The 131,407-nt window shown below is 38.6% G+C and overlaps 1 protein-coding gene across 3 annotated transcripts; it reads right to left on the bottom strand.

Moving 5' to 3' along the window:
- Positions 1 to 57,254: 57,254 nt before the first annotated feature.
- C9H10orf71 (chromosome 9 C10orf71 homolog) lies at positions 57,255 to 126,430 on the bottom strand. Of its 3 annotated transcripts, XM_053692189.1 has the most exons (4): positions 126,004 to 126,430; positions 85,390 to 85,513; positions 82,961 to 83,045; positions 57,255 to 63,370 (listed from the first exon to the last, which is right to left on the bottom strand). In XM_053692189.1, the coding sequence occupies exon 4, from the start codon at positions 63,287 to 63,289 to the stop codon at positions 58,751 to 58,753; it is 4,539 nt and encodes a 1,512-aa protein (XP_053548164.1). In that variant the 5' UTR covers positions 63,290 to 63,370; positions 82,961 to 83,045; positions 85,390 to 85,513; positions 126,004 to 126,430; the 3' UTR covers positions 57,255 to 58,750. The 3 variants fall into 3 exon arrangements, with proteins under 3 accessions (XP_053548164.1, XP_053548163.1, XP_053548165.1); XM_053692188.1 differs by lacking the exon at positions 82,961 to 83,045; XM_053692190.1 differs by lacking the exon at positions 82,961 to 83,045 and having other exon boundaries at positions 85,390 to 85,510.
- Positions 126,431 to 131,407: the final 4,977 nt, after the last annotated feature.

Here is a 131,407-nt window from a genome sequence, read left to right as displayed (position 1 = left end):
GCCTGGTATTTCGTGGCTGGATTGACTGTAATAGGCGGGATCAGACTGATATACTACAGGAAAGTTCTTCTCTGTGAAAAGCATTACTGGGCTAAAAGAAGCTGCACCCAGGTGGTAAATCGCCATAGAAAAGGCTAACAATGGTATTGAGCCAGTTGTTCGTTCCCGTGAGTGCACTTCCCTCTCTGTATATATATTAAAGCAGCAATTTGGTATCAGAAACATGTTTCTTTACAAGACAACATGCATTATGCAGAGGGGCATAAACACATTTTTATAGTTCTCTTACTTTTGCTATGACTGAAAAAACAGCTCTTTTTGAAACCAATGATTAAGTTATTTATTGATTAATGTTTGTTCGGAATATTGTCATGGCTCACTGAAATAAGTCTTCAATTCTTAAACACATTAAGGCAAGATTTATTGGTTATCAATGGAGCAAGCTTAATAAAATGGCATTTTTAACACCTTGGCTAGCATTGCATTGCAGGTGTCTATGGCAGCCAAAGTGTTATAGGTGTCTTAAAATGTCATACATGTGTTATTACCCAGAATCCTTCTCAGTGCTGGAAAAATATAATCTATGGGATTTGTAAAAGATGAAATGTGTTTATTTGCCTGATTATGAACTCACTTTTTCATTCCATTCTTTATATATACATCTTTGTTTCTGAATAATTCATGTTTTCTAGGTAATAAATATGTTTTTGCAGTTTTTCCATATTATTATAAATAATACTAACAATAAAAACTATTAACTCACCTTTGCTTAAATGAACCTACAGCTAGCTTAATGCTTAATAATCTTATAAACCAAAGAATTTTAATAACGGAATTAGATTTTGCTAGGGAGGGGTGTTTTACACAAGAATACAGTTTTTTTTTTTTAACTACTTTGCTGCCGAGTGTAGTCAAATTGTTCATTTTTCCGGCCCTCTGCATCGAACTTTGAGTATATTCTCTGCCTTGCCATAGTTTGATTAAACTCATATTTCCTGAGAAAGCAGCATAAATAAGTGAACTGCTCAGCAAATTAAGAATACTTAACGTCTGCGCATCTGAGCAGCCGTTACGCTGATTAAATTTTCTGTCCTTGAGGACTTTCAGGAAATTACTTTTGATCGTCAATAACACAATTAAGTAAACTACACACACATTAGCATGAATAATTGATAAGAAATTATGTATTACCACGAAATACTGATTTAATAATTCATGGCACCCGTGTAGTGGCTGTGCAGTGCGGGAGATAGCCGTGCTCAGTGTGGGGCAGGCTGGGGGGCTTGGGGTGGGGGGCTCTCAAAGGATACGCATGTTCTGTCTCTGTGTAAATAAAGATGAAAATACTCAATGTGTCTTGTGTTGTGATTACAACCCCAAAGCACAACATGTAAGCTGGGCCCTGGCAAGGCCAGAAAGGCAATGAATTTAACCCCTTGACTACTAGAAACAGCTGCAATGTATTTTGTATCTAGCATTGCAAACCTCTGTGGAAGCCAAGGGATTAAACTAGCAGTGTTACTGGTGCGTTGTAGCATTATTATGCCATAGTCTTTAAAAAGAATAAATTACATTTTTAAGTAAAATTCAACTTTAAAGGGACAGTCAACACCAGAATTGTTGTTGTTTTAAAAGATAGATAATTCCTTAATTACCAATTCCCCAGTTTTGCATAACCAACACAGTTAGAATAACACATTATACCTCTGTAATTACCTTGTATCTAAGCCTCAGCAGACTGCCCCCTTATTTCAGTTCTTTTGACAGACTTGCATTTTAGCCAATCAGAGCTGTCTCCATGGTAAATTCACTTGCATGAGCTCAATGTTATCTATATGAAACACGTGAACTAATGCCCTCTAGTGGTGAAAAACTATCAAAATGCTTTTAGATTAGAGAAGCGGCCATCAAGGTCTAAGAAATTAGCATATGAACCTCCTAGGTTTAGCTTTCAACTAAGAATACCAAGAGAACAAAGCAAAATTGGTGATAAAAATAAATTGGAAAGTTGTTTAAAATTACATGCCCTATTTGAAACATGAAAGTTTTTTTTGGACTTGACTGTCCCTTAAAATTGAAAAATTTAAAATTAGAAAAAAATATGGTTTTCATAGGCATCTGCAGATTTTTTTTTCTAGGAAGTTTAAAAAATGTGTAAAATAAATAAATGAATAAATAAAATGATTTAAATAGGTGCTTATCCTTGGAGGGCTCCATTTATGAAACAGCGGATGCTGTACGGAGTCCCATTGTTTCAGGCTCGCCTGAAACGGAAGTTAAGAAACAGCGGTCATGAGACCACTGCTCCTTAACCTGATCGCCACCTTTTAGGTCACGGATTGAAATCATCCCAATCCGATAAGGATGATTGACAACCCCTGCTAGCCCCATATGCTGTCGGCATTTAGCGATGTAGAGCGGACATGATTCGCTCAACATTATTTAATAAATTTACCCCAAAGAGCAAAATTCTGTGGGGGGAGATGGAGTAAAACGTCATGAAGCCCAATGTTTTTTTTTCTTTCATGATTCAGACAGAGCATCCAATTTTAAACAACTTTCCAATTTACTTCTATTATCAAATTTGCTTCACTTTCTTGGTATCCTATGTTGAAGAAGCAGCAGCAATGCACTACTGGGAGCTAGCTCAAAGCCAATGGTAAGAGGCATATATGTGCAGCCACCAATTAGCAACTTCTGAGTCTACCTAGGTTTCAACAAAGAATACAAAGAGAACAAAACAAATTAGATAATAGAAATAAACTTGAAAGTTGTTTACAATTGCATGCTCTATCTGAATCATGAAATAAATAAATGTGTGTTTAGCCCTTATTTCTAGCGCATCCAGGAGGTTTTGTTACATAGCAGTCTAGATTTAAAAAGTTCAGCTTTACAGTATCTTGCTTATATTTTAGGAGCCACCACTTTTTGAAATGTATTTCTGACTCCTAAATGTATAGATTGTTCTGCATATATCAATACGCACACAGTCCACACCTTTGTCTTGCTCCTCATTATTTTTTTTATCATCAGTCAATCAGTACTTGTTACCCAAACCTGTTGATGATACCTAGGTATCCAACTGTAGGGGGCGCTATTCACATATATTAGTTAGTTAACAACAAAACAATAATAAATCTCAAACCATACACTTAGTGGAAACAACTTAGCTGGAGTCTTTGCCTCAGCTATGTAACATGTACTGATACTCAATATAGTCCTGAAATCTTTAAGAAATTCTTTTGGTAAAGTCCAGGTATGGTTGGTAGTATGATATTCACACTTGATAGAAGGCTTGATGGGCAGCTCCTCTTTTATAACAAACAAAGCAACCGAACATCTGTGGAAATTAACCACAAAGAAAAGAGGGCGCCTCCTAGTGCAATATTGCAAGATAATAAACAAAAATAGAATTTGTGCAAGAAAAATACTCACAAAATAAGCAGCACCTATGTGCTGATTGGGGCAGGCTGGGGAATCACAGTGATCCAGCTACATTGATCCAGCGATTGGATGATGGAGCTTGAATGGAAACAAATGTAGAATCTGAACAAGAAATCAAAAAAGAGATGGGGGGGAGCACCTCCTAGTGCAATAATGTAATATAAATGGCAGAAATGGACAAACTTGAAGATTGTATACTCACAAAGGGAGCAGCACCTATGTGCTGATTGAGGCAGGCTGGGGAATCACAGTGACCCAGCTACACTGATCCTGGAGCAGGATGATGGTTACCAATATCTCCAAACAAGCAATCAGGCTTAGACTTCCATAAAAATAACAATTTATTTAAAAATTCAAGGGATGTGAATTGACAACACCCCAATATAAAAACAATTGTTTAAAAACAGTTGCAACTAGTTTCTCAGCTACAAAGGCTGTTTCCTCAGGCTACAATCAGTACTTGTTACAGACAAAACTAGCCACTGCCATTATGTTTTCAAAAACTGCTTTGTTTTGTAGTTAGTTTTCTGATAAGCTCTGCTGTGGCAAAGCAGGGACATATATGTAGCAGGGTTTGCTTTGAAAAGTCTGCAGTGTGCATTTATAGTTTTGAAATTTAGAAAAAAAAACGTATTTTCAGAATGTAATTACATAAAAAGGAGCAAAATAAAAAATAATAAAGTTGTTTTACTACACGTACTTAAACATTTTATATTACAATCTTAAGGGACAGTCTACTTAATTTTGTTATTGCTTAAAAACATAGATACCACATTTACTACCCATTCCCCAGCTTTGCATAACCAACATTGTTATATTAATATACTTTATAACCTCTAAATCTCTGTCTGTTTCTAAGTCCTTGCAGGCCAGCTCTTTTTGTTAGAGCTTTTTATTATTTTTTTACAACCAGACAGTGCTAGTTCATGTGTTCCATATAGATAACATTGTGCTCACCCCCTCAGCTATTTTAGGCTGATCCAAATGAAGTAAGATGGCGGCCAAAAGCAGCATTCAGAAATTTACAGAGCTGGATTTATTCTTGTGAAAGTGCAACACACTAAGATCTGTGCAAATCCAGACTTTATGTTGATATGACAGGGTTCTGAAGATTCTTTGAGAACCTGGATCTCCTTATTGAATCATCTAGTCTGACCTATTAGCTTTAAACTTATGATGTGTATTGGATTATGGAATTAAGCACCCCGATGTATGTTATATCTAAGTGTATATCAAAGTGAGTGCATCTGGAATGGATTGCTTATATACAGGGGCTTTTGATAATGGAGAATGGCTTTTTTTTAGATGGGTACTATACTAGTATGTAAATAGAACAAGGTTGATTGCCAGGCTCTTTTCAATGTATTTCAGGCTGTGTGAAACAATTGAATGAATGCTGAACTCAATGGGGTAGATTTACCAAACAATCTACCCCCGATGTTTCTGGCTCGACGGAAACCTAAGTTAAGAAGTAGTGGTCATAAGACCGCTGCTCCTTAACTCATCCGCCACCTCTGAGGTGGCGAACTGCAATAATCCTGATCAGATACGATTGAGATGATTGACACCCCCTGCTAGTGGCCAATTGGCCGCTAATGTGCAGGGGGCGGTATTGCACAAGTATTTCACCAGAAATGCTTGTGCAAAGTTAAATGCCAACAACGTATGCTGTCTGCAGTTAGCGATGCCGGGCGGACATGATTTGCTGCAGCAAATCATTCCCACCCGGCATTTAATAAATGGGCCCCTTTGACTCTTTTAAGATTATAAATTACACTTGGCATGGATGTCCTCTCCCACCACTATTATCTGTACTTGTGATAAATATGTTACATATTAGAAATATCTAGATCTGGGAAGTTCAGATTGGAGAAGTGTAAACTATTACTTTATGCAGATAATGTTTTTTAACTATTTTATCTCCAGTGAATATGAAGCCAGAGATTATGGAGGAATTTAACATGTATGGTAAAAATTTAAAGGAAACAGAACCCCCCCCCCCAATATAATTAAAATGAACATCTAATTACTTAGTGATGACCACTAGGTATACAAATAAATGATAATCATATCAATAATAATAATTATTATTATTAAAATAACAATTTTGACCACTTGGTTTAAAAAAAGAAAAAGAGTGTTTAATGTGAAAATCTACCTAAAAAGAAAAAAAAGAAGAAAATAAGAGAATGAAACTAGTAGTAAATTATTTCTGATTCTTGCACAAAATAAGTAGTTCAGTTGGGCTGGATAACATTTGCAGTGTGTTTTTAATATATTCAGTTGGTCTGCTATATACTGTACATGCTTGTAGCTATATCAATCAATAACAAAATTTATAACAAATATGATATGATTAAAAAATATGATTGATTAAAATTGCCTACTTTTTGGTTAGTGATTATTAACATAACTAATAAATCATCCTTTTCTGCTCAAATACAAGAAATAAACATGAAACTCTTAATGGGGTCATATCTTACATCTTCTGGAATTAAGAAATTATATTCCAAGATAAGTAAAACAAACAATAAAGGAATAGCAGTAACTAAGGAGTTAGGCAAATTAACAGGAAACCGGTGGTTTCAGATACCCATGTCTCTAAATCAACAGTAGTGTTTGCAACAATGATATACATATAGCACATATAACATATATGCACGCGTCTACACCTGCCTCAGGATACTGTCTTGTAGACTTGTGCATTTTGTGACAAAGATCAGATATCCAAATTAATGCACAAAGAAAAATAAAGAAAACTAAAAAATACTGATGAAAATCGTAAGTAGTAATTAGTTTCCTTTATTTTTTTTAAAGGGATTAATACTTACCTTAACGCACTCTGGAGAGCGCACTAACACGATCCTCTTCTTGCCAAAGACCCAGCTGCGGTAACATGAGACTTAGGGGCCTATCTATCAAGCTCCGAATGGAGCTTGATGTCCCGTGTTTCTGAACTTACCTGATAAATTCATTTCTTTCATATTAGCAAGAGTCCATGAGCTAGTGACGTATGGGATATACATTCCTACCAGGAGGGGCAAAGTTTCCCAAACCTCAAAATGCCTATAAATACACCTCTCACCACACCCACAAATCACCCACAAATCAGTTTAACGCATAGCCAAGAAGTGGGGTGATAAGACAAAAGTGCGAAAGCATAAAAAATAAGGAATTGGAATAATTGTGCTTTATACAAAAAAAATCATAACCACCAAAAATCATAACCACCACAAAAAAGGGTGGGCCTCATGGACTCTTGCTAATATGAAAGAAATGAATTTATCAGGTAAGTTCTTACATAAATTATGTTTTCTTTCATGTAATTAGCAAGAGTCCATGAGCTAGTGACGTATGGGATAATGAATACCCAAGATGTGGATCTTCCACGCAAGAGTCACTAGAGAGGGAGGGATAAAATAAAGACAGCCAATTCCGCTGAAAATAATCCACACCCAAAATAAAGTTTAAATCTTATAATGAAAAAAACTGAAATTATAAGCAGAAGAATCAAACTGAAACAGCTGCCTGAAGTACTTTTCTACCAAAAACCGCTTCAGAAGAAGAAAATACATCAAAATGGTAGAATTTAGTAAAAGTATGCAAAGAAGACCAAGTTGCTGCTTTGCAAATCTGATCAACCGAAGCTTCATTCCTAAACGCCCAGGAAGTAGAAACTGACCTAGTAGAATGAGCTGTAATCCTTTGAGGCAGAGTTTTACCCGACTCGACATAAGCATGATGAATCAAAGATGTAAGAATGGAAATATATAAAGCATAAACACTAATGGATCCTGCATGTAAAAGTATATCATAAGAACTTAGCTTTGGTAGAACTGAAACTCAGTTAAGCGTTTTTCCAGAAGTGGCTTCTGATTCAGGGTGAGACATCTTGCAATATGTAATAGAAAAAACAACATATAAAGCAAAAAAGATCAAATTCCTTAAATGACAGTTTCAGGAATGGGAAAAAAATGCCAATGAACAAGATTCTAGCAACCAGAAGCAATAAATAATGAGACTTAAATATTGTGGAGACAACAATGACGCTCAAATTTTTTAGCGCCAAAAAAGCCGCCCACATTATTTGGCGCCTAAATGCTTTTCATCCGGAACGCCGACATTTTTTGGCGCAAAAACGTAAAAAAAATGACGCAACTTCCGGCGACACGTATGACGCCGGAAATGACAAGAAAATTTTTGCGCCAAGAAAGTCCGCGCCAAGAATGACGCAATAAAATGAAGCATTTTCAGCCCCCGCGAGCCTAACAGCCCACAGGAAAAAAAGTCAAATTTTAAGGTAAGAAAAAATTGATTTATTCATATGCATTATCCCAAATATGAAACTGACTGTCTGAAAAAAGGAACGTTGAACATCCTGAATCAAGGCAAATAAATGTTTAAACACAAATATTTAGAACTTTATATAAAAGTGCCCAACCATAGCTTAGAGTGTCACAAAAATAAGACTTACTTACCCCAGGACACTCATCTACATGTTTGTAGAAAGCCAAACTAGTACTGAAACGAGAATCAGTAGAGGTAATGGTATATATAAGAGTATATCGTCGATCTGAAAAGGGAGGTAAGAGATGAATCTCTACGACCGATAACAGAGAACCTATGAAATAGACCCCGTAGAAGGAGATCATTGAATTCAAATAGGCAATACTCTCCTCACATCCCTCTGACATTCACTGCACGCTGAGAGGAAAACCGGGCTCCAACCTGTTGCAGAGCGCATATCAACGTAGAATCTAGCACAAACTTACTTCACCACCTCCACAGGAGGCAAAGTTTGTAAAACTGATTTGTGGGTGTGGTGAGAGGTGTATTTATAGGCATTTTGAGGTTTGGGAAACTTTGCCCCTCCTGGTAGGTATGTATATCCCATACGTCACTAGCTCATGGACTCTTGCTAATTACATGAAAGAAACAAACTTTAACTATCAATATGTTATGAGATATTCTCTTGTTTGTAACCTTAAAGGGACATGAAACCCAACATTTTTCTTTCATGATTTAGGTAGAACATACAATTTTAAACAATTTTCCAGTTTACTTCTATTATCAAATTTGTTTCATTCTCTTGGTATGATTTGTTGAAGGAGCAGCAATGCACTACAGGTTGCTAATTGAACACATAGGTGAGCCAATTGGAAATCAACATATAAATGCAGCTACCAATCAGCAGCTAGAACCTAGATTCTTTGCTGCTCCTGAGCTTACTTAGATAAACCTTTAAGCAAAAGATAACAAGAGAAGGAAGCAAATTAAATAATAGAAGTAAATTGGAAAGTTCTTACAATTGTATGTTCTGTCTAAGTCAGAGCTTTCCAAACTTTTCATGTTGGTGACTTTTTAGACCTACATCATTTTGCGACACAGTAACTCAGTTGTACTAGCAAACAGGAGGTTAAACTAACTTGTTTTAAGAGATACGGACACATACAATGATATATTAATTAAATGTATTTACAAGTAACAGTATGTATGTGCAAGAATTAAAAAAAGTTTAATACCAATAGCTACTAACTATTTTAATGGGATGTATGAGGTTGATGGGATGAACACAGTTTCTGAATATTTAGTAGAATATTAGATAAAGACACTCGCATTTCATCATCAAGCATTTTTAAGCTTTTACTTCCTATCCATATATCAAGAGCAGGAGCAGCAATGCACTACTGGGAGCTAGCTGCAAAAAATCCACTTTGACTTCTGCTCAGCGTTTAAGCTGCCGCCCTCAGAGCTCTGCGAGTCGGACTGACTACTGCCTGCGCTACAAACACACTGCAATCCCTTTCACTGACTACACGTGCAGTCACGATTGAGGAGACTACACGTGCAGTCAGGAGCAGTGACGTGCAGTGACGTCAGAGGCTGGTGAGGCAGTGGCTAGGATACGCCTTCATTCTTTAGATATCCTTTGTTGAAGAAATAGCAATACACATGGGTGAGCCAATCACATGAGGTATCTATGTGCAGCCACCAATCAGCAGCTACTGAGCATATTTAGATATGATTTTCAACAAAGGACATCAAAAGAATGAAGAAAATTAGATATTAGATGTAAATTGGAAAGTTATTTAAATTTGCATATGGGTTTCATATGGGTTTCATGTCCCTTTAAATGGTGTCTTGGAAAACTGGTCAAATTAGTAAACATCTGATTTTAGTCTAAAAGGATTGTAACAGAAACTCTTGCCAGATAACACAATGCTTGCTCTGATTATGAGATCTAGAAATCCATGCCCATTAAAATATGTTTAAAACATACTTTTTACTTTAATGCTGCAAATTATGCTTATAGATTCTTTCATTACATAAGGGATGAGAGTCAGAGGGGGAGGAAGAGAGACAGAGAGAGAAAGAGACCATGGGGGAGAACAACACATAAGGAGAGAGATGGATAGATAGAGAGAGAGACACACACACACACAAGGGGGGGGGGGGACCACTGCATTTTAAAGTAATAAAACAGCAGAGCTACAGAGAGTTCAGAAAATGAGTCTATAATTTAGTGTGAAGTACAGAGGCAAGCTGCTAAGTTAGTGGGTGTAAAGTTTGAGTAAACAAAATACAAAAACGACCCTGCTGTAAAAGAGTAAAAAAACACTAAACCACATTCATTAAATTAAAATTTTCACTAACAGAATCCCTTTCAGTAAAATCTTACTTTAATAAGATGTGGCTGAAACACTGCTCTCTGTGCCTCTTTTCCTGCTCTGTAAGGATTCAGGAAGTGACAGTGGCACATTCCACTGCACTTAGAGTGGAAGAACAGAACTCTCTTTTTCACTTTAGCAAAGCTAGCAGGTTCACAGGACAGCAACAAAATATATGAAAGTTGTTTTTTTCCGTTTTTGTTTTGTTTTATATGATTTAACATCCAGCCAAAACCCTATGTTCCACTTACTAATGCCTCTCGCTGGATTGGTTCAGCCCAAATAGGACTGCCTCAAATAAGCAGTTAATGGGCCATGCAATGATCTTAACCACTCTCATCCAGTAGATGGTGCAGCATGTTGTGTAATGGTGGGCAGACCTGCTTGTGCCTCTCCATTGCACAACAGCTGTGAGAAAAAAAATGCTGGGGAAAAAATTTACAATTTTGTTTTTTTAAAGCCAATAAAAAAAATATATATATTTTTGCCCATATCAGAGGTGAAGCACTGCCTCACCTGCCTCTAGTGACTGCACATCACTGGTCAGGAGCCAATGTGCTACCAAAGTCACCAATGGGAATAATTTAAATTCCCACCGAGCTGCACCAATAGGTTAAGATGATCTGTGACCCACTAGGTATCAATCACATGTCAATCATGTGATATGCGTAGCAGGCAGACGGAAAGTTGGAAACCAAAATAAAATGTAAAAAAAAATTAAATTAAAAAAAATTTGTGCTGAAGCAGGGACACACCTACTCACTGCTGCCAACACACTAATGTGTCACAACACAGTGCTGAAGCAGGGACACACCTACATACTGCTGCCAACACACTAATGTGTCACAACACACAGTTTGTGCTGAAGCAGGGACACACCTACATACTGCTGCCAACACACTAATGTGTCACAACACACAGTTTGTGTTGAAGCAGGGACACACCTACATACTGCTGCCAACACACTAATGTGTCACAACACACAGTTTGTGCTGAAGCAGGGACACACCTACATACTGCTGCCAACACACTAATGTGTCACAACACACAGTTTGTGCTGAAGCAGGGACACACCTACATACTGCTGCCAACACACTAATGTGTCACAACACACAGTTTGTGCTGAAGCAGGGACACACCTACTCACTGCTGCCAACACACTAATGTGTCACAACACACAGTTTGTGCTGAAGCAGGGACACACCTACATACTGCTGCCAACACACTAATGTGTCACAACACACAGTTTGTGCTGAAGCAGGGACACACCTACATACTGCTGCCAACACACTAATGTGTCACAACACACAGTTTGTGCTGAAGCAGGGACACACCTACATACTGCTGCCAACACACTAATGTGTCACAACACACAGTTTGTGCTGAAGCAGGGACACACCTACTCACTGCTGCCGACACACTAATGTGTCACAACACACAGTTTGTGCTGAAGCAGGGACACACCTACATACTGCTGCCGACACACTAATGTGTCACAACACACAGTTTGTGCTGAAGCAGGGACACACCTACATACTGCTGCCGACACACTAATGTGTCACAACACACAGTTTGTGCTGAAGCAGGGACACACCTACATACTGCTGCCGACACACTAATGTGTCACAACACACAGTTTGTGCTGAAGCAGGGACACACCTACATACTGCTGCCGACACACTAATGTGTCACAACACACAGTTTGTGCTGAAGCAGGGACACACCTACATACTGCTGCCAACACACTAATGTGTCACAACACACAGTTTGTGCTGAAGCAGGGACAAACCTACATACTGCTGCCAACACACTAATGTGTCACAACACACAGTTTGTGCTGAAGCAGGGACAAACCTACATTCTGCTGCCAACACACTAATGTGTCACAACACACAGTTTGTGCTGAAGCAGGGACACACCTACATACTGCTGCCAACACACTAATGTGTCACAACACACAGTTTGTGCTGAAGCAGGGACACACCTACATACTGCTGCCAACACACTAATGTGTCACAACACACAGTTTGTGCTGAAGCAGGGACACACCTACATACTGCTGCCGACACACTAATGTGTCACAACACACAGTTTGTGCTGAAGCAGGGACACACCTACATACTGCTGCCGACACACTAATGTGTCACAACACACAGTTTGTGCTGAAGCAGGGACACCCCTACATACTGCTGCCGACACACTAATGTGTCACAACACACAGTTTGTGCTGAAGCAGGGACACCCCTACATACTGCTGCCGACACACTAATGTGTCACAACACACAGTTTGTGCTGAAGCAGGGACACCCCTACATACTGCTGCCAACACACTAATGTGTCACAACACACAGTTTGTGCTGAAGCAGGGACAAACCTACATACTGCTGCCAACACACTAATGTGTCACAACACACAGTTTGTGCTGAAGCAGGGACAAACCTACATACTGCTGCCGACACACTAATGTGTCACAACACACAGTTTGTGCTGAAGCAGGGACACACCTACATACTGCTGCCGACACACTAATGTGTCACAACACACAGTTTGTGCTGAAGCAGGGACACACCTACATACTGCTGCCGACACACTAATGTGTCACAACACACAGTTTGTGCTGAAGCAGGGACACACCTACATACTGCCGCCGACACACTAATGTGTCACAACACACAGTTTGTGCTGAAGCAGGGACACACCTACATACTGCCGCCGACACACTAATGTGTCACAACACACAGTTTGTGCTGAAGCAGGGACACACCTACATACTGCCGCCGACACACTAATGTGTCACAACACACAGTTTGTGCTGAAGCAGGGACACACCTACATACTGCCGCCGACACACTAATGTGTCACAACACACAGTTTGTGCTGAAGCAGGGACACCCCTACATACTTCCGCCGACACACTAATGTGTCACAACACACAGTTTGTGCTGAAGCAGGGACACCCCTACATACTGCTGCCGACACACTAATGTGTCACAACACACAGTTTGTGCTGAAGCAGGGACACCCCTACATACTGCTGCCGACACACTAATGTGTCACAACACACAGTTTGTGCTGAAGCAGGGACACCCCTACATACTGCTGCCGACACACTAATGTGTCACAACACACAGTTTGTGCTGAAGCAGGGACACCCCTACATACTGCTGCCGACACACTAATGTGTCACAACACACAGTTTGTGCTGAAGCAGGGACACAGTCACCTACATACTGCTGCCAACACACTAATGTGTCACAACACACAGTTTGTGCTGAAGCAGGGACAAACCTACATACTGCTGCCAACACACTAATTTGTCACAACACACAGTTTGTGCTGAAGCAGGGACAAACCTACATACTGCTGCCAACACACTAATGTGTCACAACACACAGTTTGTGCTGAAGCAGGGACACACCTACATACTGCTGCCGACACACTAATGTGTCACAACACACAGTTTGTGCTGAAGCAGGGACACCCCTACATACTGCTGCCGACACACTAATGTGTCACAACACACAGTTTGTGCTGAAGCAGGGACACACCTACATACTGCTGCCGACACACTAATGTGTCACAACACACAGTTTGTGCTGAAGCAGGGACACACCTACATACTGCTGCCGACACACTAATGTGTCACAACACACAGTTTGTGCTGAAGCAGGGACACACCTACATACTGCTGCCGACACACTAATGTGTCACAACACACAGTTTGTGCTGAAGCAGGGACACACCTACATACTGCTGCCGACACACTAATGTGTCACAACACACAGTTTGTGCTGAAGCAGGGACACACCTACATACTGCTGCCGACACACTAATGTGTCACAACACACAGTTTGTGCTGAAGCAGGGACACACCTACATACTGCTGCCAACACACTAATGTGTCACAACACACAGTTTGTGCTGAAGCAGGGACACCCCTACATACTGCTGCCGACACACTAATGTGTCACAACACACAGTTTGTGCTGAAGCAGGGACACACCTACATACTGCTGCCGACACACTAATGTGTCACAACACACAGTTTGTGCTGAAGCAGGGACACACCTACATACTGCTGCCGACACACTAATGTGTCACAACACACAGTTTGTGCTGAAGCAGGGACACACCTACATACTGCTGCCGACACACTAATGTGTCACAACACACAGTTTGTGCTGAAGCAGGGACACACCTACATACTGCTGCCGACACACTAATGTGTCACAACACACAGTTTGTGCTGAAGCAGGGACACCCCTACATACTGCTGCCGACACACTAATGTGTCACAACACACAGTTTGTGCTGAAGCAGGGACACCCCTACATACTGCTACCGACACACTAATGTGTCACAACACACAGTTTGTGCTGAAGCAGGGACACCCCTACATACTGCTGCCGACACACTAATGTGTCACAACACACAGTTTGTGCTGAAGCAGGGACACCCCTACATACTGCTGCCGACACACTAATGTGTCACAACACACAGTTTGTGCTGAAGCAGGGACACCCCTACATACTGCTGCCGACACACTAATGTGTCACAACACACAGTTTGTGCTGAAGCAGGGACACCCCTACATACTGCTGCCGACACACTAATGTGTCACAACACACAGTTTGTGCTGAAGCAGGGACACAGTCACCTACATACTGCTGCCAACACACTAATGTGTCACAACACACAGTTTGTGCTGAAGCAGGGACAAACCTACATACTGCTGCCAACACACTAATTTGTCACAACACACAGTTTGTGCTGAAGCAGGGACAAACCTACATACTGCTGCCAACACACTAATGTGTCACAACACACAGTTTGTGCTGAAGCAGGGACACACCTACATACTGCTGCCGACACACTAATGTGTCACAACACACAGTTTGTGCTGAAGCAGGGACAAACCTACATACTGCTGCCGACACACTAATGTGTCACAACACACAGTTTGTGCTGAAGCAGGGACACACCTACATACTGCTGCCGACACACTAATGTGTCACAACACACAGTTTGTGCTGAAGCAGGGACACACCTACATACTGCTGCCGACACACTAATGTGTCACAACACACAGTTTGTGCTGAAGCAGGGACACACCTACATACTGCTGCCGACACACTAATGTGTCACAACACACAGTTTGTGCTGAAGCAGGGACACACCTACATACTGCTGCCGACACACTAATGTGTCACAACACACAGTTTGTGCTGAAGCAGGGACACACCTACATACTGCTGCCGACACACTAATGTGTCACAACACACAGTTTGTGCTGAAGCAGGGACACACCTACATACTGCTGCCGACACACTAATGTGTCACAACACACAGTTTGTGCTGAAGCAGGGACACACCTACATACTGCTGCCGACACACTAATGTGTCACAACACACAGTTTGTGCTGAAGCAGGGACACACCTACATACTGCTGCCGACACACTAATGTGTCACAACACACAGTTTGTGCTGAAGCAGGGACACACCTACATACTGCTGCGGACACACTAATGTGTCACAACACACAGTTTGTGCTGAAGCAGGGACACCCCTACATACTGCTGCCGACACACTAATGTGTCACAACACACAGTTTGTGCTGAAGCAGGGACACCCCTACATACTGCTGCCGACACACTAATGTGTCACAACACACAGTTTGTGCTGAAGCAGGGACACACCTACATACTGCTGCCGACACACTAATGTGTCACAACACACAGTTTGTGCTGAAGCAGGGACACACCTACATACTGCTGCCAACACACTAATGTGTCACAACACACAGTTTGTGCTGAAGCAGGGACAAACCTACATACTGCTGCCAACACACTAATGTGTCACAACACACAGTTTGTGCTGAAGCAGGGACACACCTACATACTGCTGCCAACACACTAATGTGTCACAACACACAGTTTGTGCTGAAGCAGGGACACACCTACATACTGCTGCCGACACACTAATGTGTCACAACACACAGTTTGTGCTGAAGCAGGGACACACCTACATACTGCCTGCCGACACACTAATGTGTCGCAACACACAGTTTGTGCTGAAGCAGGGACACACCTACATACTGCCGCCGACACACTAATGTGTCGCAACACACAGTTTGTGCTGAAGCAGGGACACACCTACATACTGCCGCTGACACACTAATGTGTCACAACACACAGTTTGTGCTGAAGCAGGGACACCCCTACATACTGCCGCCGACACACTAATGTGTCACAACACACAGTTTGTGCTGAAGCAGGGACACCCCTACATACTGCCGCCGACACACTAATGTGTCACAACACACAGTTTGTGCTGAAGCAGGGACACACCTACATGCTGCCGCCGACACACTAATGTGTCACAACACACAGTTTGTGCTGAAGCAGGGACACACCTACATGCTGCTGCCGACACACTAATGTGTCACAACACACAGTTTGTGCTGAAGCAGGGACACACCTACATGCTGCTGCCAACACACTAAAGTGTCACAACACACAGTTTGTGCTGAAGCAGGGACACACCTACATACTGCTGCCAACACACTAATGTGTCACAACACACAGTTTGTGCTGAAGCAGGGACAAACCTACATACTGCTGCCAACACACTAATGTGTCACAACACACAGTTTGTGCTGAAGCAGGGACAAACCTACATACTGCTGCCAACACACTAATGTGTCACAACACACAGTTTGTGCTGAAGCAGGGACACACCTACATACTGCTGCCAACACACTAATGTGTCACAACACACAGTTTGTGCTGAAGCAGGGACACACCTACATACTGCTGCCGACACACTAATGTGTCACAACACACAGTTTGTGCTGAAGCAGGGACACCCCTACATACTGCTGCCGACACACTAATGTGTCACAACACACAGTTTGTGCTGAAGCAGGGACACACCTACATACTGCTGCCGACACACTAATGTGTCACAACACACAGTTTGTGCTGAAGCAGGGACACACCTACATACTGCTGCCGACACACTAATGTGTCACAACACACAGTTTGTGCTGAAGCAGGGACACCCCTACATACTGCTGCCGACACACTAATGTGTCACAACACACAGTTTGTGCTGAAGCAGGGACACCCCTACATACTGCTGCCGACACACTAATGTGTCACAACACACAGTTTGTGCTGAAGCAGGGACACACCTACATACTGCTGCCGACACACTAATGTGTCACAACACACAGTTTGTGCTGAAGCAGGGACACACCTACATACTGCTGCCAACACACTAAAGTGTCACAACACACAGTTTGTGCTGAAGCAGGGACACACCTACATACTGCTGCCAACACACTAATGTGTCACAACACACAGTTTGTGCTGAAGCAGGGACACACCTACTCACTGCTGCCAACACACTAATGTGTCACAACACACAGTTTGTGCTGAAGCAGGGACACACCTACATACTGCTGCCAACACACTAATGTGTCACAACACACAGTTTTTGCTGAAGCAGGGACACACCTACATACTGCTGCCAACACACTAATGTGTCACAACACACAGTTTGTGCTGAAGCAGGGACACACCTACATACTGCTGCCAACACACTAATGTGTCACAACACACAGTTTGTGCTGAAGCAGGGACACACCTACATACTGCTGCCAACACACTAATGTGTCACAACACACAGTTTGTGCTGAAGCAGGGACAAACCTACATACTGCTGCCAACACACTAATGTGTCACAACACACAGTTTGTGCTGAAGCAGGGACAAACCTACATACTGCTGCCAACACACTAATGTGTCACAACACACAGTTTGTGCTGAAGCAGGGACACACCTACATACTGCTGCCAACACACTAATGTGTCACAACACACAGTTTGTGCTGAAGCAGGGACACACCTACATACTGCTGCCGACACACTAATGTGTCACAACACACAGTTTGTGCTGAAGCAGGGACACACCTACATACTGCTGCCGACACACTAATGTGTCACAACACACAGTTTGTGCTGAAGCAGGGACACACCTACATACTGCTGCCGACACACTAATGTGTCACAACACACAGTTTGTGCTGAAGCAGGGACACCCCTACATACTGCTGCCGACACACTAATGTGTCACAACACACAGTTTGTGCTGAAGCAGGGACACCCCTACATACTGCTGCCGACACACTAATGTGTCACAACACACAGTTTGTGCTGAAGCAGGGACACCCCTACATACTGCTGCCGACACACTAATGTGTCACAACACACAGTTTGTGCTGAAGCAGGGACACCCCTACATACTGCTGCCAACACACTAATGTGTCACAACACACAGTTTGTGCTGAAGCAGGGACAAACCTACATACTGCTGCCAACACACTAATGTGTCACAACACACAGTTTGTGCTGAAGCAGGGACAAACCTACATACTGCTGCCGACACACTAATGTGTCACAACACACAGTTTGTGCTGAAGCAGGGACACACCTACATACTGCTGCCGACACACTAATGTGTCACAACACACAGTTTGTGCTGAAGCAGGGACACACCTACATACTGCTGCCGACACACTAATGTGTCACAACACACAGTTTGTGCTGAAGCAGGGACACACCTACATACTGCCGCCGACACACTAATGTGTCACAACACACAGTTTGTGCTGAAGCAGGGACACACCTACATACTGCCGCCGACACACTAATGTGTCACAACACACAGTTTGTGCTGAAGCAGGGACACACCTACATACTGCCGCCGACACACTAATGTGTCACAACACACAGTTTGTGCTGAAGCAGGGACACACCTACATACTGCCGCCGACACACTAATGTGTCACAACACACAGTTTGTGCTGAAGCAGGGACACCCCTACATACTGCCGCCGACACACTAATGTGTCACAACACACAGTTTGTGCTGAAGCAGGGACACCCCTACATACTGCTGCCGACACACTAATGTGTCACAACACACAGTTTGTGCTGAAGCAGGGACACCCCTACATACTGCTGCCGACACACTAATGTGTCACAACACACAGTTTGTGCTGAAGCAGGGACACCCCTACATACTGCTGCCGACACACTAATGTGTCACAACACACAGTTTGTGCTGAAGCAGGGACACCCCTACATACTGCTGCCGACACACTAATGTGTCACAACACACAGTTTGTGCTGAAGCAGGGACACAGTCACCTACATACTGCTGCCAACACACTAATGTGTCACAACACACAGTTTGTGCTGAAGCAGGGACAAACCTACATACTGCTGCCAACACACTAATTTGTCACAACACACAGTTTGTGCTGAAGCAGGGACAAACCTACATACTGCTGCCAACACACTAATGTGTCACAACACACAGTTTGTGCTGAAGCAGGGACACACCTACATACTGCTGCCGACACACTAATGTGTCACAACACACAGTTTGTGCTGAAGCAGGGACACACCTACATACTGCTGCCGACACACTAATGTGTCACAACACACAGTTTGTGCTGAAGCAGGGACACACCTACATACTGCTGCCGACACACTAATGTGTCACAACACACAGTTTGTGCTGAAGCAGGGACACACCTACATACTGCTGCCGACACACTAATGTGTCACAACACACAGTTTGTGCTGAAGCAGGGACACACCTACATACTGCTGCCGACACACTAATGTGTCACAACACACAGTTTGTGCTGAAGCAGGGACACACCTACATACTGCTGCCGACACACTAATGTGTCACAACACACAGTTTGTGCTGAAGCAGGGACACACCTACATACTGCTGCCGACACACTAATGTGTCACAACACACAGTTTGTGCTGAAGCAGGGACACACCTACATACTGCTGCCGACACACTAATGTGTCACAACACACAGTTTGTGCTGAAGCAGGGACACCCCTACATACTGCTGCCGACACACTAATGTGTCACAACACACAGTTTGTGCTGAAGCAGGGACACACCTACATACTGCTGCCGACACACTAATGTGTCACAACACACAGTGTGTGCTGAAGCAGGGACACACCTACATACTGCTGCCGACACACTAATGTGTCACAACACACAGTTTGTGCTGAAGCAGGGACACACCTACATACTGCTGCCGACACACTAATGTGTCACAACACACAGTTTGTGCTGAAGCAGGGACACCCCTACATACTGCTACCGACACACTAATGTGTCACAACACACAGTTTGTGCTGAAGCAGGGACACCCCTACATACTGCTGCCGACACACTAATGTGTCACAACACACAGTTTGTGCTGAAGCAGGGACACCCCTACATACTGCTGCCGACACACTAATGTGTCACAACACACAGTTTGTGCTGAAGCAGGGACACCCCTACATACTGCTGCCGACACACTAATGTGTCACAACACACAGTTTGTGCTGAAGCAGGGACACCCCTACATACTGCTGCCGACACACTAATGTGTCACAACACACAGTTTGTGCTGAAGCAGGGACACAGTCACCTACATACTGCTGCCAACACACTAATGTGTCACAACACACAGTTTGTGCTGAAGCAGGGACAAACCTACATACTGCTGCCAACACACTAATTTGTCACAACACACAGTTTGTGCTGAAGCAGGGACAAACCTACATACTGCTGCCAACACACTAATGTGTCACAACACACAGTTTGTGCTGAAGCAGGGACACACCTACATACTGCTGCCGACACACTAATGTGTCACAACACACAGTTTGTGCTGAAGCAGGGACACACCTACATACTGCTGCCGACACACTAATGTGTCACAACACACAGTTTGTGCTGAAGCAGGGACACACCTACATACTGCTGCCGACACACTAATGTGTCACAACACACAGTTTGTGCTGAAGCAGGGACACACCTACATACTGCTGCCGACACACTAATGTGTCACAACACACAGTTTGTGCTGAAGCAGGGACACACCTACATACTGCTGCCGACACACTAATGTGTCACAACACACAGTTTGTGCTGAAGCAGGGACACACCTACATACTGCTGCCGACACACTAATGTGTCACAACACACAGTTTGTGCTGAAGCAGGGACACACCTACATACTGCTGCCGACACACTAATGTGTCACAACACACAGTTTGTGCTGAAGCAGGGACACACCTACATACTGCTGCCGACACACTAATGTGTCACAACACACAGTTTGTGCTGAAGCAGGGACACCCCTACATACTGCTGCCGACACACTAATGTGTCACAACACACAGTTTGTGCTGAAGCAGGGACACCCCTACATACTGCTACCGACACACTAATGTGTCACAACACACAGTTTGTGCTGAAGCAGGGACACACCTACATACTGCTGCCGACACACTAATGTGTCACAACACACAGTTTGTGCTGAAGCAGGGACACACCTACATACTGCTGCCAACACACTAATGTGTCACAACACACAGTTTGTGCTGAAGCAGGGACAAACCTACATACTGCTGCCAACACACTAATGTGTCACAACACACAGTTTGTGCTGAAGCAGGGACACACCTACATACTGCTGCCAACACACTAATGTGTCACAACACACAGTTTGTGCTGAAGCAGGGACACACCTACATACTGCTGCCGACACACTAATGTGTCACAACACACAGTTTGTGCTGAAGCAGGGACACACCTACATACTGCCGCCGACACACTAATGTGTCGCAACACACAGTTTGTGCTGAAGCAGGGACACACCTACATACTGCCGCCGACACACTAATGTGTCGCAACACACAGTTTGTGCTGAAGCAGGGACACACCTACATACTGCCGCCGACACACTAATGTGTCACAACACACAGTTTGTGCTGAAGCAGGGACACCCCTACATACTGCCGCCGACACACTAATGTGTCACAACACACAGTTTGTGCTGAAGCAGGGACACCCCTACATACTGCCGCCGACACACTAATGTGTCACAACACACAGTTTGTGCTGAAGCAGGGACACACCTACATGCTGCCGCCGACACACTAATGTGTCACAACACACAGTTTGTGCTGAAGCAGGGACACACCTACATGCTGCTGCCGACACACTAATGTGTCACAACACACAGTTTGTGCTGAAGCAGGGACACACCTACATACTGCTGCCGACACACTAATGTGTCACAACACACAGTTTGTGCTGAAGCAGGGACAAACCTACATACTGCTGCCAACACACTAATGTGTCACAACACACAGTTTGTGCTGAAGCAGGGACAAACCTACATACTGCTGCCAACACACTAATGTGTCACAACACACAGTTTGTGCTGAAGCAGGGACACACCTACATACTGCTGCCAACACACTAATGTGTCACAACACACAGTTTGTGCTGAAGCAGGGACACACCTACATACTGCTGCCGACACACTAATGTGTCACAACACACAGTTTGTGCTGAAGCAGGGACACACCTACATACTGCTGCCGACACACTAATGTGTCACAACACACAGTTTGTGCTGAAGCAGGGACACCCCTACATACTGCTGCCGACACACTAATGTGTCACAACACACAGTTTGTGCTGAAGCAGGGACACCCCTACATACTGCTGCCGACACACTAATGTGTCACAACACACAGTTTGTGCTGAAGCAGGGACACACCTACATACTGCTGCCGACACACTAATGTGTCACAACACACAGTTTGTGCTGAAGCAGGGACACACCTACATACTGCTGCCAACACACTAATGTGTCACAACACACAGTTTGTGCTGAAGCAGGGACACACCTACATACTGCTGCCAACACACTAATGTGTCACAACACACAGTTTGTGCTGAAGCAGGGACACACCTACTCACTGCTGCCAACACACTAATGTGTCACAACACACAGTTTGTGCTGAAGCAGGGACACACCTACATACTGCTGCCAACACACTAATGTGTCACAACACACAGTTTTTGCTGAAGCAGGGACACACCTACATACTGCTGCCAACACACTAATGTGTCACAACACACAGTTTGTGCTGAAGCAGGGACACACCTACATACTGCTGCCAACACACTAATGTGTCACAACACACAGTTTGTGCTGAAGCAGGGACACACCTACATACTGCTGCCAACACACTAATGTGTCACAACACACAGTTTGTGCTGAAGCAGGGACAAACCTACATACTGCTGCCAACACACTAATGTGTCACAACACACAGTTTGTGCTGAAGCAGGGACAAACCTACATACTGCTGCCAACACACTAATGTGTCACAACACACAGTTTGTGCTGAAGCAGGGACACACCTACATACTGCTGCCAACACACTAATGTGTCACAACACACAGTTTGTGCTGAAGCAGGGACACACCTACATACTGCTGCCGACACAATAATGTGTCACAACACACAGTTTGTGCTGAAGCAGGGACACACCTACATACTGCTGCCGACACACTAATGTGTCACAACACACAGTTTGTGCTGAAGCAGGGACACACCTACATACTGCTGCCGACACACTAATGTGTCACAACACACAGTTTGTGCTGAAGCAGGGACACCCCTACATACTGCTGCCGACACACTAATGTGTCACAACACACAGTTTGTGCTGAAGCAGGGACACCCCTACATACTGCTGCCGACACACTAATGTGTCACAACACACAGTTTGTGCTGAAGCAGGGACACACCTACATACTGCTGCCGACACACTAATGTGTCACAACACACAGTTTGTGCTGAAGCAGGGACACACCTACATACTGCTGCCAACACACTAAAGTGTCACAACACACAGTTTGTGCTGAAGCAGGGACACACCTACATACTGCTGCCAACACACTAATGTGTCACAACACACAGTTTGTGCTGAAGCAGGGACACACCTACTCACTGCTGCCAACACACTAATGTGTCACAACACACAGTTTGTGCTGAAGCAGGGACACACCTACATACTGCTGCCAACACACTAATGTGTCACAACACACAGTTTTTGCTGAAGCAGGGACACACCTACATACTGCTGCCGACACACTAATGTGTCACAACACACAGTTTGTGCTGAAGCAGGGACACACCTACTCACTGCTGCCAACACACTAATGTGTCACAACACACAGTTTGTGCTGAAGCAGGGACACACCTACATACTGCTGCCAACACACTAATGTGTCACAACACACAGTTTGTGCTGAAGCAGGGACACACCTACATACTGCTGCCGACACACTAATGTGTCACAACACACAGTTTGGAAAGTACTGGTCTAAGTCATGAATGTCTAATTATGACTTTACTGTCCCTTTTGCAACTGAATTGTACTGAATCTTCCCTCAATAAAAATAATTTTAAAAAAAAGATACCAAGAAAAAAAGGCAAATTTAGTTATTAAAATTGATTATTTTTTTTAAATTTATTTTAATTAAATTATTTTATGCTGTATCTAAAACACAAAACTTTAATTTTGACTTGCATGTTCCTTCTTAAAAGTAAATATATTTGCTTTCAAAATAATGGCTCAGATAATATAATTGCGATTTGAGGAGATACAGTACTTGAAAAACATGAACCAACCTCACTTTGATCTACACTTTGATAAAAGAATGGTTTAGGTTTTGTTGTAATCAGGTTGTGAACAGCAGACAGCTAAGAATTTGGGAGAGCATCTGTTCCCGCATACAACATCTGACTTTGTCAAGCACATTTTTCAAAATACAGGTTACATGTACATGAAGCCACAAATTTCACTTTCATGATTCAGATAGAGGATACAGTTTAAAAATAAAATCTTTCCAAAATACTTTTACTATAAGATTTACTTAGTTCTCATGGAATTCTTGGTTGAAGATAATACATACGGCTAGATTACGAGTTTTGCGTTAGCCTTAAAAAGCAGCGTTAAGAGGTCCTAATACTGCTTTTTAACGCCTGTTGGTATTACGAGTCTTGAAGTTACAGGTGTACCGCTCATTTTTTTGGCCAGACTAGGAAATACCGCAAATCCACTTACGTCAATTGCGTATCCTATATTTTCAATGGGAGTTGCATTGCGCCGGTATTACGAGTCTGACCAAAAGTGAGCGGTACACCCTCTCCTATCAAGCCTGGTACCGCATTTTAAAGTCAGTAGTTAAGAGTTTTACACTACAACGTTGTAGCATAAAACTCTTAACTAAAGTGCTAAAAAGTACACTAACACCCATAAACTACGTATTAACCCCTAAACCGAGGCCCCCCCACATCGCAAACACTGAAATAATTTTTTTAACCCCTAATCTGTCGAACCGGACATCACCGCCACTATAATATATATATTAACCCCTAAACCACTGCACTCCTGCATCGCAAACACTAGTTAAATATTATTAACCCCTAATCAGCCACCCCCAACGTCGCCGCCACTATAATAAAGTTATTAACCCCTAAACATAAGTCTAACCCTAACCCTAACACCCCTAACTTAAATATAATTTAAATAAAACTAAATAAAATTATTACAATTAACTAAATTATTCCTATTTAAAACTAAATACTTACCTAAAAAATAAACCCTAAGATAGCTACAATATAACTAATAGTTAATCAGCTCTTTTACCTGTAAAAATAATTACAATTCCTCTCCCAACATAAAAACCCACCACCCATACAACCAACCCTACTCTAAACCCCACCCAATCCCCCCTTAAAATCCTAACACTAACCCCCTGAAGATCACCCTACTGGGAGACGTCTTCACCTAACCGGGCAGAAGTGGTCCTCCAGACGGGCAGAAGTCTTCATCCAACCGGGCAGAAGTGGTCCTCCAGACGGGCAGAAGTCTTCATCCAGACGGCATCTTCTATCTTCATCCATCCGGCGCAGAGAAGAGGTCCATCTTCAAGACATCCGACGCGGAGCATCCTCTTCTGACGACGGCTGACAACTGAATGAAGTTCCTTTAAGTGACGTCATCTAAGATGGCGTCCCTTCAATTCCGATTGGCTGATAGAATTCTATCAGCCAATCTGAATTAAGGTAGAAAAAATCCTATTGGCTGATGCAATCAGCCAATAGGATTGAAATTCAATCCTATTGGCTGATCCAATCAGCTAATAGGATTGAGCTGGCATTCTATTGGCTGTTCCAATCAGCCAATAGAATGCCAGTTCAATCCTATTGGCTGATTGCAGGGATTTGGTGATCTTCAGGGGGTTAGTGTTAGTTTTTTTTTAAGGGGGGATTGGGTGGCTTTTAGAGTAGGGTTGGTTGTGTGGGTGGTGGGTTTTAATATTGGGGGGGGGGGAATTGTAATTTTTGTTACAGGTTAAAGAGCTGATTACTTTGGGGCAATGCCCCGCAAAAGGCCCTTTTAAGGGCTATTTGTAATTTAGTGTAGGGTAGGGCTTTTTTTATTTTGGGGGGGCTTTTTTATTTTATTAGGGGGATTAGATTAGGTGTAATTAGTTTAAAAATCTTGTAATTTCTTTATTATTTTCTGTAATTTAGTGGGGGGTTTGTACTTTAGATCATTTTTTTTTAATTGTAATTAATTGTATTTAATTTAGGTAATTAATTTAATTGTAGTGTAGTGTTAGGTATAATTGTAACGTAGGTTAGGTTTTATTTTACAGGTAAATTTGTCTTTATTTTAACTAGGTAGCTATTAAATAGTTAATAACTATTTAATAACTATTCTACCTAGTTAAAATAAATAAAAAGTTGCCTGTAAAATAAAAATAAACCCTAAGCTAGATACAATGTAACTATTAGTTATATTGTAGCTATCTTAGGGTTTATTTTATAGGTAAGTATTTAGTTTTAAATCGGAATAATTTAGTTATTTGTAGTAATTTTATTTAGATTTATTTAAATTATATTTAAGTTAGGGGGTGTTAGGGTTAGGGTTAGACTTAGGTTTAGGGGTTAATAACTTTATTATAGTGGCGGAGACGTTGGGGGTGGCAGATTAGGGGTTAATAAATGTAGGTAGGTTGCAGCGACATTGGGAGCGGCAGAGTAGGGGTTAATAAATAAAATGTAGGTGTTGGCGATGTTGGGGGCGGCAGATTAGGGGTTCATAAATATAATGTAGGTGGCGGCAGTGTCTGGAGCGGCAGATTAAGGGTTAATAATATAATGCAGGTGTCGGCGATGTTGGGGGCAGCAGATTAGGGGTTAATAAGTGTAAGATTAGGGGTGTTTAGACTTGGGGTTCATGTTAGGGTGTTAGGTGTAGACATAAAAAGTATTTCCCTATAGGAATCAATGGGGCTCCATTAGGAGCTTTACGCTGCTTTTTTGCAGGTGTTAGTTTTTTTCTCAGCTGGCTCTCCCCCATTGATTCCTATGGGGAAATTGTGCACAAGCATGTTTTACCAGCTCACCGCTAACGTAAGCAGCGCTGGTATTGAGGTAAGCTGTGGAGCAAAATTTACGCTCGCTTTTGTGCGGCTAACGCCGGGTTTGTAAAAACCCGTAATACCAGCGCTGTCTGTAAGTGAGCAGTGAGCATAAACTGCTTGTTAGCACCGCACAGCTTCTAACGCAAAACTCGTAATCTAGGTGATAGTTAACTTGCTCGTGTCTGAAAAACTATAATTTTTGCAAAAATGCTTTAGACCAGTAGATGGCAGCAATGTTTGAAAAATACCTATCGGCTAGATTACGAGTTTTGCAGTAGCAGGGGTGCGGTGATAACTTGCAGTTTTTTCTCACTGCTCACTTCCCTGCAGCGCTGGTATTACGGGTTTTTACAAACCCGGCGTTAACAGGCAAGAAGTGAGCGTAGAGCAAAATTGTGCTCCACACTTCAATCCAATACTAGCGCTGCTTAAGTCAGCGGTGAGCTGGTGTAACGTGCTTGTGCACGATTTCCCCATAGACATCAATGGGGAGAGCCGGCTGAGAAAAAGTCTAACACCTACAAAAAAGCAGTGTAAAGCTTAGTAACGCAGCCCCATTGATTCCTTTGGGGAAACAAAATTTATGTTTACACCTAACACCCTAACATGAACCCCGAGTCTAAACACCCCTAATCTTACACTTATTAACCCCTAATCTGCTTCCCCGGACATCACCGACACCTACATTATACTTATTAACCCCTAATCTGCCGCTCCGAACATCGCCGACACCTACATTATACTTAGTAACCCCTAATCTGCCTCCCCAATGTCGACGCAACCTACCTACATTTATTAACCCTTAATCTGCCGCCCCCAATGTCGCCGCCACTATATTAAATGTATTAACCCCTAAATCTTAATCTACCCTAACACCCCCTAACTTAAATATAATTTAAATAAATCTACATAAAAATAACTATTAATAACTAAATTATTCCTATTTAAAACCAAATACTTACCTATAAAATAAACCCTAAGCTAGCTACAATATAACTAATAGTTACATTGTATCTATTTTAGGGTTTATTTTTATTTTACAGGCAAGTTTGTATTTATTTTAACTAGGTAGAATAGTTACTAAATAGTTATTAACTATTTAATAACTACCTAGCTAAAATAAATACAAATTGACCTGTAAAATAAAACCTAACCCATGTTACAATAACACATAACACAACACTACAATTAAATAAAATCCCTACATTAAATACAAATTAAATTAAATTAGCTAAATCACAAAAAAAAACAGAAAATAAAAAACAAATTACAGATCTTTAAACTAATTACACCTAATCTAAGAGCCCTATAAAAATAAAAAAATCCCTCCCAAAATAAAAAAAAAACCCTAGCCTAAACTAAACTACCAATAGCCCTTAAAAGGGCCATTGCCCCAAAGAAATCAGCTCTTTTACTTTTAAAAAAAAATACAAACAACCCCCCCAACAGTAAAACCCACCACCCACACAACCAAACCCCCCAAATAAAACCCTAACTAAAAAAACCTAAGCTCCCCATTGCCCTAAAAAGGGCATTTGTATTAGCATTACCCTTAAAAGGGCATTTAGCTCTATTGCTGCTCAAAGCCCTAACCTAAAACATAAACCCACCCAATACACTCTTAAAATTTCCTAACACTAACCCCCAAAGATTCACTTTCCGGGAGAAGTCTTCATCCAAGTGGCAAGATGTCCTCAACGAAGCTGACAGACTTGAAAACGAGAGAAATCTCAATGTATCCTTCCTGGTAAAATATTTTATAAATAAATAAATAAATAAGTGGTCCTCCAGACTGGCAGAAGTGGTCCTCCAAACGGGCAGAAGTCTTCATCCAGACGGCATCTTCTATCTTCATCCTTCCGACGAGGAGCGGCTCCATCTTCAAGACATCCGGCGCGGAACATCCTCTTCAAACGACGTCTTCTTCAGAATGAATATCACTTTAAGTGACGTCATCCAAGATGGCGTCCCTTAGATTCCGATTGGCTGATTCTATCAGCCAATTGGAATTAAGGTAGAAAAAAATCCCATTGGCTGATGCAATCAGCCAATAGGATTGAGCTGGCATTCTTGTCCCTTTAAAGGGTGGTGAGATTTTAAACACTTTTTGTTATATAGTTAATATATAGTTTTATATAGTTTGGACAGTCAAGTCTAAAATAAACTTTCATGATTCAAACAGGGCATGTAATTTTAAACAACTTTCCAATTTACTTTTATCACCAATTTTGCTTTGTTCTTTTGGTATTCTTAGTTGAAAGCTTAGTTAGGCTCATATGCTAATATCTTATACCTTGAAGGCCGCCTCTTATGTGAATGCATTTTGACAGTTTTTCACCACCAGAGGTCGTTAGCTCATGTGTGTCATATAGATAACACTGTGCTCACGCACGTGAAGTTAACTAGGAGTAAGCACTGATTGGCTAAAATGCAAGTCTTTCAAAAGAACTGAAAAAAGGCGGCAGTCTGCAGATGCTTAGATACAAGATAATTACAGAGGTAAAACATATTATTATAACTGTGTTGGTTATGCAAAACTGGGGAATAGGTAATAAAGGAACAATTCTGGTGTTGACTGTCCCTTTAAGGAGGAGGATCTTTTTTGAGCACCAGCTAGTAAATAATTGGTTTAGTAGTTGACTGACTCAAATATCATTAAGCATATTTTTACAATTACATCTGCTACACAGTTAAACACCTTGTGTAATGTAGTGGGTCTGAAACCTGTCCTCAGCAACCCTAAAAAATAGAACTTAAGGATAAAGTTACCTGGGTACATGTGTTTCGCTGAGGAAGCTACAATGTCAGGGCTGTATACGAATTGTGGCCTGGCTGGGCTACTGAAGGGTAGAATTGGAAACATCTGGTCTCATTCATAATATATTCATTATTGCATTAATATATCTGAAAAACTATGATAAAGTAATAGGAAGCAGATTCATTTTTTATGGAGGATCGGATTACTAATAACAAGTATCAATAGGACGCTGACTATTTTCAGAGTGGAAGGAATTAGGATTAGTCAGAGTTTAAGCATACTGATGGTATAATCCAGTTGGATGCAGACATGTGGAAATAGGGTGGAAGCTGTAACCCTACTATCTGCTATGTTCCAGCAACCACAAAGAAATATCCAGTAGCTTAGTCTCAATGCTACATTTGTTGACTCCATAAAAAATGTCCGGTATTGCTATGAAACTGAGCAAGGGCAATCACAAGACTCATTGGACACTAGAGATTCTGATTGCTTAACTAACCATTAAGGCTCTTTCAATTAAACAAACAGGAGATTGACAGAGGAGGTTTAAGTGTAGGGGGGGCGCGGGGTAAAGTGAGTGACAAACACATATGGAGAGTGTGAAAAACAGGAGTTGGATGAGAAATGGGGAGTGGGAAATAAATATAGAGCAGGAAACAAAGAGAGGTGGGAAAGAGAGGGATATAACAAAAATGGTCTGTAGTTTTAGAATGAAGATATTTCTGTGTTCTATAAAAATCCCACCAATTAACACGGTATCTTTTGGCAGTGATGTGAATCAGTCATAATGACATCAAAAGTAGCTGGAGACAAGTTGTATTAGATCAGTTGGCAACAGCTGCATAAGCAGTTTATAGCTGGTAAATCACCCCGGTCTGTTAAGACTGATGTCATTTATTTCAGTGATCTCTGATACTCTGCTCTGTCCACATATAACAGGGATATACAAGTCAGTATTTTTCTTTGTTGCACCCAAAGGAGGGCAGTTTCAAATGTATTGCATTTTGATTGAAAAGCAGATGTTCCTGGGCTTAGCAACATTTTATTTTGATCATGTAGATCCGTATTTCTTAACCACAGTCCTCAAGTCCCCCAACAGGTCAGGTTTTCATTATAGTTGAACCAGTACACAGGTGAAATAATCAGCTTATTGGTGAGAGCAGGTTAGTAACCATGGTTACTGCTCAGCTGATTACTTCACCTGTGCACTTGTTCACCTATAATGAAAACCTGGCCTGTTGGGGGTACTTGAGGACAGCAGCTGAGAAAAACTGATGTAGATGATTGTGGACCTTCAATATATATGTAGAAAATGTTCTCATAAGCCAGTGACCAATCGATCCTTAGGTAAAACATTAAATTCCTCCAAGTTTTAAAATCACCATTTTAAAGGATTTAAAGGGTTAAATATATTATCTCTATAACCTTATCTTATCTCTATACCCCTTATCTTATCTCTATAACCCTTATTTTAACTTTATTTTAACTTTATATACCATATCTTGTCTCTATACACCTTATCTTATCTTTATATACTGTATCTTATCTCTATACACCTTATCTTATCTTTATATACTGTATCTTATCTCTATACACCTTATCTTATCTCTATACCCCTTATCTTATCTCTATACACCTTATCTTATCTCTATACCCCGTATCTTATCTCTATACCCCGTATGTTATCTCTATACACCTTATCTTATCTCTATACCCCGTATCTTATCTCTATACCCCGTATCTTATCTCTATACACCTTATCTTTTCTCTATACCCCGTATCTTATCTCTAAACACCTTATCTTATCTCTATACCCCATATCTTATCTCTATACACCTTATCTTATCTCTATACCCCTTATCTTATCTCTATACCCCATATCTTATCTCTATACCCCTTATCTTATCTCTATACACCTTATCTTATCTCTATACCCCATATCTTATCTCTATACACCTTATCTTATCTCTATACCCCATATCTTATCTCTATACACCTTATCTTATCTCTATACCCCATATCTTATCTCTATACCCCTTATCTTATCTCTATACCCCGTATCTTATCTCTATACCCCATATCTTATCTCTATACACCTTATCTTATCTCTATACACCTTATCTTATCTCTATACCCCTTATCTTATCTCTATACACCTTATCTTATCTTTATACACCTTATCTTATCTCTATACACCTTATCTTATCTCTATACCCCTTATCTTATCTCTATACCCCTTATCTTATCTTTATACCCCGTATCTTATCTCTATACACCTTATCTTATCTCTATACCCCGTATCTTATCTCTATACCCCGTATCTTATCTCTATACTCCTTATCTTATCTTTATACCCCGTATCTTATCTCTATACCCCGTATCTTATCTCTATACCCTGTATCTTATCTCTATACACCTTATCTTATCTCTATACACCTTATCTTATCTTTATATACTGTATCTTATCTCTATACCCCTTATCTTATCTCTAAACACCTTATCTTATCTCTATACACCTTATCTTATCTTTATACACCTTATCTTATCTTTATACCCCATATCTTATCTCGTTACACCTTATCTTATCTCTATACCCCTTATCTTATCTCTATACCCCTTATCTTATCTCTATAACCCTTATCTTATCTTTATACACCTTATCTTATCTCTATACACCTTATCTTATCTCTACACCCCTTATCTTATCTCTATACCCCTTATCTTATCTTATCTTTATACCCCTTATCTTATCTCTATACACCTTATCTTATCTCTATACACCTTATCTTATCTCTATACCCCTTATCTTATCTTTATACACCTTATCTTATCTTTCTACCCCTTATCTTATCTCTATACACCTTATCTTATCTTGATACACCTTATCTTATCTCTATACACCTTATCTTATCTTTATACACCTTATCTTATCTCTATACACCTTATCTTATCTCTATACACCTTATCTTATCTTTATACACCTTATCTTATCTTTCTACCCCTTATCTTATCTCTATACACCTTATCTTATCTCTATACACCTTATCTTATCTCTATACACCTTATCTTATCTTTATACACCTTATCTTATCTTGATACACCTTATCTTATCTCTATACACCTTATCTTATCTCTATACCCCTTATCTTATCTCTATACACCTTATCTTATCTTTATACCCCATATATTATCTCGTTACACCTTATCTTATCTCTATACCCTTTATCTTATCTTTATATACTGTATCTTATCTCTATACACCTTATCTTATCTTTATACCCCTTATCTTATCTCTATACCCCATATCTTATCTCTATACACCTTATCTTATCTCTATACCCCTTACCTTATCTCTATACACCTTATCTTATCTCTATACCCCGTATCTTATCTCTATACCCCGTATCTTATCTCTATACACCTTATCTTATCTCTATACACCTTATCTTATCTCTATACCCCGTATCTTATCTCTATACACCTTATCTTATCTCTATACACCTTATCTTATCTCTATACACCTTATCTTATCTTTATACCCCATATCTTATCTCGTTACACCTTATCTTATCTCTATACCCTTTATCTTATCTTTATATACTGTATCTTATCTCTATACACCTTATCTTATCTTTATACACCTTATCTTATCTTTATACACCTTATCTTATCTCTATACCCCTTATCTTATCTCTATACCCCTTATCTTATCTCTATACCCCTTATCTTATCTTTATACACCTTATCTTATCTTTATACACCTTGTCTTATCTTTATACCCCTTATCTTATCTCTATACACCTTATCTTATCTCTATACCCCTTATCTTATCTCTATACCCCTTATCTTATCGCTATACCCCTTATCTTATCGCTATACCCCTTATCTTATCTCTATAACCCTTATCTTATCTTTATACACCTTATCTTATCTCTATACACCTTATCTTATCTTTATACACCTTATCTTATCTCTATACACCTTATCTTATCTCTATACACCTTATCTTATCTTTATACACCTTATCTTATCTTTCTACCCCTTATCTTATCTCTTTACACCTTATCTTATCTCTATACACCTTATCTTATCTCTATACACCTTATCTTATCTTTATACACCTTATCTTATCTTGATACACCTTATCTTATCTCTATACACCTTATCTTATCTCTATACCCCTTATCTTATCTCTATACACCTTATCTTATCTTTATACCCCATATATTATCTCGTTACACCTTATCTTATCTCTATACCCTTTATCTTATCTTTATATACTGTATCTTATCTCTATACACCTTATCTTATCTTTATACCCCTTATCTTATCTCTATACCCCATATCTTATCTCTATACACCTTATCTTATCTCTATACCCCTTATCTTATCTCTATACACCTTATCTTATCTCTATACCCCTTATCTTATCTCTATACACCTTATCTTATCTCTATACACCTTATCTTATCTCTATAACCTTATCTTATCTCTACACCCCTTATCTTATCTCTATACCCCATATCTTATCTCTATACACCTTATCTTATCTCTATACACCTTATCTTATCTCTATACCCCTTACCTTATCTCTATACACCTTATCTTATCTCTATACCCGTATCTTATCTCTATACCCCGTATCTTATCTCTATACACCTTATCTTATCTCTATACACCTTATCTTATCTCTATACCCCGTATCTTATCTCTATACCCCGTATCTTATCTCTATACACCTTATCTTATCTCTATACACCTTATCTTATCTTTATACCCCATATCTTATCTCGTTACACCTTATCTTATCTCTATACCCTTTATCTTATCTTTATATACTGTATCTTATCTCTATACACCTTATCTTATCTTTATACACCTTATCTTATCTTTATACACCTTATCTTATCTCTATACCCCTTATCTTATCTCTATACCCCTTATCTTATCTCTATACCCCTTATCTTATCTTTATACACCTTATCTTATCTTTATACACCTTGTCTTATCTTTATACCCCTTATCTTATCTCTATTCCCCTTATCTTATCTCTATACCCCTTATCTTATCGCTATACCCCTTATCTTATCTCTATACCCCTTATCTTATCTCTATAACCCTTATCTTATCTTTATACACCTTATCTTATCTCTATACACCTTATCTTATCTCTATACCCCTTATCTTATCTCTATACCCCATATCTTATCTCTATACCCCTTATCTTATCTTTATACACCTTATCTTATCTCTATACCCCTTATCTTATCTCTATACCCCTTATCTTATCTTTATACACCTTATCTTATCTCTATAACCCTTATTTTAACTTTATTTTAACTTTATATACCATATCTTGTCTCTATACACCTTATCTTATCTTTCTACCCCTTATCTTATCTCTATACCCTTATCTTATCTCTATACCCCTTATCTTATCTCTATACCCTTATCTTATCTTTCTACCCCTTATCTTATCTCTATACCCCTTATCTTATCTTTATACCCCTTATCTTATCGCTATACCCCTTATCTTATCTCTATACCCTTATCTTATCTTTATACCCCCTTATCTTATCTCTATACCCTTATCTTATCTTTATACCCCCTTATCTTATCTCTATACCCTTTATCTTATCTTTATACCCCTTATCTTATCTCTATACCCCTTATCTTTATCTCTATACCCCTTATCTTTATCTCTATACACCTTATCTTATCTCTATACCCCTTATCTTATCTTTATACCCCTTATCTTATCTCTATACACCTTATCTTATCTTTATACCCCTTATCTTATCTTTATACTCCTTATCTTATCTCTATACCCCTTATCTTAGCTTTATACCCCTTATCTTATCTTTATACACCTTATCTTATCTCTATACACCTTATCTTATCTCTATACACCTTATCTTATCTTTATACCCCTTATCTTATCTCTATACACCTTATCTTATCTCTATACACCTTATCTTACCTCTATACCCCTTATCTTATCTTTATACCCTTATCTTATCTTTATACCCCTTATCTTATCTTTATACCCCTTATCTTATCTCTATACTCCTTATCTTATCTTTATACACCTTATCTTATCTTTATACACCTTATCTTATCTCTATACACCTTATCTTATCTCTATACACCTTATCTTATCTCTATACCCTTATCTTATCTCTATACTCCTTATCTTATCTTTATACACCTTATCTTTATCTCTATACCCCTTATCTTATCTTTATACACCTTATCTTATCTCTATACACCTTATCTTATCTCTATACACCTTATCTTATCTTTCTACCCCTTATCTTATCTCTATACACCTTATCTTATCTCTATACACCTTATCTTATCTCTATACCCCATATCTTATCTCTATACCCCTTATCTTATCTTTATACACCTTATCTTATCTCTATACACCATATCTTATCTCTATACCCCTTATCTTAGCTTATCTTTATATACTGTATCTTATTTTTATACTCGTTGGGGGGTAGTTATCAAGCCGTCAACCTCAAATACGCTGGAATTCTGCAGCGTATTTGTGGCGAGGCTGATTCGCCTTAGTTATCAAAGGCTCGAGACCGGCAAAAGTAGAATTTTGTGACGTAAACTTCGATCCGCCGGACTCAGTCTGACACAGATCGATTCTTACGTCACTCCAGATGTTCCGCACACAAGTACGGCACAATTTCACTACTTTTGCTTGTTATCAAAAAACTAGCAGGTACGCTCGTCACTTTTACGGCCCAGCGTACCTGGTTTTCAAACCGCCAGCCTGGAGGCGGCGGATCCCATAGGAATCAATGGGAGTCTGACCATATCGAAAGTACAAGTTCGCTGCTGACAGACATCCCATTCATTCCTATGGGAGATGTCTGCACCTAACACCCTAACATGTACCCCGAGTCTAAACACCACTAATCTGTCCCCCCTACACCGCCGCAACTAAATAAAGTTATTACCCCCTAAACCGCCCATCCCGGAGCCCACCGACACTATAATAAATATGTTAACCCCTAAACCGCCGCTCCCGGAGCCCACCGCAAGCTACTCTATACATATTAACCCCTAAACCGCCGCTCCCGGAGCCCACCGCCAACTACATTATACCTAGTAACCCCTATCCTGCCCCCCCATACCGCCGCCCTCTATAATAAATTTATTAACCCCTATCCTGCCAATCCCGCACCTCGCCGCAACTAAATAAATAGTTTAACCCCTAAACCGCCGCTCCCGGACCCCACGCAACCTATATTAAATTTATTAACCCCTATCCTGCCCCCCTACACCGTCGCTACCTATAATAAATTTATTAACCCCTAATCTGCCCCCCCTACACCGTCGCCACCTATAATAAATTTATTAACCCCTATCCTGCCCCCCACTACACCGCCGCCACTGTAATAAATTATTAACCCCTAAACCTAAGTCTAACACTAACCCTAACACCCCCCTAACTTAAATATTAATTAAATAAATCTAAATCATATTTCTATTATGAACTAAATGAATCCTATTTAAAACTAAATACTTACCTTTAAAATAAACCCTAATATAGCTACAATATAAATAATAATTATATTGTAGCTCTCTTAGGATTTATTTTTATTTTACAGGTACCTTTCAATTTATTTTAACCATGTACAATAACTATTAAATAGTTATTAACTATTTAATAGCTTACCTAGCTAAAATAAAGAGAAATGTACCTGTAAACTAAAAACTAACCTAAGTTACAATTACACCTAACACTACACTATACTTTAATAAATTATTCCAATTTAAAACTAAATACTTACCTGTAAAATAAACCCTAATATAGCTACAATATAATTAATAATTACATTGTAGCTATCTTAGGATTTATATTTATTTTACAGGTAACTTTGTATTTATTTTAGCTAGTTAGAATAGTTATTAAATAGTTATTAACTATTTAATAACTACCTAGCTAAAAGAAATACAAAATTACCTGTAAAATAAATCCTAACCTAAGTTACAATTAAACCTAACACTACACTATCATTAAATAAATTAAATAAACTACCTACAAATAACTACAATTAAATACAATTACAAAAACTAAAGTACAAAAAATAAAAAAGCTAAGTTACAAAAAATAAAAAAAATAAGTTACAAACATTTAAAAACATATTACAACAATTTTAAGCTACTTACACATAATCTAAGCCCCCTAATAAAATAACAAACCCCCCAAAATAAAAAAATGCCCTACCCTATTCTACATTAAAAAAGTTCAAAGCTCTTTTACCTTACCAGCCCTTAAAAGGGCCTTTTGTGGGGGCATGCCCCAAAGAGTTCAGCTCTTTTGCCTGTAAAAGAAAAATACAAACCCCCCCCAACATTAAAACCCACCACCCACATACCCCTAATCTAACCCAAACCCCCCTTAAAATAACCTAACACTAATCCCCTGAAGATCATCCTACCTTTAGTTGTCTTCACTCAGCCGAGCCACCATTGCAACTGAAGAGGACATCCGGACCAGCAGAAGTTATCCTCCAAGGGGCGCTGAAGAAATCTTCTATCCGATGAAGTGATCCTCCAAGCGACGCTGAAGAAATCTTCCATCTGGGCGAGGTCATCTTCCAAGAGGCGCTGAAGAAGTCTTCTATCCGGGCGAGGTCATCTTCGAAGCCGGGTCTTGAATCTTCATCCCGCCGACGCGGAACATCCTTCTTTCCCGACGAACTACCGACGAATGAAGGCTCCTTTAAGGGACATAATCCAAGATGGCGTCCCTTCAATTCCGATTGGCTGATAGGATTCTATCAGCCAATCGGAATTAAGGTAGGAAAAATCTGATTGGCTGATGGAATCAGCCAATCAGATTCAAGTTCAATCCGATTGGCTGATCCAATCAGCCAATCAGATTGAGCTCGCATTCTATTGGCTGTTCCGATCAGCCAATAGAATGCGAGCTCAATCTGATTGGCTGATTGGATCAGCCAATCGGATTGAACTTGAATCTGATGACCTCGCCCGGATGGAAGATTTCTTCAGCGCCGCTTGGAGGATCACTTCATCGGATGGAAGATTTCTTCCGCGCCCCTTGGAGGATAACTTCTGCCGGTCTGGATGTCCTCTTCAGTTCCATCGGTGGCTCGGCTGAGTGAAGACGACTAAAGGTAGGATGATCTTCAGGGGATTAGTGTTAGGTTATTTTAAGGGGGGTTTGGGTTAGATTAGGGGTATGTGGGTGGTGGGTTTTAATGTTGGGGGGGTTGTATTTTTCTTTTACAGGCAAAAGAGCTGAACTCTTTGGGGCATGCCCCCACAAAAGGCCCTTTTAAGGGCTGGTAAGGTAAAAGAGCTTTGAACTTTTTTAATGTAGAATAGGGTAGGGCATTTTTTTTATTTTGGGGGGGTTTGTTATTTTATTAGGGGGCTTAGATTAGGTGTAAGTATCTTAAAATTGTTGTAATATGTTTTTAAATGTTTGTAACTTATTTTTTTTATTTTTTGTAACTTAGCTTTTTTTATTTTTTGTACTTTAGTTAGTTTATGTAATTGTATTTAATTGTAGTTATTTGTAGGTAGTTTATTTAATTTATTTAATGATAGTGTAGTGTTAGGTTTAATTGTAACTTAGGTTAGTTTTTATTTTACAGGTAAATTTCTCTTTATTTTAGCTAGGTAAGCTATTAAATAGTTAATAACTAGTTAATAGCTATTGTACCTAGTTAAAATAAATTGAAAGGTACCTGTAAAATAAAAATAAATCCTAAGATAGCTACAATATAATTATTATTTATATTGTAGCTATATTAGGGTTTATTTTATAGGTAAGTATTTAGTTTTAAATAGGATTAACTTAGTTAATAATAGAAATATTATTTAGATTTATTTAATTAATATTTAAGTTAGGGGGGTGTTAGGGTTAGTGTTAGACTTAGGTTTCGGGGTTAATAATTTTATTACAGTGGCGGCGGTTTAGTGGGGGGCAGGATAGGGGTTAATAACTTTATTATAGAGGTCAACGGTATAGGGGGGGCAGGATAGGGGTTAATAAGTTTATTATAGGTGGCGACGGTGTAGGGGGGGCAGGATAGGGGTTAATAAATTTATTATAGGTGGCGACGGTGTAGGGGGGGCAGGATAGGGGTTAATAAATTTATTATAGGTGGCGACGGTGTAGGGGGGGGCAGGATAGGGGTTAATAAATTTAATATAGGTTGCGGCGGGTTCAGGGAGCGGTGGTTTAGGGGTTAAATTATTTTTTTATTTGCGGCGAGGTGCGGGATCAGCAGGATAGGGGTTAATAACTTTATTATAGAGGGCGACGGTATGGGGGGGCAGGATAGGGGTTACTAGGTATAATGTAGGTGGCAGCGGTGTCCGGGAGCGGCGGTTTAGGGGTTAATACATTTATCAGAGTTGGGGCAGGGTCTAGGAGCGGCGGTTTAGGGGTTAATACATTTATCAGAGTTGGGGCAGGGTCTAGGAGCGGCGGTTTAGGGGTTAGTAACTTTATTTAGTTGCGGGGGGCTCCGGGGGCGCCGGTATAGGGGGTAGAACAGTGTAGCTTAGTGACAGGCTAGCAAGAAAGCTGTCAAACAGCCGAAGAGATGCGAGATCGGATGAGTGATAACTCTCACAGTCCGCTGCTCATCGTCCCGCAGCTTTTTGACAGCTTTTTTTGATAACTTAGGCGTTTTTTTTCAGGTCCGCGGCGGCGAAGGTAGGCGAGCTTAGGCGGGCGTATTGGGCCGGCGAAGGCAGGAAAGTTGACACGTTGATAACTACCCCCCCAAATCTTATCTTTATACCCCTTATCTTATCTCTATACCCCATATCTTATCGCTATATACCTTAGCTTATCTCTATACCCCTTATCTTATCTTGATACACCTTATCTTATCTTTATACCCCCTATCTTATCTTTATACACCGCATCTTATCTCTATACACCTTATCTTATCTTTATACCCCTTATCTTATCTCTATTATTTTTTATTATTATCATTTATTTGTATAGCACCGCCAAATTCAGTAGCGCTGGGTACAAAGATAGGGGTATACAATGACAAAGATTTGTGATAAAATACAAAACATAACAAAACTAAACAGATCTAGCACAGGAGGAAGAGGGACCTGCTCCGAAGAGTTCACAGTCTATCGGTTTAGGGTGCGGAGACATGAGGTTGGGGTAGCTTGCTACATCGGTTGTATTTGCAGCATTGAGTCAGGCAGTTCATGTATATGTATACACCTTATCTTATCTTTACAACCCTTATCTTATCTCTATACCCTTTATCTTATCTCTATACCCCTTATCTTATCTTTATACCCCTTATCTTATCTTTATACCCCTTATCTTATCTTTATACACCTTATCTTATCTTTATACACCTTATCTTATCTTTATACCCCTTATCTTATCTTTATACACCTTATCTTATCTTTATACCCCTTATCTTATCTCTATACCCCTTATCTTATCTTTATACACCTTATCTTATCTTTATACCCCTTATCTTATCTCTATACCCCTTATCTTATCTCTATACCCCTTATCTTATCTTTATAACCCTTATCTTATCTCTATACCCCTTATCTTATCTTTATACCCCTTATCTTATCTCTATACACCTTATCTTATCTTTATACTCCTTATCTTATCTTTATACACCTTATCTTATCTTTATACCCCTTATATTATCTTGCTATACCCTATCTTATCTCTATACCCCTTATCTTATCTTTATACCCCTTATCTTATCTCTATACCCCTTATCTTATCTCTATACCCCTTATCTTATCTTTATACACCTTATCTTATCTCCATAACCTTATCTTATCTCTATACCCCTTATCTTATCTCTATACCCCTTATCTTATCTCTATACACCTTATCTTATCTCTATACACCATATCTTATCTCTATACCCCTTATCTTATCTTTATACACCTTATCTCATCTCTATTCCCCTTATCTTATCTCTATACCCTTATCTTATCTTTATACCCCTTATCTTATCTCTATACACCTTATCTCATCTTTATATACCGTATCTTATTTCTATACTCCTTATCTTATCTTTATAACCCTTATCTTATGTTTATACCCCTTATCTTATCGCTATATACCTTATCTTATCTCTATACCCCTTATCTTATCTTTCTACCCCTTATCTTATCTCTATACCCCTAACCTTATCTTTATACCCCTTATCTTATCTCGATATACCTTATCTTATCTCTATAACCCTTATCTTATCTTTATATACCGTATCTTATTTCTATACTCCTTATGTTATCTTTATACCCCTTATCTTATCGCTATACCCCTTATCTTATCTTTATACCCCTTATCTTATCTCTATACCGCTTACCTTATCTTTATACCCCTTATCTTATATGCAGAGGCGTAACTAGAAACTCCAGGGCCCCCGTGCAAGAATCAATAAAGGGCCCCCCACCTGACTTCTGCGATATTAATATTTCACAAGATATACTGCTGGAGAGTGTACTTACTGGCACAGTATGTGTGATTATATATATATATATATATATATACACACACACACACACACACATATACACACACATATACACACACACACAGGGGTTGAAAAAGTTGCCCAAGAACTAGTGGTTCCATGAAATTTCATAGTGGTCCCATTTTTTAACTTCATATTTTTGCGTCGCAAAATGTGTAAATTTGATATTTCCTGTAGCAATGGGGGGGGGGGGCGGAGTAATTTGATATTTCATACATGCTTGTAATACACAGTTGAATTAACAAAAATACACTTTCTATACACTCAAAAATAAGATGAAGCACTAAAAGTGCTTGAGAAATACTGCTCCAGGTTTTGTACAACTCTGCTTAAGCTTTTTTTTTTTTTTTTAACAGTTTCCCTCAAATTAATACAATAACCCTAGAGAGAGTGAGAGTCATACACAGAGGGGAAAGCAAGACACACACGCACATAGGGGAGAGAGAGAGACAGAGACACAGAGGGGGAGAGACAGAGACACAGACACAACACATATACACAATCTCATACAACACACACCACACAGACTCACCATACAAACCACACATATCACACACCATACAAACCACACACACACACACCATACAAACCACACATCACACAAACCCACAAACCACACAAACCACACATCACACAAACCACACATCACACAAACCACACACCACACAAACCACACATCACACACACACTCTCATACAGTGAACACATCAAACATACTCACACACAGATAAAAGGAGAAAGTAAAAAAAGAAGGGGCAAAGAGAAAACAGTGTGTGTGCTAGTTAGCCCATCAAAAATATTAAGAAACTATATTCTGGCAAATACACAAAATACAAGCCTAAACACTTCATTACAAAATTGTGACTATTCATATCACATAACCTGCATTAACCCACTCGCAGGATTCTATCTCTTAATCACCATTGCTGTAAAGGTGGATCCACTATTATCCCTGAGTATCATTGATAAGAATCTATTACTGACTATAGGCTTGCTATTAAGCTTAAGATGCAGTCTTAAAGAGACAGTATATACTGCATTGAACAATAATAGTCTCAATTCTTATTAAACAATATGAGTGACTCCTACATGATAAGATTTCAATTGGACTCTGGCTTAGTAAATAAGATGCAGTCTTAAAGGGACTGTAAACATTGGTTAAATAAAAACTTTGATTACTTAATTATAATATAATATTACATTTATTATTGTTATGCAGAGAAAAAGCGCAGTGGAAGCGTTAAAAAAAGTTATAATATTTATTGCCAAACTACCCTTTTCTGGCCGCCTATCTAAAAAACCTTTTTTTTATATTGATCGTCATAGCCCCTGCATCCAACAGCCGTTCGAACGTCCGTCTTCTCCTTTCTTCACAGCGCGCGTTCCCTCTTGACGTGCGCATGCGCAATCCCGACTTCTTCCTTATACAGAATCGCAATGCTTTGTCGTGCATTGCGATTCTGTGTGTCTGATAGAGCGGTGAGTCACTCCTACAGACGAACGAGCAACAGTACTAAATTTTTAATGCCCCTTTGGATGCAGCAAAGAAACAATTGTGACTTTAACTTTCCTCTAATGTTATTGAAGCCCCTTTAAGCAACCGAGGTGCCTGCGTTAATGACAGATACAACATAATAGATGTTTGGAGCAGAAGAGATTATAATATCTATAGCTTCCTTCTTTGAAATGTAATTTAAAATATGATCTAGAGATTGTACAATAATCATTTAAATATATTTTAGTCTTTGCATTGTTTCGGTCCTTAGTTGTTTTAGAAGTGAGGGGATTGGTCAGTCAAACTGGAAAAATATTAGGAAATAATTTTACCCTTTTTGCAGTCTCTGCACATTTTTTGACCTGGCTTTGTAGCGTTCATAATATGATGAAATATATTGCACCGTTAAACATATTTGCCATAATTTTAAAAAAATATATACACATAGATCATAATTTATAATGCATCAATTTTCAATAGATTTGTCCATGGGATATATAGTTATTTACTGATATTGTGCATTATTTATTGTGCATTACATGATTGAACTTACAAAAAAAAAAAAAAGTTTGTTTAAATTGCTCGTTATAGTTTAGGGTCGGTAAATGATTCTCTTCGCAATCGATGAGGGACAGGAATATAACATAAGCAGTCAATTGCAATGCGCTTTGCATCGCGATCCACTGCTTACATTGTGAAGTAGACTGGCGGAATTGCGCATGCGCAGAGTAACACAGAATGCGCGCTCCAGGTATAGAGATGGGAGGAGAAAGTGTGTAGTGTGACGTAACTGCCCTGCAGCACTAACTTTGATAGATTTTACTCAGGCTGCATGGGCGGACAGAGAAGGAAAAAAACGGCAAAGAGAAAAATTGTGTTTTATTCGCTTCCGTAGCGCTTACACTCTGCACACTATAATGTTTCTATTCAAGTTATAGTTAAAAATGTAAATAGTGGTTAATAAGTACGAATGTTTACAGTCCCTTTAAAGAGACAGTATATACTGCATTGAACAATAATAGTCTCAATTCTTATTAAACAATATGAGTGACTCCTACATGATAAGATCTCAATTGGACTCTGACTTAGTAAATTATAAAAAATTATAAATGTTGACCCATAGTATGAACAATAACTAGGGCATCAATATATTCAAATAAAAAAAATCTGTCTGCTATGTGTGCTGGCTTAAGAGACCACTCAGTCCCAAGTAGTTCACAGTAAGCAACAAAACATGAACAGATAAACATGAAACAACAAGAAAATGTAAGGCAAATGGGAAAATGATAGTGACACAGGGAGATGTTATTCTAACTTCCCTGAAGCATGGATCTGTCACTAACCGTCAGTCCACACAGGCAAGTTGCACTCAGCTTGCTGTTTTTAAGTTTCTGCTATAGCTGCAGTGCTACCTGCTCTTTTCAGCCCTTGACACTCTGCAGATACCGATCTCTAAGACTCCTGCAATCTATAGTTGACCCCATTCTGGGGTGAGCAACTTCAGCCCTGTTAAGTGGAACTGCTTCATCCGATGGAACAGACACCTCCCCCACTACTGAAGGCAGCTCTCACATGGTAACAGGGACACTCACTTCCTTATTGTGTTTTTTTTTGTTTTAAATACTTTGCATAACGGTTCTTCATTTTTACAAAACTTAATAACCTGCTTTTACTTTTTTCATGCGCTTCTTAAATATACTATGATAATAAGGCTCATGTGTGCTCCCTAAAAAAAGTTTAGAGGGAATGGTACTTGCAGAAAAAAAGTAAAAGCAGGTTATTAAAGTTTTGTAAAAATGAGAAACCATTATGCAAAGTATTTTGTCTCAGTAGGGTCACTATAACCTGTCTGGTGTGCAGTGCGCACTATAGGCTGAGTGCGGTAAAGCTATTGTGGTGGGCATTGGGCAATCTTCATAGCTTTCAATTACAATCATTGCCTAATCCTACAAATTCAGAAAAAAACACCTACCTAATATAGGCTCTGATTCCCCTGCTTTCCCACTGTCCCAGAAACATGAGGCACTGCTTCCCTCGCTGGCTGCCGCGCGGGAGGAACTTCCTTCAAGTTACACAAACAGTTCCACTTCCCAGATAACCCCGCCCCCTCAGCAACCAGCTCCACCGCTGCACTACTGGCATGGGTATTAGGGCCGGCCAGGCAATCAGGCATGATGATGCTGTCAAATGTCGCCAGGAGCAGTTACTGGGGCCCCTTGCGCAATTGGCCATTTGTTAAAGAAGACAGCCTGTCAGTCATGCAGGCATAAAAGTTAAAAAAAAAAAAAAATTTCTGAAGCTGGCCCCGGGCCCCCCTTAAGTGGTACCTCCAGGGGCCCGGTCGCGACCGCGACTGTTGCACCACCGGTAGTTCCGCCCCTGCTTATATGCAAAACAGAATGAGAAGCAGTCTGCCAGGAACGAACAGCAGCATCAATAGCTTGTTCTATGGCCCGGTTGCCACCTGGTAGTAGCTTCTTTCTGCCCAATTGTGCTTTTCACAGAGGAAAACTTTCCTGTAGTATATCAGTCTGATCCCGCCGACATGGTCAGTCCAGCCCCGAAATACCAGGCAATTCTCCTCTGAACAAGGAACATGACAACCCCAGACGATCGTTTCGGCCTCCTTTGGGCCTCGTCAGTGAGGTGCAGCCATATCCCTCTAAGCACATTGGGCAAGGAGTCCACGTCTGGTTTCCCCCATCACCCTTAGGGAGACTATCCCCAGGGTCATATTTACATATGCAAAACAGAATGAGAAGCAGTCTGCCAGGAACGAACAGCAGCATCAATAGCTTGTTCTATGGCCCGGTTGCCACCTGGTAGTAGCTTCTTTCTGCCCAATTGTGCTTTTCACAGAGGAAAACTTTCCTGTAGTATATCAGTCTGATCCTGCCGACATGGTCAGTCCAGCCCCGAAATACCAGGCAATTCTCCTCTGAACAAGGAACATGACAACCCCAGACGATCGTTTCGGCCTCCTTTGGGCCTCGTCAGTGAGGTGCAGCCATATCCCTGTAAGCACATTGGGCAAGGAGTCCACGTCTGGTTTCCCCCATCACCCTTAGGGAGACTATCCCCAGGGTCATATTTACATATGCAAAACAGAATGAGAAGCAGTCTGCCAGGAACGAACAGCAGCATCAATAGCTTGTTCTATGGCCCGGTTCCCACCTGGTAGTAGCTTCTTTCTGCCCAATTGTGCTTTTCACAGAGGAAAACTTTCCTGTAGTATATCAGTCTGATCCCGCCGACATGGTCAGTCCAGCCCCAAAATACCAGGCAATTCTCCTCTGAACAAGGAACATGACAACCCCAGACGATCGTTTCGGCCTCCTTTGGGCATCGTCAGTGAGGTGCAGCCATATCCCTCTAAGCACATTGGGCAAGGAGTCCACGTCTGGTTTCCCCCATCACCCTTAGGGAGACTATCCCCAGGGTCATATTTACATATGCAAAACAGAATGAGAAGCAGTCTGCCAGGAACGAACAGCAGCATCAATAGCTTGTTCTATGGCCCGGTTGCCACCTGGTAGTAGCTTGTTTCTGCCCAATTGTGCTTTTCACAGAGGAAAACTTTCCTGTAGTATATCAGTCTGATCCCGCCGACATGGTCAGTCCAGCCCTTATCTTATCTCAATATACCTTATCTTATCTATATAACCCTTATCTTATCTGTATACACCTTATCTTATCGCTATACCCCTTATCTTTATCTTTATACCCCTTATCTTATCTCGATACACCTAATCCTATCTCTATACCCCTTATCTTATCTTTATATACCTTATCTTTATCTATATACCCCTTATCTTATCCCGATACACCTTATCTTATCTATATACACCTTATCCTATCTCTATAATCCTTATCTTTTCTCTATAACCTTATCTTATCTCTATAACCGTATCTTATCTCCATACCCCTTATCTTATCTCGATACACCTTATCTTATCTCTATACCCCTTATCTTATCTTGATACACCTTATCTTATCTCTATACCCCTTATCTTATCGCGATATACCATATCTTATCTCTATACCCCTTATCTTATCTTTATACCCCGTATCTTATCTCAATACACCTTATCTATCTCTATATCCCTTAACTTATCTCAATACACCTTATCTTATCGCTATACACCTTATCTTATCTTTATACCCCTTATCTTATAGCGATACACCTTATCTTATCTTTATACCCCTTATCTTATCTTTATACTCCTTATCTTATCTCGATACACCTTATCTTATCTGTATACACCTTATCTTATCTGTATACACCTTATCTTATCTCTATACACCTTATCTTATCCCTGCACACCTTATCTTATCTTGATACACCTTATCTTATCTCTATACCCCTTATCTTATCTTGATACGCCTTATCTTATCTCTATACACCTTATCTTATCTCTATACTCCTTATCTTATCTTTATACACCTTATCTTATCTTGATACACCTTATCTTATCTCTATACACCTTATCTTATCTTTATACCCCTTATCTTATCTCTATACACCTTATCTCTATACACCTTATCTTAGCTTTATACACCTTATCTTATCTTTATACCCCTTATCTTATCTCTATACACCTTATCTTATCTTTATACACCTTATCTTATCTCTATACCCTTATCTTATCTCTATACACCTTATCTTATCTTTATACACCTTATCTTATCTCTATACCCTTATCTTATCTCTATACACCTTATCTTATCTTTATACCCCGTATCTTATCTCTATACCCCTTATCTTATCTTTATACACCTTATCTTATCTTTATACCCCTTATCTTATCTCTATACACCTTATCTTATCTTTATACACCTTATCTTATCTCTATACACCTTATCTTATCTTTATACCCCTTATCTTATCTCTATATACCTTATCTTATCTTTATACACCTTATCTTATCTTTATACCCCTTATCTTTATCTCTATACCCCTTATCTTATCTTTATACACCTTATCTTATCTCTATACACCTTATCTTATCTTTATACCCCCTATCTTATCGCTATACACCTTATCTTATCTTTATACCCCTTATCTTATCTCTATACACCTTATCTTATCTCTATACACCTTATCTTATCTTTATACACCTTATCTTATCTCTATACCCCTTATATTATCTTTATACACCTTATCTTATCTCTATACACCTTATCTTATCTCTATACCCCTTATCTTATCTCTATACACCTTATCTTATCTCTATACACCTTATCTTATCTCTATACCCCTTATATTATCTCGATATACCTTACCTTATCTCTATACCCCTTATCTTATCTCTATACACCTTATCTTATCTTTATACCCCTTATCTTACCTTTATACACCTTATCTTATCTCTATACACCTTATCTTATCTCTAAACACCTTATCTTATCTCTATACACCTTATCTTATCTCTAAACACCTTATCTTATCTCTATACCCCTTATCTTATCTCTATATCCCTTATCTTATCTCTATACACCTTATCTTATCTCTAAACACCTTATCTTATCTCTATACCCTTATCTTATCTTTATACCCCTTATCTTATCTCTATACACCTTATCTTATCTCTATACCCCTTATCTTATCTTTATACCCCTTATCTTATCTCTATACCCTTATCTTATCTTTATACCCCTTATCTTATCTCTATATCCTTATCTTATCTTTATACACCTTATCTTATCTCTATACCCATTATCTTATCTCTATACCCCTTATCTTATCTCTATAACCTTATCTTATCTCTATACACCTTATCTTATCTCTATACCCCTTATCTTATCTCACTACACCTTATCTTATCTCTATACACCTTATCTTATCTCTATACCCCATATCTTATCTCGATACACCTTATCTTATCGGTATGCCCCTTATCTTATCTCTATACTGCTTATCTCTATACCCATTATCTTATCTCTATAACCTTAACTTATCTCTATACACCTTATCTTATCTTTATACCCCTTATCTTATCTCTATACACCTTATCTTATCTCTATACACCTTATCTTATCTCTATACCCCTTATCTTATCTCTATACACCTTATCTTATCTCTACACCCCTTATCTTATCTCTATACCCCTTATCTTATCTCTATACACCTTATCTTATCTCTATACACCTTATCTTATCTTTATACCCCTTATCTTATCTCTATACACCTTATCTTATCTCTATACCCCTTATCTTATCTCTACACCCCTTATCTTATCTCTATACCCCTTATCTTATCTCTATACACCTTATCTTATCTCTATACACCTTATCTTATCTTTATATACTGTATCTTATCTCTATACACCTTATCTTATCTTTATACCCCTTATCTTATCTCTATACACCTTACCTTATCTCTATACCCCATATCTTATCTCTATACACCTTATCTTATCTCTATACACCTTATCTTATCTCTATACCCCATATCTTATCTTGATACACCTTATCTCATAGGTATGCCCCTTATCTTATCTCTATACCCCTTATCTTATCTCTATACCCCTTATCTTATCTCTATACCCCTTATCTTATCTCTGTACTGCTTATCTCTATACCCATTATCTTATCTCTATATCCACTCTTAACATCTCAAATCTTTTTTTCATTATAAACTGCACTTGACTTCAAAAGTGGAAAAAAAGTGGAAAAAAACACCCTTACTCGCCCGCACACCCGACATGAAATATTAATATAGCAGAATATGTTTTATTTATTCACCAATTCATTATATATATATATATATATATATATATATATATATATATATATATATATATATATATATATATATATATATATATATATATATATATATATATATATATATATATATATATAGGTAATAAAGGTGTTTTGTACATACCGGGAGTGCCTACTTTTTGAGGACTACTACAGGGACGATAGCCGAACCCTGGTTCTCATACCTGCTTGACTATATATATATCTCACACTTTTACGATTTTCTGTTGGGATATATATATATATATATATATATATATATATATATATATATATATACACACATATCCATCTTTAGACTTGTGTATGTCTGTATCTCTATGTTAAAGCCCTTTGCAGACTTTTTTTTCTAACATCTGAGATCTCATATCTTTGGGTCCTTATAACTTTTTTATGCAATATTTTTTAACAATAATTTGATTAGATGGTGTTATTTAAAGTGTAACTTTACTTTTTAATGTATTTTTGATGTGTTTTGTGCAACTTTTAATTTGAGAGTAAAAGTTAATCAGAGTTCTGAGGTTGCACTATCCCAAAGCTCATTAAATTCAATTGCGTTTAAGTGAACACATTTACTTTCAACTTGTAACTGTTAGTGCGCCACTTGTAAGCCGGCCCTTAAAGGGACACTAAACCCAAACATTTTATTTCATGATTCAGAAAGAGAATACAAATTAAAACAACAATCCAATTTACTTCTATTATTTATTTTGCTTCATTTTTTAGATATCCTTAGTTGAAGAAAAAGCAATGCTCATGGGTGAGCCAATCACATGAGGCTTCTAAGTGCAGCAACCAATCAGCAGCCACTGAGCCTATCTAGATATGCTTTTCAGCAAAGAATAGCAAGAGAATAAAACAAATTAGATAATAGAAGTAAATTAGAAAGTTGTTTAAAATTGCATGCACTTTCTATATAGTGAAAGAAAAAAAAATGGGTTTCATGTCCCTTTAATTAGTATTGCTTGACTTGTAATCTGGCCCAAAGTAAGAGAATTAATTTGTTTAAAAATAAAAATGCTGCATTGAAATAGCACATTTTATGTTTACAGTAAAATCTCTCTTGAACATAACCTTTTGTTATGGAAAAACAATATTTTAAAATGTATAAATTCATCTGATTTATGTCACAGATTTTTTTTTCAGTTGTGTGCTTTACCTGGTTGCGTCATTCCTGTTATAAGATCCAATATCTTTCCAAATATTTCATTTTTATCCTGTAGTTTTCAACTGTTGCCAATGTATATAAAGGTTCTGCACATGTAATAAGATACTATGGCTACTGTGTAACATATGACTGTACATGAATGGAATATCCGATGAAAACATATGTAAGTATGCATGCACATTTTTAGCTATTGGTGTGATAGCTCACAGAAGAATGAAACTTACATTTGGATTTCCTTTTTTTTTAATTTAAACAAATGTTCTGTATATTTGTATATACAATTGTTTGTTTTCTTAAAGGGACACTGTACCCAAAAGTTTTCTTTCGTGATTCAGATAGAGCATGACATTTTAAGCAATTTTCTAATTTACTCCTATTATCAAATTTTCTTCATTCTCTTGGTATCTTTATTTGAAATGCAAGAATGTAAGTTTAGATGCCGGCCCATTTTTTGTGAACAACCTGGGTTGTGCTTGCTGATTGGTGGATAAATTCATCCACCAATAAAAAAGTGCTGTCCAGAGTACTGAAACCAAAAAAAAGCTTAGATACCTTCTTTTTCAAATAATGATTGCAAGAGAACGAAGAAAAATTGATAATAGGAGTAAATTAGAAAGTTGCTTAAAATTGCATGCTCTTTCTGAATTACAAAAGAAAAAATTTGGGTTCAGTGTCCCTTTAACCTACAATTTTTGGAGTGGGGTTTTCTTATTTTTATAGCTGGAAAAACTGGTAACAGTTCCCGTTCAGCTAAAGGACCTCTGATGTCAGAGGTAGCTGCTTCCCAACTTTCTATGATTTGTTAGCACCAGTCTTGTGCCTATTCTGGCATCACAGGTGACTTAGGTGGATGGGAACTAGCTGCTACCCGCAATATGGTGGCTTTATGTTGTAAGTTTAAGCACATTATTATTCGTAATAAATAATATAATGTACAAATAATTTATGTTCTATTAGGGTCTGCACCATATTATTGATGCTATTATATGTTTAAGAATGTACTATGAGTTTTTGTAGCCCCCACAAATCGAAGCCTGTAACTATAAACACAGCTGTGTTGGTAGTTGGTAATGTTTATGTACAATGTAATTTATCTGTATTCTTCATATACTAAATACAGGATTAACATGCAACTTGTCATACCCTTACCCTTGATGAAAGTATGCGGCCTGGGGAGGTGCTGTTATTTCACTGTCATCGGCCATCTTAGTTAAGGTCACCAGAGTTTAGTGCCTACAGGCACTTGGGCTGTAAATCTGGCCCTATATATGGGGTGAGGTGGCAGGAGAGAGACATGGATTTTTATATCTGAAATAGCTGGGTTCAATCACAATCATTTTAGAAAAAGTATCTAATGGTTTCCAACAAAAAATCACCAGTATACTCTATTGGGATTGTTGTTGATAAATAATTTTTTACGTTTTTCTACAGGATTGTGAATGTGATCGACTTCTATGTTTAGACATAGAGAGCATTCGATGGTCTTCTTTATCTGCAGGGTCAGCACATTTTTATAGGCATTTCCATAGGAACAACAGGTGATGGTTTTAATGCGCAACACTATCTGTTTCAAACACAAAAATAAACATGAAGGAACAATTACAGATACATTTGAAGGACCATTAAATACAATAAAATGGCATAATCAACACGTGCATAATAAAAAGACAATGCAATAGCAAATCTGAATTGTATATGAGCAGTAGATTTTTTTCTGGTAAATTTCAAAATGTATTTCAATTTGCCGGCCCCTGAATCATGCGACAGCAATGAGCCATTCACAGACTAGCATACGTATACAATGTGAAGTCTTGCACATGCTCAGAAGAAGCTGGAGCCACAGAAAGCGTGCATATAAAATGACTGCACAATTTGGTAATGGAAGAAATCAGGAAGTCTCTTAAAATGCATTTTCTAACTGAATCATGAAAGTTTAATTTGACTTGACCCTTTAATACTCAGCAGTAGGTATAACAAGTCATTTGGAACACATTAAGGGGAAATACATTTTATATTACAGTGTCTCAGCGTTTCCTCCAATTATGGAACACGATTCTTCAGAAACATTCATGCCATATCCTTTTCTTGTATTCAGGGTAGTTACCAGCTGCATTCTAAAGTGCACTTTAACCAGCAATGGCATAGATTCAATAAAACTTATTCTAAAAACGAATATGTTGCTGAAGAAATGTTGCACAACTTTCAAGGATAGCGGCATCAACAAATGTTTTAAAACAATTACAAAGCGGAAAATTAGATATGGAGAAAAAAAGAACCTAGCAACCCACTCTTGCACATGATCAAATGAAAACTAGAAAATGTTCAAAAAAATTAAATACAATAGAATTGCATAATTAACAACAAACAATGCAATAGCACTTTGACTTTTAAAGGGACATTAAATCCAAAAAATTTCTTTCATGATTCAGATAGAAAATATAATTTTAAACAACATTAATTATCTAATTTGCTTCATTCTTTTGATATACTTTCCTGAAAAGCATATCTAGATATGCTCAGTGGCTACTGATTGGTGGCTGCACAAAGCTGCCTTGTGTGATTGGCTCACCCATGTGCATTGCTATTTCTTTAGTAAAGTATATCTAAAGAATGAAGCAAATTAGATAATAGAAGTAAATTGGAATGTTGTTTTAAACTGTATTCTCTATCTGGATTATGAAAGAAAATTTTTGGGTTTAATGTCCCTTTAAGTGAGCAGTATATTTTTCCTGACAAATTTCAAAATGTATTTTAATTTGCCCGCCCCTTTGTATCATGTGACAGCCAACAGCCAATCACAGACTCATATACATATACGCTGTGGACTCTTGCACCTGCTCAGTAGTAGCTGGTGTTTCAGAAAGTGAGCAAATAAAAATACAACATTTTGCACAATGTGATAATGGAAGTAAATTGTAAAGTTGTTTAAAATTGCACGCTCTGGGACCGATTTATGAAAGTGCGAGCGGACAAGATGCAATGTAGCGTATCGTGTCCTCCGCACATCGATAAATGCCGACAGCATACGCTGTCTGCATTTATCATTACACAAGCAGTTCTTGTGAACTGCTTGTGCAATGTCGCCCCCTGCAGATTTGCGGCCAATCGGCCACTAGCAGGGGGTGTCAACCAGCCCGATCGTATTGGATCAGGAGGATTGATGTCCGCAGCTTTAGAACAGGCGGACAAGTTATGAAGCATCATAACTGCTGTTGCGCAGAAACAGGGGCATCAAGCTTTATTTGGAGCTTGAAAATTCGACCCCTCTATCTGAATCAAGAAAGTTTAATTTTCACTTTAGTGTCCCATTAAAATAAAAACAAACGATACAAATGTGTCAGCTTTGAGATGGTGAGACACTTTGCAGGACCAATTGCATCTTTCTAAATCCCATATGCATAACCGGAGTTTAGGTAAAAAATCCTGACTACACGTCAGGAAGGCCCTTGAACGCCAACAGTGACCCCCGTCTAAAGATCGCTGCTCCATAACTTGTCCGCCTGCTCTGAGGCGGCAGACAGAAATCAACCCGATCTAATAAGATCGGGTTGATTGACACCCCCTGCTAGCGGCTGATTGGCCACGAATCGGCAGGGGGCGGCATTGCACCAGCAGTTCACCAGAACTGCTGGTGCAATGATAAATACTGACAGTGTATGCTGTCGGCATTTATCGATGTGCAGCGGACAATGTTAATTATGCCCCTATATGCCATATCCTCTAGAACAGTGTTTCTCAACAGCCGGGCCGCGGCCCACCAGCAGGGCCGCGGCCCACCAGCAGGACACTCGCTCTGACAGGCCCGCCTTTACACATCTGCTAAATTTTGGACGGGCCTGTCAGAGTGCCACTGTGCATGTCAGTTTGCGCACTGTGAGCATGTGACCGGGTAGAAGCGGCTGGCGGCGTGCAGAGTGTGAAGCATCGGCTCACAGGTAAGTAAGCCCACTGGCACCAATTAAATAATTACGGACACTGACACCAATGTATATATTTAGGGCGGCCACTGGACACCAATGTGTATTTGTAAACTGTGTGTGTATGTATATGTATGTATATGTATGTATATGTGTGTGTATGTGTGTGTGTGTATGTGTGTGTGTGTGTGTATGTGTGTGTATGTATATGTATATATATGTATGTATATTATATATATATATATCCCACTGACACCAATGAATTATCATATAATTAACCCACTGTTATATATATATATATATATATATATATATATAACAGTGGGTTAATTATATGATAATTCATTGGTGTCAGTGGGATATATATATATATATATATATATATATATATATATATATATATATATATATATATATATATAGTTTACAGTGGGTTAATATTTTATAATTCATTGGTGTCAGTGGGATCTATATATATATATATATATATATATATATATATATAATAATTCAGTGGTGTGGGATCCATATATAATATATATAAATGGTTTATAGTGGGTTAATTTTATAATTAATTGGTGTCAGTGGGTGAGGGAGGAGAGAGAAAGAAAGAAAGAAAGAAAGAAAGAAAGAGAGGGGGAGAGAGAGAGGGAGGCGATAGATAGCGACAGAGAGAGAGAGAGAAAGAGAGGGGGGAGGAGAGAGAGAAAGAGAGAGGGGAGGAGAGAGAAAAAAAGAGAGAGAGGGGAGGAGAGAGAGAGAGAGGGGGGAGGAGAGAAAGAGACTGTGTGTGTGTGTATATCTATATCTATATCTTCCAAACCTACTGCAACCCACTCCCGATGCTTACCGGGCCCTGGACCGGTCCGGCTAAAACTTACCGGGCCTTGAGGTCACTTAGGTTGAGAACCACTGCTCTAGAAAACTAGAGTAAGGAAAATCCATTGCTGCCTCAAATATTTGTTTTTAACAAACGATATGCTAAGAGGGTTTTGAGGCCCACACACATTTTTGGTCCTATTCAAAGTAAAAATATTTACACAGAACAGTATTTTTTCCAATTTGAATGTAATTTGTAGTGGATCAACAGGTAACTGAGTTGCTAATGCTGGTATTTACAAAGGTGCTTTATTTTTTATTATCAAGAAGAACAATTAGATCATAATCACAGTCGTTTTCAGAACAAGATTTAAAAGTTAATCGGACAAGCTGCTGCATACAGGTGGCAGTTCTACAGAAGGACAATTGTACCTTTCAGAGTTTGCAGTAAGAATTTAAAGAGTAGCCTAGATTTCTTAACAATTGAAATGACTCCAGTAAGAAATGTAATTTCTTATGTTACCCTTTGGAGCCAATTTGCTAAGATAAAGATAGCTGCTTTCACTTGTAACAGCTCCACATTATAGCCTTTTTACTGGAGACTTCTTTCAATGTTTTATGTTTTCTTTTTACAGAAATCTGGGCACCATAACCAATAATAGAAATGTACATAACATATTTATCATTTAAATTCTAATGAAAATGAGAAACTGCCCATACATTGTCTAAACTGTTATCTTGTGCACATTTATAAGCTAATATCCTAACCATTCACCTCCACAACAAAATTGCTATCACTTTCTATCACAAATTAAGTTTTTACTAAATTGCTGACTACAAAGGCAGCAAAATAATTTACACCCTCTTTCTTCCATCGGAACTTGCGCTTTCTCCCCGTCTTTATATCCGAGCTTCATAACTTCCCATATTAGCCTTTTATTGCTGTATTTTCTTGCAGCTAAGGAGTTACAATTTCTTCTAGATAATATATACATGTTGGATTATAAAGCACATTTGTCTACTGAAAAAGGAGTTATTTTTTCTGTTACTACAGTGCCTATAAAACATTGGATCACCACGACTGATACTTCAAATACACTGCACAGCAGTAGAAAAGTTATAGGGAAATCTTAAAATATGTAATTAGGTTTGTTACTTAGGAACTGGTGTCATACAACGTCATAATTCAAATTTACCCATAAATCTCTTATAGACCAGTGCAGCAAATACATTCTTTCATCAACCACTACACATACTAATGAAACAAACTAGCCCTATCTCATTACACATGAACATACAAAAAAAGAAAAAAAATAGTTTGGAGTTGTGCCAAGCAAGCAGGCAAGTAAATGTAATTTTCTAGTTTGTATGTGCTCTATTTTCCAAAACATTTTGGGTGAACACTAATTCTTCCTTAGCTGTTATTTGCTAGAATTGTATGGGGAATTAGTATGATATATATATATATATATATATATATATATATATATATATATATATATATATATATATATATATATATATATCCTTCATAATCTTTCATTATCTGCAATTCTCCTTACTTCTGCTGTTTTTGCATTCTGTTTGCAGCTATGTTATCACATTCCATAAATTGAAAAGACAAGGTGTTCAAAACATTGTTTGGTTTTTTTATACTCTTGTTTACACGGACCTTAGACTATAAATAGATTATAAAAGTGCTTTAGGCCCTGCCCCCACTGTGTAAGTTCATGGGCATTGGTCTACATTAAGCTGTTTTTGTTGTTTTTTGGCCATTTCTTAACACTCAAGAAATCGCTTCCATAGCAAAATCATCCAGATCTTTCATTGAAATAATGTCCGAACTCCTGGACCGCATCATGGTTCTGTCCATGCTTTGTGGTGTCCCTGTCATGCTCTGGTCACGGGAATCACAAGCAGACTCAATGTAGTGATGTCCTTTTGAGAAGTCGATATCTTTACTTTCTTCCCAGAATTCATTCTCCTGACTTAAAGGAACTGAGTGCTCTGAGCTGCCTTTTGGTGAAGGTATTGATGCGATTGATAGTGTAGGAAGGGCTGGGTACACTCTGAATTGGCTGTTCAGTGTCTCCAGTGTTGGAGTTTCCCTCTCAGAGGGAGGCAATGACAACTGCAAGTACTTTCCAGTTTCTGGATCATAGAAAGTCTTGATACGGAAGTGAGCAGGAATGTCCACTACAAAATATTGCCCTGAGTCAGGATCCTGGAGTAGCTTGCGCTGGGTGACTGGGAAGGATGGGGTTGAAGAGGAAGATATGGATTCCTCATGCTGGAGGATTTTGTTAATGCAGGGGGGCAGTTTTGAAGGTAATGAGGACATCACTGATGTAGGTGTGAGATTTCCAGGTGAAGGAACATCTAGAACAAAATCTGACTCTTGGTCAGCTCCATCCTGAATTCTTTGAGACCCCTCAGTCTTTCTTCGTTTTTTGGTCAGACGCTTTGCACGACGTAAGGCTTTTTCTGTTTTTGGGGGCACAGCTGGTGGTTTGCTTGCATGGGTATTCTGAAGTACCACAGGAGGAGCTGACTCTTGTAACTGCTTGGTACACTCTATGGATTGTGATTCTTCATTTACTGGTAGAGAAGGAAATGATTTTTCAGGGGAAGAAAAATTAAATTTTCCATTCCTGACATTTGTGCCAGATGAACTTGGACTTGGGAGATCATCTAACCCAGAAAGTGCAGTAGTAAAGCCAGAACTTTGTGTATTCACTGACATAGGACTGACTACCATGGAGCAGGTAACACTCTCTGACATAGGACTATTAATAGTGGAACAGGCAGTATTTTCTGAAAATGCCACTGCATCCTCATATTGCAAAAAGTCATTATCAATAGGAGAATAGTGAGGACTCTCAGCAATGAGTGGAGGGGAATATATAAGCTCTCCATTCACCAAATCTTTCATGGAATCAGTGACATTTTGTGCTAGTAATGTGTTACACTCTGGTGATAAACCTGTAACCTCAGAAACACAAGTCTCAAGTGGATGAAAAAAGGGTTCCTCCATTCCCAGTAAACCTGGCTCAAAACAGCTGCTTTCTCTGGTTGTCACATCCATGACTTTTTCTGCTTTTCTGTGATCTGTGTCCTCAGAGCTGAGTTTTTTCAGTAGCTCCAAATTCTCTGATTCCCCCTTTTGCTTTCTCATGTGGTTATACTCTGTTTTAGCTTGCCATGGAGTCTCTGATGCAGGACGAATGCTTAGAAGTTCACATATTTTTTCTTTATAAGATAAAGTGCTCTTTCTTTTGTCTGTATTATTTAGACTTGTACTTACATTATTTTTGTCCCTTAGTGCAGACACTGCTTCACTTGCCTCCTCACCCTTATTTTCTGAATGTCCAATCCCCTTTTCCCTCTTGTAGAACAGTGAGTCTTCTGATAGACATCTGAGAAGAGGCAGCTTTACTGATTTAGTGACAGGAGAAGACTTTAATTTATTGCCTTTAAAGTTAAACAAGTTTGGTTTAAACATGGTAATAGATGGTGGTCTTTCAGTTTCCTCACTTAATGTAGTTTCATCTCTCAGTATGTCACTTGTCAGTATCTCCTTTTCTTCTTCTTTCTTTTTCTCATTTTCCAAACCACTACTCAGTCGGCTGTCCTCAATGCTGCTATTGCTGACAGCATAATACTGAAGCTCATCCTTGGTGTCCTCTTTACTTTCCATTTCCCTTTCTTCTTCACATGCAATGTTCCTTTGACTTTCTTGCTCATTAGAGAGATTGCAATGCTTTTGGTTGTTTGGCTCAACTTTTGTATCTCTTTCCTTGCTATAATCTGACATGGTGTTTCCACCCACGATTTCAAGCTCCTGAACAATTTCCCAGTCACCATTTTGATTTGATTCTTCTATAACAATATCTTCATGTTGAAGAAAATCTTTTTCCTTTTGGACCCATTCTTCCCCAGGAAGATTTTGATTTTTGATTGCATCTGAAACTTTCTCTTCTTTATGATAAAGATTTAGTGAGGGATAATCTGCAATCATCCTGATCTCTTCAAGGGGGTTACATTTGCTGGACACCGCAATCTCTTCTGGTGTGTGGGTTTCTTTCTGGATTGTTTCTTGAATAGCTTCTGCATTTTCATGAGCTAAATCTTCCATTGTGCCATGGGGAGAGATTAAAGTTAAATAGTTATCAGCAGAGCTTGCTGTGAAGTCTGTTTTATTTTCTCCTTTCATCTGTTTTACAGAGGGTATATCATTTCTGCTTTCATTTAGTGATTGTGTTACAAATTTATTCATCTCCATTGCGGGAACACTAGGTGTTACTTCTTCATGTATCCTGCTCTCCCCACCATGATTTTTTTCATTGCCATTTCTCATTTGTGTTGCTGGATTGTAGGTGCTCTTCACTCGTTTACGCATGTCCTTTAGATTAAATAGCAAGCTTGTTGCTTTGGACTTGTAATCATCCCTGTTCCTGTACAAGCTGATCTCTTTTTGATCCTGTTCCTTTATCGGTAGGACCTCAGCTGGTGGGGGTGTTATCATCATGGGCAGTTCTTCAAGGGCTTCTTTCATATTTTTCCTCCTTATAACTGGAGTTAAAAGGTTGGTGATGTTAAAAGTTAAATTAGTAGGCTTTATATTTGTGAAGTCCTCTTTATCTACAGGTGTATTATCTTTAGGTGAAGTTACAGCAGGTTTTCCTTTATGATTATCCATAGATAGCAACTTTTCCTCTGATTCTAACTTTTGATTGACTTTTGTTCTCCTCCATGGAGGTACAATTTTATTACTTTGAGGAAGAATATCAGAGTTTGATACTACGCAAGCTGCAGAGGAAAGAGTCTCTGAATTACCATCTCTTGGTGCCTGGTTGCACTTGCGCCTTTGCTCAGATAAACAAGGTGACCCCACATCCTTAACCGAATCATTTTCCATTTGCTGTATGATTGTCTTTATTTTTCCTGAGGATGGTTGATGTTTAATAAACTCACTGTTATCAAATCCACTATCAGTCACCCCTGACGTTAGGTGTTTTGGTGAATCTGTCTTTGCACTCACTTGTTCGTCATTTATTTTTGTAGGCAAGTTTGATATATTTGATATTATTTCTGATTTTTCATTTATGGTTTCCTCCTGTTGAACATCATGTGGTGACTTGGTAATACCTGAAACTGTAGGGATCTTAGTCCATTTGGGAATTTCTTTGGATGACAGTGGAGATTCTACATCTATCTGCATTACTTCTTCTTGGATTCTAGTCTCCAGTGCAATTCTTGACACTCCAGTCCTGTGGCTAAATTCTTTAAATTGCTTTCCTACCTTTTTGCTAGGTAAAGGGGGCACCGTCCTTAACATTTGCACAGTGTCATAACTACTGGATACAGTGGATGCAGGAGAAGCTAGACTGGCCTCTCTTGTTCGTGCACCAAATATCACCCTCTGCAATAAAGGTGAAGAGGGGCCTGCAAATCCCAAAATTGGAGGTGTACCAGGAAGGGAACTGTCACTTTCTTCTCCTTTATTTACCCTCTTGTTGAGATCACTCCATGACTCAAAGGCACTGTTTTCACTGTGAAGAAAGTTTGTCCTTTTTAAGGCATCTTTCTGCTTTATTGTCTTTTTCGGGGGATCATGGACTGGAGATCCTATGGAACATGGTGAACCAGAAACAATAGAACACTTGTCTGTTTGGGACTCCAAGAATACATCTCTGGCTGTACGTCTGAGTAGTCTATGATTATCAGTAAAATCAGTGGGCCTCTGGCTGTCAGTTTCCAGCAATTCAAGTTTTCTCTCAATGTTTAGTGCAATATCAGAGGAGGGTTCTTCATCTGTAATGAGACTGCATTTCTGAGAAACTTTGGGGACAGGCAGTTTGTACTGTAAGACTGAGCCTTCTGGTTGCTCATTTTCGATGTTATCAAAGGTCTTTATTAGGGATGAAACTTTGGAGCGTTGTCTGTAACCTCTTGGCTCATGGACACTAGGTTTATGAATATGGATGTTACTGTCAAGACTCCCACCTCTCACTCGATTGAGCAGTGGCTGGAATGTTGGTGCCCACTTTCCACGTTGACCAGGAAGAGTAGGTAACTGAGCCAGGGGTTGTGTTTTTCTGACTGAGAGGTTAAAGATTCCAAGGTGATATTTAGTAGAGAGTGGCATTCCTCTAATAGGAGAAGGTAGATGAGGAATATCATTGTATTGCTCCTCTTCTGCTACACACAAGCTTCTGAAAGCTCGGTCAGTGAAACTGCTCACTTCCCGGTCGGCATCATCCATAACACCCACTCCACTTCCTTGTCCATCTGTCAATCTCTTGTGCTTCTTGTAACGAAGCATTATTTTTTCAGGGTGCTTCGGGCCTTTGTAGTTTGGAAATATGATGATGCAAATAAGTGCCAGAAGATCAGTAAGTCAGCCCTATGGGAAAAAAATATATATATATTTTATTTGATTACATTCATCATAAAATATATTTTTATATGACAAAAAGATATACATTTTAGCAAACATTACATTTAAGGCAATAGCTCATAATACAGTACATATATATTGAACATTGACTACAAGTTATTAAATCAGGGACTGTATATTCAATTAGCTCTTTGAATGGGAATATAAGGGATTTTAAATTCAAGACCATTCTAGTCCTTGATTTTTCTTCTTTTTTTTTTTTTTGTATGTCATTAGCTGATCTTGGCCCTTATTCCAGGGCGTTGTTACATTTATAATATTTCCAAGTTTGCATGGAATGCTTACTTCTAATTTGGGAAATGTGCAAAAACTAGAAAAAACAGGTATATATCAGACTTTTCAGGGAGCTTTTTGCAAGGAGTTTCAGAGACCTTAAAGGGACCTTATGTCAAAATTAAAGTTGCACGATTCAGATAGAGAATGCAATTTTAAACAACTTTCCAATTTACTTTTATCATCAAATTTGCTGTGTTAGTCTTTTGGTATTCTTTGTTGAAAGCTAAACCCAGAAGACTCATATGCAGATTTCTAAGACCTTGAAGGCTGCCTCTTATCTCAGTGCATTTTGACAGTTTTTCAGTTAGACACTGTTAGTTCATGTTTATCATATAGGTAACATTGTGCTCAATCCTGTGGAGTTATTATTTAGTCAGCACTGATTGACTAAAATGCAAGTCTCTCAAAATAACTGAGATAAGGGGACAGTCTGCAGAGGCTTAGATACAAGATAATCACAGAGGTAAAAAGTGTATTAATATTACAGTGTTGGTTTTGCAAAACTGGGGAATGGGTAATAAAGGGATTATGTATCTTTTTAAACAATAAAACATTTGGTGTAAACTGTCCCTTTAATTGAAGCAGCCAAAGTGAAATTAAAATATGACATGTAGTTAATTCAGTATTGAAGACAGCTATCTAATATGTCTAAATGCATTTTTTCCCTTAACCAATGATATTAATTTATGACATATATGCATCTAATGATTTCATACAATTGTTATACTTTTTGTAATTAAAGGGACACTGTACCCAAAATTTTTCTTTCGTGATTCAGATTGAGCATGAAATTTTAAGCAACTTTCTAATTTACTCCTATTATCGAATTTTCTTCATTCTCTTGGTATCTTTATTTGAAATGCAAGAATGTAAGTTTAGATGCCGGCCCATTTTTGGTGAACAACCTGGGTTGTCCTTGCTGATTGGTGGATAAATTCATCCACCAATAAAAAAGTGCTGTCCAGAGTACTGAAACCAAAAAAGCTTAGATGCCTTCTTTTTCAAATAAAGATAGCAAGAGAACGAAGAAAAATTGATAATAGGAGTAAATTAGAAAGTTGCTTAAAATTGCATGCTCTTTCTGAATTACAAAAGAAAAAATTTGGGTTCAGTGTCCCTTTAACATTTTTAAACCTCCAACACAGATCATTGCAATCATAAATTTACAATTATATAATTATATTTAATTTGAACACTTTTATCATTGATAAAACATCAAGAATATGCCACAGGAAACAGGCTAGAATAGATTTTCAAAAGGACCAGCCAAATTAATGTTGCACAATTTTTTTTTAGTTCAACTGCACTCAAAGACAAAAATGATTGCGGTCACATTAGCGCATGTATTACAAGTTGGAAGTAAAAAGAACAAGACAAGCGAAAGACCAAGTTGCGCTAACATTAGGACTTCAGATATTGCAACCACGCTAATGGATTCTTCCTATAGACTTCTATGGGGCGACCTACAAAACAATATTAGTTATTGCTCTTACGCTAGTACGACACTGTGCTAGACCAACTGCACTAAAGCCAAAGGTGTTAGGAATACTTTTCATAGAAGATATTGTTCTTTTCATTTAAAAAAAAAAAAAGTTGGCACTTTGCTCTTGGCTTACAATGGGCACTCCTGTTCCTGGCCCTATAGTGGGCATTACCTCAGACTCCAATACTGTTGTGGTTTCACCTGCTTGCCTATCCTGTCCCCAGTTCCAGTACAATAAACTTACTTGCTTGTCTGTTACTAAACCATGCCTAAAAGGGGTAATTTCATAAAGAAGCACATACCCCTGGCCCCTTTTAGTATTCCAGACAGTCCTATGCCTGCCACCACCTTGCATAAGCTCCTTACCCCCGAACCCACTCCGCAGAGCGTGACACAGTTCTTTTTTTCTAACACCTGAGATCTCATATCTTTGAGCCCTTATAACTTTTTTGCACAATTTTTTTAGGACGCGGTAATCATTCTAGTGTAATATGAGTGGAAAACCTGACAAATACAAACACTTGCGATATACCCCTTATCACTCACGTGTAACTGTTAGTGCTCCACTCATAACCTGGCCCCTTTGTTAATTACAAGGTTTTTATATCCCTTTAATGAACTAGCTGGGGGTGTCAATCAACCCGATCGTATTCGATCATGTTGATTTCTGTCCGCGGCCTCAGAGCAGGCAGACAAGTTATGGAGCAGATAAATATGCCCCATTGTATATCTTGTAAAACAACAGAATATAATCAACTAAACACGGGCTTAAAGATATGAGGTCTCAGGTGTTAGAAAAAAAACAGGCAAAGGGCTTTAACATAGTGATACATATATATATACATGTCAAAATATGTATATGTATGTGTGTGTGTATGTGTGTACATATGTATTTATATATTTATATGTGTATATATGTATTTACAGACATATATATATATATATATATATATACATATATATATATATATATATATATATATATATATATATATATATATATATATATATATATATATATATATATATATATAAAAACACAAATACATTTTAACTACTGTATGTATTTACTGTAAATATTTCACATTCCTATGTTCTGCACATAGCAGAATATGTCATAAATATTTAAAAATAGATATTCCTATATATATCTGTATATATCTATACCCGAAGACTAAAAAAAAAAAGAGAAAGAAAAAAATCAGGATTCATGAGAAAATCCAGATATATAGAGAGGGATTTCAGCATTCTTTTGGCCCCACTAATAAAGATAAAAAAAATAGGTAGAACACCCCTCAAGGAAGCGCTAATGCAGACACAGATCAGCACGTAGAAAAGGATTTTAATAAAAAAAAACACACTATATAGTGACACACAAAAAAACAATCACTCATTTTTTAACTTGTGCTGTACATACTCCATTTGTTTCTATCTGTGGACACAGCCGTCCTTTCTGGTCTATGGGCTTCATCTGCCACTCTGTGGCTTTGAGGTATCTCAGTCCGTGTCATTTTGTGTTTGACTCACTGTTTTGTCTATGACCATAGATTTCTGTACGCAGACTCTGCAAGCTTGCTTTTGTCCTTATACCGCAGCGGTCTAGGTTAGTGGTGTGCAGCACACCTAGGGATGCAATATTTTATTTTATTCTATTAATTTTTATTAGATTAAATGTTTTTTTAAATTTTCAGATGGCCGTTGGATTGGCAAATCTTATTCTGATTATTGCCATTGTCTGCAATGTTAGTGAATTTTCAGATATCAGAGAGACAAGTGAGTATAAATAAACAAAAGTGCCCATCGTAAATATTTAATAAAGCTTTGTTAAAATCTTTCTACGAACAGTGAGATACAATTGGGATAACACATAGCAAAGAATAGGCTGTTTCACTTCCTGTTATTGAACACAAAGCTCAGCAAGATAAAATCTGACCTAAAGTTAGCACTGGAACAAGATGCTGCAAAAATTTCAGTAATCAAGTGTGACTGATTACTGGGTGCCACATGAAATGAGTCTGTTGATTCCAAAATACAGAGACACTCCAAGAGGTCTGTTACAATATGGTGTCAGAGACTGTTGACATATCCTCCAGACACAACAAAAAACATGTTATGCCTTGAAAAACATTATTTTTTAATGAATCTGTTACTAGTAGCACAGATATTTATATGTGATACTTGAAAGAAGATTAGAAGAAAGTTACAAAAATAAGACAAGGATGGTGCGAAGTCCATAGTCTGCAGTGACAATGACTGGCAGATTTCAGGCAACGAGTAGTAACAGGTCACAGACGGCTAGATCTGCGGCCAAAGGGGTGCGTGAGCTACGCGTGCTTTTCCCCCCCCGCACCTTTTAAATACTGCTGGTACATAGAGTTCACAGAAGAGCTGCGTTAGGCTCCAAAAAGGGAGCGTAGAGCATATTTACCGCCACTGCAACTCTAAATTCCAGCGGTGCTTACAGACGCGGCCAGCTTCAAAAACGTGCTCATGCACGATTCCCCCATAGAAAACAATGGGGCTGTTTGAGCTGAAAAAAAACCTAACACCTGCAAAAAAGCAGCATTCAGCTCCTAACGCAGCCCAATTGTTTCCTATGGGGAAACACTTCCTAAGTCTGCACCTAACACCCTAACATGAACCCCGAGTCTAAACACCCCTAACCTTACACTTATTAACCCCTAATCTGCTGCTCCCGTTATCGCTGACACCTGCATTATATTATTAACCCCTAATCTGCCGCTCCGTACACCGCCGCAACCTACATTATACCTATGTACCCCTAATCTGCTGCCCCTAACATCGCCGACCCCTATATTATATTTATTAACCCCTCATATGCCGCCCCCGCTATCGCTGAACCCTGCATATTATTATTAACCCCTAATCTGCCGCTCCGTACACCGCCGCAACCTACATTATACCCATGTACCCCTAATCTGATGCCCCTAACACCGCCGACCCCTATATTATATTTATTAACCCCTAATCTGCCGCCCCCAACGTTGCCTCCACCTACCTACAATTATTAACCCCTAATCTGCCGACCGGACCACACCGCTACTATAATAAATGGATTAACCCCTAAAGCTAAGTCTACCCCTAACACTAACACCCCCCTAAGTTAAATATAATTTAAATCTAACGAAATAAATTAACTCTTATTAAATAAATTATTCCTATTTAAAGCTAAATACTTACCTGTAAAATAAACCCTAACATAGCTACAATATAAATTATAATTATATTGTAGCTATTTTAGGATTAATATTTATTTTACAGGCAACTTTGTATTTATTTTAACCAGGTACAATAGCTATTAAATAGTTAATAACTATTTAATAGTTACCTAGTTAAAATAATTACAAAATTACCTGCAAAATAAATCCTAACCTAAGTTACAATTAAACCTAACACTACACTATCAATAAATGAATTAAATAAAATACCTACAATTATCTACAATTAAACCTAACACTACACTATCAATAAATAAATTAAATAAAATACCTACAATTACCTACAATTAAACCTAACACTAAACTATCAATAAATTAATTAAATACAATACCTACAAATAAATACAATGAAATAAACTAACTAAAGTACAAAAAATAAAAAAATATTTACAAACATTAGAAAAATATTACAACAATTTTAAACTAATTACACCTACTCTAAGCCCCCTACTAATATAACAAAGACCCCCAAAATAAAAAAATGCCCTACCCAATTCTAAAATTAAAATAGAAAAGCTCTTTTACCTTACCAGCCCTGAAAAGGGCCCTTTGCGGGGCATGCCCCAAAGAATTCAGCTCTTTTGCCTGTAAAAAAAACATACAATACCCCCCCCCAACATTACAACCCACCACCCACATACCCCTAATCTAACCCAAACCCCCCTTAAATAAACCTAACACTAAGCCCCTGAAGATCTCCCTACCTTGCCTTCACCACACCGGGTCCCGATCTGTCCAGAAGAGCCTCCAAAATCTTCATCCAAGCCCAAGCAGGGGCTGAAGAGTGACGTCCATCCTCCGGCTGAAGTCTGGATCCAAGCGGCAAATGAAGAAGTCTATCTTCGGCAAGAAATCTTCATCCTATCCGGGCAGAAGAGGACATCTGGCCCGGCAAACATCTTCATCCAAGCCGCATCTTCTATGTTGTTCCATCGGATGACGAGCGGCTGATCTTGAAGACCTCCGGCGCGGATCCATCCTCTTCGTTCGACGTCCAACTGAAGAATGAAGGTTCCTTTAAGGGACGTCATCCAAGATGGCGTCCCTCGAATTCCGATTGGCTGATAGGATTCTATCAGCCAATCGGAATTAAGGTAGGAAAATTCTGATTGGCTGATGGAATCAGCCAATCAGATTCAAGTTCAATCTGATTGGATCAGCCAATCAGATTGAGCTCGCATTCTATTGGCTGATCGGAACAGCCAATAAAATGCGAGCTCAATCTGATTGGCTGATTGGATCAGCCAATCGGATTGAACTTGAATCTGATTGGCTGATTCCATCAGCCAATCAGAATTTTCCTACCTTAATTCCGATTGGCTGATAGAATCCTATCAGCCAATCGGAATTCGAGGGACGCCATCTTGGATGACGTCCCTTAAAGGAACCTTCATTCTTCAGTTGGACGTCGAACGAAGAGGATGGATCAGCCAATCAGATTGAGCTTGCATTCTATTGGCTGATCGGAACAGCCAATAGAATGCGAGCTCAATCTGATTGGCTGATTGGATCAGCCAATCGGATTGAACTTGAATCTGATTGGCTGATTCCATCAGCCAATCAGAATTTTCCTACCTTAATTCCAATTGGCTGATAGAATCCTATCAGCCAATCGGAATTCGAGGGACGCCATCTTGGATGACGTCCCTTAAAGGAACCTTCATTCTTCAGTTGGACGTCGAACGAAGAGGATGGATCCGCGCCGGAGGTCTTCAAGATCAGCCGCTCGTCATCCGATGGAACAACATAGAAGATGCGGCTTGGATGAAGATGTTTGCCGGTCCGGATGTCCTCTTCTGCCCGGATAGGATGAAGATTTCTTCCCGAAGATGGACTTCTTCATTTGCCGCTTGGATCCAGACTTCAGCCGGAGGATGGACGTCACTCTTCAGCCCCTGCTTGGGCTTGGATGAAGATTTCGGAGGCTCTTCTGGACAGATGGGAACCCGGTGTGGTGAAGACAAGGTAGGGAGATCTTCAGGGGCTTAGTGTTAGGTTTATTTAAGGGGGTTTGGGTTAGATTAGGGGTATGTGGGTGGTGGGTTGTAATGTTGGGGGGGGGTATTGTATGTTTTTTTTTTACAGGCAAAAGAGCTGAATTATTTGGGGCATGCCCCGCAAATGGCCCTTTTCAGGGCTGGTAAGGTAAAAGAGCTTTGAACTTTTTTAATTTAGAATAGGGTAGGGCATTTTTTTATTTTGGGGGTCTTTGTTATTTTATTAGGGGGCTTAGAGTAGGTGTTTGTAAATATTTTTTTATTTTTTGTAACAGTTCTTTTTTATTTTTTGTACTCTAGTTAGTTTATTTAATTGTAGTTATTTGTAGGTATTGTATTTAATTAATTTATTGATAGTGTAGTGTTAGGTTTAATTGTAGGTAATTGTAGGTAGTTTATTTAATTTATTTATTGATAGTGTAGTGTTAGGTTTAATTGTAACTTAGGTTAGGATTTATTTTACAGGTAATTTTGTAATTATTTTAACTATTTTAGCTATTAAATAGTTATTAACTATTTAATAGCTATTGTACCTGGTTAAAATAATTACAAAGTTGCCTGTAAAATAAATATTAATCCTAAAATAGCTACAATATAATTATTATTTATATTGTAGCTATATTAGGGTTTATTTTACAGGTAAGTATTTAGCTTTAAATAGGAATAATTTATATAATAAGAGTTAATTTATTTTGTTAGATTTAAATTATATTTAATTTAGGGGGGTGTTAGTGTTAGGGTTAGCTTTAGGGGTTAATCCATTTATTAGAGTAACGGCGAGATCCGGTTGGCAGATTAGGGGTTAATTATTGTAGGTAGCTGGCGGCGACGTTGTTGGGGGCAGATTAGGGGTTAATAAATATGATATAGGGGTCGGCGGTGTTAGGGGCAGCAGATTAGGGGTACATAGGGATAACGTAAATGGCGGCGGTGTACGGAGCGGCAGATTAGGGGTTAAAAAATTTTAATAGAGTGGCGGCGATGTGGGGGGACCTCGGTTTAGGGGTACATAGGTAGTTTATGGGTGTTAGTGTACTTTAGAGCACAGTAGTTAAGAGCTTTATAAACCGGCGTTAGCCCAGAAAGCTCTTAACTACTGACTTTTTTCTGCGGCTGGAGTTTTGTCGTTAGATTTCTAACGCTCACTTCAGCCACGACTCTAAATACCGGCGTTAGAAAGATCCCATTGAAAAGATAGGATACGCAAATGGCGTAGGGCGATCTGCGGTATGGAAAAGTCGCGGCTGCAAAGTGAGCGTTAGACCCTTTCCTGACTGACTCCAAATACCAGCAGGCGGTAAAAACCAGCGTTAGGAGCCTCTAACGCTGGTTTTGACGGCTACCGCCCAACTCTAAATCTAGGCCAGAGTGTCTGGTTGAATAAAAATGCAGATTGTAGCAGAAATGTATGCAGCCCTAGACAATAAGATATATTGATACCACAGACCAAGAGGCACAGATATGGCCAGCAGAATGAATAGACAACAGGGGCCAATGAAACACATTAGGTTAGTCAAGAAACAAGCAACAAGGGCCACCATATTGCTTAGTTAGCAATATCCATCAGGATACATAGATTAAAATGGTAAACAGGCTCAAAGAGGAAAATGCTTAGCAGAATATACAAGCTCTGGTGACCAGCAGGAACGCAAGCTTCTATGGTTGCCAGAATACATAGATGATAATGATCTGTAAGAACACAGACAGTTTTCACCAGTAGAATATACAAAAAAGGTTAACAAGCAGGAATACACTGGTATTGGTGACGAGCAGGAATATATATAGTTTTGGTCAGCAGGATCCACATATAATGTTGATCAACAGATATACACATGTAATGGCTAGCAGGACACATCTGCTGTAATGACCAATAGGAGCAGATGGCTATGGTAATCTGGATATGCAAGTAATAATGACTAGCAGAACATACATGGTACAATTATCATTTGTAGTAATATATAACAATAGTCATCAGGATACCTAGACACCAGTGATCAGAAATACAGATGGCAATGGTCGGTAGGGCATACCAGCTTCAATGAACAAGAGAAGAACAAATGGCAATGGTTATCTGGATATCATGTAAATAATGACTAGCAGGACACACAAGCAGCATGTAAATAATGACTAGCAGGACACCCATATATCAGTGGTCAAAAGGATAAGCAGAGGTGACCAGTAGAAATACTTGCCTTTTGGTGTCAGCAGAAAATCAATGTCCAATAGTTGTTACAGAACTGGGACAGGTTAAGAGTTATGGACCTAGGACAGGATAGGATTCATGGAATTGAGTAGCAAAGATAAGTCAGAAGAGAAGGTATCAACCTGGCAGCAGAAGAATAACCAAGCATTGGATAGATGCCTTGTTCGCCCCTAAGTATAGATATCAATTGTCAATTTAAATTTCATTATCCTGTCAGGTCCTGTGGTGATGCGGATGGTGCTCTGTGCTTACCCAATGGAGATGCAGTTCAGAGGTGTACTGGCCCTGGGGCAAATGGTAGGAGGAGATTCTGGGGACGTGCTGTTTTTTAATCCTCTGTTCAGGAAGTGTTTTCTGTAGGGTTCCTGGCACCAAGACTATTTGGGAGGTTGTAAAAAGCCTTTGCTGTCCCTTGCTTTGGTATATTAATGGAAGTCCTATCATATTTTTTTCTGGCCTGCCCTTTTGTTTCTGACCATGGCGACTTATTTGGTTTATGTCTCCTGCCTAACCCTTGTCAGTACCTTTACTTGTGGACTGATTATCTGGATAAAGGCTTCTGGAATTGTTCTCTGGTTAACTTTGCTGATACTCCCTTTTGCTGTGAAAACCAGTTCTGGACTGTTAATCAGGTGCTGATCCCTGAATTGTTTGTCAACTACTCTCCTGTTTTACCTAAGTTTGTCTACACCTGCTGCTACCTATCTGAAGCTTAGCAAAGTCCTGTTTACAATCTGCAACATATCTCATGCAGAAGTGGTTCCTGTCTCTAAATCTGGTTGTTATTTCATAACCTTAGAGCAGTGCTTTCCAAACTGTGTGTCGGGACACACTAGTGTGTCGGCAGCAGTGTGTAGGTGTGTCCCTGCTTCAGCACAATTTTTTAAAAATTTAATTTTTGTAACATTTTTTTTTTAGGTTTCTGCCTTTCCGCCTGCCTGCTATGCATATCACATGGTTGATACATGATTGATACCTAGTGGGTCACAGATCATCTTAACCAATTGGTGCAGCTCAGTGGGAACTGAAACATTGGCGGCTTTGGCGGCACATTGGCTCCTGACTGCACGTGTAGTCTCCTTAATTGGCTTGTGACTGCAAGTGTAGCCAGTGAGTGGGACAGCAGTGTGTTTGCAGCGCAGGCAGTAGTCAGTAGGGCTCACGGAGCTCTGAGGGCGGCATCTTAAACGCTGAGCTGCAGTCAGAGGGGTTTTTGTGCAGCAAGCTCCCAGTAGTGCATTGCTGCTCCTGCTCTTGATATATGGATAGGAAGTGGAAGCTTAAAAATGCTTGATGATGAAATGCGAGTATCTTTACCAAATATTCAAAAATTGTGTTCATCCCATCAACCTCATAAATCCCATTAAAATAGTAAGTAGCTATTGGTGTTATTAAACTTTTTTTTAATTATTGCACATACATACTGTTACTTGTAAATACATATTATTATTATATAATTTATGTATGTGTCCGTATATTTTAAAACAAGTTAGTTTAACCTCCTGTTTGCTAGTACAACTGAATTACTGTGTCGCAAAATGATGTAGGTCTAAAAAGTGTGTCACCAACATGAAAAGTTTGGAAAGCTCTGCCTTAGAGCATAAAACCAAAAAGCTCTAAACAGATACAAGAGTACCTCTTTGGAAGTGCGCATCAGGCAAATTAGTGTGGACGGAAGCAAGAAGCCATTAAGTGTGGCATCTACATTTTTTTTTCTCTCAGCCAACTTTTAAAATCATTTGGTTTTGTGAAGCAAAATGAGAGCTTCTGTCCTGTAAAAGGGAGCTTTACAGTTGGTAGTTTTTCTAAGAGACCAATGTACAGTATATAGAAGATAAAGATCTTACAATTTATTTGACTACCATAATTTAGCATATAAACTGTACAGCTTTTCCTGCATTGACTGAATGTAGTCACCTTGATTCTTGGATTTATCTTTTAGCTAACATAACACAGGGTTTGCTGATTGCTTGGAAGGGAGGATGTACAACACGTTATCACCCCTGCATAGGCAAGAGGAGTGAGTACACATGCACACTAAATTCTCCAAGGTAAAAAAGGAACTGGACACTGACCAAAAAAGCTATGGAAGAATGAAAGTCTAATCCAAAACTGTCAAGCCTTTAGAGAGGTATCTAAGCAGCTGTAACAGACAGAGAAAAGACTTTTGGATATAGGATAGGCAGCCTTAGTGAGCAAACACAAAGGGGTAGATTTAACAAGGACCGAATAACCCTTGTTCCCCTTGTTTCTGCGCAACCCTTCAGGCTAGATGGAAACAGTAGTTATGAAGCAGAGGTCTAAAGACCGCTGCTCCATAACTTCTCAGCTGCCTCTGAGGCTGCAGTCTTTAATCCGCCCGATCCTATATGACACCCCCTGCTAGCCGACTGGCCATAAATCCGCAGGGGGCAGCATTACACAAGCAGTTCTGGTGAACTGCTTGTGTAATGATAAATGCCGACAGCGTATGCTGTCGGCATTCAGCAATGTCTGTCGGACATGATACGCTACAGCGTATCATGTCGGACAGACATTGGTAAATCTACCCCAAAGGGTCAGTCTGAAGAATGAAGCTACACAAGATGCTGAACCAAATAATGAAATGGTATATTTCAGTATGAGAAATTTAAAACCCAAAACTGAAGACAAAACTTAGTCATTCCTAGACTGTTTTTATAAGATGTTCACAACACACTGCTGCCTAGGGATTCTGGGGAGAAGAAAAATCTGTTGGTTTTTTTTTATTTATTTTTAAACTTCAGTGGAAAGTCTGATTCTAGCTAAGGAATGTGATGTTTCATTATAAGAGATTGGATTCCAGTTAGACAAATGGATTTTTAAAGAGAAGAATTTATTTTGTGTGATAATCACTTTGGGCCAGATTACATGTGGAGTGCTAAATATCACTGCAAGCTATATTAGCGTTTGTAATACCAGCACATGATAATGTGTTCTGGTATTACAAGTTAATTGTTAGGAAGCATTGTGCTCATGAGAGCGTGCTTCCATAGGCTCGTTCTGATGCCTTCATAGACGTCATCAGAACCTCATGCAGCAAAGGGGGTAAGTAGCGCAGCGATGGGCAGCATTTTTTAATACATATATTTAATATATATTTTTATGAATATATACATATATATTTATGTGTTAATGTGTTTATGAGATGGATCAATTAGATATGATCATTCAATAGGTGCATAACAACAGTATAATGTATGGATTACATCTTATTGAACACTTGCTGTATTATTTCTTTTATAACCAGTAGTGTTAGATGTTAGTACAAGCATGGGGGGGGGGTATATCATCACCTCTTGTCCCCACCTTGTTACTAACAGGGGTGTCAATACTAAGTGCAAGCGATTATATTGCACACTCATTATTCTGCTCGTGAGATCCTATATACTGTTGTTATGCACCTATTGAATGATTATATCTAATTGAGCCATCCCAGTTTAATATTTATTTAAATATATTCCCTAATCTGGTTTCAATACTATTCCATTTAAATAAACCCTAACCCTAATAAATACACTAATCTGGTCCCAGGTGCACGCTTTCCCCCATAGACATCAATGGGGAGAGAGTATGAAAAATCTCCGTAACGCAATCTCATTGATGTCTATGGGTGAAAAAGTTACTTTTAAACCTAACACTCTAACATAAACCCCAAGTCTAAACAACCCTAATCCGCCGCTACCCGACATCGCCAACACCTAAATAAAGTTATTAACCCCTAATGCACCGCTCCTGACATCGCTGACACTAATAAAAGTTATTAACCCCTATTCCGCTGCTCCCGACATCACCGACAACTATAATAAAGTTATTGACCCCTATTCTGCCGCACCCAGACATCACCGCCACTATAATAAAGTTATTAACCCCTATTCTGCTGCTCCCCGACATCGCAGACACTATAATAAAGTTATTAACCCCTAAACCTCTGGCCTCCCACATCTCCGCAACTAAATAAACCTATTAACCCCTAAACCTCCGGCCTCCCACATCTCTGCAACTAAATAAACCTATTAACCACTTAAAACACAGCCCCCCCACAACGCAAAACACTAAATTAAACTATTAACCCCTAAACCTAACACCCCCCTAACTTTAAATTAAAATTACAATATAACTATATTTAAAAAAAATAAAAACTTACCTGTGAAATAAAACAAAAACTAAGTTTAAACTATAAATTAACCTAACATAATTTTTCTAATAAAATAAAAAAAACTACCAATTAAAAAAATCTAAATTTAAAATTTAAAAAAAACTAACACTACGAGAAAAATTTAAAAATCTAAAATTAAAAAAAATAATAAACACTAAATTACGAAAAATAAAAAAACACTCGGCTAGATTATGAGTTTTGCATTATGAGGGGTGCGGTGCTAACGTGCAGTTTTTTCTCACCACTCTCTTACCTACAGCGCTGGTATTACGGGTTTTTACAAACCCGCCGTTAAAAGGCAAGAAGTGAGCGTAGAGCAAAATTGAGCTCCATACCGCACTCCAATACCAGCGCTGCTTAAATCAGCGGTGAGCTGGTTGTACGTGCTCGTGCACGATTTCCCCATAGACATCAATGGGGAGAGCCGGCTGAGATAAAGTCTAACACCTGCAAAAATGCAGCGTAAGACTCAGTAACGCAGCCCCATTGATTCCTATGGGGAAACTAAAGTTATGTTTACACCTAACACCCTAACATGAACCCCGAGTCTAAACACCCCTAATCTTACACTTATTAACCCCTAATCTGTCGCCCCCGACATCGCCGACACCTACATTATACTTATTAACCCCTAATCTGCCGCTCCGGACATCGCCGCCACCTACATTATATTTATTAACCCCTAATCTGCTGCCCCCAACATGCCGACACCTACATTATATTTATTAACCCCTAATCTGCCACCCCCAATGTTGCCGCAACCTACCTACACTTATTAATCCCTAATCTGCCGCCCCCAACATTACCGCCACTATTCTAAATTTATTAACCCCTAAACCTAAGTCAAACCCTAACACCCCCTAACTTAAATATAATTTAAATATATCTAAATAAAATTCCTATCATTAACTAAATTATTCCTATTTAAAACTAAATACTTACCTATAAAATAAACCCTAAGATAGCTACAATATAACTAATAGTTACATTATAGCTAGCTTAGGGTTTATTTTTATTTTACAGGCAAATTTGTATTTATTTTAACTAGGTAGAATAGTTATTAAATAGTTATTAACTATTTAATAACTACCTAGCTAAAATAAATACAAATTTACCTGTAAAATAAAACCTAACCTAAGTTACACTAACACCTAACACTACACTACAATTAAATAAATTCCCTAAATTAAATACAATTAAATAAAATTAGCTAAATTACAAAAAACAAACACTAAATCACAGAAAATAAAAAACAAATTACAAGATCTTTAAACTAATTACACCTAATATAATACCCCTTTCAAAATAAAAAATGCCCCCCCAAAATAAAAAAAACCCTAGCTCTTTTACCTGTAAAAAAATACAAACAACTCCCCCAACAGTAAAACCCACCACCCACACAACCAACCCCCCAAATAAAACCCTAACTAAAAAAACCTAAGCTCCCCATTGCCCTGAAAAGGGCATTTGGATGGGCATTGCCCTTAAAAGGGCATTTAGCTCTATTGCTGCCCAAAGCCCTAACCTAAAAATAAAACCCACCCAATACACCCTTAAAAAATCCTAACACTAACCCCCGAAGATTAAATTCCCGGGAGAAGTCATCATCCAAGCAGCAAGATGTCCTCAACGAAGCCGGCAGAAGTGGTCCTTCAGATGGGCAGAAGTCTTCATCCAGACGGCATCTTCTATCTTCATCCATCCGGCGCGGAACGGGTCCATCTTCATGACATCCGACGCGGAGCATCCTCCTCTTCCGATGGACTAACGACGAAAGAAAGTTCCTTTAAATGACGTCATCCAAGATGGCGTCCCTTAGATTCCGATTGGCTGATAGAATTCTATCAGCCAATCGGAATTAAGGTAGAAAAAATCCTATTGGCTGATCCAATCAGCCAATAGGATTGAGCTCACATTCCATTGGCTGATTGGAACACATCTGGAGGACCACTTATACCCGTCAGGAGGACCACTTCTGCCGGCTTCGTTGAGGACATCTTGCCGCTTGGATGAAGACTTCTCCCGGTAAGTGAATCTTCGGGGATAGTGTTAGGATTTTGTAAGGGTGTATTGGGTGGGTTTTATTTTTAGGTTAGGGCTTTGGGCAGCAATAGAGCTAACTGCCCTTTTAAGGGCAATGCCCACCCAAATGCCCTTTTAAGGGCAATGGGGAGCTTAGGTTTTTTTTTAGTTAGGGTTTTATTTGGGGGGTTGGTTGTGTGGGTGGTGGGTTTTACTGTTGAGGGGGTTGTTTGTATTTATTTTACAGGTAAAAGAGCTGATTTCTTTCGGGGAATGCCCCGCAAAAGGCCCTTTTAAGGGTTATTGATAGTTTAGTTTAGGCTAGGGTTTTTCTTTTTGGGGCGGGGGCTTATTTTGATAGGGCTATTAGATTAGGTGTAATTAGTTTAAATATCTTGTAATTTGTTTTTTATTTTCTGTAATTTAGTGGGGTTTTTTTTGTAATTTAGCAATTTTTTGTAATTTATTTAATTGTATTTAATTTAGGTAATTTATTTAATTGTAGGTTTAGGTTAGGTGTTAGTGTAACTTAGGTTAGGTTTTATTTTACAGGTAAATTTGTATTTATTTTAGCTAGGTAGTTATTAAATAGTTAATGACTATTTAATAACTATTCTACCTAGTTAAAATAAACTTGCCGGTAAAATAAAAATAAACCCTAAGCTAGCTACAATGTAACTATTAGTTATATTGTAGCTAGTTTAGGGTTTATTTTATAGGTAAGTATTTAGTTTTAAATAGGAATTATTTTGGTAATAATTGTAGGTTTTATTTATATTTATTTTAATTATATTTAAGTTAGGGGGTGTTATGGTTAGGGTTAGACATAGTTTTAGGGGTTAATAAATTTACTATAGTGGCGACGAAGTTGGGGACGGCAGATTAGGGGTTAATAACAGTAATGTAGGTTGCGGAGATGTTAGGGCGGCAGATTAGGGGTTAATAATATTTAACTAGTGTTTGCGATGCAGGAGTGCAGCATTTTAGGGGTTAATATGTTTATTATAGTGGCAGCGATGTCCGGAGCGGCAGATTAGGGGTTAATATTTTTATTTTAGTGTTTGCGATGCGGGAGGGCCTCGGTTTAGGGGTTAATAGGTAGTTTATGGGTGTTAGTGTACTTTTTAGCACTTTAGTTATGAGTTTTATGCTACAGCTTTGTACAGTAAAACTCATAACTACTGACTTTAAAATGCGTTAGGAACCTTGGATGTAGAGGGTGTACCACTCACTTTTTGGCCTCCCAGGACAAACTCGTAATACCGGCGCTATGCAAGTCCCATTGAAAAAAGACTTTACAAAATTTACGTAAGTTGATTTGCGTTAAGGCCAAAGAAGTGTGCGGTGCCCCTAAACCTGCAAGACTCGCAATACCAGCGGGTGTTAAACAGCAGCGTTAGGACCTGTTAACGCTGCTTTTTAAGCTTACCACAAAACTCGTAATCTAGCCGACTAAGTTTACAAAAATAATAAACAAAATTATCAAAAATAAAAACAATTACACCTAATCCTAAAACCCACCACCCAAGCAACCCCTTAAAATAAAAAAGTCTAATAATAGCCTAAGCTACCCATTGCCCCTAAAGGGGCATTTGTATAAGCATTGCCCTTAAAAAGGCATTCAGCTCTTTTTTAGTGCCCTTAAAATGGCATTTAGCTCTTTTTTTAAAAGCCCAAACCCTAATCTGAAAAAAGTCCACCCCAAAAAATAAAAAAAAATACCTAACACTAACCCCAGAATATCTACTTATGGTTGCTGAAGTCCGCTCATCCAGGCGGCGACATCTTCATCCATCGTGGGGGCGTCTTCTATCTTCATCCCGGCGGAGCGGCGAAGACAGCTAGCGTGGAGCATCCTCTTCATACGGTCCCGGCTGTACACTGAAGCTTCAATGCAAGGTATCCGTTTCAAAATGGCGTACTTTGCATTCCTATTGGCTAATTTGATTCTTCAAATTCAAATCAGTCAATAGGATGAGAGCTTCTGAAATAATATTGGCTGTTCAAAACAGCCAATAGGATAAGAGGTATTGAAATCCAATTGGCTGTTCAAATCATAAGAATAAGAACTTCAGTGGTTCGAGCATCTGAATCTAATGCATTCTACTGTAAAATGTAATATTCATTTTAATCAAAGTGAAGTAGATTTGGGTCTTTGCATTTATTAGAAAAATGGCCACCTGTTACCCATGCTTTTCCATAAGGTTAAAAATTCCTTCCTGCATGCAACTAGTTGCCATCCTTTAGAGCATTGATTCCCAAACCCAGTCGTCAGGACCCTTAACAAGTCAGATATTCATTATACCTTAACTAGAGCACGGAGGAAATAATCAGAGCACCCATCAGCTGATTATTTCACCTGTGCTCTAGTTAAGATACAAAAAATATCTGGCATGTTAAGGGCCCTAAGAACTGGATTTGGGGAACACTGATCTAGAGAGAATATTACCTTTTTCACAAATGAAAACAGTAATAAGAAATAACTCTGAAATATATATATCACAAGCATAACTACTGGAAATTAAATAGAAATTTGAGTATAGAGGTTGCTCTAGTGCGGGGGTCGCCAAACTTTTAGACCCCAGGGACCACTAAACTCACAATTTTGAATCCCGTGAACCACTAACATGAATTTTATATATATATATACTCAGAGAAAAAGCGCTCTCCAAAGGTCTTTCATCAAACAATGTGGTCACTTTATTGTGAACGTTTTCTGCTAAAAAACCTGTCCTCAGACAAACAGTGTACAACTGTTTGTCTGAGGACGGGGTTTTTACCCGAAAACGTTCACAATAAAGTGACCACATTGTTTTATGAAAGACCTTTGGAGTGCACTTTTTCTCTGAGTATATACTTGCACTTTGCTGCACCCAAGGCTGTTGGACTTTTTCTTCAGGAGTGCACACTGTCTGGCGATTATATATATATATATATATATATATATATATATATATATATATATATATATATATATATAAATATACACACACATACTGTACATAACTAGTATAACCATAGGTACGTTTACATTATGTGTATATATTTACACATTTTTAAGAATTATTTTTTGGAATTAACTAATTAAATGACAGAACTGAGAGAATACTTCCAAATGACAGATGAAAGGTAAGTGCCAACGTTTAAGCTGGAAACAGAGGCAGAAAGTGGGAAAAAAAGAATTATGTTTAAAAGGACCACAAGACTTCTAAGTTACCTCCTCAGTTAAGTCAAGGTGGATATATACTTTGGGTACCTTTGCTCCCAAAGGTTTGAATACGAATTTGAACTGGTATTTCTCCATGTAGTTCAACATGTTTTTTTTTATAGTTTAATGCTTTCTCAAAGTTTAACAACATATGAACTTTGTTTCATAACCCATATTTAGGCACATTAGGAGATATACCTCTTTAAAATATATGATGACAGTGCACATGTGGTCTGGATACCAAGACACTTCTGGGAGTGTAGCTTAGGCGACAGAATAGAAAATATAAGTAAGTCGTAAGTCACAGTGTTTTTATATACATCTGACTAAAGAGGAGTTGCACATTCTGAATTCTAGAGAACACCTTTCACTTGGAGCAATTATATTTATTATTGTTATCATAATTTATTTGTAGCATCTGTAGTGCTGCACACAAGGTATATGTTTTATAGTAAAAATACAGATACATAAAACAGACTAAAGAAAACAAGATGAGGACCATGTTCCAAAGAGTTTACAATCAACGAAGTTTATTTTTACAGGGATGAAACATATCTCTATGGTGTATTAGATGAAACTGGTTACTAGTCCATCCATTGTTAAACACAGGAAAAAAGCAAGGGTGGGAGTAATTTTGACTGTTCGGCCATTCACATAATTAAGCAATCAGGATTGCTAAAACAAAAAAAAAACAACATATCTATAATAGAAGAAGAGGACACTGTTTCTGACAAGCAGAACCTCCAAAGACTCCTGGAATAGTAAGTTATCTTTAGATATGAGCATTTATTTCGTTACAAATGCACATTCATTAACAAAACACGGATACTCATCTTGTTTTCACAAGATAAATACCCGAACTAATGCAGCACAAAATTTAGACAAATTCATCAGTATTCCTTCATTTCCTTTAAATAGCTCAAATATTTACCTTAAGTGCGCTGGAGAGCCACGCTAATTATGATCCCAGCCCCATCCGCGTTTATAGGGGGATTTCCGCAGTAGGCTCCCAGCACCTGCAATAAAGGAGAAGGCCCAAGCAGCACTTTTACTGTGTGTTTAATCCCTTAGCAAGGGTTAAACACACAATAGTCTAGGGTCGATAGTCTTAAATGACATGCTCTAGCACCTTGTTCCTCAATCTGTGGTATATGTATACTTTGGGGTACTGGAAGCTTTGGTGGTACTCATTGAGGTTCCCTTTCATTATGTTTTGCCCTCATACAGCTAAAGTAAACATTCAATGTATAAATAAGTGTTCCTAAGTTGGACCCTTTAAGAAACTCTAAATGGACAGGTTTTAATTTCCTGCATAGGCTACTCAGCTGCTGACTCACTGTGACTGACTCTCTTTGAATCTGTCTGGTGACATTTGAGGACTGGAGTTGAGAAACATTTTTTATAGTGTGTGACAGGGAAAGTGCCAGGTAAAGTGTATAGTACTGTAGTAAAAAAGAAGGTTGTCTAATCTCTAAGACATGTACCAGATATGGGGCCAATGGGAAATATCACATGGTGAAATGTACCAGGTAATGTGTTGTGGGTGGGGGTACTTAGGGAAACAAAATTATGCCTATAGGGAACTTGCTACAAACAGGTTGAGAAACACAGCTCTAACTGATCTGATCACATAATTTTGGGACTATTATGTCCCTTTATCAATTGGGCAATTTCTAAGTGCTCTGAACCAAGTAGTAGCTTTGTTAAAGTAGGGTATTAATGACATTAACAAAGATAACTGAATATTATTTTTTTAATTAAGTTGGGTGTTTAATGAGGGATAATCAGAAATTTAAGGGACATTCAACTGCTGGGTACAATTACAGTAGTAGGTTATTACTGACCATGCTATTGTTTTTCACCTGTACCTGCAGATCTCTTTAAAGTCGTTCTCTTATTTTAATTCTTTACACAATCCAGTTGGTTAAGCTCTCTATCCTGGGCGCCGCCATCTTGTTGCTCACGTATTGCAGCATCCTGTGATAAGAGCAGTGCAGTTTCACAGATCTGTGATGTTACCGGCTTTGTGACAGCTGTACCTTGTACTTCAGTTTAGCTCACATAAACGAGAGCAGAAGTGGTACCTTTTTGCAGGTTTTTTTGCACAGGACAGGTTAAAAGTTACATAACAAATATAAGCTCCAAGATAGCGACGCCCGGTGTGAAAATTGCAGAGCTTCACTAACTGATAATTTTAAGGGGTTACAATAGGTGAACGGCTTTGAAACCAGCTGCAGACACACAAGGAAAACAATACCATGTTATTTTGTAACCCTGCTATTGAAGTTGTACTCATTAGTTTAAAGGGCCATAATACCCAAATGTTTAAACACTTGAAAGTGATGCAGTATAGCTGTAAAAAGCTGACTAGAAAATATCTCCTGAACATCTCTATGTAAAAAAGAAAGATATTTTACCTCAAAAGTTCCTCAGTAGCCACATCCCATTGTAAAGGATTTCTAAGCAGCATATTAGTATGTCTGTCCTAGGACAGCTGAAGGGATGAGCCTCGTGCACTCTCATATTATTTAATCAATCAGGTAAAGGAAGTTTACAATGAAATCTCATGAGAGTCAAGTCAAATCTCATGAGATCACAGTAAAAGTTCATGACCTCAGCACTGCTGATGCTGATTGGCTGCTGTTCATTTCTTCATTTTTTTTTTTTTACCTGTAGCTGGGAGCAGATGAAGTATAACTTTTTACACAGAACTTACTCACTTACTGAGCTGAGGAGATTGTGAGGTAAAATATCTTCCTTTTTTACATAGAGATGCTCAGGTGATATTTTCCTGTCAGCTTTTTACAGTTATACTGCATCAGTTTCAAGTGATTTAGCATATGAGTATTATGTCCCTTTAAGGGACAGTCTACACCAGAATGTTTATTGTTTAAAAAGATAGATAATTCCTTTATTACCCATTCCCCAGTTTTGCATAACCAACACATTTATGTTAATACACTTTTTACCTCTGTGATTACCTTGTATCTAAGCCTCTGCAGACTACCCCCTTATTTCAGTTCTTTTGACAGACTTGCAATTTAGCCAATCGGTGCTGACTCTTAGGTAACTCCACGTGCATGAGCAGAATGTTATCTATATGGCACACATGAACTAACGCCCTCTAGTTGTGAAAAAATATCAAAATGCATTCAGAAAAGAGGCGGCCTTCAAGGGCTAAGAAATTAGCATATGAGCCTACCTAGGTTTAGCTTTTGACTAAGAATACCAAGAGAACAAAGCAAAATTGATGATAAAAGTAAATTGGAAAGTTGTTAACATGTCCTCTCTGAATCATGAAAGTTTATTTTTGACTAGACTGTCTCTTTAATGCCCCTTTAGATATAAGAAATTGCTTACCTTTATTTGTTAAGTCTTTCTAAATTGTTGTCTTCACCCAGCCTTGTTACTGTTAGCACCTTCAGTAGCGCTCAGTGCATCTTGATGTTTGTTTGTCATCACACATTCAGTATTGCCCTGTCTTCTAAAAATAAAAAAACATGTTCAATTGTGTCATTTACATTACAGAAGCTCAAAAACATATCACTATTGTCATTTAGAAAACAAGACTTTTGTCTGCATGTGATGTGGAGCACACTAGCAAATTTATTCTCACATATCCTGCAACAGACGCTCATGTAAGGGTCTTCAAATGCAAATCACTAATATATACTAATAAACAAACTACACTTATAACTACCCTAATAAACAAAAAGGACACAAAAAAGATTTCTATTTATACGTCAGTAATGTATATGGGTTTTTTTTATAATTGTAAACTTTTGTAAACAAATGTGCTTTTTAAAACCAAAGTGAAACTAAATGTGTATACAAAGTTACAAAACCCTTTATCAAAACTGCTTGGAACCGGAAAAGATAACAATTTAGGAATAAATTTGCATCTGTAAATTGTGTAAACAACAATATTTTACAAAATTAAAAATTTAAAACAAATTTTGATACATTTGTTCGTACGAATCGAATTTTGAATGTTTATATATTTTTGAATTTTCGTTTTAGAATTTTCAATAAAATTCGAAAATATTTGTTCGAATAATAGAATGTATAGCTATGTATTCATTCAATTTTGAAATGTAATATTCGATTTCGAATGTGACATTCAAATTCGAATGTAAGAGTCAAATTCGAAATAGTATTTCTAGTGTAATACTGTTTTTTTAAATGTTATATTCGAATTTGAATGTCACATTTGAATTCGAAATAGTATTTCTAGTCTAATACTGTTTTTTTTTTAAATGTAATATTCAAATTATTGAATCAGTTTGGAATCAGAAGAAAAGGAAACAAGTGGGAGGTATGTTGGATGCGGCGATATTAACAGTAGACGCAGAAAAGGCGTTTGATTGCATTAATTGGGAACACTTATTTATATAAATGAATAAATAAGGTTTATATAACAATAAATTATTTAAATAAGTGGTATAAAGCCAATCAAACATGCCCTAAATGTAGGTCTGGGACAGCAGATCGTATCCACTACTTTTGGCGGTGCCCTAAATTATCACAACTGTGGTCTCGTATTAATTATTGGTTTAGAGAAATACTAGTGATAGAGGAAGAGATTGAACAATACCAAGTTTTCTTTTTAGTAAAATACTCTGAACATCATAGGAACAATGAATTGATAAATACAATTATATTAGTAACTAGGAATTTAATATTGAAAAACTGGAAATCATCTAACTTGCCAAAATGTGTGAATCTTAAAAAAAAAAGTATTTTATTGCAATGTACGAGGGAACAATACATGGTTCAACAGCCAACAAATATGCAATTAAAATGTTTTTTTAAGAAATGGAAGCCAGTAATTAAGTCATTGCCTAATAACGTACAAAAGGAATTAGTCAGACTATTTAATAAAACAGAATATATCCTTCAAAATATCAACGCAGGGCACTTTCCAGGTTTTTGGTTAGGTACTTAAGATTCAGATAGATATACAACAGGCGACTTGCCTCCCCCTCCCCCCTCTTTTTTTTCTCTTTCTCCCCCCAACCTCTCCTCTTGACGATATGTATCGATAATAGTAACTTAAGGAGCCCATAACTTAATAATATGTAAAAGATAGAGACAATACTATAGATAAGTAGAGTTATAACAAGTTTAAAGATAGAATACAACAATAGAGAATATATCAATAAGATTGCAATGCAATCTGCTTGAGTGGGTATAAATAAAACCTAGCCCTTTCGGTAGATAAATTTATAATTAGACAGTAAAGAATTTTGTATGTAAAACACCAAGCAGATCCCTAAGATTGACCTGAGAGAGGTCGTGGTCTTTGGTCAAGAACAATTATTTTTTGAGGTTAAGACCTGGCGATTGTAGATAATACAACACTCGGACTTAAGAAATTGTGTTTTAGTTACGTAATGGATGTAGGATGGCGGGAGAGATGTCTGTTAGTAAGTCATATGTGGTATTTTTTATGTTCTGACTATTTAGGTCAACAAAAAGAAGTATAGAGTCTCAAAGGCACTTGGCGAATAAAATGTAGGTTTATTAGATCCAGTTAAAATCAGAGCAAATGCAAGCTCGTGTGTTAACAGTGCAAACAAGGAATAAGAGCAGAGTGAGCGTGGCACCAATTGCTTGTTGTTCCGATCTGTTTGGCAGAGAATCTCCAACCTTCGATGCATATTGGTACACCTCTGACAGCTACGGGAAAACAACGAACTTGGAAGGGTGAGTGTGTCTTGCTTAAATCCCGGAAGGCATAAAAATATCAGTATAGGGGTTTACCATTTTTTCACTTTCCACTGCCTATTTAGGTAACAGGCTAAATTGGTGTTGTAAAAATGCTATGAGAGAGGCTTTATGGTTGTGTTAGGAGTGAGAGGGAATATTATAATGGGACAGTAAGGAAATCTGTCTAAATGATGTAATAAGTCAACTGTCGGTTTATGGATGGATTGATAAATGTTTGCTTATACCTTATACATTATACATCAGATGTGTTATGTTTGTATATAAAAATTAATAAAAGAGTTGGAAACATATATATATATATATATATATATATATATATATACACACTGTATATATAAATTTATATTACGAATGTTTGATTCATAGAAACCCCCTCTTTTTCCCACACCTAACACAGGAGGGCTATCTAAATAAAATAAAATGAAGAGTTACTTTCCTTGGGCTGCGGATACACCTAATTCTTACTAATCCAACATCTTCTGCAGGGACCAGTGAAGTAGAGAATCTCCCATGACATGTTCAGTGCTGCAGCTAATGACATATTTTCTGCTCCCAGTAGGGTCAAAGGTAGCTGCAGAAGACGTCTGATGAGTAAGTAACAGTCATTACCCCTTTTCCACTGCCAAGATAACTGCTGCTTGAAAAAAGAAAAGTAAACATGTTGCAGCCTCCTTGATTGGTTCAGGTGGCTGTGGGGACATATCTAGGCAGGGAGCCAATGGGCTTCCTGTAGATGCACTATGACCCAGGTTGACAGCTCATATTTAGATCATATTTAGTCTATTTGGATGTGTATAAAAGTCAACAGGGTCCTTAAAGGGACAGCAAACTTCAACATTTTCTTTCATGATTTGGATAGAAAATACAATTTTAAACAACTTTCCTATTTACCTATCAAATGTGCTTCATTCTCATGTTATCATTTGCTGAAGGAGCAACATTTCACTATTGGCAGCTAGCTGAACACATGTATTTAGCCAATCACAAGAGACAAATGTGTGCAGGCACCGATCAGCAGTTAGATCCTACTAGTGTAGGATATGTCTGTATTTTTTTCAACAAGGGATATAAAGAGAACAAAGCACATTTGAAAATAAAATTGAATTTAAAAGTGTCTTAAAATAACATGCTTTGGGGCCTATCTATCAAGCTCCGAAAGGAGTTTGATGGCCCGTGTTTCTGGCAAAACAGCAGTTATGAAGCAGCGGTCTAAAGACCGCTGCTCCATAACCCTGTCCGCCTGCTCTGAGCAGGTGGACAGGAATCGCCAGAAATCAACCCGATCGAGTTTGATCGGGTTGATTGACACCCCCCTGCTGGCCGCGAGTCAGCAGGGGGCGGTGTTGCACCAGTAACTCTTGTGAGCTGCTGGTGCAATGCTGAATACGGAGAGCGTATTGCTCTCCGAAATTCAGCGAGGTCTTGCGGACCTGATCCGCACTGTCGGATCAGATCCGCAAGACCTGTGACAAATAGAGGCCTCTATCTGAATCATGCAAAGTTTAATTTTGACTTTCCTATCCCTTTAAAAGGACATTCCGGTCAAAATTTATATGCACATAGATGAATTACATCTTTGAATAGAAACATATTTGCAAAATACATGTATTGGCAATAATGTTTCTAGTATAAGTTATCACTGTCTTAGTTTTAATATTGTTCTCTGCATGTGCATTTGAAGCATAGCTAGATATTCCCAGTGCAGCAGTATTTTAAATACTGCAGTTGCTCAGCACGCCAATGGGGCTTTATCATGTCAGCAATTAACAAATTGACTTTCAAACGATTATTATTTTCCAATGTAGCCAAATTTTCCACAATATTTCGTTAGCATGTGAAAAGACTTACTATTTTCGGCTGTGCTGTTCAAAAATGTCCGCCTGCCCCCTTCCCTATTTCATCACCAGTCTGTGCTCACATTAACTTTTCTATTCTACACACTCCCGGCGTTTGTGCATGCGCAATGCGCTGATTTTTGTCAAGGGGGTACTTTTGAATCTGTAACTGAAAGTAACTGCTCAGTACACAGCTTGTACCCCCTTAATGAAAATCAGTGCATTGCGCATGCGCAAACGCCGGGAGCGTGTAGAATAGAAAAGTTAATGCAAGCACAGACTGGTGACGAAATAGGGGAGAGGGCAGGCGGACATTTTTTAACAGCATAGCCGAAAATAGTAAGTCTTTTCACATGCTAACGAAATATTGTGGAAAATTGGGCTACTTTGGAAAATAATAATCGTTTGAAAGTCTATATGTATGAGTTAGAACCCATTTTGGGTTGACTGTCCCTTTAACCTGCTAAATTTTGTTTATTATAGTGCATTTGTGATGATACTTTCTGTGATTTTATCAGATATCATGCAACATAGGAAATACTGCTTTAAAGGGACAGTCTACCCGGGAATTATTATTTTTTAAATATAGATAACGCCTTTACTACCCATTTCCCAGCTTTGCACAACAAACATTGTTATATTAATATGCTTTATAACTTTCAAACCTCTAAATTTCTGCCTGTTTCTAAGCCAATAAAGACAGCCTCTTATCACATGGTTTTTTATTCGCTTTTCACAACAGGGGACTGCTGGTTCATGGGAGCCATATAGATAGCATTGTGCTAACGCCCGTGACTTGTGGTAGACACTGCACTAATTGGATAAAGTGCAAGTCGATAGATAATGAATAAAAAGTCATGTGATCAGGGGCTGTCAGAAAAGGCCTAGATATAAGGTAATCACTGAGGTAAAACGTTTATTAATATAACCATTATCTATCTTTTTAAACAATACAAATTTTGGAGTAGACCGTCCCTTTAAGTATACAGAAACATGACAGTAGCCTAAATTCCATAACAATACCTTGAGCAATTCAGTGAGAACAAATCTGTCCAAGTCTTTTGCTAAAACTTTTAGCTTCACTAATATATATAAGTTCTAATAGATAAATGATTACTCCAATAGTGAGCGGAAGCACCTTATAATTCTCTGTGGCGTGTCTACCAACATTTGCATAATATATATATAATTCATTGAGGTTTAGCACTCACGATAATCCTCTTATGATCGGGGTGCTCAGCACACTATACACAGTCCCCAACACCAGCAGGATTTAAGCAAAATTATTTTAATCCAAAAATGTGATGTTACACAGCGTATCATAACCGCAGACATTGATAAATTGGCTGCCTGGAGTCCTGAAGTTAGCGCGCCTCAGTCTTTCGTTCTAACTTTTTACTTTCAACTTGTAATAACAGCACTTTTGCGGCCATGGTAATTTGTTTACTTTAAAGGGACACTAAACCCAATTTTTTTCTTTCGTGATTCAGATAGAGCTTGCAATTTTAAGCAACTTTCTAATTTACTCCTATTATCAATTATTCTTCGTTCTCTTGCTATCTTTATTTAAAAAGCAGGAATGTGATGCATAGGAGCCGGCCCATTTTTGGTTGAGAACCTAGGTTATGCTTGCTTATTGGTAGGTAAATGTAATCCTCCAATAAGCAAGCACTATCCATGGTGCTGAACCTAAAATTGGCTGGCTGCTAAGATTTACATTCCTGCTTTTAAAATAAAGATAGCAAGAGAACGAAGAAAAATGGAAAAAAAATTGGGTTCAGTGTCCCTTTAAGCAAAGATAGTGCTCGTGGAAAAAAATATTATGGCGTCAATTGTAGTCTGGCCCATTGTGTGGCACATACATATATTTTTTTACAATAAAAAATACAAAAACTTAAGTCATGGTCAATGTTTTAAGTTTCCATGCAAACAATAAAAAGCATGGATATTTAAAAATCTCCCACACCCCAACAATTAATTAATATTACAATATATTATTATATATAGCTTTTTCTGCTGCACATGTATTTTGTTTCTGGAAATACAGTGATTTAACTTTGTGGATAAAACAAAATATTTTTTAACTGTTCGTGCTTACACAAAATGTAATAATTTGCAACTTTCACCATTTATAGCACAAAAACCTAAAAAGCTGACAATCTACCTATTTAAAAGTGGTACAGCGTTGCCAAAAGTTCTATATATACATAACAATCTTTCAGCCGTTTGAGCTGTAGAACTTCGTTATAATCATTAGCATTGGGAGTCAAGAAAATGTTATGAAATACAGCATTATTTAAAGTAAAATATTTTATAATAAAAAAAATTTCTACCCTTGTGGTGAATCCCAATTATACCCCAAATTTCTATATTTAAGCCAAATTAATTCTTGCAATCCAGAGTTTAAAGTTAGAAAATTCCTAGCAAGTGGCAATAATATACATGTGCATGTACATATACAGGCAAGCTGAAAAAACCCTATGAGCTAGATTACAAGTGGTGCGCTATTTAGCGCTCATGCTCAAGCGTAAACTTCGCTAGAAGTTATCTGTAAAAAAAATCATATATATATGTATATATACTATGGATTATTTAGAATATATATATATATATATATATATATATATATATATATATATATATATATATATATATATATATATATATATATATACTTTACAATATTTTACAGTATCTATAATAATTTTTTTTTTTTTTTTTTTTATTTTTTAAACAAGCTTTATTGAAGTGTAAAGGTTACATTAACAAAGGCCTCGCTTCCATTGAGTCGTTAAAAATGGAGCCGTAAGCTACCGAAGCGGCCGACAGCTAAAAGTAATTTACGGCTGCATTTTAGTACCAGGTTTCCATTGAAAAGATTAGCGTGTTGCGCGCAGTCGCTCTTTTCGTGTAGCTGTAAGTTAACGTTGTGTTAACGCTTCCATCTGACGTCGGATTTCTTGAAAATCAATTAGTTGCTAAGGTAACCCGACCTTACGCTATAGAATTTACGTTTAACGTCCGTGCTTCTTACCTGTGATCGCCTCTCAAGAAAAATAAAAAAACACTTATCCATATTTTTAATAATCAAATACTATTTTCTAATATAATTATATTTAACACTTCATAAATATAAGTAATATTTATTGCTGCCCTAGGCATAGGTCTAGTTTGCATTCTGTAGATATGTTCTTGCATATATTATTGTATTTAAATATATACTGATATTTCTATTAGAATATAAGTTCAACTATTTCTATACATGAGACAACAATAAATATTACTTATAACAATTTATTTCTACATTAAAACACTTGCATTATATGCAAGTTTTATCATTTCAATAGAAAATAGCTCTCAAAAAGCACAATTTTCCTCTTTTACACCTAGTTGAGCTGGGGGTAATATTTCTCAATGTATCGACAGCCTCCGACAGTGTATTAACGGTTAGCGCTTTCAATGGAAACCTGGTATAATTTATCGATTAACGGCTTCTATTACTTTCTATGGGACGCGAAAATCTTTTCGGCAGCCGAAGTCCGGCAGCCGATATTGAGGTATAACGCGCCATTGGAAACAGTCGTTAAACGCTATTGCTTTCGACAGTATATTTATCGGTTTGCGAGTGCACGCAAACTGAATTACGACTCAATGGAAGCGAGGCCAAAGTCGGGTATAATAACAAATTGGCGTAATGTATAATACAAGAATAAAGCAATGAGGAATCTATACAATTTGAATCAATGCCCATAAAGATTGTACACTTCAAAATAATGTAAACATCATGCTCCTTGACACATAACAGGAGCATGAGAGATTAGATGAGAGCTTTTTCTGTTTTTGAACGGTTAGAGATATACAGAGGGAAAGAGAGGGTAGAAAGGAATAGAAAAGGGGGGGGGGATATGATGGGGAGGGGGGGGAAGTGGAGAAAAAAAAAAAAAAATTATAAGTACTAATCAGAATATTCTTTTTCTTTTGTGGGTAGTATGCTCTAACAGTGGGATATTTAATTAAATAGTGCCCTGCCACAGTGCTCGCATGAGCTCATATTCGTCTATCTTATGGTTTTTAAGGTAAAAGTATCTTTCCATTAGTAAGACTTCCTCGACTTGCGAGTGCCACTCTTCTAGTGTAGGAGGGTTTTGTTTCTTCCATTTTTTAGGAATCAATTTTTTCGCACTAGTGAGCATAATTAGCAGTAGGGCGAGGTGTGTTCTGCTTTGTGTTTTAGGGAGTTCTAAAAACAGTAGAGCCTCGGGAGTTTTTAGAAGAGGGATATTAAGGATTTCAGCCATTTTATCGAAAATTTCTGACCAAAAGGGCGTTATAATTGGACAAGACCACCATATGTGGAGTAGGGAGCCGTTTCCACCGCACCCTCTCCAACACATGTGGCTAGCTGTTGGAAATATCTTATGGAGTCTGACTGGGGTCAGGTACCATCTGCTCAAGAGCTTGATGTGGAGCTCCTGAATGGTAGACGATACAGACAATTTTTTAGTTAAGCTAAAAGCTTTTAGCCATAGTTGCTCATCAATATCTATTCCTAATTCGGTGTTCCATTGTGTGACATAGGACGGTAGTGTGTCTGTGTTCTGAGAGGAGATTAGTTTGTATAGGAGAGATATTAGATGTTTTGGTAGGGAATCCCCTGAACACAGCTTCTCAAAAGGGGTAAGAGACCTGCCCAGGTCCTGTTTCTGTCTGTGGCCGGATATAAAGTGTACTAGCTGGTTGTAGTGTAGCCAGGAGGAGAAGACCTTGGGGTGAGCGTCCCTAAGCGTATCATGTGGGATTATTTTCCCGTTCTCGACTACTCCATGAACCGTGCCCCCCCTGAGTTTATATGGTGCGGATCTAAAAAATTCTATTTTGTGATAAGGAATTTCAGGGTTTTCAAGGATTGGTGTTAAGGGGGAATGTTTTGAGGAAATGTGGGTGGAGGTTGCTACGGTTGAGTCCCAAATGTTAAATATTTCTGTTAAAAGATGGTAATTCTTAATTATGTTAGGCCGTTGGGAAGGGGGAAGCCACGCTAAAGTGCTTACATTATTTGTTTTGAGGATTTGCCTGTCTAGATCTATCCAGGCTTTATGCTTTTCGTTTTGTGCCCATTCTACTATCTTTTGAAGACTAATCACTTTTTTGTATAGGGAGATGTCAGGGAGCCCGAGCCCACCTTTGTCCCTTGGTAGGTACATAGTGCGTCTAGGGATTCTAGGCTTGGTGTCTGCCCATATGTACTGTTCTATAATTTTTTGTAGTTGAGGAATAAATCCCTTAGGAAGAGTGATAGGCAGGGTCTGAAGGAGATAGAGGATACGGGGAAGGATATTCATTTTAATGACCCCTATTCTGCCAAGCCAAGATGTGTATTTGCTTTTCCAAGAGGAGAGATCCGCTGAGATCGCGTTCCTATGGGTGACGTAATTGTATTTAAATAAATCGGAAGGGTCTGAGGTTAAGTAGATGCCTAGGTATTTTAATTTGGATTTAGCTAAAGGAATCTGGTGTGTCATTTGTATAGAATGTATGATCTTGGGGCAAGTGTTGATGTTCAATAATTCAGACTTACGTAAATTCAGGGAGAAGCAGGAGGCTTTGCCATATTCCTTAAGGACGTCAAGGAGTGCAGGGAGGGATTCAGAGGCGTTTGTTAAGGTGTAAAGGACGTCATCAGCATAGAGTGCTTGCTTGTATTCTGTGCCTCCTACTTTAATACCTGTGATATGGGGGGAGGCCCTGACGATACTGGCTAGGACTTCTATGGAAAGGGCGAATAGTAAAGGGGATAGAGGGCAGCCTTGTCTGGTACCATTTTTAATATCAAAAGAGTCTGACAACGTGCCGTTAATCCTAATTTTAGCGTTAGGGTTAGAATAAAGGGAAAAAACTAAATTTAGAAAGGGTCTACCAAATCCCATTCGTTCCATTACCTGACGCAGGAAGGCCCAGTTCACTCTGTCAAAGGCCTTCTCTGCGTCTGTGGAGAAAAGCACTAGGGGAAGACCTGAGACCTTAGCGTGATTAATTAGCTGTGTGACTTTGATAGTGTTGTCCCTGGCCTCACGTCCAGGGACAAAGCCTACTTGGTCATTGCCTATTAGATCAGGCAAGAATTTATTTAGTCTGGTCGCTAGGATCTTCGCGAAAAGCTTCATGTCAGAATTAATGAGTGAGATAGGTCGAAAGTGGCTGGGGCGGTCTGGGGTCTTTCCCGGTTTGGAAATAACCATTATGTGTGCTTCCAGGAGGATCCGGGATAGACGAGGGTCCTCTCTAAGGTCGTTAAATAAATCTAGGAGTGGGCCTGCTAGGATCTCTTTAATTTTTTTGTAATAAGCTGACGTGAATCCGTCTGGGCCGGGGCTTTTACCATTCGGGCAATTTTTAATGGCTAAAAAAAGTTCTTCGACGGTTATCGGAGAATCTAGGAATTTGGAGTCCTCCGTGGATAGAGAAGGGAGGTCTACTTTATTTAAATATGCATTTATAAACTTTTCGTGTTGGGGACCTTCTATCAAGTGGTTTGGGTCAGAGGGATAGTTATGTATATTGTATAGGGAATGATAATATCCGCGGAATTCTGAGGCTATTTGGTCGCTGCTACACAGCAAGCGGTCGTTAGTAGCTTTTACTGAGTGAATGTATGAGCTGAGCTGTCGTTTTTTAAGGGTTCTGGCAAGGATGCGACCTGGTTTGTTTCCTCCTTCATAGTATTGTTGTTTTAAGTGAAGAGCAATTTTTTGATGCGATTCTGATAAATGTTTATGTAATGCGGTTCTTGTTTCTTTTAAGAGAGTGCAAGTAGATAAACATGAGGGGTCTGCTTTGTGCTTAATTTCTAGTGTATTGATTTTAGTTTGTAAGTCATTGTATGTGGTTCTATATTGTCTGTTAAGGAAGGCCTTATGTTTGATCATAGCACCTCTAATAACACTTTTGTGGGCTTCCCAAATAATGGCGCGTGAAGAGGGAGGGTTAGCATTAATCTCAAAGTATTCTGACATCGTTTTAAGTATGTCTTTATAAATTAAAGGGTTGTCTAAGATAGAGTCATCCATTCTCCATGTTTTTTGCATGAATGGTATGTCTGGCCATAGTATTGAGCAAGAAACCGGGGCATGGTCTGACCAGGTGATATGATCAATGTTAGAGTGGTGTGTGAGAGAGAGTCCACAGGAGTCAGTGTAAATGTAGTCAATCCTGGAGTAACTATTGTGTGGGGCTGAGTAGAAAGAGTAATCTTTGGAAGTTGGGTGTAGGGTACGCCAGATGTCATGTAGTGTTAGTTTTTGGAGTGAGTCGTTTACTTGTGTGATTGTAGAGAGAGGAGTGCAGGAAACCCCACGTGATGTGTCAATTACGGGGTCTGCGACAATATTGAAGTCTCCACCTAAATAGGTGATACCTCTAGAAAGTTCCATGAGGAGGTCTAAGGTCTTTTTGAAAAATATATCCTGGCCGTGGTTAGGAGAGTATATTGAAGCTAAGGTGATTTGGTGACCATATAGTGTATCTGCCGTTTGGGTCTTTCTCAATATGTGACATTTTGAAAGGAACTGTTTTGTGAAAAATGATACCTACTCCTCCTTTCTTGGTTTGACCAGAGGCAAAAAAAGCTAATGGAAATTGGGAGTTGTACCATTTGGGTTCCTTGCCTTTTTTAAAGTGTGTTTCCTGCAACAGGATTATGTGGCTTTGAATCTTGTTTAGTTCTCTAAGCGCAATAGAGCGCTTACCCGGGTTATTCAATCCTTTAGCATTTATGGTAGTAAGATTGATCGAGTGATCAAAAAACCTTTTAGATTTTTGGCTCGTAGCCATGATAGGAAAAAAAAAAAAAAAAAGGAAAAAAAAAAAAAAAGAAGGGGGGGGGGAGTTAGGGTAGGGGAAGGTTACTAGAAGGGGGATATAAGATAGAAGGGGAAAGTGAAGGTGGTGGGAGTAGGAGAATAAGTGTTATGGGAAAGGTATAGTATTAGAGGTCAGAGTAAACACAGAAAATGGATCACTCTGGAGGAAAATTCTATATACAAAAAACTGTGCAACAAGCTTTGGTTAGGGGAAAAGCCCCTTTACTGATGTAAGTTGTAGTAAGAAAAAAGTATACTTATAGCATAACATTATGTTAGAGCTGTCCAGTTAGAATGAAAAGATGTAGTCTGTTAGGAAGCGAAGTCTTATACCCTAGGTCTGTCAATTAGTCAGCTGAGTCAAATGTAGTGGTTGTCATTTCGAAAAACTCCTATATATAAAGGGAAAAATCATTGTCACAAGGGAGCCAGATATTTCAGGGCCATTTTTGGCTTTTGCATAAGATATGGGTTTATTTAAGGGGGGGTCTCGTTTTCAAGGTGACTGTCTGACAAAGCAGGTTTTAAGTAGGTGTGCAGTTGGTTAGGATATAGAATCGTTTAGGAAGGGACTATATGGGTTTGCTGAATGATACCTTATTTGCATACTATGTGGATAATAGTGTATGTACATCAAGGGTGTTGCCCTATATAGTGTTCTAGTAATATGTACTTATTTGCTAGTGGGTAATTGGTGTGTTTACTTGTATCGTCTGTAGAGACTGTTTTTAATTAGGAAGGCAAGGTGTATTCTGGTTATTGTTTTTTGTGCATGAAAGTAGCCTGTCTGTGTCAGAGGAGAAAGAGTATCTATAACAGTCCTATGCAGATAAGACAATTAATTTTAAAGACAATACATACAATTATGCAAAATTCTTAAATGTAAACATTTCAACTCGTGGGGGAGCACTTGCAGCGGTATATGCAAATATTTACAGAGAAAGTGGGATAGGGAAACAACTGGGTGAACAGGCTGCTGTTAGCTGCAATATTTAGAACAGATTAGGTGAAAGAGTCAGCCTAAATGGATCAAAAATAAAGTGTCCATCATCAATTCAATGTTAAAAGTCTTTGATTTACGGATTGAAGAGCTAGTCACAACACCTGTAAATTTTATAATAGATTATAAAGGGCGGGGGAAAACTTGCATCTTAACGCAAATAAAGAGTATAAAAACATATGCAACGTTTATGAAAACATGTTAACAATCACAACATTTTCATGAGTTCAGAAAGGATATTTTTCAGTAAAGTAATGAGAAAAAACAAAGAACAATAAACCTGTGCTTAGAGAGTCCAGCAGTACTTTACCCTCATAAGTCACTTTCAGGGCGATCAATTGGAGGGCGGGTGAGCTGAGGTTGTCTTCCTGGTTGAGGTTCTCTGGTGGTAGGAGCCGGAATGGCCAAGTTTTCAAAAAAACTCAGGCCTAGATTTAGAGTTCGGCGGTAGCCGTCAAAACCAGCGTTAGAGGCTCCTAACGCTGGTTTTGGGCGCCCGCTGGTATTTGGAGTCAGTGATTAAAGGGTCTAACGCTCACTTTTCAGCCGCGACTTTTCCATACCGCAGATCCCCCTACGCCATTTGCGTAGCCTATCTTTTCAATGGGATCTTTCTAACTCCGGTATTTAGAGTCGTTTCTGCAGTGAGCGTTAGAGCTCTAACGACAAGATTCCAGCCGCCTGAAAATAGCAGGAGTTAAGAGCTTTCTGGCTAACGCCGGTTTATAAAGCTCTTAACTACTGTACCCTAAAGTACACTAACACCCATAAACTACCTATGTACCCCTAAACCGAGGTCCCCCCACACCGCCGCCACTCGATAAAATTTTTTAACCCCTAATCTGCCGACCGCCACCTACGTTATATTTATGTACCCCTAATCTGCTGCCCCTAACCCCGCCGACCCCTGTATTATATTTATTCACCCCTAACCTGCCCCCCACAACGTCGCCGCCAGCTACTTACAATAATTAACCCCTAATCTTCCGACCGCAAATCGCCGCCACCTACGTTATCCCTATGTACCCCTAATCTGCTGCCCCTAACATCGCCGACCCCTATATTATATTTATTAACCCCTAATCTGCCCCCCTCAACGTCGCCGACACCTGCCTACACTTATTAACCCCTAATCTGCCGAGCGGACCTGAGCGCTACTATAATAAAGTTATTAACCCCTAATCCGCCTCACTAACCCTATCATAAATAGTATTAACCCCTAATCTGCCCTCCCTAACATCGCCGACACCTACCTTCAATTATTAACCCCTAAACTTCCGATCGGAGCTCACCGCTATTCTAATAAATGGATTAACCCCTAAAGCTAAGTCTAACCCTAACACTAACACCCCCCTAAGTTAAATATAATTTTTATCTAACGAAATAAATTAACTCTTATTAAATAACTTATTCCTATTTAAAGCTAAATACTTACCTGTAAAATAAATCCTAATATAGCTACAATATAAATTATAATTATATTATAGCTATTTTAGGATTAATATTTATTTTACAGGCAACTTTGTAATTATTTTAACCAGGTACAATAGCTATTAAATAGTTAAGAACTATTTAATAGTTACCTAGTTAAAATAATAACAAATTTACCTGTAAAATAAATCCTAACCTAAGTTATAATTAAACCTAACACTACCCTATCAATAAAATAATTAAATAAACTACCTACAATTACCTACAATTAACCTAACACTACACTATCAATAAATTAATTAAACACAATTGCTACAAATAAATACAATTAAATAAACTAGCTAAAGTACAAAAAATAAAAAAGAACTAAGTTACAGAAAATAAAAAAATATTTACAAACATAATAAAAATATTACAACAATTTTAACCCCTTAATGACCACAGCACTTTTCCATTTTCTGTCCGTTTGGGACCAAGGCTATTTTTACATTTTTGAGGTGTTTGTGTTTAGCTGTAATTTTCCTCTTACTCATTTACTGTACCCACACATATTATATACCGTTTTTCTCGCCATTAAATGGACTTTCTAAAGATACCATTATTTTCATCATATCTTATAATTTACTATAAAAAAAATTATAAAATATGAGGAAAAAATGGAAAAAAACACACTTTTTCTAACTTTGACCCCCAAAATCTGTTACACATCTACAACCACAAAAAAACACCCATGCTAAATAGTTTCTAAATTTTGTCCTGAATTTAGAAATACCCAATGTTAACATGTTCTTTGCTTTTTTTGTAAACTATAGGGCCATAAATACAAGTAGCACTTTGCTATTTCCAAACCATTTCTTTTCAAAATTAGCGCTAGTTACATTAGAACACTGATATCTTTCAGGAATCTTTGAATATCCATTGACATGTATATATTTTTTTTTAGTAGACAACCCAAAGTATTGATCTAGGCCCATTTTGGTATATTTCATGCCACCATTTCACCGCCAAATGCAATCAAATACAAAAAATCGTTCACTTTTCACAAATTTTTTCACAAACTTTTGGTTTCTAACTTAAATTATTTACAAACAGCTTGTGCAATTATGGCATAAATTGTTGTAAATTCTTATCTGGGATCCCCTTTGTTCAGAAATAGCAGACATATATGACTTTGGCGTTGCTTTTTGGTAATTAGAAGGCCGCTAAATGCCACTGCGCACCACACGTGTATTATGCCCAGCAGTGAAGGGGTTAATTAGGGAGCATGTAGGGAGCTTTTTGGGATAGTTTTAGCTTTAGTGTAGTGTAGTAGACAACCCCAAGTATTGATCTAGGCCAATTTTAGTATATTTTATGCCACCATTTCACCGCCAAATGCGATCAAATTAAAAAAAAAGTTAAATTTTTCTCAATTTTAGGTTTCTCACTGAAATTATTTACAAACAGCTTGTGCAATTATGGCACAAATGGTTGTAAATGCTTCTCTGGGATCCCCTTTGTTCAGAAATAGCAGACATATATGGCTTTGGCATTGCTTTTTGGTAATTAGAAGGCCTCTAAATGCCGCTGCGCATCACACGTGTATTATGGCTAGCAGTGAAGGGGTTAATTATGTAGCTTGTAGGGAGCTTGCAGGGTTAATTTTATCTTTAGTGTAGAGCTCAGACTCCCACCTGAAACATCAGACCCCCTGATCCCTCCCAAACAGCTCTCTTCCCTCCCCCACCCCACAATTGTCCCCGCCATCTTAAGTACTGGCAGAAACTCTGCCAGTACTAAAATAAAAGGTATTTGGCCATTTTTAAAAAAAAAAAAAAAAAGCATATTTACATATGCTGATGTGTATGATCCCCCCTTAGACCCCAACCTCACTGATCCCCCACCTAACAGCTCTCTAACCCTTCCCCTCTGCCTTAATGGGCGCCATCTTGGGTACTGGCAGCTGTCTGCCAGTACCCAGTTTTGCAAAAAAAGTGCCATTTTATTAAAAAAAAAGCAATTTTCTGTAGTGTAGCTTTCCCCCCCACCAAGACCAACCCCCCACCCCTTCCAGATCCCTGAGATTATATTTTTTCAATTTTAAACTTAATTTTTTTTTAATACTTTTTACTAAGTTTTTCTGTAGTGTAGCGGTTCCCACCCGCTCCCGCCCCGTGCACGCGCCCGCCCTCCAACCCCCGTGCACGCGCGCGCTCCCGTGCGCGCCCCCGTGGGTCCTGCCCCCGATCCCGCCCCCCTCCACTCCATACACAACATCGATGGCCGCCCACCCGCCTCCCACGTAAGCTCCCACCCACCAACGATACCGGCCATCGATGTCCGGTGCAGAGAGGGCCACAGAGTGGCTCTCTCTGCATCGGATGGCAAAGGGGGGTTATTGCAGGATGCCTCCATATCGAGGCATCACTGCAATAACCGGAAAGCAGCTGGAAGCGAGCAGGATCGCTTCCAGCTGCTTTCCAGACCAAGGACGTACGCCACACGTCCTCGGTCATTAAGTGTATTTTTTTAGAGGACGTGTGGCGTACGTCCTTGGTCGTTAAGGGGTTAAACTAATTACACCTACTCTAAGCCCCCTAATAAAATAACAAAGCCCCCCAAAATAAAAAATTCCCTACCCTATTCTAAATTAAAAAAGTTACAAGCTCTTTTACCTTACCAGCCCTGAACAGGGCCCTTTGCGGGGCATGCCCCAAGAATTTCAGCTCTTTTGCCTGTAAAAAAAAACATACAATACCCCCCCCCCAACATTACAACCCACCACCCACATACCCCTAATCTAACCCAAACCCCCCTTAAATAAACCTAACACTAAGCCCCTGAAGATCTTCCTACCTTGTCTTCACCATCCAGGTATCACCGATCCGTCCTGGCTCCAAGATCTTCATCCAACCCAAGCGGGGGTTGGCGATCCATAATCCGGTGCTCCAAAGTCTTCCTCCTATCCGGCAAGAAGAGGACATCCGGACCGGCAAACATCTTCTCCAAGCGGCATCTTCGATCTTCTTCCATCCGGTGCGGAGCGGGTCCATCTTGAAGCAGGCGACGCGGATCCATCCTCTTCTTCCGATGTCTCCCGACTAATGACGGTTCCTTTAAGGCACTTCATCCAAGATGGCGTCCCTCGAATTCCGATTGGCTGATAGGATTCTATCAGCCAATCGGAATTAAGGTAGGAATTTTCTGATTGGCTGATGGAATCAGCCAATCAGAATCAAGTTCAATCCGATTGGCCGATCCCATCAGCCAATCAGATTGAGCTTGCATTCTATTGGCTGTTCCGATCAGCCAATAGAATGCGAGCTCAATCTGATTGGCTGATGGGATCGGCCAATCGGATTGAACTTGATTCTGATTGGCTGATTCCATCAGCCAATCAGAAAATTCCTACCTTAATTCCGATTGGCTGATAGAATCCTATCAGCCAATCGGAATTCGAGGGACGCCATCTTGGATGACGTCCCTTAAAGGAACCGTCATTAGTCGGGAGACATCGGAAGAAGAGGATGGATCCGCGTCGCCTGCTTCAAGATGGACCCGCTCCGCACCGGATGGAAGAAGATCGAAGATGCCGCTTGGAGAAGATGTTTGCCGGTCCGGATGTCCTCTTCTTGCCGGATAGGAGGAAGACTTTGGAGCACCGGATTATGGATCGCCAACCCCCGCTTGGGTTGGATGAAGATCTTGGAGCCAGGACGGATCGGTGATACCTGGATGGTGAAGACAAGGTAGGAAGATCTTCAGGGGCTTAGTGTTAGGTTTATTTAAGGGGGGTTTGGGTTAGATTAGGGGTATGTGGGTGGTGGGTTGTAATGTTGGGGGGGGGTATTGTATGTTTTTTTTTACAGGCAAAAGAGCTGAAATTCTTGGGGCATGCCCCGCAAAGGGCCCTGTTCAGGGCTGGTAAGGTAAAAGAGCTTGTAACTTTTTTAATTTAGAATAGGGTAGGGAATTTTTTATTTTGGGGGGCTTTGTTATTTTATTAGGGGGCTTAGAGTAGGTGTAATTAGTTTAAAATTGTTGTAATATTTTTATTATGTTTGTAAATATTTTTTTATTTTCTGTAACTTAGTTCTTTTTTATTTTTTGTACTTTAGCTAGTTTATTTAATTGTATTTATTTGTAGCAATTGTGTTTATTTAATTTATTGATAGTGTAGTGTTAGGTTAATTGTAGGTAATTGTAGGTAGTTTATTTAATTATTTTATTGATAGGGTAGTGTTAGGTTTAATTATAACTTAGGTTAGGATTTATTTTACAGGTAAATTTGTTATTATTTTAACTAGGTAACTATTAAATAGTTCTTAACTATTTAATAGCTATTGTACCTGGTTAAAATAATTACAAAGTTGCCTGTAAAATAAATATTAATCCTAAAATAGCTATAATATAATTATAATTTATATTGTAGCTATATTAGGATTTATTTTACAGGTAAGTATTTAGCTTTAAATAGGAATAAGTTATTTAATAAGAGTTAATTTATTTCGTTAGATAAAAATTATATTTAACTTAGGGGGGTGTTAGTGTTAGGGTTAGACTTAGCTTTAGGGGTTAATCCATTTATTAGAATAGCGGTGAGCTCCGATCGGAAGTTTAGGGGTTAATAATTGAAGGTAGGTGTCGGCGATGTTAGGGAGGGCAGATTAGGGGTTAATACTATTTATGATAGGGTTAGTGAGGCGGATTAGGGGTTAATAACTTTATTATAGTAGCGCTCAGGTCCGCTCGGCAGATTAGGGGTTAATAAGTGTAGGTAGGTGTCGGCGACGTTGTGGGGGGCAGATTAGGGGTTAATAAATATAACATAGGGGTCGGCGATGTTAGGGCAGCAGATTAGGGGTACATAGGGATAATGTAAGTAGCGGCGGTTTACGGAGCGGCAGATTAGGGGTTAATAAGTGTAAGGCTAGGGGTGTTTAGACTCGGGGTACATGTTAGAGTGTTAGGTGCAGACGTAGGAAGTGTTTCCCCATAGGAAACAATGGTGCTGCGTTAGGAGCTGAACGCTGCTTTTTTGCAGGTGTTAGGTTTTTTTTCAGCTCAAACAGCCCCATTGTTTCCTATGGGAGAATCGTGCACGAGCACGTTTTTGATGCCGGCCGCGTCCGTAAGCAGCTCTGGTATCGAGAGTTGCATTTGCGGTAAAAATGCTCTACGCTCCTTTTTTGGAGCCTAACGCAGCATTTGTTTGAACTCTCGATACCAGAGTTAAATTTATGGTGCGGCCAGAAAAAAACCCGCGGAGCGTTAACAGCCCTTTTACCGCCGAACTCCAAATCTAGGCCTCAGTGTGGTCCATCTCTGGCCTGAAGATGAAAGTTTTTTTATTGTTGGTAGCGATAATTGAGACTGGGAAGCCCCATCTGTATGGGATTCTGTGGGTTTCGTAAAACAGATGTGATATGGTTTAAGTCTCTTCTTTTTTGAAGGGTCACTGGAGAAAGGTCAGAGAAAACCTGGATTTCTTCGCCTGCATGTGTGAGTGGTGATTTCTTACGGGCTCCTTGAAGAAGGTCTTCCTTATCTTTATAGCTCAAGAATCTGACTATTATGTCTCTCGGGGGCGCTTTATTTGGTGGTTTAGGCCTGAGGGCCCTGTGGGCCCTTTCTATGGGAATGTCAGGTGATGAAGGAGAGTCTTTGATGATGCGAAATAAGGCTTGTAAATAACCTTCTATGCTCTGTGGGTGGACTGTTTCAGATACCCCGCGGAACCGCAAGTTGTTCCTGCGGCCCCGGTTATCCAAATCTTCCATTTTATCATTCAAAAATTGTAGGTTGTCAGCATGGTTTTGGAGATCAACAGTATGTTGCGCCCCCAGTTTTGCGTTGTCTTGAGAGGTTTTTTCAATCTTCAGGACTCTAGTTTCTAGTGCGGAAAAGTCCTTTCTGAGATCACCAAAGAGGCTCCTCATTTCTGTCAATACCCCCTGGATGTCCTCCTTAGAGGATAAATGATTAATGTCGTCTTTAGTAACGAATTGGGGGTTAGAATCAGCGTGATATGGGATAGAGGGTGCTGGAGGGTCTTGAGGGTTGTCCATGATAATGTCAGGGGCCTCTTTTGTGTGGTCCAGGGGTCTCAGGTAATGGCTCATAGACTTGGGGGCAGTTATCTTTTCTGCTTTATTGTTCTTTTTGATAGGCATACCCCTGCAAGTATATGTTTATTTAAGCAAAAGTTCTCCTTTTTAGGTTTAATGCGCAGGTCTTGTTAAATGCCCTGTTATTTATATATTTATTCCTTATTTGTGCCCTGTGATAACTTTAGAGAATAAAATGTGGTAAGCCACGGGCCGCAAAGTAATAGGTAAATAAGGGGGGGTCCCCTTAACGATGTGTATGCCGTAAGGGCCGTGATACCTTTCTTTATGAGTCTTGCTTAGGCCTCGTTCTGTTTTAGTGGTGTGAAGATGGCGTGTGGTCTTTGGCAGAATATAGACAGCTTACCCGTTCCGGTTCTCTTTTCGTGAGGCCTTGTAGGCTATCTGAGGTGTTACGGAGACAGCTGTGCTAGGGCCACTGTTTTGTGCACGCTTCTCTGCCGGACCTGTTGAGAGGGAAGATCCGGAGGCTTGAATTGCCGGAGACGGCCCAAAGTGTTTTCGGGACCCGAGTGGCGTAGCTGCGTCAGTTCCACAGCCAGGTTAGTGCTGTATCTCCGGTTCAGGTCGATGCTTTGCGCTGGAGCTTACGGGTCTAGGATTGTACCTGAGTTCGCCGGGAAGCTTCTTTAAGATGTATGAGAGGTCCGGTAAAGTCTTATGGGAGCGATGAGCAGTTTGAAGGGGTATTCTCCTAAATAGGCGCCATTTGTAGGCAGGCTAAGGAGTGGCGGGGTAATTATAAAAAGCTCAAAGTTCCTAGGGCTAAAATATTTCAGTTGTGAAGATGTTCTGTTAAGCTGGATCAGTCATCTCAGAATTAGGGTTTTTATAGAGTGCTTTTAAGCTATTTAGAGCTTATTTATCAGTATAAGAGGCAGGAGCCTTTCTAGTGTGTGACCATCTTCCAGCGTGGTCAAGCTCCGCCTCCAGTATCTATAATAATTTTTAATACTTATCTTGAAGTGCATTACACATATTTTACATTCCTATGTTGTTCACATGGGAAAAAAATACTTTTTATTATTACGTTTATATATATATATGCCTTATTTCACTCTCCATAGCGATGCCATTACGAGTTACTGAAAAGCCTCCTTGTGCGTGCGATATGGTGGCGTTAAGCTCCATACGGCACAAAAGCCATGGGCTGCTTTGACGTGCTTGTGCATGCTTTCCCCCATACACATCAATGGGGAGAGAGTGCTAGAAAAAAACACCTGAATGCAGAATGGAGATCGCTGAAACGCAACCCCATTGATGTCTATGGGGGAAAAAAAGTTATGTTTAAACCCTAACATAAACCCCAAGTCTAAACACCCCTATTCTGCTTCCCCCGACATTGCCAACACCTAAATAAAGTTATTAACCCCTAATCTGCCACTCCCGACATCGCAGACACTAATAAAAGTTATTAACCCCTATTCCGCCACTCCCCGACATCGCCGCCATTATAATAAAGCTATTAACCCCTATTCCCCCACACCCTGACATTGCCACCACTATAATAAAGCTATTGACCCCTATTCCCCTGCACCCCGACATTGCCGCAACTTTAATAAAGCTATTAACCCCTATTCCGCCACTCCCCGACATCGCCGCCCCTGAATAAAGTTATTAACCCCATAACCTCCGGCCTCCCACATCTCTGCCACTAAATAAACCTATTAACCCCTAAACTGCTGCCCCCCCACATCGCAAAACACTAAATTAAACTATTAACCCCTAAAGCTAACATCCCCTAAATTAAAATTACAATATAACTATCTTTAATTAAAAACTGAAATCCTATTGGCTGTTTTGAACAGCCAATAGGATTTCAGAAGCTCTCATCCTATTGGCTCCTTGCATTCAACTTCAGTGTACGGCAGAGAATGTATGAAGAGGAGACTCCGCGCAGGATGGGATCAGCTTCCCGGTTGGCTCCGCTCCGCCGGGATGAAGATAGAAGACACCCCTGGGATGGATGAAGAACTCGCCGCCTGGATGAAGACCTCGCCCCCTGGATGGAGAAATCGTCAGTAGATCTTCTGGGATTAGTGTAAGTTTTTTGAGGGTTTTTTTTTTGGGTGGGGTTTTTTTTTAGATTTGGCCTTAGGGCTTTAAAAAAGAGCTAAATGCCCTTTTAAGGGCAATGCAAAAGAGCTAAATGCCCTTTTAAGGGCAATGCTCATACAAATGCCCCTTTAGGGGCAAAGGGTAGCTTAGTTTTTTTTAGAGTTAGGTTTTTTATTTTGGGGGGTTGGTTGGGTGGTGGGTTTTACTGTTGGGGGAACTTTGTAATTTTTTACAGGTAAAAGCTGATTTCTTTAGGGCAATGCCCTAAAAAAGGCCCTTTTAAGGACTATTGGTAGTTCATTGTAGGCTGGGGGGTATTTTGGGGGGCTTTTTATTTTTATAGGGCTATTAGATTAGGTGTAATTGTTTTTATTTTTGATTATTTCGTTTATTTTTTTGTAATCTTAGTGTTTTTTATTTTTTGTGATTTTAGTGTTAATTATTTTTTGTAAACTTAGATTTTTTAAATTTTTCGTAGGATTTGTTTTTTTTTAGTTGTAATTTAGATTTTATATTTTTTTTCGTGGTGTTAGGTTTTTTTAAATTTGTAATTTAGATATTTTAATTGGTAGTTTTTTTTTTTATTAGAATAGTAAGGTTAGGTTAATTTATAGTTTAATGTTAGTTTTATATTTATTTCACAGGTAAGTTTTTATTTATTTAACCCTTTAAGGACACAGCTTTCAGTTTGCTCAATTGTTTTATGACGGAAAAATTCCGTCATATGTCCTTAAGAGGTTAAAGATAGTTATATTGATTGAAAGACGCCACCACCTGCATTGTGGTCCTCGACTTCTGCAGCTTCCAGCTACCTAAAGCTGGTATAGGTTAGGATTAAGCACTACGCAAATGGGGAAGAGGGCTAACTAAACAAAATTGACATCAGATTCTGTTATGTCGCGGGAAGAGACTGGACTCTTCATCAGTGACTCTATTATCCCATAATTTAACTGCAACCGCTCTACACGGCTGATGTTGGACTCTCCAATATGTATAGCATACATTTGTTTATTCTACACTCAGACTGACTGTTTTACAAGTTTTCTATAGCTTATGAGAGTAGAAACTGGTAAAAGAGAGCCACAAGCCCCTGTTATGAGGAACAGATTAGCCATCTAAGGGACATCCTTGTACTCATATTAGTTATGATTCTAGCTTTAGTGCTCATGTTATAGAAAGGGAGGTTGCAGCTATACACAAGTTGAGTCTGCTTATTCCATACTGTTATTAATTAGCTTAAATCTTTTTCGGCTCAGACCATCTTTTTAACCTAGCTGGCATTGATAGTGTTATTTAAGTAGCTCCAGGAGGCTAAGTAGTATTACACAATCTCCCATATGACGGTTTTGCCTGCGGTTTGGACATAGGGCCCGTGTCTAAATGGCAGTGCTCAAAATTGCGAGGCTGTTGAACAGTTATGCCCCCTATCCTCACTTTCACTTTGCATTTTCACTATAAGGCCTGATTAATAGCTATAATTTCTCTTACCAGACTATATTGAAAGGCAGAGCAGTTACATTGCACTCAGTGGTTAAGTTATTTGTACTCTCAATGTTAATTAGGGGTAATACAAAAGTGTGTATGTTTATCTACTATCATAGGCCAAATATGTGTAGCCTCCCAAGCACGATGATACTCGCAAGGTATAGGTTTGTTTTTCCAGATTACGCCCCATATATAGCTTAATTCAGCTTATCACATTTCTGCTAACGGGAACATGGGGTTCCAATTCTTACATAGCTGTGCGCACATTATGTTATACTGTACTAATATATATGTAAATAGGAGTGAAATTACTGTTAGACTTGCATAGATATTCCTGCCATACCTGTACCTTTACTACGCTTGATGACCTTGTGTGTTATATGCCATTGTTGTTAGTATTTATTAGGAGCTGAGTTACCTTCAAATAGATATAGTACTAGTTAGGCTGAACAAGCATGCTTTCACTAACAATGTACACTTTGTTGTTGAGGAGGACCATTGCTCCAGGACCATATTCCTAGTATGTCTTTATCTGCCCCCTCACATTTAAACTTATTACTTATGCCACGTGGTGTGCCCCCAGCGGCCGGGGAGGCACATTTATGCAGAAATGCATATACAGGAAGTCGCATTATACCATGACTTCGATGTGGGGTCTGATATTCATCTAAGCCACTTGGAGTGTGTCACCTACGTTATCCCCAATTATAGGTCCCATATTATTTTAGGGGCAGTCTCCCATAGTTAAGTAGTTAAGTGTGTTTTTACTGCAAAGGTCCCTTTTTGACCCCTATAGTCCTAGTTTTGGTCATGGAGCGTTCTAACTTGCATCACATGTTTTCTCAGCTCCATTACACGCAGAGCTATATCTTTATTCTTTTTGGTCACCTATAAATATTTTAATAATGTAAACTCTAAGCCCATACTATCTACCATGCCCGCAGGCCCTACTCCCCTCCCTCCCCACATACTGAATCATCTAATTCTTACAGAGCGGGTAGACTGTCTCCACTTCAATCCAAGCAACAGGGCTCAGCCGGCATCCTAAGGAACAGTCCTCTATTGTTAGGAGCGTTTTATGTCATGGAGATTCCACCCCAGCTCTTATACCCCATTTTTGCATCTACGTATAGTCTGCATACTTTTTGACAGTTCACCACATAGCAACCTGAACAGGCCGCATAAGTCGTTTATACAGCACATCTAATGACAAAATAGAGAGTTTACTTTATTCGTAGTCGCTCAGTTTAGGTTTCTCACTGAGCACATTGTTATTCTATTATGTGGCATAGGGTGTAAATACATAACCCACTAGGGAGGGCACAGATACATTGCAATGCATGACTCCATCAAGGGATGCAGGCTGGACCTGTATTACAACTCCTGCCCATGATCTTAGTTCACGCCACACCCTGAATAAACTCCATATATTATGCTATCTCTGAGGGTATGGAATATCTTTAATTTTCCCCTGCTAACCAATATGCTCATTAGATTATATGTATGACTATACTGCCCTACGATACTGCAACCTAACTACTTAATACTTACTGCCTAACACGTATACTTAACTACCTCTTCTCCAACCCATAATGAACCTTTTAGTTCCTAAACTACATACCCTTCTTACTATACCCAACTACCACCTCCCCCCCTCCCCCTCTCTACAATAAACCTCCTTCCCTAGGAGGGTTAACTACACGGCTTATCTTTTCAATGCCGTACCCTAACGCAACATATTTATATATTCTACCATCTAATCTATACCACAAAAAGATATTTTCATCTCTACCATCATTTCAGCTACTTACTATCAACCTACTCTAAGTTTACAGATCCTACCATGACCATTCAAATGACTAATTTTTAGTTTGTGAAAAGAAAAAGAGGTTCCAATTTTTGTTTTTTCTTCTCTCTATAGGATTGTTTGTATGGATAATTTTATCTTTCTATCTTTGCAAAAATTGTCAACTTGAAAAGTACCATTTATGTTCGATGTAAGGATATGATGTTTCATATAAGTTGTATTGTTTTCGCACAGCCTCAATAAAAATTTATATTAAAAAAAAAAAAAAAGATAGTTATATTGTAATTTTAATTTAAAGTTAAGGGGGTGTTAGGTTTAGGAGTTAATAGTTTAATTTAGTGTTTTGCAATGTGGGGTGGCGCCGGTTTAGGGGTTAATAGGTTTATTTAGTGGTGGAGATGTGGGAGGCCGGAGGTTTAGGCGTTAATAACTTTATTTAGTGGCGGCGATGTCGGGGAGTGGCGGAATAGAGGTTAATAACTTTATTATAGTGGCGACAATGTCGGGGAGAAGCGGTTTAGGGGTTAATATATTTAAATAGTGTTGGCTATGTGGGTGGGCAGCAGATTAGGGGTTAATAGGTTTATTTAGTACTCGCGATGTGGGTGGGTGGCAGATTAGGGATTAATAAATTTAATATAGTGTTTGCGAGGGTGGCGGTTTAGGGGTTAATAGGTAGTTTATGGGTATTAGTGTACTTTGTAACACTTTAGTTATGAGTTTTGTGAAACAATTTTGTTACACAAAATCCATAACTACTGCTTTCAGAACGCGGTATGGATTGTGTCGGTATAGGCTGTAACGCAAGCATTTTAGCCTCAACGCACAACCTGTAATACCAGTGCTATAAAAATCCCACACAAAAACGTAATTTTTTTGAGTGCGGGATTGACGTTGCGTTACAGGCTAAAATGCTTATGGTATAGCTATATGCGTTCCTGGCCATTACGGTGAAATTGCCATTTTTTCAGCGTTAAAAGCTGCAACGCAAAACTTGGAATCTAGGTGACTGTGTCTGCTCAGAGAGTATGCATTACGCAGTTTTCATCATTGCCGATGAATACATGACAAAACTCAATCAACATTCTAAACAGGCCAGGAGTTTGAATGAGGGTGCGCACGGCATATCTACATATGCTCCATGCACAGTAAAAGCTATTTTTAAAACAGTGGCCTCTTTCCTATAATCATTTTTCTGTTAATGCATGTGTGAGGCAAAAATGCGTGTACTCCGTATTGAAATATATTTATGTACTTTTACATTATAGGTTTTGTGTCCCTTTAATATGGTTTCTACAATTATAAGTACATGGATAGATAACTGTAGATAAGTTTACAAACAATACAGGGAAAAAAATAAAATGTATTTGGTAATATCTAATAATTCGCTTACTTGTACAAGCGTCTTTTATATACATTACTTTTAGTAGTGATTTTCATTAAAGGACCAGTCAACACATTGGATTTGCATAATCAACAAATGCAAGATAACAAGACAATGCAATAGCACTTAGTCTGAACTTCATATGAGTAGTAGATTTTTTTATAACAAATTTCAAAGTTATGTATATTTCCACTCCCCTTGTACCATGTGATAGCAAACAGCCAATCACAAATGCATATACTTATAGTCTTTGAATTCTTGCACATGCTCAGTAGGATCTGGTGACTCAAAAAGTGTAAATATAAAAGACTGTGCACATTTGTTTTAATGGAAGTAAATTGGAAAGTTGTTTAAAATTACATGCTGTATCTGAATCATGAAAATTTAATTTAACCTAAGTGTCCCTTTAAGCAGTTCATGCTAACCGCAGAATTCTTTGTCATATATGGACTTGAGGTAATATAAGTCAACAGCTTGCTGTTCTATTCCATAAATGAGCTAACAAGTCACATACATGGTATAAAATTCCAGTGCGTATTATGTAATGTAAAGACCCCCATATGTTGCACTGAACGTATTCCTTGTGCTAGCATCAGTCTTCATTTGTTGGCTCCCAAAATCAGTTCCAAATGTTTAACTCAATCAGTGCTGGAGAGAACAGTATGAGCACACAGTATATCTCCCAGGTTTTAGCAGAATGTCAGGGTTTAAAATTCTTCGTTATATCCAACAGCCAATTAATCCCTTAGGCGTCCTCCTCTTGGTGCACAGACATTATCTACCTGTTGTAAACTCTTGTCTCAGATCGTAGGAAGGGGGGTTCTGGCATGCTCTCCTTCCACTGATTTTTCTTCCCATCTTTAGTGAGGAGTTAATTTTAGTACAGTAAAGTGTTTCTGTGTCGAGTTGATTTCATGAGCTACGACCTTCAGCTATTTCTGCCCTGTCTCTCACAAACACACGCAGTGAGGGGGGCCACACTCTCTATAGATGAACTTTCTATGAGTAATTTGCTCTCTGCCCCCAGTGACTTACAAACCATACACCTGTGAAGAAATCTTTTTTATCCCCATCCAAATTGTTAGCCATATGCTCAGCAGACAAGCTTCTCTTTTTTTTCTTTTTTATTAGTACATTTTGTGCTAATTTTTTTTTTTTTTTTACATAGATGGTTAAAAAATTTAAAGGCACCACACCACATAACATATAATATGCCTTACCTGTTTCTTCTAATTATAGGACTTGATGGGGTCTATTTAACAAGGGCCAAATGGCCCCTGTTCCCTTTGTTTCCACGCGAGCCTTCAGGTTCGCCGGAAACAGGAGTTAAGAAGCAGTGCTCCTAAACTTATACGCCGACTCTGAGGCAGCGTATAGCAATCCACCCGATTACGTACGATCGGGCTGATTGACACCCCCTGCTAGCGGTATTGCTGGTGCAATGATAAATGCTGACAGCGTATGCTGTCGGCATTTATCGATGTGCGGCGGACAAGGTTCAGTATAGCGGATCATGTCTGTCCGCACATATATAAATAGACCCCCATGAATTAGTTTTACAAAATCCTGACTCTGATTTAGTTTACAGTTTGTACATCTTCCTGGGTGTGTGAAACAGAAATGTAATTGTATTTCCTGTTATAAAATACAGATAGAGGGATATAAAACCCAACAATTTCCTTTCATGATTCAGAAAGAACATCTCATTTTAAACAACTTTCTAATTTACTTCTATTTCCACATTTTCTTTGTTCTTTTGGTATCTTTTGTTGAAAAGCAGAGACATAAGCGTGTGCACGTGTCTGGCGCACTATATGGCAGCAGTTTTGCAAGAATGTTATCCATTTGCAAGAGCACTAAAGGGCAGCACTATTTCCTGCCATGTAGTGCTCTAGACACCTACCTAGGCATCTCTTCAACAAAGAATATCACGGGAATGAAGAAAATTTGCTAATAGAAGTAAATTAGAAACTTTTTAAATATTGTACGCTCTGTATGAATCACAACACAAAATGTTTGGGTTTATATCCCTTTAAAGCTAGCGTGAGAAGTAACCTATGTGTCTATTAAGCAGTCAATATGCTGAGTGTATGGTACCGTTAATTTTATAGAGTGGACTGATTTTGGGCTAGATTACAAGTGGCGCACTAATTTATCGTACACCCGCAAATGGGCAAATTTACCCGTTTGGTGGCGTGATAAATAACCAACCATTACAAGTGTCTGGTTATTGCTACCACAAGCCCTTATAAAATTAACCAGAGATCAGATTTTATAAATGTCCCCCAAATGCCCCCAAACGTAAGTGTTAGTTTTCTTTTTCTTTTTTTTAAAATGTAACATTTTTTTTTAAACTGCACTTTGGGGGCTGTGTGGTGTTAGAAAACAAACAGCACTGAAAAGTGCCTTTACATTGCAGTCTATGGGAACTGTGTGTTCCCAGTAAATATATATGTATATGATTTTATACATATATATATACATTTATATTTACTGCCATCACTGTGCGTCTTACCCTCTTTGCTGCACTAGTGAGACACGGCATGAGAACGGGGCGCCCATTTGAGCCTATGGAAGCATACTGTTGTGAGCACAATGCTTCCCAGGAATGCGAATACGAGCTCGCGTTCGCATTGTGCTCAACTTGTAACCTTTGCATGGAATGGTATTACTCAGTGGAGAGCAAATATCGCTTAAGCAAAAGCGATATTTTGTGCTCCACTTGTAATCTAGCCCATTGTTGGTAATGATACCATCTAATAAACTGACTAAACGCACTCAGTAATCCAAAGCAGGAAAAAATTTGTCTCATATAGCGCTCAATTTTAAGAAACCCATAGCCGCTACGCGTTTCATGCCTCTAGGACATTTGGTCACTGATGTGAGAGGGGTCATGGAGCACGTATTATATACTCTTCATCAACCAATCACAAGTGTATCCTTAACAGGTATATAATTAAACCCCCCACCCGACTTATAACCAGCAACATTGTAAACGTTAAATACATTAAAAGAAAAGTAGTGAAGAAGTGTAACCCCATATAAATCAATGAATTATCATAGGGATAATTATGAATTATTTGTACATTGTTGCAAAATGTGGAACTAAGTATTTTTCACCACATTAAGTAAAATAGATATAAATATTAGTTAACTTATCCTATGTTATATAAAGACCAAAAAGTCTAAATATATTTATCAAAAAGAGGTGGTATACATTCTCTATCTTCAATTCTAATAATTAACTGTTAGTTTTTTTTATCAAAAGTTTAAAGGGACAGTCTACACTAGAATTTTTATTGTTTAAAAGATAGATAATCCCTTTATTACCCATTCCTCAGTTTTGCATAACCAACACAGTTATATTAATATACTTTTTACCTCTGTGATTACCTTGTATCTAAGCCTCTGCAAACTACCCCCTTATTTCAGTTCTTTTGACAGACATGCATTTTAGCCAATCAAAACTGGCTCACTGGAACTTCACGTGCGTGAGCACAGTGTTATTTATATGACACACATGAACTAACACCCTCTAGTGGTGAAAAACTGTCAAAATGCCCTGAGAGAAGAGACGGACTTCAAGGGCTTAGAAATTAGCATATGAACCTCCTAGGTTTAGCTTTCAACTAACTAACTAATACCTGATAATAATAATAATCCTCCCTGTTGCCATCTCGGATGTTTCTGGGAAACAAATATAACAATGTCCCACAGCACGTGTATATGTGCTTGACCTCTGGCATCACTTTAAAAATGAGAGTCTGAAATACTTTTATAAGTGGTGAGATCATGAGGAAGTGATGCTGATGTCATCACAAAATAACAACATATTCATCTTTTGACATCAGCATCAAAAAATAGTGCAGCACATTTGCTGCTCAGCGTGCTATTGTTTATTTATGACAGCAGAAGTATTTATAGTATAAATGATTAGCTTCAAGCATGACGTATTTTTTTTCTCAATATTAACTAGAAAGACTTATTTAAATCATCCGGTGAGTCTTACTTCATACTTATATTTTCCACCTTTACGCACATTTTGAAATTAGTACAATGTTTCCAATGCCTAGAACACAACAGTGATAGCAGAATTATTTTTGTTCATAAGGGGATGGAGTAAATGAAATAGCAAGAAAGAGAGAAATATTCAGAAGCACTATCAATTTGCCCAATTTATAAATGAAAATGTAAAAGGATGTGGAATTAAAAATGGAGCTATCCTTGGTTGAAACTTAGCTCTTTTCCATGAGAGCCTACTGAGGTAGGCTTAGGAAAGTGCATGTATCTAGAGCTCTGTACGGCAAAAGGGTTTGCACCAATGTTTGTAATAATGTTTTGTGTTCAAGATACCTGCACGCTCCTGAGTCTACTTCTGTTTGCTCTCATTGAAAAGAAACAGTAAATTCAAAATGAAGTGTTGATTCAGATAGAAAGTGCAATTTTAAATAACAATAATTTATTTCTATTACCAAATTTGCTTTGTTTGTTGGTATCCTTTGTTGAAGAGTAAACCTAGCTAGGTTTATAGGAGCATGCATGTTCTTTACCAGTCTATGGCAGCAGTGTTTGCAACGATATATAACATTGTTATAAACATTGTTGCAAACACTGCTGACAGATGGCTAAAGACATGTGCATGCTCCTGATCTCCTATAGGGTTACTCTTTAACAAAGGATACCAGGAGAACTAAACACAATTGATAATAGAAGTAAATTTATCCTTTGCACAATGTTTCTGTATTTATTACTAATAAAGATTTAAATAAACTTAATTCATGGATGTCTAGGTTTATTGCAGGTGGTAAAAAATCCCGGATTTCTTTGGATAGAATGATGTTAAAGGGACACTGAACCCAAATTTTTTCTTTCATGATTCAGATAGAGCATGCAATTTTAAGCAACTTTCTATTTTACTTCTATTATCAATTTTAATTCATTTTCTTGCTATCTTTATTTGAAAAAGAAGGCATCTCAGCTAAGGAGCCAGCAAATGTTTGATTCAGGACCATGAACAGCACTTGTTTATTGGTGCTGACCAATCAGCAAGGACAACCCAGGTTGTTCACCAAAAATGGGCCGGCATCTAAGCTTACATTCTTGCTTTTCAAATAAACATACCAAGAGAATGAAGAAAATTTGATAATAGGAGTAAATTAGAAAGTTGCTTAAAAATGCATGCTCTATGTGAATCATGAAAGAAAATTTTTGAGTACAGTGTCCCTTTAAAGAAAGAGATAGCGGGATTATCTTTACCCAATTTTAAATTGTACAATCTGGCAGCTATGATCAAAATAGCCCTAGACTGGATTACAGAGTCCAATATATTTTCTTCTTATGATATTGAAAGTTTGTTTTGCAATCCATTTTCTTTCAGAGCAATTTTACATTGTTAGACAATATGGCATTTCTAATAAGACTTTTTTTGCTTATTTACAATTGCGTCATTTTGTAAACAGTCTGAACCGTCCTTTTTTTTTTATCTCCAGCATGGTCTGATATTGAGTTATGTTGTTCAAGATTTATAATGGGTGATGCCTTCATTTCATTAATATACGATATTATGATGGCTAAACAGGGTGCCCTTTCCATCGATAAAATAATAAATAGATGGATATATATTTTTTTGGATATTGACATGGATAAAATTAAAGACAGTTTCTCGGTTCTTAATTATTGTACAATATCCATGTCATGGAGAGAGTCCCATTTTAAATGGTTTAATAATTATTACATCTCTCCTTATAGAATGTATAAAATGTTTCCAACTCCGACCCCAGAATGTCCACGCTGTAGATTGTTGTCAGCAGATTTGTGTCACATGATGTGGTACTGTCCTAAGATTGCTCAACTTTGGCAAAAAGTTGGATTCTGGGTCTCCAACTTATTTAATTTTTCAATTAGATTTACGTTAGAATCTATCTTTTTTTTATATACCCAACATTTGAGTCCAAGTTTATATGCCAATACGGTTAATACTATTATTATGATTGTACGACATTTGATATTTAAAAATTGGGAAAACTCATAAGGCCCCTTCCTTTCCTATGATACTCAAGGAAACTCAAGGCCAGATTATTTTTGAATCCTACCATTTACAGACAGCCTCGGAAAACAAAAAATAAATTTCTAATTGGCTGGTTACCAATAATTAAATCTTATTCTTGTGCTATCCAGAAACAAATCTTGTCTCCATATTTGAGTTCAGACTCTTTTGCAGAGTTAGTTTTGTTAAATAATTTCCCACCAGAATGGGTTTCCCTATATAGAGATGTATGAGTTATGCCTGATGGGGGATTTCATTCTTCTTCTTTTTTTCTCCCGTTCTATTTGTTCATTTTTTTTATTATTATTTTTTTAGAGTTTTAAGTAATTATTCTGGATCAGGGCGGATACCTGTCAAAATATAGTCGGAAATCAAGAAAAAGCATATTATTATGTCATTTAAGAATAATAATGGTGATATAAATATATGAGTTGAATTTTGCAGTAGAATTATTTATTCCAGTTATGTGTAGAGTAGGAACTGTGTTTCCTATAAAACTACTGATATTATGGGAGCTGTGACTCCACAAAATTTATTTCAGCACTCACTATGTTCGATTTTTTTTTATTTGGTACTGTTTTCTGTTCTTTTTGTTTTCTCTTTTGAGTGTTTTATGTATGGAAAAAATCATGATAAATAAAATTTGAGAGTTGTTGAAAACGTCATGATTTATCCAATGCATTAAAGTTTAATCTTGACTATACTGTCCCTTTAATTTCCAACACAGGAGATCGATGGGCAGAGGTAAATTTCTTAATAAAAAAATTGGAAAGTATTTTTTTATTGTACGCACTAAAACATGTAAATTTAATTTGGTATTAGCAAACATAGTGGTGAAGGAGTCTTATATCAACTTTTATGACTTTGCTGTACTAAATATAACAAAAATACCCAAATTAAAAAAAGGGGATTGTGCATTTACAATATGGTCACGCAAATCACCAGTATCAGTTTAAAGACTATTACATAAATTGCTTCTTAATTTGTATTTTAAATTTGAGTCACTAGGTCTTTAGATAAAGTACCACATTGCCTTAGCGTTTATGATAATACACTTAGAAAATCTTCCTGCATTAGAACTGTCTGACACTGACAAGACATTATGCAGATGACGGTCACTCTAGACTATAGATAAAATAAAAACACTGGTTTGTGACAGAATGCCTTGACATTTTGCATTCAGGAAGTCAATTAGAGGGTCAATCTAGTGAAAACTGTGATGGCGCCGTTTAGCTGTGTACTTTTCAAGTTTGCAATAAACTTTCTTTAATAAAAAAAGGAAATATAATGGTTTGGCCGTGGATAGTACACAAGGTACAGATCTCAGATCAATGCAAGCTTCTGATTGGTTCTCTTGCACTGAACATATTATTGGTTTACAAGTGTGTGTACAAACCATATACACCAATCAGAGGCTGTATATTGTCCCTTATCGGTACTGTGTGTGCCTATAAAGCTTACTGATCTAAGTTTAAAAAACAAGCTTAGTAGCCTTATATTCAAGGATGGCAAAAGTGCACAAAATATAGATTAATGACCATATGCTTGGTCTGAAACAATCCTGAAAGCTGTAAAGCAGCATTCATTAAATGTAAGTCACTCCCATGTTCATGAGACATTAGCGATATTTAATGCAGATATCAACTACTACTAATCATGGCCATCTAAGGTTATTAAAGGAACATGAAATCACAATTTTGTTTTCATGATTCAACTAGAACATACCATTTTAAACAACTTTCTAATTGACTTCTATGATCTAATTGCCTTTGTTCTTTTGGTATCTTTTGTTGAAAAGCAGAGATCTAAGCTTAGGCACATGCATGTTTCTAGAGAACTATATGGCAGCGGTTTTGCAAGTATGTCATTCATTTGTTAAGCACTAGATGGAAGCAGTACTTACTGCCATGTAGTGCTCTAAACATCTACTTAGGTATCTCTTCAAATACCATGGGAACAAAGCATAACAAAATGCATTTTTAGGGTATCATATCCCTTTAATGTCCCCATTATGTATGATAGTGTTAACTTGAATGGAAAGACTAGCAATTGTACAAATGATAATGTTAAAGGCACGTTTGTTACTCATTTGACTCCACCAGCGCTGCGGAATCTGTTGGAGCTCTACAAATACCTGATAATAATAATAATAAAAAGAAAACGGACAATGATACTTTCTTTGGAAACACAGGGAAGCACAAGATATGTAAACCAGAGGAGAGCACATTTTTTCTTTTCTTTTGTGACTTTTACCATAAAACAACTGTGTGATTTGTACCACTTTTTTCATTTTAGAGTGTGAGAATAGATTTCCTGTTTAGCAGCACTCTCCTGCATCTTCTTCGTTGGGCAACTGGTGCCCATTGCTGGATCTCACTTCCTCCAGCACCTCAATAAGATAGCTGAAGCTAGAATCAACAAATTTAGGGGTCAATTTATTATTGGCCGAATTGGGCCAATTAACCCTGTTTCCGCGCGAGCCTTTAGGCTCGCCGAATCACAGGAGTTAAGAAGCAGCGGTCTATAGACCGCTGCTCCTTAACTCATATGCCACCTTTGAGGCGGCATACAGCAATCCGCCCGATCCTATATGATCAGGCTGATTGATACCCCCTGCTAGCGGCAGGGGCGGTATTGCATAAGCAGTTCACTAGAACTGCTTGTGCAATGCTGAATACGGACAGCGTATGCTGTCCACATTCAGCATGTCTGGCAGACATGATACGCTACAGCGTATTATGTCCGCCAGACTTTAATAAATTGACCCCTTAGAGTGTACACTGGTGTGGGCGCTTCATACTTAGGGCTATATTACAAGTGGCACTCTAACATTAGCTCGTGTGCAATGTTAAAATATCTTGCACGTGCTAACTTGCACTCATATTGCAAGCTAAAAGTAAACACAACCACACTATCGCCATCTAAATATGTGCTCTTCAGGTTAGCGCAATTAAAGTTCTTGCATAAAGTGTTAGGGCTAAATTAAAAGTTGCACCAAACACAACATAAATACACTCATATATACACTATCTGATAATAATAATTATAATTGTTAAAAGTTATATGGAATATGACAAGGTATTAGAATGGAAAGGGCTATAATGTATATATACATTAATATATGTATGTATGACTATATGGGGTAAATTTAACAATGTGCGAGTGGACATGATACAAAGTAACGTATCATGTCAGCTGCACATCGATAAATGCAGGCAGCATGCGCTGTCTGCATTTATCATTACACCAGCAGTTCTTGTGAACTGCTGGTGCAATGCCGCCCCCCGCAGATTTGCGGCCAATCAGCCGCTAGCAGGGGGTGTCAATCAACACGATCGTATTCGATCAGGTTGATTTCTGTCCTTCGCCTCAGAGCAGGCGGACAAGTTATGGAGCTTTAGACCGCAGCTTCATAACTTCTGTTTCCGGCGAGCCTGAAGGCTCGCCGATAACAAGAAGCTTCAAGCTCCATACGGCGCTTGATAAATATGCCCCTATGTGTATAAACTTTGGAGTCCTTTCCAGTCCAATACCTGAAAACAGGATACATACATTTTATACATTTTAATATTTAATCATGTGTTTTACTGTGTATATACTGGAAATATTTTAATTCCAACATTCTTCACATAGGGGAAATTTACTATGTATTTTTTAAATAGATATTCCTATATATTTCTGTATATATTTATACCTGTATATAATTATATAGATATATATTTTACAAGAAATACATCAGAATCAGATATATATAGAAATATATATTTAAAAATAAATAGAACATTTTTTTCTATGAAAAGAACATTGGAATGCAAAATATTTATTTATTTATATTATTTTATTATTTTTTTATTTAACTACCTTTGGGTTAGCGCAGTTGGTCTAACGCAGTTTGCACATTTCATTGAAGTCAATGGAGAGGAATGAATGCAGTCGCGATATCCGAAGTCCTCAAGTTAGCGCGCATCAGCTTTTGCTCGTGCACAAACATTTTACTTTCAACTTGTAATATGAGCGCTAGTAAAAGTTTACTTCTGGCGGTGTTCGCGAGCAAGTGAATGCGCTAAATAGAGCGCCCACTTGTAAGTATAAACTTGATATTGTTAGATCCACCAGATATTGGTCTTGCCTCTTGTTATGTAAGACAATTTAGACTTCTTGAAGAAATAAGAACTTTAACATTGGTTTGGTGTACAAGGGAATACTTACATTTAAAAATTGTTATAATTAATTTTCTCTTGAATGGCACGTGACAAAATGGGAACCCATGAGTAATGTCACTTTCCATAGGGATGCCACCTTCAGAACTATTTATAATTTGTGCAGGAAGTATAACATTAGAATGAAGCTGAACAGACATTTGACGGCTTTAGAAATTGAGGGCTTATTGAAGAAAAATAATAATAAACTGTCCTAGAAAGATAGAAGAGGAAGAGAACAAAATAGACGGTGACTGCAAAACTGGAGGAAGCAACGTGTGTGAAAGCCGAGAGTTATAAATAGAGAAGAGAGGTTGACAGACACATGGGTGGGATTTGTGTTTCAGGAATCCTTAAAAAATCTTTATGCAATTCTGGAACAGTAAACGTGTTCTTTCTGCCTATATCAGGGTAAAATGTCTGACACATGAGGGGGTAAATTGATTTTCCAACAGTGCTTATACTACTAACCTGTATACTGTATATATGTGGGTATATAAAAAAGGGCATTGTGGATCCTTGACTTAAGGGATATAATGTAATCCTATATATATATATATACATATCATGAGTTGCTTTCTGGTCTTGCATTTCTATTCCAAGGTACTTTTTACTTAAAGTGAAGGTACATTTTGATGAATTAGTGCCCGGTTTTTAATAAACCTATTAAAAACAAGGGCACTTTAATTCATCAAAATTGACATTTCACTGTTTTCTTCAAAAACTTACCATTTAATCCTGGAATCCGTCTTCCTCCAATCTCAGCATTGCATCAGGCCAAGATTCCCCCAGGGGGAAGCTGTGATTGGAGGAAGCCTGATTCGTCATTTCTGACGTCTGGAGAGGCTTCCGACGGCCGGGGGAATCGCTGGAGCGGCATTCAGGATTAAAAGGTAAGTTTTTGAAGAAAACAGGGAAATGTCAATTTTGATGAATTAAAGTGCCCTTGTTTTTAATAGGTTTATGAAAAACCGGGCACTAATTCATCAAAATGGACCTTCACTTTATAGGTCCAATAAACACAATAGAACAGCATAACCAATAAATGCATAATAAATAGACAATGCAACATCACTTAGTTTGAAATACACATAAGAAGTAGATTATTTTCTCTCTCAAAGTTCAGTTCGTATTATTATTCTTCCCACTGCATCATGTGACAGCCATCAGCCAATCACAAAATGCATATACTTGTTTTTTTTTTTGCACATGCTCAGTGGGAGATGGTGCCTCAGAAAGTGTGCATATAAAAAGATTGTGAATATTTAGATAATGGATATGAATTGGGAATTTGTGCTCTGTCTGAATCATAGAATGTTTAATTTTGACTTTAGAAGTCCTTTAAAATGAAGGTAAATACCTTGAAATGTTTTATATAAAATGTTAAGTTATGCAACATAGTTTCATTATTTTTGTACCCCATTTTCATGTAATTTAGCTATAAATTGAGCAATTTCTAATTCTCAAACTTGAAAAGCACCTGCTGACTTCTCAGGACTAACTCTGTTCTATACCTGTGCCTAATTGGCTTTAACTGATAACAACTTAAAAACAGAGGACTTTAACCTAACAGTATGACAAAAGCTAGCCTTGTTGTCTGAAAACTAAAGCCCAGATTGGCTCCTGCAAAGAAGGCAAATGGTGGGGGTAGTTTGGATATTGAAAAATAATTGCATTATACAGTACATTACATTAATAAGTTTTAAAAGTGTTAAGACTTGGTGACATCATTTGACAGCAGTTGTTTTCCTACCATACATAGCCAGCTAGATACGTTGTAATTTTAACTCATTCAGATGTGTATTCTACCTTCAAATATTTCCCTCTTGATTGGCTTCTCTGAGTCATTTTCTGTTTTGATACCTGTGATGTTATTCTTTTATACTGTATTTTGAAAACTTAAAGGAACAGTAAAGTCATAATTAGACAGAACATACAATTTTAAACAACTTTCCAATTTACTTCTATTATTTAATTTGCTTCCTTTTCTTGTTATCCTTTGCTGAAATGTTTATCTAGAAAAGCTCAGGAGCGGCAAAGAACCTAGGTTCTAGTTGTGATTGGTGGCTGCATATACATACTGATTGTCATTGGCTCACCCATGTGTTTAGTTAGAAACCAGTAGTGCATAGCTGCTCTCTCAACAAATTATACCAAGAGAATGAAGCTAATTTGATAAAAGAAGTAAAACGGAAAGTTGTTTAAAATTGTATGTTCTACCTAAATCATGAAAGACATTTTTTGGGGTTTCGTGTCCCTTTAATAAAAATTATTTTTAAAAAAATGTTAAGACTTGGCTGATATGTTATGATATAGCAACACAACAGAAATATCTTCTAATTACAAAGTGTTTGCTGTCCCTTTAAATGTCTACAAGTCTCATATATGTGTCTGTGTCTCTATGTACTGTATGTGTGTGTCTATCTGTGTGTGTATGTATGTTTGTGTGTGTGCGTGCGTATTTCTATGTATGTGTGTGTCTATCTGTGTGTGTATGTATGTTTGTGTGTGTGCGTGCGTATTTCTATGTATGTGTGTGTCTGTGTGTGTGTATGTGGTGTATGTTTGTGTGTGTGCGTGCGTATTTCTATGTATGTGTGTGTCTATCTGTGTGTGTATGTTTGTGTGTGTGCGTGCGTATTTCTATGTATGTGTGTGTCTATCTGTGTGTGTGTATGTTTGTGTGTGTGCGTGCGTATTTCTATGTATGTGTGTGTCTCTGTGTGTGTATGTTTGTGTGTGTGCGTGCGTATTTCTATGTATGTGTCTATGTATGTTTGTATGTTCAAATGATACAAGGTACTCATTTTATCACATACAAATCCCAATACTTGTGTTCCATTATGTATGACATTTTTTATGCTCTTTTTTATGATCTTTCATTCAGTAATATTTAGTATATGTCCTTGTTATGAAAGTTATAAATTGATACGCACGCACACACATACATATATACGCTGCACAGAAGATAAAGTGTGCATCAGACGCTATATACAGTAATGTGACTATTATTCTGATCTGTATGCACCTTACCTTGAAAGAGTAAAAGATCCAGAGTCAAACTCTCACTATTCCTGATGCTGTTGAGTTCAGGAGTAGCCTGATGAAAGATTTGCACCCCCAAATATGCCCCCCCAAATCCAGGTCTCATTTTGTGTCAGGGGAGCTACGTATGATTATGGGTGCCCCTTTCCTAAGCAAGGGAGAAATCCAAGCCTGAAGCAGTGTCGGGTGTCTAGCAGATGGTTGCAGCTTCTCTGGCTATTTTTATATCTGGCTGTGTCTGGAGAAGCTCCACTCTTTGGGTGCTGAAATCAGGTTGCTGACCCTTGTCCCCCAAAACATGAAGGAAGGGGAACGTGTGACTACCAATGCTAAAGTCTAGAAAGTGGCAGCATGTTGCTGTGATCCCTAGGATCACCGTGGGACATGTGTGCTGGTGAGGGTGTGTGAAGGGGTCATAAGCAGAAATAACATGTGGCATCATGACCTCGGAATCTATGCCATGCATTCCACAAGCAAACACTCATCTACACAGCCCCCAACATGAGAGAAAGTCTAGAGATTGAAAGGGGAGTGGTGCAGAATTAAATGTGGGATAAAATACAGTTTTAAGCCAACAGGGGCAAATTCTATGATCTGTTGAATTTTAAATTGAATTGCAATTGAAAACAAAAATCATAGTTGCACGTTTCTTGTGAAAAAATAGCCAAGAGATTACTTATCCACAAAAGGGCAATGTCAGCATATGGATTGGCATTTTATAGATTCTATTATAGCTTCTCCTCCAATCAATTAGAAGAGCGGTGCAAAATGTTTTGCTCGGATTTTCGTCTGACTTCAAATTTTGGAGTGATCTCAAGTTACTAGAAAACATGGTTTGTTTTTTTAACATTTTTTTTTTACATTTTGCAAAGCAAAAACAAGTCCATTAACTTGCACTTTTATTTCTGACTAAGAGGCCAATTTATTCTTGGTCTGTACAACGCTTAGCGGATCATGTCCGATAGACATTGATGAATGCCGACAGTGTATGCTGTGAACTGCTTGTGCAATGTTGCCCCCTGCAAATTTGTGGCCAATTGCTGCTAGCAGTGGGTGTCAAGAATCATCCTGATCGAATGAGATCGGGCGGATTGATGTCCACGGCCTCAAAACAAGCGGACCAGTTAAGGAGCAGCGGCCTGAAGGCTCGCGCGAAAACTGGGGCATCAGGGGCCATTCAGGGGCCAATCCTGTAGAAAAGTTTATCAAATGATCCATCAACGAATATAGGGGCCTATCTATTAAGCTCCGAACGGAGCTTGAAGGCCCGTGTTTCTGGCGAGTCTTCAGACTCGCCAGAAACACAAGTTATGGAGCAGCGGTCTAAAGACCGCTGCTCCATAACCCTGTCCGCCTGCTCTGATGAGGCGGACAGGAATTGCCGGAAATCAACCCGATTGAGTGCTGGTGCAATGCTGAATATGGAGAGCGTATTGCTCTCCGCATTCAGCGATGTCTGTCGGACCTGATCCGCACTGTCGGATCAGGTCCGACAGACATATGATAAATAGGCCCCATGGACTTTAATGGTGATTTTCTTTTGAAAACCATTAAATATGTTTTTCTAAAAGATTGGGGATTGACCCCTAAGGTCTGCCAGTCCATCAAAACAAATCTTTTGAATAGGATTTCACATATTTGTAATTATTTAATCCAATAGGCTTGGGCACTTGAAAACCTATATTATTATTTTTTTACCATTTGCATGGCTTTATGTTTCTCTCTTTTTTGCACATGCCCAGATCACACATTAATAAACATGACTGTTTAAATTAAAATTTTACATTTCTCTTGGCACCCTTTGTTATTACCTCCTTCCCATGAGCGCATTTTGAGGTAGGCAGCACTGTTTGCCGCAATGTTTGTAACAAATGTTATGCATAAGTTCTTATTGAAAGGAGCTCAGTGTATAGCAAGAGGTACATTTGATAACTGAAATTAAAAAGAATTAAAATAATAATAATTTTACTTCCATGTCTCTTTAACTATTTTTTTGGAATTTAAATAGTTTTATGTACTGGTATGCACTTATCTTACCACGCAAAACCTTGCAAACAACTTTTTTGTAATAATGTACTTAATATATACTATTGTGCGTTCTGTTTCTTCTTGTGCAACATAGAAACGCAGATTGTGACGGCAGATAAGACCCTTTATCATTGCACCAGCAGTTCTTGTGATCTGCTGGTGCAATACCGCCTCCTGCAGATTTGCGGCCATCGGCCGCTAGCAGGGGGAAAAAATCAACCCGATCGTATTCGATCGGGCTGATTGCTGTCCGCAACCTCAGAGGTGGCGGACGAGTTAAGGAGCAGCTGTCTCAAGACCGTTGCTTCTTAACTTCTGCTTCAGGCTGTCGAAAAAAACGCTGCTCCATAACTTGTCCGCTTGCTGTGAGGCGGCGGACAGAAATCAACCCAATCGAATACAAGAACTGCTGGTGCAATGATAAATGCAGACAGCATATGCTGTCGGTATTTATCGATGTGCAGCGGACATGATCCGCTATATCGGATCATATCCGCTCGCACCATAGTAAATAGGCCCCAAAGAAACATGTAAAGACTTCCATTCTTGCAACTCTTTAAAGTGAATTAAAGAATACGTGCTAAGGTTAGTGTTGCTTATGACAATCCAAACTGTGTACCTCTAATGACATTACTAGATATCTACAAGTTTCAGAAACATTAATCTAATAGGTTAATAAAGTAATATGATATTGTAATTAATTGCCACAAATTCTAAAGAAGGCAGAAAAAGATAAAACAGTGAGAACACACATATCTTTCATATCTAAAAGGCAAATATTTACTGCTATTAACACAGGAATGAAAGAAGAGTGACATTACAGACATAGGCCCCAAGTTATCAAAGTCTGCAGAACCTGATCCGACAGTGCGGATCAGGTCCGCCAGACTTCGCTGAATACGGCGAGCAATACGCTCGCCGTATTCAGCATTGCACCAGCAGCTCACAAGAGCTGCTGGTGCAACGCCACCCCCTGCTGACTCACGGCCAGCAGGGGGGTGTCAATCAACCCGATCGTACTAGATCGGGTTGATTTCCGGCGATGTCTGTCCGCCTGCTCAGAGCAGGCGGACAGGTTATGGAGCAGCGGTCTTTGTGACCGCTGCTTCATAACTGCTGTTTGTGTACGGAGCTTGATACATATGCCCCATATTCCTGACCATGAGCTGAAGGTGGACAGTCATCTCCTTTCTTAAATACTTTTATGGATATATGCAAATAGAAAAGGTGTTATTTCAGTATCATATTTCTTCTTTTTATGGTGGTCTCCTTGTGATCATTTCTAAAACTTGGGTGGTCAGCCTGGGGGTTTACTGCCCACAGAGTAAAAATATTCTTAACAACTATATCATTCTTTTCAAGTGATTAAAGTAACATGAAACCCCAACGTATAATTTTAAACAATTTTCTAATTTACTTCTATTCTCAAATTTACTTTGTTCACTTGGTATATTTTGTTGAAAAGCAGGGACGTAAGTAGCGTGAACATGTAAGAAGCACTATTTCCTGTCATGTAGTGCTCTTGCCACCTATCTAGCTATCTCTTCAACAAAGAATACCATGTGAATTAAAGAAATTGTATAATATAAGTAAACTGGAAACTTTTTTTTAAATTGTATGTTCTGTCTGATTCGTAAAAGAACATTTTTGGATTTCATATCCCTTTAAGTATATGAAGAGTGCTATAAACTAACTTGTTGCGCAACATACATTATACTATATTCTGATGAAACGGTGAGGAAGAAAATGTTTGATGGTGTTTGCCTTTTCACCACAATCTGCTCTTTGTGCGGTTACCATTTGTCTTTTATTTTCATCTTTATGGTAAAGCAAATAAACAGCCAATAAGCATCATTAATGCTGAGTTCACACTTTGCTTTGTTCTCATGGGACTTTGAGGCCGATTTATGAAAGTGCGAGCGGACATGACACAATGTAGCATATCATGTCCGCCACACATCGATACGCTGTCAGCATTTATCATTGCACAAGCAGTTCTTGTGAACTGCTTGTGCAATGCCACCCCATGCAGATTTGCTCGCAGGGGGTGTCAATCAGCCCGATCATATAGGACCAGTTGTGATCAGCAGACCAGTTGTGGAGCAGCGGTCTTTAGGCTCGTGCAAAGCAGGGGCCTCAAGCTCCATTCGAAGCTTGATAATTCGGCCCCTTTATTATCATTTTGAGAGATTTCAATGTGATATCCTGAGATTTCATGGCAAACTTTATAGAAGTGAGAAGGAAGAGTAAAACCTGTGATCGCAAGATGTATACTGTTGTATTAGTCCCAAGACAAGAATCTCCACAATGGGATGTTACTGGGTAAATTATGAGCTAAGATATCATCTTATTTCCATAGAGATATGCATGTAATATGTTTTAATCGTCTTTTTACATATATGATGCAGCTTATCAGTAACATGCATCTTTAAAATAAAACAGATGAGAGTTGCTGTTCAGCAGAATAAGAAAAACTTTGAATGCTATAGTCTTATAGTTTTGGGGATTATTAAACCTGATCAAAACACTGCTGGTCTGAAAATAATTTTAGCAAAGAAAATGTTAGCTTGAGAGCTATTTATCTCACTATACAGTGATCTGAATGAGAAGGAGAGACATGTATGAGACGGTCAGAACCAGAGAAAGAACAAGTGTGCCTCTAAATGCAGACTGTCCCCATTTATATATGTGTATGGTCCAGTATTATTCTGATCCATTTACTGTTTCTCTTTTAGGTACAAGCAGACTTCCAGGAAAGTATTGTTGTGTGTGATTCCGTTGTAAGTTCTCACATCACATGTCAGTCATGTGGGAATTTCTTACTTAGGAACATTGCGAAATTGGCACATGAGAGGAAAACATTATAAGAAGGCAAAATAAAAAAATCATGTTATTGTTTTTATTGTAGTAACATAAATCTCCTAAAATAAGAATGTAAAACAAAAATCCACCTTTGGAAGCTTCTATTTCCACAGCCTGAGAACAGCATATTAATGTTTAAATTAAAGGGACATAGAACTCAAAATATTTCTTTCATCATTCAGATAAAACTCAAATTTAACAACTTTCCAATTTACTTTTATTATCGATTTTGCTTCATTCTTTCTGTATCTTTTATTGAAGGAGCAGCAATGCACTCCTGGGAGCTAGATGAACACATTGGTAAACCAATGACAAGAGGCATATACAGTATGTGCAGCCACCAATCAGCAGCTAGCTACCAGCTCCTGAGACTACCTAGGTATCCTTTTCAACAAAAAATTTTTGGGTTTCGTGTCCCTTTAAATAGTTCTGAGAAATGCTAGAAGTCATTATAATGTATGACATTTTAATACCAATTACAAGCTTCAAGTGTCATGATCCA

This window comes from Bombina bombina, chromosome 9 (assembly GCF_027579735.1).
Source record: "Bombina bombina isolate aBomBom1 chromosome 9, aBomBom1.pri, whole genome shotgun sequence".
Taxonomy (NCBI): domain Eukaryota; kingdom Metazoa; phylum Chordata; class Amphibia; order Anura; family Bombinatoridae; genus Bombina; species Bombina bombina.
This window is presented reverse-complemented; position numbering and strand designations above follow the sequence as displayed.

What these genes read in the sequence shown, in the direction of transcription:
- C9H10orf71 (XM_053692189.1), bottom strand. Translation starts at nt 63,289, where the DNA reads ATGCTTCGTTACAAGAAGCACAAGAGATTGACAGATGGACAAGGAAGT.